Genomic DNA, 144,179 nt, shown 5'->3' on the forward strand with positions numbered 1-144,179 from the left:
TCTACACCTGTCAAAATGATAGTCAGCCATAACTATTTTAAAGAATTAATATCTATGGCTCCTAGGGGGAATATTTTGCCTACAACACTAAATCATAGTATTTATTATTAGAGGTATTATTTTCATATTATTTTTGGTTTTAATGTCTTTTTTATATTTATAGATTTGTTCATTGGTTTTATTTGACTGACCATTACTCTTTTAAAGTTAGCCACACTTACACATGAATCTTTATGATACCAACCAGTTACAGAAACCTTTATCATCAAGTTGGCCATTATGTTGAATCTTTTCGAGAAAAGCATAAAATATACTCAGTATGCAGTCTTCAATTCCAGAATACGAAAGCCAAGAATATTTGTTCAGCCATGAAGACAAGAAAATCCGTTGTTGGTTCCCATATGATCTGTAAGGGGAGTTGTAATGACTCGGAGTAACCCATTTGGCATAACCTTTGCTTTACTAAACAAACAGGAAAAGCGCTAGCGGCCAATCACAAACTCGAATGCAACAAATGAGTCTTGTAGCAACCACGAAAACACAACACATTATACAGACACATCAACACTGGCGGGTTGTTCTGCTGTTTGCATGGGTCAATGCTTACGCTCATTTACTCAAGTAGTTTCATAATTTCGCAAAACTCCTAAACCATACACAAAAAGTTGGTTTAAACATAAATGAAGAGAAAACCAAAATAATGGAGTGTGGGAGAACAACCCAAATAAACAATGAAAATAATATAGAAATAGAAGGGCACAAATTTGAAAAAGTAAACAACTTCACTTATTTGGGAGTAATGCTGACGAATAATAATGAAGAAGACATGGAAATACAACAAAGGATAAATGCAGCACACAGAAGTTTATCAGCATGCCACAAGCTATTAAGCTCTCGACTACTATCACACAAAACCAAACTCCGTATATATAAAACCATTATAAGACCAGTTCTGTTATATGGCTCAGAAAACTGGGTGTTAAGTAAAAAAACAGAAAAACGTTTGATAGTATTTGAGAACAAATTATTGAGAAAAATCTATGGGCCAACCCTTGAAGATGGAGAGTGGAGGATAAAACATAATGTAGAGTTGAGGCAAGTATATGGACCCAGACATAGTGGCTGAGGTGAGAAGTAGGAGAATGAGATGGGCTGGCCATTTACTAAGGAAGGAGGACAACTCCTTAGTCAAGAACGTCCTTGTAAACAATCCGGAGGGCAGAAGACCACCAGGAAGGCCCAAGTTGAGATGGCGAGACCAGATCAGAAGAGACATAAGAAAACTGGGAAGAAGGGAAGAAGAGGCAATGGATAGAGAGATCTGGAGGGAGTGTGTTGGCGAGACAAAGTACCACCTTGGGTACCAAGAGCCACGGCAGTAAGTAAGTAAGTTTCATAACTTCAGTGTTATAAATAGGTCTAACAAGTAACAATTATTTTATTTTAAATAAATGGGAAATGTACCTACACTATTCAACCTAGAACCCATAATGTGCAGTCAATTTGTTTGAAAAATATTAGTAATTTTGATAGGGCTGACTGCAGGTCCTTTGCGGGGGGAGGGTGAAGGGGTCTTAAGCCCAAAAGTCCTTCTGGGTGCGCCACCGCTCCATCTAACTTCACCATTTGATTTTTAAGATCTATATAATAAGAAATGTTATATCAATTTTGCTTAATTTACCGTCTATTTATGTATTTGTTAGGAAAGAAATCATCTTTAAATTGAGTATAGATATCAATTTAAAATGGTTACTTTAACGTCAATATTCTCATACCAATTTTATTTTGCTACGAAAAACAATAAACTTTATATTGAGTGACAATCAATGCGCTAAATAAGATAGTAAACACTTTAATGAGCGCCATGCCTTACCGTACTTAAAATACACCAATAGAGTTATTATGTTGTTTACATGCTGATTAATGTAATCAGCTGTGTTGCATTCAACAGAAGAGATTACTAGCTCGTTGTTATTTTAAACACTTGGTACAAAATTTGTTTGGATGTATTACAAGTTGTCTGCCAAGTTGATTTTTAAATTTTGTTTATGTACTATAACCAAATACGAGTTATTAAATTTAAAATTTGTTAGCTTAAACAATTATTTTGTTATTGTATTTTTCTTGCTGTAAATAAGATTGTCTACTATGCAATGAACAACAACTATCTAGTAATATCAGCTTTTAAGCGCAATACATGGGTCACTCTGAAAGTTTTGAGATACCAGTAGACAGTGCATACTGCAATGATCTTATTATTCCTATCTGATTGTCTAAGTACCAGCCAGTACCTAACAGCAACTTGGGCTCATCAGTGTATTTGTGTCATCTGTTCGGAAAGATAAATTTCATGAAGTTACAGAGTTATTGAGAAAGAGCTTTTTCGGATTACGATTTTCCCCGACCTTAAAGTAAGTTCATCTGAAGAGGAGTGCATCAAACATCTCAAAATTGCTCTTCGTTCTGAAGCACCATGCTGTCCTACTATTTTAAGGTACTATCCGGAATTTTTGTGGAGACATAATTCGATTCAAGATGAGGAATATTCAGGAGGGTTGCATTCCGCCATCACTAAACAAAAATTGATTGAGTGCATGATCCTAGATGATAGACACTGTACTTATTTAATGATGAAAGCTTCATTAGGGGTCGTATCCACAGCGGAGCCAATAATCTTGAAATACATTTTAAGCCAGGAAAATAGTTTTTTAATGAGTAACTCACAATTTGACAGCCGAGCAACAAGCTGTGAGTGTGACAATCACCCAGTAGACCTTTCATCTCCTTACTAGTTGTTATCGGGTTATATCCAAAATTTTTATGGGTGACGGATGTACATAACATTTTATGACATTCCAAGTCAAGGAAGGTGTTGTGTGGATCTTTGAAAACGAGCCATCTCAACAACAGTTAAAAAACGAAGATCGGTGAAGAAATTCATGTACACAGTTTTCTTCAGGAGTATAGGACTGGTAAAGGCTATTAACTGGAAGGAAAAAAAAACTGTCACAACAAATTGGTGTACTGAACAATAGTTGCCAGAAGTTCTTCAGGACTTGAACATTGATAGTTTAATTTTACACCACGACAATGTGTCTTCTCACACTCCTGCAAAACCTTTAGAATTTATAGATAAATATGGCATAAAAATGATGGAACATCCTTATTCACCCAATCCTTCTATCTGAAAAACATTTGCATGGTTGTTGCTTTCCTTTAAAAGCCAGAATTGATGATGAGATTTGAAATATTTTGTCTCCATTTCAAAAATTGAGTGACTGGGTGCTTTCAATAAGTGGAAAATCCAAGTTCGAAAGTGAATTGACACTGAAGAGGATTACTTTGAACATGCCTAACGTTTGTTAAGTACAGCCCAAAAACTCTTTGTTTATCTAAAACTTTCAGACACGTAATCAGCTGAAAATTAAGTAATAAAAAATTTAACTTTATTGATTTCCTTGGGTAAATTTAGTACATTGTCTCAATTAAAGTAGTAAAAATATGTAATAAAAATTGTGTAAATCAACTAATTGTATATTTTATAAGTGGTAATTAGTTACAATACATAAACAAAACAAATAGAAGTATCAAATAATTTTAAAACAATATGTAATCCAAAGAATTTAGTAGCAAGTTTTCAAAATGACAACAATGAGCAAGCGATTTCTTGATGAATACAACACCGCTGATTATTAATCAACATTTAAATAACGTTAACAACAATATTAGTGTATTTTAAGTGAGGGGTGGCATTCAATAAAACTTTTAATATTCAGTTATTGTTTGTTGTAGAGAAATAACATTGGTAATAAATTGATCTACTAAAATATCCAGTACATCACATATAAATGTTTTTATAACATCTCCCGATTTTGAGTTATTATTTTCAAAATTTAGCACAACCGCCATTTTTAAAACTAATTTGATATTTTTCTAAACCTTTTTAAACAGGTCTTAATTACACTAAACATTCTACAAAGTTTTTAACTTGATATCTTTATTTAATTTAAAGATATAATTTTTACCTAAAAGATACAAACAAATAGACGGTAAAGTAAGCAATAGACAATAGACAATAGACAAACTCTTTATTAACAAAACATCAAGAATTGCAATGGCGTCAAGTTTTACAAAGTTGGTTCTTTATCTGCCATCCTGTTCTTCTCCTTTCCAGTTCATGAACTCATCCATGGAGTAGAATGGTCGGCCGGCCAGCCATCTGGTTAGTTTGGTCTTCAATGTATTTCCTTGTAGCATTTTTATGTCCTCCGGAAGGTGGTTGAATAGTCTCCTGCCAATGTAGGATGGTTTCCTCGTAAACAGAGCAGTGCGGTGTTGTGGCAGGTGGAAGTTTAAAGCTTGGCGTGTGTTATAGTTGTGAAGGTTGTGGCCTCGTTGTAACTCCTCTTTGACAGCATGCATTATGACCTCTCTAATGTAAAGGCTAATGATCGTTAAGACACCTTCATGAATGAAGGCGTCTCTGCAGCTTTCCCTTGGACCGAGACCTGACATAATTCTGACTGCTCTTTTCTGTAACAGTAGGATTCTTTTTACGTTTCCTGCTGTTGTGCCTCCCCAGACCACGAGACCGTATCTCAGGTGTGACTCGATCAGAGCATAGTAGGCGATCCTTGTAGTTGCGTCATCACTGGCACTTTTTACTCTTTTTAAGATGTATAAACATGTGTTCAGTTTTTTTGAGAGTGTGTCAAGGTGATTGTTCCATGATAGGTTGTTATCAATGGTCATCCCGAGGAATTTGGTTTGGCTTTCCATTGATACATCAGGCAGTGCGGGAACGTCCTCTCGTCTCCTTCCAAAAGCCAGTTGTTTGGTCTTTTCAGTGTTGACAACCAGATCGTTTTCGTGGCAGTATTGGTATGCTAAGTTTAGCGCAGTATAGGAGTTGACTGCCATATTGTTAGGTGTTGACTCAGACATTAAAAGTGTTGTGTCGTCGGCGTACATCAGTGGCGCACAGTATGTGCCTAAGTACTGCGGCATGTCATTAGTCATGAGGATGAATAGGACTGGTCCGAGCACTGAGCCCTGAGGCACGCCTCTCTTGACAGGCAGGGGGTTTGATCTCAGTGTTTGTGAGAGATTTTTGTGTCTGCATTGAATCTCAACTGTCTGGCTTCTCCCCTCCAGGTAGCTCTTGAACCACTCTTTAGCATGTCCTTTAATTCCAAGTTGTTCGAGTTTGTAGAGGATCAGCTCGTGCCCCAGGCAGTCAAATGCCTTGCTGAAGTCCAGCATGATACTTGTGACTATGTTTTTCTCTTCTAGGTTGTCGATGATAAATTCCGCAAGTTTAATAATGGCCGATGTTGTGGACCTTCCTTTAATAAAGCCGTGTTGATTGTCTGTTAAGAGGTGGTGTAGCTCACAGTGGTCCATTAGTCTTTTCAGAACTACTTTCTCGATCACCTTAGAGCATGTTGGGATCAGAGAAATGGGCCTGTAGTTAGTGGCTTCTGTGTGGCTTCCACCTTTGAGCTTTGGGTATACTTTACTTTGTTTAAGGGCTGATGGAAAATGGCCATGAGCAAGGGATAGGTTTATTATTTTAACTAGAGGTTGTATCAGTGGTTTACTGCAGTGTTTTAGCATTCTTGCTGAAATTTCATCAATCCCTGCTGAGGTTTTAGGTTTAAGACTCTTTATTATGGCCTCGACTTCATGTTCATTAGTGAGGGGCAGCTGGGTTAAATTGTGGTTTGTGGTTTGGGGTTGGCTTGCAGTCTGTTTTCCTATTCTTGGCTGGTGACTTAGGGTGTGATCTGCTATATTTGCAAAGTATTCATTAAGGTGGTTAGCTATTTGAAGAGGGTTGGTGATGACGTCTCCTCCAATGTTAAGTCGTGGTTGGGATAGTTTAGAACATTTGATTCCTCTCTCACTATTTATAACCTGCCATAAGGCTTTTGATTTGTTTTCGGAGTTAGCTATGTGATTTGCTGCTGCTTGCCGTTTATTTAATTTTAGCCTGATATCATATTCTTTTTTGGCCTTGCTCATTTCATTTTTATCTGTTTGTGCACCTGTGAGCTCGTACGTTCGGAGCCATGTCAGATATGTTGCTTTAAGACGATTGGTTTCCTCATCCATATATATTGGTGCCTTCCTTTTCTTTTGTCTCACGGTCTTCCTAGGGCATATCATGTTCATGGTTCCGATAATGGTTGATAGAAAGTTGTTGTAGGCTATTTCCGCTGAGTCCGAGTTAAGTACATTTTCCCAGTCTTCTTGCTCCAGCTGAACCTTCAGAAGATTTAGGTTTTCTTGATTTAGTATTCTGCAGATTGTCTTCTTTTGGGTTGGTACTGATGTTGCGTGGTTTATTTCGCAGAGTTGAGCAGTGTGGTCTGAGACTCCGGCATGAATTACAGTTGAGGTTGTTTGTTCCTTGTGTAGGTTCGTGCAGATAAAGTCTATTGATGTGCTAGACGTGGGGGTGACCCGGGTTGGGGGGAGTGGCAGTCTTGAGATGTTGTGGCTGCTTAAAGTGTTATTTAGCATTTGGTTGTCCCTGTTTGTTGTCAAACCATCAACATTAATGTCCCCCATTACTAGAAGTGGTTGATTTTCTGCTTTTGTCTCCTCAATTGCTGCCGAAAGTAGACTCAGTGCTTCTTCCAGCCGTCCTGCTGGAGTTCTATACACGCCAAGAATGTACTGTTGCCTTTTCCCCATGGTTAGTTTGATCATTGCCATTTCAAGTGTCAGTTCTTGGCTATGGCTATTGATATTTATAGCCTGTACTGATGTTTCCAGTTCATCTTTAACAAAAATGGCAATGCCTCCTTTTTTGTGAGTCTTGCGACTGAAGTGTGTTGTTAAGCAATAGTTTGGCACTCTGGTGTTTTCTATTTGGTCCTTTTTTAGCCCGTGTTCACTAAGAATGATAATGTCTGGGTTTATTTCATCAAGTAGGTGGTTTAGCCTATTCGTTTTGTTGCTCATTTCTTGCATGTTTTGGTGCAGGATGGAGAGTTTATTTAAAGGATTTGTTAAACTTGAGGTGGCTGTTGGTTTTTCTGTGTTTACTGCAACATTTTGATGGAGAACTGGAGGTGTTTTGTCTATTAGTGGCTCTGGGTTTGCGGCTCCTTTTGAAGCCCTTGTCCTGTTTTTTCCCTGAACTTTATTAAATAGCATGCCTCTAAAAAATGTTTGGCAGGGTCAAATTGGTTGGTTATTGGTTGTATTGAGGAATTATCATTCCTTAGTTTTTTATAGAGCTCAATGTGGTTGTTATAGAACTCTTCTATTGTTTCATCTGCAGCACGTGGTATGGCTGTCATGGGTGGGCCTGGCTGGATTTTACGAGTAGTTGGGGCCAGTAATTTTCCTTTTGATCTCTTTAGTGACGGTTTTACGGGTGGAGTTTGCATGTCCCTTCCAGTTTTGGTTGTAGACCTCAGTTTTTCTGTCGGAGTTTGTCTGCTTCTCCCAGTTGAATTGTAGTCCGGCTTATTCATCTGGATTTGTCTTCTTCCCTCCATTATGTTTGTGAGGGTTCTGTTGGTTTCCTCTGTATAGTCAGTGTTGTTTGTTTGTCTTTGCGCTCTGTATTTTGCATTTTGCAGGGATACACTAAAAATATTTTTCTTTTCCCCATTTATTTGAGTCCTAAAATTCTTTATCGGTCGTGTTGTTGGGGTTAGCGGGTAGTGGTTATTTGACACAATTGAAATTGGAGGTTTTGGGATGCTATCACTCTTTATGTTCATCTGTTCTTGTATAGTCTTGATGAGTAGTTCTATCTTTTCTTGTTTTATTTGAATCTGAGCAATTTCAGCCACAAGAAAGGGGTTGTTTCCAGTCTCAAGTCGATGCGTCTGCGTTTCTGCATCCTCTTTTCCCTCGGAGAAGTGTTCTCCTTTGTTGTCAAATCTAGCGTACAGGTTTTGTTTCAGGTCTTTTATTTCTTGTTTGAGTTGCCGGTTTACCTGTTCATATTGTTTTAAAGTTTCTTCTTTTTCTCTGTCTATTTCTTCAAATGAATTCTCCAGCTTAATACGAAGTAGTTTCTCGTTTTCGAGCTGTTTTTCAAGACTGTCTATGGTTTCCACTAATGAGTTGTTTCTAGTTAACAGGAGTTCGTTTTTGTTTATCAGGTCATTGATTCTTTCCTCGTAGGCTGCTTCATTTTTGTTGTTGGCTTCAGTCATTTGAGAAGCTAACTTAGTGTTTTCTAGGCTCAAGTTGTGAAGGTCATACTTCAGTTTACTGTTTTCAGCTAGGAGTGCGTTTCCAACTTCGGCTGCTAGAGTTAGGGAATCTTGTAAATTGATTTCCTCTCTATTAAAATTTTGTACCCTTTCTTGGATGTCATTTACAGTCAGGCTTATGTTTGGTTCTGGCTCTTCACCCTGCTCGTTAGTGTTCTGTGGAGCTTCGTCCTCATCTTGAAAATGAGTTGGTCTTTTTGTGAAGGCAGCTTCAGCTTGAATTAGGGCTTCATTAAAAGGTCTATTTCTGTGGTTATCTGTTATAGGTTCACCATGCAATTTTTTGTTTTCAGAGTACGGGCAAATATCACTTTCTTTCACCTTTGCTGTTTTGTAGTCTCCAAAAAACATGACATTGTAAAGGGACTGTTTTCCCTCTTTGTTCAAGATAGACTCTTTTACTTCTGCTGGCCAAAAGCGATGACCTTTTAGTTTTGCAAAGACCAAGTCGCCCTTGTTGTACATGTTGTGCAGTTGAGACAATTATGCAGATGGTTTATATGGTAAATGTTATACAGTCAGTGTAAAAAATAAAATTGCACTAATATATATTAGTCAGTCATAGATCAGTCAATGTGTAGAAATTTGGTATTTGTGAAGATGTTTTGCTAAATAATAGACTGGTCAGTCCTTTAAATAAAATGTCTCTATGTTAGTATCGCAATTGGCAGTTAGTGGTAAGCTATTTATAAAACACTTTTTATAAATAGTGTTTCAGTTATGGTGCAGAGTAATGATATGTGACATAGAATAATGCATTTCAGTCAGCCTTCAAATTTTAGAACGCAATCTCACAATTATTACAGTGCAGCTGTCAGCTAATATTGGCTTGGTAGAGTAAGCAGTGCAGAAGATAATTTCAGCAGTCAGTGACAGTCAAAGCATCAATGAAAACAAGCAGTTGATAAGGCAGCCCACCCAATCAGTTTATCAACCAGTTTAACCTTGACATGTTATGACAGGTGGTTCTACATATCCATTGAATATTGGTTGTCTGGCAGCTGGGGATCAGCTGTGGGATTAAGCTGTAGTGGTGGGTGGTTTGTCCTGGTTTGTCCGCAAGATACAACTAAGTTCATAATAACGTTTCTTAATTTTTGACCTGTCAAATCAAGTGGTAAAGTTTTATAAAGTAATTTATGGACACCCTATATAATCTTTTTATACTGTTATTTATTGTAATTTTTAATTTATATTATTTGTTACTATATTAATAGGTATTACTGAATCAATGAAAATTTGTTGGGTGTATTTTGTACTTAGTTTTATTTTCTGAAGAAAGATTGTAGATATACTTTATTACTTTCCTAGAAGTTTTGTACTTGTTACTACTATATCCATTAAAAATTTGTATTCAATTGTATTGTGGTTCTTTAATTTCATTACAATTTTCAATAAGAGTACCAGTTTTGATTAATTTGACTAAAAATATTAACCTGGATTTCATTCCAACTAGTACTGTTCAGTTTATGTAAATTATTACAGTTTTTAGAATTTATTCTGAATATTTTTGTTTGGTATAACATAATTATATAAATATTATTTTGTCAATATTTATAAACACTTGAAAAATTATGTTTGGCATATTATGCTGATCTTTCTTTTAAAGAGCCAATTAATCTCCTAGCTAAAACAATACAAAAAGAAGAACTTTTTTAAAAACATTGTCAATTTGTTGTGGAATTCATTTAATGGAAAACTGATCAAAAGACCACTGTGGCCAGAGAAAGGAAAGTTGAAAATGATACAAATTATTTTATTGCCCCTCTGAAAATAAAATGAATTAAAACAGGGTTGAGGGTTATTATATGGAGTATCTGGGATTTGGTCAAAAAGAGGAGTGTTTGGTTGTTCCTGTATAATGTTATGTTTATTTATCCCAATTCTTAAAGAATCGATAAATTATTTGAGCTAAACAGATTTTTCCATACTTGTTCAAGTTTAGTTTGTTGTTTGTGTGGTATATAAGATACAATGAGGTAGTGTCAATAAAGTTACAATTCTAAATAATTTAACAGCCATTAAGAGAAGGCCAAACTAATGTCAGATCAATCAATCAATCAAATATCTTTATTCATTTGAATACATCAAGTGTACAAGAATAGTGTCAAAATGCCATCATACATATGGCCAATCTTATTACTAAAAATATTTGCTAGTTTGGTCTTTTTAATGACATGAATTCCTCCAACGAGTATAAACTAAGGCTTATAATATACTTTTTTAATTTGGCTTTAAAAATATTAATATCATTTTCCTTTAGAATATTTTCATGCAAACGCCTTAAAAATACTTTTCCAATGTAATTTGGTTTCTTTTTATATAACTCAAGTCGATGATGCTCTGTTATTATAGTATTTTTCCATCTGGTGTTGTGAGGGTGTATGTCATTAATTACACTTGAATTAGTTTTTACAATTAAGATTGTTTCATATATGTACATTCCATATACAGTCAAAAGTTCTAATTTTGTAAAATATTCCTTCACAGAATCATTATTTTTCAGACTTAACATAATACGAATCCCTTTTTTCTGTAGCTTAAGTAGTTTATCCAAGTTTTTTTTTTTATGTTGAACCATATAGACTTATTCCAAAGTATATGTGAGACTGAACATGTGCATGATAGACTGATTTTAACATTTGGTGATTACATAGATATCTCATTTGTCTAAGATTTCAGAGGGACACTAATGATTGACAAGTTAGTGTTGAGGGCTACATTAGACAAGGTACTAATATAAAAACAATCAGCTACCATATTACTACTAGAGTCTGTTGTGTCATTGGTCCCAACAAGGAAGATAGCATAGTCATCATATGTCAAGTACTTTGTTAGATCCTGAAGGTTACTGGCCACATAGTTGAAGAGTACTCCAGAGTTGTTGATCAGTCACCTTGTAATTGTTGCCCAGCGTGTTCTCAAGGATTGATGACAAGTTTTGACCTCAACAGTCAGCTGCCAATGACTTTTTCTTTAGTTGCTGTGATTGTTCTATACTGTTGTGTTGTAGTTTAATTCAATTTTATTGTTTTTTGTGACAGGCACAATCGGACAATGAGTTGTTTTTTTATGTACTTAAAGTTGGACTAAACTCTCTCTAAGGAGTATTACACCAAATCTGATTCTCCAGTACTTGAAAGGAGTTTCTCAGCAGTATTGAAAATTATTTATTTTCAGCTGTATCAGAATTTGGAAGGGGTTGTGTATGAGGAAGTATGTATATGGCAATGTGGCTGCAACAACACTGCTTTGCAACATCTAGTAAAGCAATGTAAAGGTGACATAATTTCAACTTCTTTTCTGACAAGATAAAACATAGGATGTATATTTTATTTGCGGTATCAGATTAATTCTGTTACAAATAGTACGTTCATAATCATGAGTTCAGCTTAGTAGTGCCAACGTGTTCTCTCTATTCTCATCCAAGCTTTATTTCGGTAGTACAAAATAATAGTTATATGAAAAAACTGAACATACATGCACATATAAAAGAAACAAGGGGATGTGGTAGTCAACATTACTACCTTCTCACTAATAAATTTATGTTGAAAGCACCATAACCGAGTTAGTTAATACTGGTTTTTATTCTGTTTCCTTATTCATTCATTAAAGTTGTAAAAAATTATCATTGATTCATTGAAGAATCATTGATAAATAAAATGTTAATGTGACACCCCTCCATGCTCTTGTAAGTCTTGTATTGTATGACCACAATAAGACTACATTTGGTAATGGAAAAGAAAAATGGTTCCTTCAAGTATAATCTGTACTCACTGAATGAGTGCAACACATCGGGACTGTAATATTTGCAGCACAGCCATTGTCACGGTAACTCTGTTGCAAACCGAATACGTTTATAAAATTATATTTAATAGTGTGCATGTAGTTGACAAACATCATGGTTGGTACAGGTACAGATAATTTTATTCATAAGCTTCAAGCACAGATAGAATGGTGTCAAACAGTTAATAACTACACTTTATTTTTAATGGAACTTAATATTAAATGCTATTGCTGACATGAGGTCTTACACAAGTGATTAATTTGTCTAGACTGTATATTGGAGTGACTGCAAGCCATTGACAAAGGCTCTTCTTCAATGCAGAGGGTGGGTCTTCCTTTATTGCTTGTGGAAGCACATTGAATAGCTTTGATCCAGCATATGAGGGCTTTTTTGAGAAAATAAAAGTTCTGTGGATAGGAAGATTAAAAATTACATTGTGCTATGAATTTTGCCATTTCTTGGAAGCAAAGACATTAGAGTGAAATCAGTTGTCTCCAAGATATATAATGAGATTCCAGTTGGGATTCCAAAGCTTGTGTCTCTGCAGCTTTCTCCTGGCTGAAGACCTGCCGTGGACCGAAGAGCGTGTTTCTGGAGGGCCATTGCTTGTTCCAAGTTCTCCTACTTTGCTCTTCCCCAGAATATTATACCATATCTGAGGTGAGGCGTGGTAGCTTTTTCTTGTCACTTCGGTTGTGCTGATGGATCAAATACATTTCAAAGCGAAAATTGCAAAGCTCAGATTGATGCAAAGTGATTCAACATGACAGCTCAAAAACTTTGTTGTTTGTTATCAAGGATCACACTAAAGTGTTTTCAAACTAAGATTTTGAATGTTAGGAGCACCAGTGACTTCATCTTTAGGCTTTCCCTTAATTAACTGTGTAGTCTTTATTGAGGACCAGATCATTGCTGATTCATTAGTCTTGCGACACGCTCACTGCCATGAAGTTGTTCACCTCCAGTGGTTCTGCTGTTTTATTGCTAGACAGGAGCATGGTATCATCGGCAAACATAATGGCTCTGCTACATAGGCTAACATAGTTGGGAAGATCAGCTGTGGACAAAACCAATAGCACTGGTCCCAATACTGAGCCCTGAGGTACTCCTCTCTTGACATTTAGTGGCTTCGATCTAGTCAGAGTTATAATACAATCGATGGTACCCTTTAACTCCATAAGATGCAGTCAACTGCTTAGATAGCTTTTAGAGAGAGCTATTTTGACAACTGCAAGATGTTCGAGTTTGTCTAGAATCATATTATGTTCGAGGCAGTTGAATGTGTTGCTCAGGTTAAGGAATGTACTCATGATTGTTTTTCCAGGATGCAGATCATCAGTTATGCACTCAATGATCTCTATAAGATCTGTTATTGTCGAGCAGCTCAGAATAAACCCATGCTGACCTTCAAGATAAATGTCATTTTCCTGAACATGTGCTCTAAGTCTACTTAAAACAACCCTCTCCAAGACTTTTGAGAATGTGGGAAGTAATAAGATTGGTCTGTAATTCTGGATTTCATCTTTATTGCCTTTTTTATGGAGGAAGTATACTATTTAGGTCTTCATTTTAGATGGAAACACCCCTTGTGCAAGAGACTTATTGATCACATCTGTCAAAGGTACCAGTAGTTCTTCCTCGCAAAGTTTCATGATCCTTGAAGAGATGTCGTCCACACCAGCCCAAGAAGATGATTTGGTTGCTCTGATTATCGCCCAAACTTCTTTTATTGTGGATGGAGCAAATACCCTGAGATAATCTTCAAGGGTAAAATTATTATCAGTGGGTGTGTATGTTTTTGGGGGACTTTTTTCTTCAAGGTGTATTTGGCCACATTGATGAAGTAGATATTGAAGTGTTCAGATATGTTTTATAATTCCTACTAGATTGTTTCATAGACTATTTTTAATGAGTATATGGAGTCAGTTGAGTTTTTCAATGTCTTCCTTTTAGCATTTATTATTGACCAAATGCCTTTGTTCTTGTTTTCGGATTCAGATATATATTTCTCATTGACAGATTGCCTTAGTGATCTGAGCTTGAGATCATAAAACTTTTTTGTGAGCTGAATCTACTTGTTTTGTAATCTTATAGTCAGAATACATTTTTCACATGCTTCAGTAAAGACTTTCTTCCTTTTCTTCATCTCTCTGTAACATGAAGTTATTTTTTGTTTTACTGGCTTGTTGCGAGATGTCCTGTATGGGCAAGAGAATTCCAAATTATCGACCATCAGAGTGATGAATCTGGAGTAAGCCATGTCTACATCGCCCTCCATGAGCACTCTATCCTAGGATAGATGAGTGATCGCTTCCTTGAAGGTTAGCATTGTATTGCAATTAATTTGATGCCAAATAGAGACAGTTTACATACATTTATGGTGAATATTTGGCCAGTTTTATTGGACAGGTGTTTACAAATTATTTCTGCATTTACCAGGTCTTGGTCAAGACCAGTGCACACTAGCTCAATTGAAGTCTTTGATGAGCTTCGTTATTCTAGTGGCAGCCTATGGATGCCAAAAGAAGCTAAAAGCTTATTTAAGGGTCATTTATCTCTTGAATCTTCCAGGTAATCAACATTCAGATTCTATTGATGCAAAAAGCAGAGTTTCAAATGCATCTGATAGTAGTGCCAGTGTATCTTCAAGGGGAAAATCTGGTGGTCGATAGGCACTCAGGATGAGAAAATTTCCTCCATTGATTAGGGAGAGATTTAAGCCTGACAGCTTCAAAAAGCGCTCTCTGCTAAGATGTTCAATGTTAAGGCTTTTAAGAGGGTTAGCAATTACATTGTGGCTGTAAATGATGACTCCGCTCTTTTTGTGATTAGCCCTGCTGAAAAATATTACTAGCTTACAGTTTTTAAGATGTATATTTAAGATGGAATCATAGTCCAATCCTCCGTGTCCAATTATCCATGTTCCATGATAACAAGAGTTGATTATTATTCTTCTGTTTATTCTTTGTTTCTACCTGTATTTGTGAGAGATGCTTAATGCTAAAAAACGTTTGTTACCTTGCTTCCTCAGAGAAGAAAGGTCTGATGTAATGGGACCTTTGAAAATGGCATTTTTTTCCTCAGTGGTTGAGTCTGTGGATGGGTTTGCTTTTGTCCAGACCACCTTTCTCATGTTATTTAGATTTTTTTGTGTATCTGGAGAAGAAGACCCTATGCTCTCTTTTTGGTTTCTTATTACAACGAACGTTGGAGGCTTTCTAAGGGATTCTAGGTCCAGGGATAGATAAACTCATTTCTGTCTCAAGAGTCAGATTCTCTCGAGTATGTCAGAAGATGCTGGTACAAGAGAACCTCCAATTCCCGAATGGTATCTTACATACATAGTTTATGTGGTCAGTATTGTTATTATCAGTATCAGGTTCTTTGACATCGGTTTCTTCTATTTTGGGGTGGGCATGGGTCAGGTTTAATTTTATACTTTTAAGTGGGTCTCCCTGAAGCTCTTTCTGCTTTGCTGTTCTGAAAGCGGTTTGTTGTTCTTTTTTCCTCCTTCTCTTGCAGATGCAGAATTTTGTGTGGAGGATGGCAGTGGTCAGTGGTCATCGCTTTGGTGCCCCTGTTAAAGGCTTAAAAGGTTCCGATTTTCCTTGGTTGTATAGGCAGTCTTGGATTATCCATAGCTGGTGCCAGTGGCGCATCCAGAAATCCAGAATCTGGGGGGGTGTCCTGAACACAGGATAGTCGAAGGTATGAAAAATCCCCCCTTACTAGCTGGGGAGTCAGGGAGCCCTCCCTGGGGAGATGTTTTAAATACTAAGTCCTAAAATCGTTAAATATAGAACTTCTGAATTACTAAAAAGAGAGCAAAGATCAGGTCAGAGTGTATAAAGTTTACAGTAAAACGACTCTTTTACTAATTACGAGGGGAAGCTTATACAGAGATAATTACAATCTTCTGTAACTAGTACAGTTTATATGAAGTGTATTTAACTAAAACAAAATTTATTCATAACATAAACAAAATAGTTAAGTTTAAATCACAAATCAAGACCAAAGTTAAATCTTGATAACTACTCTCGAATAAAAAAGTATAGATATCTGGCTGAAAGTTGATCACAAATTAACCAATAAAGTTACAATAACGGGTGTTATATTGAAATTTAGCTAGCTTACTTCTATAAAACTGTTTACTAACAATAACTACTAGTTTTTATATTGTTAACAACAAAAATATACTAGTTTTTAGCAATTTTCAACCAAACTCTAACTTGGAAAATTCATACTCGCAAATTTGTGACCGATTAAGACCAAATGTTTATACAAGATTTGGTCTTTATAAGATTTTGTAGTATGTGTGTAATCTTACATGGTGGATTTTAATTTTAATTCTGTTATATAAAAATTAAAGGTAAATATAAATATAAATATATTTATATATAAATGTAAATATAAATATGTAAAAATATGAAAATAAGTTGTTATTAAATTATAATCTTAAATTTTATTTTTGGCTGTGAGGTCCACATATTCGGCATTAGTTACATTAAGGTGACTAAATTGAGTGCCGACAATTCCCTCTTTGGAGGGTTAGTGTCACAGTTAGAGCTGATTTATTGTCAAGGCAGTTGTTCGATTTGTCTTAGTAAGCTAATTCGGCTCCTTCAAGGCAGTGTTCATTTTTTTTATTTTTGTACCTATCCGCCTTACACTTGCCATAGAGCTCTAAATTTGCCCAATATAGAAAATATAATTTTTCTTCACATTGGCAGTTTTTTATTGCCAAAAATATAACAGTATAATATACTGGTTTTTGGAACCTTGGCAAAAACAATTTCACTAACAGTGAAAAATATGTTTCTTTAAATGATACATGATGACTTCTTGTCAGTTTGTAGAAGATCTTATGCCAAGCAATCAGATTGTTTGGATTAGAGTTCACTATTTTGATAACACAGCTGTCAGTTAGTTAGTCAGTTAGACAGATTGTTTATTGCAGACAACAAAAACAAAACAGTTGAAAACAGGAGGTGTGCAGACAGTAAAACAGCGGCTAATGCATGGTGGGGGGAAAGCAGTTCTTAACAGGAAACTGCTCTAGTCAAGCAGGTGTTCAGTGTTTTTCATTATTCAATTTAAGCCCCATTTGTAAAGTTGAAGTATAAGACGTGTAGTTCTGCACAGTATGATAACCTTCAATGAAATCAAATATTGCTTCTGTGCCTCTTTCATTTAGATTAAGGCTTAAAATAAAGTGCTCCAAAACATGGGGTTTCAGCAAGTCAATGAGTGTTCAATAAGTTGTTTGTGTATTATTAATCCATCTCCAGAGTTAAGGCTTTATCTATCCCTCACTAGGCTACTCCAGTAAAAGGCCATCCACATTCTATTTTATATACACCCACAGAGCCCTTTCAGATATTTATTTATACATCTCAACATACATACTTACTATAATTAGACTTCATACCTTGGAGATACGTCAACATATCAAATGTACGTTGACGTATACGTACGTTAACTTTGAACGTCACTTTTGCAAACAATCAAAATCTTACATGGAGGAGCAGAAATCTATGATTATTGGTGAAAAGTTCCCACAGTTAAGTAGTGTCTATCTATTGTCTAACTATATTTGAGAAGCAACCATCATCCACTGGTGCCAAGTACTGGTTCATGGTCCTGAAGTAATAAAAAATCATTGCTCCCACCAGCAAGAAGAGGCCCATTAACTCATTAATGGCTGAAACGGCCATACTACAGTCTAGTGGAGTTTGTACATGGTACTATGAATTTTGAATTTTGACAATTTAAAGTAATTAATTGTATCAAGCTGACATATCTTTAACACTGTATTATCACTTGATTAGGAAAAATATTTAAGATAAGCTGACTCATCTCGGATTTCAATGAATACATGAATAAAGATTGATGACTATGACAAATAAATATTGTAACGTAGGTGTGAATAGGTGAGAAAGGAAATATTAGTGTTGGGTAAGCATGGTGCTTTTTTAATGCTTTTATTCAGGATGTGTTCCTTCTAGTAAAAGTAGTGACTTTTACTGTTCTTACAATATTTTTATAATGAGAGCACATTTGTGACTCACTACTTCCTTTCATTGTATTAACATGTACAATAAATGTTGCTATGTAAAGCATTAGATACAAATATATCAAATACCTGGTTCTAAATATACTTAATTTTCATTAATTCTTAAGACTTGGTTCTAAGATTCGTCTTAAGAAACTATTATTATAAGCCCTATGTTGCATATTTTGTTCTGCTGTTGTAGATAGCCTAAGCCATGGCTGTGTATGAAAAAGTTTTCATTATATAAATAACACTAAATGAGTGAAGCCCTTACGACAACGCTAACAGTGAACCTCTTCTTTTTGGTGTCTTTGTTGATGAATTCATGATGGGATATCTGGAAATACTGGATTTGAAGTGAGGATTTTTAAGTATATAGTTTATTAAAGAAAGTATTTTTGTTAGAGAAAGTGAACTAATTTCATTTTTTTGAGCATAGACTACATTTGTCGTAGTAAAAATTAACTTTTTTCTGTAATTTTACTTCTTAATGTTGGTACCCGGAATTACGTGTCTACAAGATCTGTATTTAGGAATTCGACTAACAGGCCGGATGTATAATTTTCATATGAAAAATGTATATGTATATGTTAAATTTTCAAAGAAACTCACATGACGACTTAAAACAATTATATGATTTCAGAAAATCTCTAAAAAATGAGTTGTGTTGTTTTTCATAATCCAAATCTTTTTAACAACACTTGCATAAACTGTGGCTCATTTCACAGAGTATATCACAAATGAAAATTTTAATCCATTTTGTTACAATGGACAGATTATTTATGCCATAATTATCAATTTTGTACGATTTGAATTCCTTAATAAATATAAGACAATAAAATAGTGCAATAACTTTCACATAATTTTTTACTACACAGAAAGAAATTCCAGAAATCATTTATACTTAAAGTACAAATTCATTGATATATTTCTGATTTATTATCCTTAAACAGCTAGTTACTCTCATATGTCCAGTTATATTTTATCAACATCTCAGTTGCAAATAATATACAGCTGTACCCTCGCCAAAAAGGGAGTGGAGTTCTTTATGGTGGGGTCAGAGGTGGGTTGCAGGATAGCTTTCTGCTACAACAAAACTCTTGTAAAAGTTTGGGAAAGAGGAAAAGATACTTTAATGGTAGTAGGGCCTAAGGATTAGGAAAATCAAAAATGTTTATCTCTCCTTATGCTAAAGGGTGGGCATCTCTCCTAGAACAGAGTAAGGAGGATATAAGAATGATAATAGGGATGATGACAGGACATGGCCCCCTTAGCAAAAACCTCATGAAGGTGGGCCTTAGCCAGACTGAAGAATGCAGACTCTGCAGAAAAGTGGAGGAATCAGCAGAGCATATATGGCTAAACTATCCTGCCATATCTAAATTTTGGAAATGATTCCTAGGGGCATATCTCAGCCCCAAGGACATCAGATGGACTCTGGCAAGATGGACTCTGGCAAGATGGACTCTACTTTTATCAGTTAAGTTGCCCACGCCGCAACCAATCGTTTCCATTTTATCCAACTTTTGTATACGGTATCAATGGCTGGATAAACTACCAAATCTGTCTAACATTTATATCTTGGTTTGTAATGGAATATATATGGGGTGTCAAAAGTCTTGCACGGGCTTGGTAATTCCCAAACGATTATGGGTAAAACAATAAAACTTGGTACATAATTATTACTGCACCTATAAATTTTAGTTTTTGAAGTAACTACTATTTTTTTGACTACTATCTTAAATGACAGCATAGGTTGAGTAGTACATCAAATTTAAGGTCTATATTAGTAGAGAACAATGCCGCAAATATGATCTCAAATGGTTCACTCTATTAAAAAATTACTTTGGTTTAAAGTTCAAAACATTTACAATATAAGTCCTGTTCTAGATGGTTTAATTTATTCTTGTCTTGGCTGAAGTTGTGAAAGTTAAACTTCGTAAATGAATAATGGACTAAAGAAATAGTTTTTAAGGTAGTTAGTGATTATTCACATCCAAAGGAGGATTGTCTACAAGGAATATATTTCATCATAACATTCTCTTTAAAATTACAAATACCTAAAACATTTTGCTTGATAGCTTAAACAATTTCAACACTAAAAATACCTGAATTCAATGTTGAAATATTCTTCAATTATTTAAAATATGACCAAGAACTAATTGGAATTATCTTGTGACCTTCTATTATTACAGTCAAAGAATTAATAATAGTGCATGCTTCCTGCTGATTGTGAATGCTAGAGCATTGCTAATGCCTGATTACTTGGCTCCTTTTCAAGGGCAAATTCTCAAGTAACATGTACACAGTAAAATATTTCATTTGAATCATGTTTAATTAAATCAAAATTAAGCCTAGTAGGGATAGCAGTACATAAATTACTTAACACAAATTGTGGTCATAACGTATCTATGGTAGGAAGGATTGATCTTCCTTTTAATGCAGTGTCTGGAATGTGACACTGTCACAGACTTGACTCCTGGAATCTGGAGTCATGTTCGTCTGAAGAGATCCTAAATAGAAAGGTACGAAGAAACTAAAATCGAACTCTTTACATTGTTTCTATATCAGAGAATATAGACAAAAAAATAGAGTAATCTAGGTGGAGAAGTATTGTTATTGTCACATCAGCTTTACAATTGAATGTAATTCTCAGATTCCAGATGCTGCACTAAGAGAAAGGTGAACTGGAGCTGACCACAATATTTACACAAATTGTGGTACCGGTACTCTAGTTTAAAACCTGGGTTGTTAAGGGTTCAAATTCAATGAATTTAGTTGAGGTGGATTTGCACCTCAACTGAGTTTGATAAAACTCAGATTATTTACAGATGTGCTCTGAAAATTACCGTTATAATATGTAGACAAGGTGACAGTATTACACACATATTCCATTGTTATATTTTACAACAAAGTGTTTCTTTGTTATCTTTCATCATCAATAACAAACTTTAAACAAAGATTATATGGATAATTGGTTGTTTGATTATATTTCTATCTAATGCTTCTCTGTTGTCCGTATGCTACATATTGTATTTATGCTCTAGGTGATGTTCACACAATCTGCTTATTATACATACATCCAAGCATAGTAACAGCATTTGCTTTGAGTATTATTCATATAGATAAAAATAGGTTGTAAAACATAACAGTTTATTACAACGGTTGTGTTTGTCCGGCAACAAACAAGCAAGCGTTGTTTAGAAACAGTTTTCACTCAGAGATCATTAGCATAAATACTTTTAGTCACAGAGTAAACACAAAGTCCTTTTTTTAAAGGAGAGTGTTGTAGTAATAAATATTTTGTAAGTGAATGGGACACTTTCACTAAGAAGTTTTACAATTTGAAACACGTATAGAGTGATTTATTTTAGAAATCATAAGCCACAGAATTTAAAATTTTACTTAAAATCTAAATTTATTGGCAAAATGGCAAGCAGCAAAGTTGGTATTAAAGCAGCCTTCAGGTGGTATTGATGGTTTCTATGGATAAAGCATAGGCAGTATAAAATTGACAATATTCTTTATTTACAAATTTAACAATGTTACAAATAATACCGGATTTGTTATAACTGAGCCAATTATAAATAAATAACATTTTTATTTCAAATGATCAGTTTATGCTGTTCATTACTGTAAATAAAATACAATAACAATAATAAAAATGCATAAGTGAAAACTTGACCTTTAAGTATTTGTTTCAAGCTCATAGGAATTGTATAATAAGCTTGGTGTTACCCATAAAAATAAGAGAATCCTGATTGACAGTGTACATTCGGAAGTTCAAGTAAGATGTCCAGATGGGTGTAGTGCTCCTTAACCATAATAGATGGTTCTTACCTTCTCCTTCAGGTTGACATATGCATGATAGGCATAGTTTAAAAGAAAGACTACATCTCAATAGAGCAAACCTTAGCCTGCTCTTCATATCTCATTAGGAGTGTTTTACTATCTTGTATTAAAATCTTTCTAAGAGCAGGGGACGAGGTAACACATTATTGTGCATATCTAGATTTTATAACTTTTGGCCTTGCACTTTTAGACTGAAAGGACTTCAATCTATTCATAACTGCTACATACATGGGATCAAAAATTCAGCTTAGAATCTATTTTGATCTTCAACACCTTGAACCATGTAGAAATCATTAAAGTCCAATGGGGCTATCAGAACAATCTTTAAGAAATAGGTAACGGGATTATTAACTCATAAAATTCCATAGTTTGAAGAAAAGCAATGTTTCTTAAAAATCATCATAATTACATTACTGCTTTATGTATTGAAAGATAGTTGGGCCAAGAAAAAGGCTTTCTTCAAAGTATCCTCTATGATTTCTTGTAATACTTTTAGAAAAGGATTCAAAATAGATATACCAAAACTTTGTCATCTATCCACTTACAACTTTGCCATAAGAGCCATGGCTTCATTATACGTTGCATGTACACCATGTTATGTAACAGTCTTTACAGAAGCGTCTAAACTGAGCGATGCAAAACTTAAACTTTGTAGCTTATTTTGTTCTTGAGATACCCTGTTTTGGATATGTGGGTTAACTCTCAGCCAAATCTTAGGAAACTCGGCCAAACCAAATCTTAGCCACTATCGTGTTGCCTATTTAAAAATGAAGTTTTATTCAAACTGTTAAGTCTACAGTTCAATTCATTCTCAATAATATGTAGACAGGCAGATAGACAAACAAAGAGAAGTTTCTTCAGCCCTCTGAGTGGAAGCATTCATTTTACTGGTACAAGCAAAAGTGACACACTTCACTAATGCTTGGCCAATCAAATTATATGAAATATATCTCAGTTGCGCTTTTTGCTTTCATTATACTGTTTTTCATGACTAGAAATAACAAAATCTTTCTGTTACGAAATAATATTTAATAAAGTATCTTGAGTGTTAAGTGGCTCATCCAAGTGAAAGCGTCTTTTCTGAATTTCCTGTTCTATCCTGGCCTCTAAGCATCTATTCTTTAACTATGGACAGGCCCGTGCGCATGGGGGGGGGGGTTTGGGGGTTCAAACCCCCCCCTTGAAGATTGGGATATATCATATTGTTTCCATATATCAGTTTAATTGTGCTATTGAAAAAGTTTTTACTTTGTTTAAAGAATGAGTTACAAATGTATTAAAAGTATGTACGTAGTTTTACAATTTTATAATAAACTCATTTTCCATACGTATTAATTTTTAATCTATTACTTATTTAAGTTTCTTCTTTTTTATTTCATAAAATAAGTATAGAACCCCCCCCTAAATAAAATTCTGCGCACGGCCCTGACTATGGATGGTTGTTGGAAAACTCAAACTGTGTTGTTGAAACCATAGGATCATCTAAAGCCATAACTAAACACAAGCACTCAATTTAAGATCATTACAATTATTTATATCTGAGTCTAAGTTCACAATGTAATTACAAGAGTTTCAGATGAGTTGTTAAGATGTTTGTATCCTGAAGCATTTTTATCAGTTAATAACTAGATTATAACTATAAGCTATGAAAATAAACTAATATAATTGGCAATAAATGCAGCTAATGCCTTTAATGTACGGACATAAAAATATTTAAGAAGAGCACAGGGCTACTTACTATAATGATTCTTGTAATAATGTTGGCACCAATTTAAAAACATATAAAGGATTTCTCAAGAAACAGGCAAAATTAATAAGCATTAAACAAATTATGAGGACGATTACAATGTTAGTTCATTGCAATATAAATTTGCTGTTCATTGGTAGAACAATGCAAAAAAGTCTAGTTAGGTAGGAAATGAAATTATTAAAAAAATAGTAATGAAGCAGGTGAATTATCTCACCATATACACAAGCTGTTTCAGAAATGAGAACACAATGAAGGCAGTTTACTAGATATTATCTGAGGTATGTAACAAGAATAAATCAACATATTGTACAGAGCTGTGGAAAATAAGAACTAGACACCAGATAGGACTGCAGAAATTTGTTTCATAAAGCAAAAAGCTGCGACATTTTGACTCTTTTTTACCTCTGCTCGGTTGCATTCTGAATCATTTGTACAAATAACATAGGTTATACAACAATTGAAGATATGAGGAGTGGGGTTCCTCAGGGGTCAACTCTGGAGCTACTACTTTTATTTGTTATGTCACAGGCACCAAATATACCTTAGACTGGAAGTTGAATACACTAGGCTATAGTACGCTACTCAGGCCCGTTTTACCGAATAGGCACGGTAGGCACGTGCCTAGGGCGCTAGGCAATTGACATTTTTGGAGGGGCGCAAAAAATGAAAAAAACACATTGGCGTTGTTGTATCTGCACGCATAATCATCAAACGGACTTTTTCTTGGCTGTCTTGATCTGATAAGTGAATTTGATCTATTTCTCGCGAAAGACATAGCAACACATGGTAACAAAGACAAAGGTAGTGTATTATACCTTTCGTATGACATTTGCAGTGAATTTATTGAGATTATAAGCAAAGAAGTACTGAAACAAATCTTAAATGAAATCAAGCAAGCTCGCTATCTCTCTTTAATAATAGACTCCACACCTGACGAGTCGCACACAGACCAATTGGCTGTAATACTGCGGTTTGTTTCATTGCCCAATGCTTGCGCCAACGAACGCCTGATACAACTCTTACCAAGTGTATGCCACAAATCTGGAAGTTTCGAATAAGCAACCCTCAGTTTACAAGAGAAACTTGAGCTGGATGTCGATAACTGTCGTGGACAAACTTAAGACAATGCATCAAACATGTCGGGCATATACTCAGGTCTTCAGGCAAGGAATAACAGCAAAAATGATCTTGCTGACTATGTACCATGTACAGCTCATTCACTAAACCTTGCTGGGTGTTTTGCTGCCGATAAGGCGTGTCCAGATAACACACAATATTTTTTATATTCGTAGAAGGGCTGTATGATTTTTTTCTCGGCATCCACTTACAGGTGGACCATCTTAAAAAGTCACATTAAAAAGAGTTACGAAGGAAAATCAAAGAAAGATTAGAGAAAGCTAATGGTAAAACCTCTGAATGACACAAGATGGTCTGCTACGGTAGACACTCTTCGAGCTTTAACAATAAGTCGACATGAATTAATAGATGCTCTTGAAGAGCTAAATAAAGCCGTTACACAGACACTATAAACACCATGCAGCCGCTGAGTTTCTAAAAACACTTGGAAATTTCTAAACCAGATTATTAAATGTGATCTGGAACGAAATTCTCGAGACATTTGATAAAATAAGTAACAAGTTTGACTCTTCAAAATCAAGATTTAGACATATTTGGTTCTACAAAGGAACTTGAAACACTATCCTCGTTTATGAGGGAAAAGAGAGATTTATTTGATGATGTCGAGTCCAAAGCATTGAAACTTGCAGAAAAAGAAGAAGCTGTATATGACAAAGTAAGAAAAAGAAAGCTATTTCCGGATGAAAAGAAGGACAGAAGCATGGAAGAAACATCTTCTCGTGAAAGATTTCGCACTGGGGTGTTTATTGCCATTTTTGACTAGCTTCGCAGCTCAACAAAAGAAGGGAGTTCAATAAAATCTCGAAACAAGATTTAAGATCTAACAAAATCTAAAAGAGAAAAATTCCAAAGAGGTGGCTTGTGAAGCTAAACTGTTAGGATAAGTATACAAGAACGATATTGATGGACAAGACTTTGCCCAGGAATGTAACCATTTCAAACAATGCATGGTCTTAAAGAACCTTTCTAAGATCAAAGATATGTACGCTTGCATAAAATCAAACGGATTGGAGAACACGTTCCCCAATTTGGAGGTCGCTCTCAGGATATTTTTAACCTTACCTGTGACGAACTGCACAGCTGAACGTAGCTTTTCAGCTTTGAAAAGAGTGAAGTCAGAAATTAGATCATCAATGGTTGATGAAAAGATTAATGGCTTATTGCTACTGTGCACCCAAAACGACATTACTTTAAAATTAGACTAACAAACATTATTGATGACTTTGCAATACGGAAAACCAGAAAAAAGCTATTGCATGAATCTCTAGTCAGTCTAGTGGTAAGCTAACAAACCAAAAATAATCCAAAGAAAATGTGATTAAACGAATACTATAAATAATGTAAATACTTCAAATGTAAAGAAGGGAGAATGGGTGTAACAGGTATGTTACACACATTCCCACCAGAGGCCAGTAGAAACCTCACGGCTACCGGTTGCCAGTCCGGAACAGCGGGTCCATAAGTGGTGGATAATGGGAAGGCTCTCGAAAAGAATCAGGATAATTTGTAAAGCAAAGTTAAGGGACATTAAGTCTAAAGTCCCTCCCGAACCAAAACTGGCATTTCAGACTAAATCTAAATTTACGGGGTATAGGCGTTATGGAAGGACTGGTGGGGGGGCGTAGTCAGCTGGCAGGGGTATAAAAAGGGGCGCAACTCTTCTTGTGCCTAGGGCGCTGGCAGGATGTAAAACGGGCCTGACGCTACTCACACCTATGTATTTAAATCATTTTTGGATCATGGTAACAAGACAAACTTTATTATGGTGTATAAAATATAATTATATCAAACCAGAAGTGCTTTTACACCTGTAAAGTCCGAAGTAAGAGCCAATTTTGTTTAACTCTGAAACCTCTAATCCATGAACACTGAAGTTATATTATTTACTTTAAAGATGCTTTCTTTTAATTGGAACTTATCCTAGGAAATTAGTTGATGGAAAATCATGGGTTTGATTTTAGTATTCCCCCATACTCGCCTAAAATACTTCAAGTGTTGCTGAAATTGCTGGAGCTACTCAATGAAATATGGAATGTTGCAAAGAAATTCAAGTTATTTAATTGTTACTTATAAAAACTGTTTTACTCTGTGACTTCAGGGCCCCAAAACATTATACTTTCAGCTAAAAGCCCAATTATTCTTAAATAGATCTGTAGATTGGAATATTTTCTAGTGATCATCACTTACTTCAGGTGTGTTTACTATGCAAATTAAAAAGAGTAGCCTAAACATATAATGCCTTTGTTATTCAATAGGAAATTGTATAACTGTCTAATACTGAATAAATTGAAAGTATTTTTTATTCTGTTGCCAATATGGCATCTGAAATGGCAATAACTAAAACCCTGGGTGATGTAGGAAGAATCAAGGGATAGGAGTGTTAATCTCAGAAGCTGGAATTGGAGGGATTGGAGTTAAATCACTATAACAATGCCTTTGCCTGTAATAAAATTGAGAAAGTATCGTCATACAAATACTCAGGTGTGGTGTTTGATTCTCGAATGAAATGGACAGATCACATAATGTTTATATGTGTGTGTGTGTGGGTATTATACCCACACCTTCACATATTAAAAGTTTAGCTATAGGTCAGAAATTTATTCTAAAAGCTGGTTTTGTGAAGTGTAAAAGACATCCCTCTGATTTATTGTTTCACAAAACTGGAATTTAAATTTAAAATGTTGCTATTAAAGTCTTCTTTATCCATTTTACAAACATTTTGGATGAATTTTTTCTGTAATCCTACATTTTTATAACACAAGATATGCAAATACAGTCGGAATTAACACTCCACCACCAACACAAATCATTTGCGACAACAAGCAGTTTTTATCTGGCACATGTTTTATATTGAAATTATTTGAATTGTTTTAGAAATCTCAAGCTCTTTGATTCTCCCTTTCTTGAGGTTTTTAAGAGAAAAGTCAAGGAGTTGTTGATTCTTATCAGTAGTGAGGAGGCTGAGTCAATTATCTCTGTTGACTAGACAAGGACATAGACTAACTGACAACTGACTGACTGGATTGTCTCCTCTCCTCTCCTTTCCAAACTAAAGATAAAACATTGTTTTCACTAAGTAATTATTCTATTTGTATTAATTTTGTCCACTCATTTTTATTTGTTTTGCTTATTTTCTCTACAATATTGCTAATTATCAGAATTCTTAAGTCATGAGTAAGATATATATAAGTTATTCTACTTCAGATAACTTCTTTCAATTAAAATGTTATAAAATTAATCTACACACTGCTCAAGATAAAAATCCTTATCCTAGGCCCTTATAATCCTTATAAAAGTCGGGTCTATGCACAGGCCTTTAAGGCCCTAAAAGTAGGTAACATATTAATTCAATCATAAATGCTGCTTTCACTAGGTATTATTTTTAAATTTAACTTTTTCTCTTTATTTCAATATATGGATTTATTTCTTTTGATATAAGGTTTGTAATATTATGTAGTATTCAAATGTAATGTTAACTATTTAGAATTGTATTACTTGTATATTATTGTATATTACATTAACATTTGATATACACATGAAAAGACAGTTTCTCGAAGCACAAGAAAGGTACAATATATCAGGAAGTGAAAATGACAAATTGATAATGTCACGGTTCAAAAAAGACTATGACTTGAGGCTGAAACTCCTTAGGAAACAAGACCATGCAGAAACAGTGTCAAGGTCAGGTAACAAATCAAAAACTCTTTGGCAAATTATAAATTCTGAAAGGAAATCAAAAGATGAGAAGTCCCTACCTTTAGCACTGGATATCCACGGAGAACATGTACAGGAACCAAAACTGATCGCCGATCACCACGTTCTTTACCAATATAGCCCACGAAACCATTCAACTGAATGGACACACTAATTTACAGAAAATAACACCAGCAGAAAATTTCAATGTCCCAACTTTGATACTTCAACCAACAAACAGAGAGGAAATGACTAAACTCATTCAATCATTGAAGGTAAAAACCTCTACCGGTTACGACAATGTCTCTACAAGACTCCTGAAAATCTGCAAAGAGGAGCTTGTCGATCCCTTAACAGAAATGATCAATAGTTCATTTAGCCGAGGAATATTCCCATCTGCATTAAAAATAGCTAAAGTCTACCCCAAATACAAACAAGGACCCACCACGCAACCTGCAAACTACCGCCCTATATCATTGATACCAACCTTCTCTAAAGTAATTGAAACGCTTGTTCTTAATAGGATTTTAGAACATTTATCAATGAATCAACTTTTGACTCCACATCAACACGGTTTCTTACCAGGTAGATCAACTACAACTGCTTTGATAAGTCTGGTAGAGTTTTTAGCTGATCAACTCAAAGATGGAAACACTTCCACAGCCATATTCCTTGACTACAGCAAAGCCTTCGACTGCCTTAGCCACGACCACCTGCTATCAAAACTAGCCACGCTTGGAATACGAGGACAATCCCTGGAATGGTTCCGAAGCTATCTCACAGGACGAAGCCAGATGACAGAAGTGAAATACACCGCCAAAGGAGTTACACGCCAAATATGCTCAGGACTACAAGCCATCACTCGAGGAGTGCCGCAAGGCTCTGTTCTTAGACCAGTCCTCTTTATCCTCTACACAAACGATTTTCCTCAGTACATGGAGGATTTCAGCAGTACACTGATGTATGCTGATGATACTGTGCTTCTGCTCGGGAAAACGAATCAAGACGAGCTAGAGATAGCTGCTTACACGGCTGTTAATATGGCAGTGCAATATTGCCATGGCAATGACCTTGTTGTAAACGAGACAAAAACAAAACAGCTATTCTTTGGAAGACACAAAGATACTGTAGGAGGACTGCCTGAACTGGAGGAAATCAGCACTTCAAAGTATCTCGGAGTGACAATAGATGACTCTCTGACGTGGACACACCACATTGACAACCTCTGTAAAAGGCTTAGCGCAGGACGGTACGTGATCCGCAGGATGAAACATATCAGCGACCTAGGAACAGCTAAAACTGCATACTATGCTCTCTACGAATCACATCTTCGATACGGTATAGCAGTCTGGGGAGGTACCACACTAGGCAATCTGCAACGGGTCCTAATACACCAAAAGAGAGCAATTCGGATCCTTGCAAGCCTACGCACAAGAGAATCATGCAGGCAAGCCTTTCAAGAACTGAAGATTCTCACTGTGGTTAATCTATACATCCTAGAAGCTGTGATCTACGTACACCTGAAATCACCCGATGAAGTGATGACTGGAGCACAGCAACATGACTACAATACTCGGCATGCTGCAAACTACCATCTTCCAGCTCACCGCCTAGCGTTCACGGAGAAGAAGCCATCGTATGTCGGAGCAAAGCTGTGGAACGCCCTCCCACTAGAACTGAAGAGGAGAGACCGACTGCAGTTTGGACACAAACTAAAACTCTGGCTTCAAGACCATCCATTCTACACAGTAAATGAATTTTTAAACAGAACTTTCTAACCTGCTGTAACAAAATAAAATCTGACGATTGTACTGTTCTCTAAGAATACGATGTATGTTCAATAAAGAATAATAATAATAATAATATTCAAATGCTAAATTTGTTTTCTTTTTTTTCAATATAAAATATTTACTTCTGTTTGTTTTCAGTAATTTGTGGATATAAATGTGATTTTGATTTGATTTAAATGTAAAACGGGTGGCAAAATGCTCCCATGGGCAGAGAGTTCTCAGATGCCAAGTGGTCCCAGATGTTGAGAGTTTCCAGAGGAAGAGTGCTCCAAGAGATCAGATGGTCCTAGAAATAGCATATTCTTAAAATCTGGAGGTCATAATGATCAAGAGACCAGACGATACTACATACCCATTGGAGCCCTCAAGGGATATGATTGAGAGAGGCTAGGTCTTCTAGAAGCTAGTTAATTCCAAATGTTTAGTGCTTTTAGTGAGCAGAGAAACATCAAGAGGATACACCAAGTCATATGATGGTAAGGTCATTTGCTGAATGAATGCTGAATCTTGCGAGTGGCCAAAAGCTTTTTTAACACCAAGAGGTGTCTGCTCTAAGAACAGATACTTTTGGAGGTTAGGAAGTTTCCAGGAGGTGGCCTTGTCTAAATGCTAGATTACCTCATACATATATAAACGGTATCCTGTAACTCTCTGGACAAAGGTATACACCACATTATTGCTCAGGTCAAGACAAACATATTTCACCATATGAACATGGGTCCCCGATGCTTAGTTTTCCATCTGTCTGTAGGTATGTGTTTGTTATAAAAAATCAATTTCTTAAAGAGTAATAAATTAAATTATACAAAATTTGACTCATATGTTTATGGTAACAAGGCCAGTTCCTGAAAAGAATATCACGAAATTATCTTTACTATTTTCAAAATGGCGGCCATTAAAACTTTTAAACTTTGAATATTTTAAAAACTAGCATTTTTCTCAAGAATTACAAGAATAACAGTTTTTAAAAGACATTATCACAAATTTAATGACACCAAAGTTATTTAAATCGAATAATAAATAACTGATTTAGAGCAGATTTACTGTGACAAGACATGGCCCACATTGAAATCTGCCCTTTATTCAATTTTTGTATTGTTGGTTGTTCGCTAGAACCCACATTGGTGGGCCATGTCTTGTCACAGTAAACCTGCTCTAAATCAGTTATTTATAATTCGATTTAAATAGTTTTGGTGTTATTAGATTTGTGATAAAATCCTCTAAAAACTATTACTCCTCTAGAGAGTAGGCTGTTATACACTGAGATTCCATGGACCAGAAGATTTGGTGCCAGAAGTTTAGTGATCTCTCATTAACTAAGGGGTAAATCTAGCTTAATTTTGTGGGTGGTAAGTAAAAGAACTTGTTTTATTTGTACAAAAATGTATACTTCCAAATTACTACAATAACAACAAATAAATTGGTACCTAAATATTTTATTATCTAAAAAATACACTATCAGCATTGTATAATTACACTTCTATGTAACAGTAGTCAAATAACTTATAATATGTTAATATCCAAGTATTTAAGAACATAATAATTATGCACTTTGTACATCATCAGATTAATTAATAATTTAATGTGTAAAGCTACAACATTTTTTCTCATGTAATCTAAAATAATAATTCTGTCAAAAACAACTTAAACAAAGGCATTGCACAGAGTATGTGGATTTATACATTTATTTGTTCTTCAAAATTAATTAATTACGCGGTATAATTGTTTGTAACTTATGCTAATAATTTTAAAAACATGTCTGATATTAATTATTAGTAATATAACATACGTTATTGATATGTATTGCAATACAATAAACTTAAATAATATTGAAGAAAATAAAATGTTCTCATATATAATATGGAGATTCTGACTTCCTAAAATATTAGTAATGGTGGTAAAAATGTTGTTTTCTGAATACAAGTAAATTGCGGAAATCCATTTTTGAGACAGGATAGGTACTATTTACTATGCTTCCAAGAATAAAATCTTTTGGTAAATCTAGCTTTATAATTATGAGTAGTGTTAAAAAACATAACTCATTCCTCTTTCTCTCAAATGCTAGCGCACTACTGCAACATTGAATTTTCGAAGCATAAGCTTCCTACTTCAAAAATTATTCTTAACACATTATTACGACATATACTAGTAATATATCATCCTTAATGATCATCATCAAAGTGAAGCGTGTCATTTTTTATTCAGCACAAAAATACGTATTTATACACATAGTCTTGAAGAAATTGGGAGTAATTACAACATTACAATTATTTAACAAAGTAGGTTTTAACGTGATACATTACAAACACTTGAATAGTGATATGACAAAGCACACACATTATGCCAAGCTCTCACTTATCGAGAGTCTGCACTTCGCACTCTGTACAAGAGACGGTATCTGCAGAAGCGACAGCAGCGGCCTCAGAGCTGATGGAACTTGACGATGATCATTATGATCATGATTAAGGTGATGAGTTGACCCACCCCGAAGGCGATAGCGCGAGCCGGTTGCCTCACGACGTACACAGCGTACACGAACGTGTGTACGAGGCGGGCCAAGGTGTACAGGCGGAAGAACATGAGCGCGACGACCACATCCGGGTCGGACAGAATGAACAGGAACCCGGTCACCAGGAATATCGGGATATTCTCGAGGTCGTTCAAGTGAGCTCTGGAACACATGACAAAAGCACATTAGAAATTGGTGACAAATTCCTGAATAATCAATTGCAACTTTAAATAGTTTGGTTCAGTACTGGGTCCTCACTATGGTCAATGCAACTTCTTTTCGGAAGCAAGTTTAAAATTAAGTATTGTAGAGAAGAAATGTTAATAATTAAGGATCATACCCAAATTTCCACAGAAAACTCAAGTGCAAGAATATCACCCATAGTAAAAACCCATAAATTCTGTAGCACAATTGTCACAATAATGTAAACATATTGTTAGTGTCATGGACACCTTTTCGCCAATATTCCATTTCGCTTTACGAAAAAGGCCGCGGGCTACGGTAGTGTAAATATTTAAAAATCTATATTAGATACGTCTGAGAGGATCATGGTATACGTAGATAATTCGTCCCGATAAATCTGTTTCGACTATCAGTGGTCTTTGACAAATCATTATAGTAACACCAATACTTAATTTTTAAATTTGGTTATACGCCAACATATATTCAAGAACGAAGCCAGGAAAAATTGGGGGGGGGGGGTCCAAACAACTGATATTTTCCCGCAGGATGGCTACGTCTTTGCATATATTTCCATCATACTGGCCAAAGACGCTTCAAACAATGTTTCTGTAACGCTGAGACTGGTTTTCACCGCTGCTAATTAATTATTGATGTTGCTGGTACCCATAATTCAGGATATAACGGGTATAACAGAACCACGTGACAGAAGAAGGAAGAGAGTGGTCTAGCAAGGCTTTTCATTTTCTAGGCAATCTCTCTGCTTATTCGTGATAGAAGAAGGTGAAATACAGTTCTTCATTGTCAGAATGAACTAAAACACAGTGAACTTATACCATAAGAACTAAAACTAGAGTGAAGAATATATGCAGCCAATGCCTTGGTGTACCCCTCCGACACATTTCGCCGACACAGAAACACTCAAGCCTTTCCATGCCTCTTTCATTATCCAATCACCAATCTTGCCTCAATAGGTAACCCACATTTTAGTGGTGAAATATCCAAAGCCTATGAACAGCTGGCACTAAGGCTATGAAGAAATAAAATATTGTGACTTTCCCAATTAATAGAAAAATGCTGTGGTATAATAATTTTCATAAAAGTTACCATATCAAAGTACTAGATCTAAAATTATGTTGTGAGCTCTATTTCGAAGACTTGCACATGAAAAAGACACCCTTTATGTCACAGTCACATTCTCAGAAATCAGTCATTTTCAGTTTCAGTTGATAATTTGTGTACACGATTAGTTTCATCACCTCTGATTGTATTGTTGGCTATGTCTTGTCAAGGCATATTCACTTTAAGCCTAACTCATGGGCCCCTCTTGTGCCAGGATCTTATCAAACAGAATAAGGTGGAGAGTCGATAAAGTACAAGGTAGATGGTACTGTTAAAAAGTGTTAAGGCCACAGACTGGATATGGACCTTCGCTATCTTTAACACAAATACAAATTCCTACGTCTTGGACCGCTCTCGTTGGAACTCCCAATTATTGGGAAATTCACAGCTGTCGTTTGCAGGAAAGAACAGGTCTGCAATAACTTATTTACCAATGTTAGTTTAGGGAGCACACTCGCTGGGGTGCGTGCAAAGGTATGGTTCCATGCTTGCCTCACAAATAATGCAAGAGAAAACTCCGAGCTGACAACTCTGATCAATTCCTTTCCATAAATGATGACACGCTTTGCGGTAACCTCTGATTATAACGTTTGGCCTATAGGTCATCGTCCTACAAGTTGGAATGTGTTAGTTTTACCAAGAGCGTGCTATGTTTATTGTTCCTGTAAATGGCGAAGCAATGTAAAATTAATTTCCCAGGTACTTCATTTCCTAACCTTTACCTTTGATTGAAGTGACTAACATCATGACCAATGTCCTTATTTCGATTTTTCACTGATCCCTTGTGCAGTCTCTCTTGATACTAAGATACTAAGAAGAAAGTGACAGAGTCCATATAGTTAGAACGAACATGCATACTGAATTTGACATTTTATCCCAAATGGTTCCATGTATATGCACATTAACCTCAATAAATCTTTTGATCAGTCGAAACCACTGTTAGGACCTCTGCCCGACTATCTCACACCAGAGAAGTCCATTCTGTGAGATGTCTAAATTCCTTCTTAACCAATCTATTCTTTTATAATTACGTTTAACTGCATTTCCGCACTGAGTTAGATTCCAATGTTCCTATTTTGTTTGTTTGTTTACGCAAAATAAAAATAAAAAACTTGCTGAAGACACCAAAGTTCAGCACAAATTCAGCCACTATCGAATAGTAAACAATTTGCTGTGGCTAAAAATTGCATTTTTCGCAGAGGGCCTTTGCAATCCTTTTAAATTATGAAGGGAAGATATTTTAAGATTTTTTCCAGGATTGAACATTTACTGCTAAGGTTTTGTATCTTTATTAGCAAAGTAATATTAACAACAAGATTAACAACAAGAGTAAATTAAATCTCCCTTGTCTTGGTCACTTATTCGTCGATTCTGGTAAAAAATGCATCTAATTCATAAAATATGCAACAACTTACTCTAAGCGTATTTTGATGTACTTTATACCAGTATTGTATAATTTACTTTAATTAAAGTGTTTCTCTTTCGACATTCACACGATTTTCAAAGTAATAATTTTTTATTTGTATTAAGTCATAGACTAAATATATTATCAAACAGATCACAGGTCGGCAAATATTGATGCTATTTCTATTCAAATAAATATTCACATTGTCTGGATCATCTTTCTTAAAACTATGAAAAGTGCAACATTAATTAATTGTGTGATAAATCATCTGATTAATAACTTTGTATTCACACGTTTCTAATTCGTAAAATTTAAAGAAAAAAATCTATTGTTTTTCCTCAATATATCACACAAAATTACTATGATGTTATGAACTATAAATAAAAGTTTTACAAACCATTATAAAAGTTGTATTTGAATAGTTATATACGATTTAATTTTAAAATGAGGGTCAAATATAATTAAATTCGTAGTTAAGATCATATAGAATTTCAAAATTTGCCTATTGCATTTCACCTCATGGTAGTACTTACCGAAAATGTGTGCATAACATCATCGAACATTCACCCTAGAGTCAAACCCCCCTCCCGTTCGGAGTGTTATATATATCTATGCTAATAACGCGGCTTGTGTAAACCACAAATGTTCCAAAATGACGACACGAGTTTAAACTTTTAAAACTTTGAAAACTTCTTTTTTGTAAATGGAACGGTTTTCGAGATATCGATTACAAATAATAAATCTCATGTTTTACCACTAAGACCGGGTGATAGGAATGCTGAAACAAGTTCAAACTCGATACAAAATTTTACCTTTTAGATATCTTAACTTAGTTATTTGGCTAGGTTGGTACGCCATTTATTTTCATTGTGGCGGTCGTTTAAACTTACGTTAAAAAAAACCTAAAACCGTTCTGGAATGCTTATATTTCGTAAACTTTTCGTTATGAACATTGTATCTCGAATGGTTTTAGAGAATTGAGTACATGCAAATCTCATGAGAATAAATTAATATTGTTTAAGTTGTCACAAAATCTACTTACCTACTTCTTCCAACTAAGCCGGAAGAACTATTTTTTGATTTTTCAAACGTAACAAACCGTAATATTTATTTTTGTAAATTATCTGACCTGTAATGTAATCAAGAACAGTGCACATAGCTTACTAAATTATTAACAGGCGTTTCGGAAGAAAATGTTACGAAAGGAAAAACGAGACAGAGTTTTTTCAGAACTATATGTTAATACAAAAATGTGTAAAAGAAGCACGTTGTTTTAAAAATATTTTGCAAAAATCTTTATACATTTTTTAATGTATTTTGAACACTAAATTGGGAAAGATTTCGTTAGGTATCAGTGCTAAAAAAACTACTATGTAAACATTGCTAGGAATTTCACAAATTTCACATATCACTTTACAATCTTGATTCCGCTGGCCTTGTGACGCAAACAGGCGAGGTCTTACTCACTATTAAGTCTTAGTCGGCCTTGAAATATGATTATGCTGAGTAATGCCAATTACAGAGGTCTTAGCATTAAAGATTTCACCGTGGCCTTAATTTCTATTAATGAGTGACAAACGAAAAATATTCACTTCCAATTCATCCATGCAAATTCTTCAGATCCTTTGGATATAATGCGTAACAGAAATACAAGATACTACTTGTACATTTTGTAAATTTTACAGTGGGAAAAACATTTTACGTTTGTTACTTTACCATCTAGGAGTATAAAATTTGTTGTTGGATGGTTGGAAAATAACAATACACAACAAATCGACTGTCTGACGTAGCGCTAGCTGTTACGCAATAGAAAAGAGAGTTAGATGATTTGTATTACCACTACAACTACTTAAGATATTTTTAGAAAGGTCATTGGACATGCGTTAGCATATAGAATATTTTAACCCGCATAGTTTTCTTGGACAACGTACTTTGCGGTATACAAATGACACGCTCGCCCTAAAAAGGTTAAAGGAAGTTCATTTGTGTGCTACTGACAAATTAACTATTGCAAGGTACGAGAAATTTTCTCTTTGAACTTGCGTATAACGCCGTTGTTTTGTCCAGTGATTGTCAGACACTCGTCACCACCAGTGCAAACTCATTCTGAGATTGTTGTCACAAGTGTATTAAATTATAGAATTTGCGGTATCAACAGCTTAGCCGGATTTAGGACTCGTGTAAAAAATATCGTGATTAAGGTTAATGTATGAGTGGAATATGGTTTTGCTGAAGAGTTTACCATCTCCAGTCTCATTGATATGCCATAAAAATAAAGAACTCTCACATTACACATAGTTATGGACCGCTTTCGCCTTACTTTGGTTCTATAATACAAATGTCTCATTATTTACATGTGCATTGAAGTCAAATGTAAAAGAGCTGAGGCTAAAGTTGCCGCAGTTCGATTTGAGACACCACGTCTGTCACATGCTCAAGAAAATGCTGGCATTTCCAGTCTAGTTTGATAGGAAGAAAACTATTTCCATGCACTTTAGGTGTAAAAGTGTTCTTACGAAAATATACACTAATTACGAAAATTGAAAAACTACACTGATTGCCCTTGCGCAGACTCAGAATGTTCACAATGAAAGGGTTGTTTCACTACCCCAAGATAATTAAAAAACATTTGATCTTAAACAATTTAATCTTATTTTGAAGCAAAAATTCAACACTTTAACAAAAATTAAAAATCCATAGTAATCTTCCTGGGCTTAATACACTGATGTTGACGAATACCCAATTCAGAGATTCGTATTTTCATTTTTCACCCCTTGCATGTGAGAAACCACATTCATGCGACTCCAATTATCCAGCTGCGTTAGTATTGTTTTATTTTCTACCCTTGTGATAATATTTATAATTCAACTACTTTAATAACATTTAAAAGTGTTATAATATTATACCAATTCATTCATCAGTCGTTCTTTGAATGTAATACTATGGTAAGTAATTCAGTTGAACAAAGGTTTGTTAACTGTATGCAAATGCTAATACGATTGTCATTCAGCAAATAAATTTAGTAAAAACGTCCAGTTAGTTTTCATTCGCTATGGCAATTAAATATATCTTAAAAATAGATATGAGAAAAATTGATGTTATCAAAAAAACTTTTATAGTGAAGATATAAATAAAATGTGAAACTGATAAGTTCGTATGTAGATGTACAAACTTTGACTGAGTACTAATCTCATTTTTCGATCGAATCTCATATCTCATCCTTATCTGTCCACTGTCTTCTTATATCCCTGGATATCTGGACTTATATTTGGATATAGCATTTTTATTGCTTAGGATTCAATAAATAAATAATTGTTGGTTAACGATCAATCTTATCTTTTTATTGATCACATAATTAATATCCCTGCATATCTGGATTTATATTCGGATGAAATATCCCTTATATTGGATACGGTTCAATAACAATAATGCCATTTCGTTGACTGACAACATTCCATGCATTAGGTTAGGCTCCTGAACGTGACTAAATGCTGCTATTAATTATAAACCTGTTACGACTCTGACGAATGTCTCCACACTCACCTCCTGACTCTTTCCACATCCGGGTCCTCAAGTTTCACCTCCCCTTTGAAAGCTGCTGCGTCCTCTGGACTGATGAAGGCCTGCAACCAAAAACAAACTAGTTTATTTTCATTTCCAGAAAATGTTCAAGAATGATAGTAAAATTATTGGTTAATGCGTTACGAGAGCGAAGAGAGAGAAAGGCGGAGGTTAAAAGTAGCGGAGTTATGGACTGTTACTAACGACTTTGACTTTACATAATCATGGCTACTGACTTTTGCTCTCCAATTCTTATGTCGAGGTAGGCCAAATTCCTCGATAAGCGCCTAATTTATGGTTCGCCATTATCAGTTAATGCTTGGGCACGACTACGTTCCATGTCAGGTGGTCTCATACTAAATTAGTAAGAATGTTTTCTCCCGTACATTCTTTGATGCCAATATCCTAGCGTAGACCTTCCCAATATTCAGTTCAGAACTGGAATCATGCTTTCATACACTTCAAAGTGCGATACATGTATTTGATAAAATATGAATTGTTACATTACTGTGTTCAAAAAGTTGAATGAACTAAATACAGTACTCTATATTTACGAATGTAGTCTTTTCCCGATCCAATATTCACTTTTGAACGAGCACAAATAAAAACCTTGAACTAGGTGACCGGCTAGAGGACCTAAACTAATGTTTACCCTAAACTGGCGGGTTCACCCTATGCATTAGTAATATGGCTTATATTAAAATGTAGAGAGTTATATATCTTATATATAGAGATATATCTTTTTCAATTTGAGGAGTGGGAAAAATTTCATCACGCTAATATTAATAATTTTATGCTTTATAAACGCTAATCGGGCCAAACGAGCGCTATGCTCCAAAAATGCACTTGCAAAACTAACAGGCTTGGTCTGCGATCAAGGTGTTCCAGTGTGATCCAGATTGAGCTTCCGCTCAACAACCCCCCTCATCAGTTGCTTGCTGCTCATACCGTGCTCGGTTGACGAGCATTATTACTATTAACAAAATTTTAAATTGTTTAAGAAACTGAAATAGTTGATAACTGAGAAACTGTTAGATGAATAAATGTAGATTATGTTTTAAAGTATTTTGATTCCTTAAAAAAAAAAACAAATCACTTTGATTACTCTACGTAGAGGTGTAGATAAAAAATGTATTTTTATAATTTCAATTCTTATTTATTTTTTAAAACTACTTATTACAATGCCGTTCATCGTTCCATATTAAAATGTTAGAACACAATATAGTTTTATAAATCAGATAACGAAGAGATAAATTTTACTTCGTGCACTGCAAAGATAGATAAAAGAATTCGAGTCCTCCGAGGGTTCACTTCTGGATGGTTATACCTTCCAGTTGAACATACAACGGGTGCACAAAAAACGATGTGTCAATTTTTATCTGTGCCATGGTATGTTGTTCATGAGCAACACATAAGTAACAGCAAATGTCGAGACATTGGTGTGAAGGGTTGATCGGTTATAGTCTACTGCTTCTGAGGATGTCTGTTGGAGTATTAGTGAAGCCCCATTAATGTTAAAGGCTGTTGTTAGTCTGAACATGAGGTAGTGCTGGAGGGGATGGGAAAAAAGCTATTTTCCTTCTTCCAAAGAGACACTTGTGAGATTTAGCTCGATATTCCCACTCATGGGATCTCGATAGGAGCTCCTACCCCAATTTTGCCCACCCTAAATATTTTGTCACTCCGAAAATGAGCACACAGGTCCTTTTATGACTAAGTGCAATGTGTTTTTTTTTCAGATTCTTGTCCTAAATGAAGAAAAATTGATTTTAGAAGAACAATTAACTATGTACCTTAACGTTCTTTAATGAATATCTGTATATTACACAAGATTCTTTGCTAGTGTAGGTAGCAATAACATAAGTGATACTGCAGTAAATATTAGCAAGGTTTTTATCGTTTTTTGAGAGAAAATGACTCGATTATCAGGATATCCATAAATCTGAAAGAGGACCAAGACTACTAACTGAGGAGTCCGTTTGTCTGTCGGTTTTTATTTCTTATCATCTATCAGTTCGTCGTATATACTTCTTTTGATTACCTACATCCACTGATAAGTATGTTTGCATTGCGTCTCTTTTATAACCTCATATTGTTTTTACTTCTATACCACTATGTGCGTTATCTGTACTTATAATCATTAAATAGATTATTTTTCTATATAAAAAAAAGTAAACAACATTTTTTAAACATCTTATTTCCCTAAGGAATTTATTTTTGAATTAATGGGACACATTCTCTCTGGCACAAGTGCTATGCAGTTATGTGAGGAAATATTTCCACAAACATTAGAGTAGTCTATACATAAGTATTTAATATTTTTTACAATTTTATGTTTTGGTTTTAATTACTAAGGTAATTTTATATTATAAATTAATGTAAAATTGTGCTCTTACAATTTCTAAATTTTTGTATCATAATAGAAATAAAGACGTTTTTGATTTGATTTTTACTTATATTTCAGCTTAATGACGGTCTAATATAAACCAGCCTTGCCAAAATCTTAATCCGAAATATTTTTGCATATATGTTACTGTAATACTAGTAATACTTGTGAATAACGACATCATTGAATGTATTTGTGCAATCTTGTTCATGTTTTTTTATATAACTCATTGACAAGCCAAGTGAAGACATTGATGAATAACTTTTAATGACTACAATTCGAATGCAAACAAAATCCACAATTAAAAAAATTGTACCAGTATTTGGTACCTGTAAATTAGAAAAAATGATTAAATTAAATTATAAATTATAACATATTATTTGAATGGTCAAAACGTTATTTTTTACCCATTTCAAACATAAATACATGCTAAAACAGTCAGTTTTAAATTGACAGGGATACATTGAAAATGACCTTCCTTCCATTACCTCAACAAGTAACAACCGAAAATGAAATAAACATTTTGGTGTGAATATATACAAAAGGAAAAGAGGTAAATATTTCCGAACCACGAAAAAAAACTAAGTGAATAATCATAGCATTCTCAAGAACACTTTCGTTTCCAGATGTTTCCAATATTTGGTAAATCAGAAAAAATAGTTAAATAATTAATAAAATATTAATAGATTATAAATTATTATTTGAATAGTCAAAACCATCTTATTCTAAACAACCAAAAATGATATAAAAAATTTGTGTGTGAATATACCCGAAAGGAAAAGCAGTAAATGTTTTCGAATTACGTAAAACATTTTGATACAAACTTGAATTCGAGTGAAATCGGATGATAAGCTTTTATGTGTTTATCTAAAATGCTCAATATGTTATCAAATGCTTAGTGGCCAGTACAAATCCTGTATATTTGTAGCACATTGCTGAACATGAGAGGAAAACCGTGTTCATGCGGTTCACAGAGTTCCAAACCGGCCAATATCAGAGACGAGGACGGCACTCAACATCTGTCCGCAATTTACGTCTAAGAAAAACTGTGCTCATGCGGTTCGCAGAGTTCCAAACCGGCCAATATCAGAGACGAGGACGGCACTCAACACCTGTCCGCAATTTACATCTATGCCCACCTCTCTCTACGTTATGGAATGTTATTACGTAAACAAGGACCGGTTTCTTGTAGCGCAGTTCAAGGCCACACCGGCCACTGCGCCACCGACACTTCCTGTTGTACCACTTCTGCTACAGGATCCTGTCTGTCGTAGTCCTGTTCCTGAGGAGTGCTACGCTGTGCATGCATGTGCGTACACGTATCAGAGGCTGCCAATTCGGTCGAGTAACATCCGGAGGAGGGGTGCGCGTCGCGATTACAAATTTTATTCCAATTTCTAATATAGAAAAATCTACTACTCAACGTTACGTTAACGAGTTTTCTTGTTTTTTTTAACCAGTAGGCTGATTTATACTATTTGGTAATTTTCAAAAAGAGACACTTTTAATAACAGAAACACAACATTTCGAAAACAGCATCTGCTCTCTTCTTCAGGTGTCATATCTTAAAACACCCAAAGAAAGAGTATTGATATAGGATTCGGCACCTGAATAAGACACATGATTACAGTTCTTGAAACGTCGTATTTAATTATTGTTAACGCATAATATTGGCAAATCACCGTAAATATGTTAATCATCTATCATCAATAATAAACTTGAAAAAGTTATATTAGTAAATTACGAGCCTTAGGCCTACTCACTTGTGTTTATTTAACAAATATTTTATTAGGTTTGATATTTTATTTCAACTACTATATGGATTTAGATTCTTAATTATTTCTCTATATAAATGGAATATATAAATAGAGAATGGAGATAAAAGGAATTTTATTTAGATCTTTTATTCAGTACCCGATTCAAGGATGTGGGAGCGTATGTGGGCTTATTACACATTATACAGATTTCGGAATCCATGTTGACATATAACAGGAAAGAATCTATTTCAAGTTATATATAGCGCTCTTTTCATTAATTCAATTTGATTTACCTGTGTAATTGAGGCCAACTATTAGGTGTAGCGAGGAGGTCATTGAGTTGTTAATTGGGAGATAAATCCTGAACTGCATGACTATTACATGGCATTTCTAGGCATTCTACATTCCTCTGACTCCACCTTTACTACGCTCGGTCTGTATTCAGCAATACCTCAATTTATAATAATATTTATGCATTTTTATTTCTCGCGGTATTACAGTAGAATTTTAAATTTAATATGCAATAAGATTTAGAAATTCGCCAATGCGGTTTTCTGGTATTCTATTAGAAAAAAAAAAACACTCAGCTAACTGGAGTGTTATTTCATAAGAGGTTTTTGTTATCCACACCTAAGAAAGAATAAACATCGGCTATTGGAAAAACTAATATTGGTTGCGATAAACCCGTTAACTTCCGGAAAACATAAGTGTTACATTATTATTTAGTATATATACAAATATATAAAATTAAAATACACTATAAAGAATGAACAAGAGTTTCTGAGACATATTATACAATCAAGTTTTATAATTAAATGGAAAGTTTCAGGTTTCATGTCCTTTAACCTCTCCCTAGTTCCTCAAGGTCAAAATTATAAATAATTAATAGGATTTAAAGACATTTAAATCGAGTTTTACGTCTTGAAATAAAAGAGTTTGTATATGGATATCTTGATACAAATGCTTTCCTAATACATTTCAGAAATGACGACATTACTACAGAAAAGTTAATAGAACTCCAGAATTTACATTATTCGACGTTTATTTTGATAGCTAAAGTTATTCATAGAATTCCAATACTGCAGTACATTACATGATTAAGAAATGAATTGAGGCTTCACAGACATTGATGTTGCTATGATTCCTTTACATTTTACATTTGATCAAGTATTTGGTCTACACGTTACACTCACAGCGACTAATAAAGGTTTACAAAGACATTAATATGTATAACAATACATATAAGATTTGAAAACTGGAGATTTGATCGTAGACTTAATTTTACGATGACATTCAACTTGTCAAAACTAGTTAATTAGATAGATACGCGTTCGCATCTGATAATAATAATAATAGTAATAACAACAACAGCTATAACAATAATAAAAATAATATTGATGATGATAATTATAATATATTATATTTTTTCTTAATGTTTGTGGTTATTCAGTATTATTGTCCAAACTAAATTATACACATTTATATAAATCAAAACGACGTAAGACGTAATATAGACAACACAGTATCAAAAGAAACTACGACAAAAGCTGTAAATCAATAACAACTTCTTGTATGTAAAATTGTACAAGTTCTTGTATGCAATTCAAAGTTCCCTATTTCAGTTGAATATCGGTTTCTTCATCTCCACAGCCTTTAAAGGTGATAAAATGGCTCAGAAAATCTCCTCGACGTAATCAAAGACTGTATTGAAAACTCTGTTTGCTCTCAGACAGTAAAAGGCAAAAGGGTTTACAAATTCCATGCACACGATCTTCCACCCCGTATGTAACAGAGTACTTACTAACAACATACAAGGACGTTAACTTTGCAATTTTGTATATGTGACCTCAGTTTTTGTAACCTGCCTCTTAGACTATGTAGTGTCTAACAGCAAAACTTTGAGGTATGTTATACATTAACGTGATCGCAGTCACGTCGAGACAGAATTCCATTGACTTCGACAACAGTAACAATTAATTAATCTAGGTTGAACTATTTGTTGTTATTGGATTTAATATAGAGAAGTGTAAAACGTGCTATTTTAAATGAATCAAAGTGGTGGCAATTTCCACACGACATACATTTTAAGCGTAATATAATGGTTTTATTGACTCATTAATGATATATTCCCATAAAGGAATTGCATAGTTGGGATTGTTGTGGAGATATCATGATGTAGCTGTTGTAGGCTCAGTGTATTCTCTGTGAAATTCAAACTTTCACCCAGTTTAGTGAAATGGTGAAATGGCGTGGTCACTGGTTTATACAAAATACCAAATTTGGCAAATCGTTCTGGAGACTTTTCCTTTATAAAATTTTAGAATACATTACTCTGCCAAAATATGTAGTTTTTTAAGCAAACTTAAAGAGTACAAACGTTAAATTAACAAGTTTTAATGTCATTTAAATTTTATATGTCACCCAAATGTTTGGTGTTGTATACTTGATTTTCGAATTCCCAACTAAGAGAGTAACAACCTGATTTCAACCATGTATGAGAAAGAAACATGTTTAATGATATTCTTATAACGATATAGAGTTTATAGTGGTATTCACTTTATATATGGAAAAATAAACAGTTGCAAGAATGTTTTTAGTTAACTAGGTGTACAGTTACAAATGAATATGTATATGAATATGAATAAGCTCCAGTTATTCGCTTGTAGAATCGATTTTTCACGAGATAAAGATAATCTTCTTGTCAAAGCCCTATCCCCGTAGATGATGACATGGAAACTGCCAATTAAAAACAATCCACACAATACCCGGCAGTAACTTACATCACAGTGTCTTAGTGACTTTCAAATTAACTGATTGGAAGCCATAACTACCATCGTACGTAAGCAATATACTGCTAGTTAATAGCCTATTCTTCACCGATGACCGATCAACATCCGCCTCTGAGCTATGAATGGGTCCATCACGACCAGGAAGGAAGGGAGGGAGTGAAGGAATGTCATGTCAGCGACACACCCAAGTAGGGCGCGACCGGTAGGTAGTAGCAAGGAAGCTAGAATACAAGGTAGGGTTCACGCGCTGTGTGCGCAGTAGACAGCCACGCCGGTGACGTCACAGGTGCCCAGCTGGCCAGCCGCCCGCCACTCTCCCTCGGTTCATTACCTGACGTCTGCTTCGCCATTACTGAGTTGTGGTTATGTTGTAGTAGTTGAAATAGTCAAGATCATGGACTTTCTTTTTTCCGTTTCCCAAAGGATAAAGTTCTGCGACAACAGTGGCTCCAAGCATGTAAGAGAGCGGATAACTTTAAAATTGATAGTGCTAGGGTATGTTCTGCTCATTTTTGTGAAGAAAATTTTGAACGAGACTTACGAGCAGAGTTACTTGGTTTGAAGTCTAAAAAAACTTTAAAAAGTAATGCCGTGCCAGAATTCAAATTGCTTTCTGAAACTGATAGAAATATACGAGCTAGCAAGCGTGAAATTAAAATATCTGTGAACGAAATTTTTAACACAACTAAATTCAGAATCTTATGAACTGTCTTTAGAGACTCCTTTAGAAGTAAATAACACTGAGCCGTTACAAAACATTCCGGAAGTAGATGAAGGTAAAACAGAAATTAAACAATTAACAGAAGAAATCACCACTCTGAAGTCTAAACTATCGTCTGCTGTGGAAGAAATTAACTCACTAAAATTTAAAATAAACCAACATGAAACTTTCTTCTTTGACTCACAGAAGCAAGTAATTTTGAAGGGAAAATGCACTAACTGGAAATCTGAAGATACATCCAAAGCATTCACTCTCAGATATATATCTAAGAAAGCTTTCGAATACGTTAAGGATGTAGTTAAAATTCCTTTGCCAAGTGCAAGTACTATTAAAAGACGACTTAGCCAAATAACTGTTAAACCAGGCCTGATAGATTTAAGCTTAGACATTTTAAAACCAAAAATTAAAGTATGTACGGACTTTGAAAAGGACGTAGTGCTTTCATTTGATGAGATGAAGGTTAAGTCAGAAACATGTTACAATTCGGTACAAGATAAAATGTTAGCTCCTCATTCAGGAGTACAAATCTATGATCACCCACTTCCAACATCAGTTAGTAATAGAATAAAATCATTACTATTAAGCCGTTGTCCTATTCCATTAACAAAGCACGGGAACTGTTTGGAAGAAGACTCAGCGACGTTAAGTGCTGATTTGATTGACAACCTACAGGGTGAAAACACAGATGTCTCATTTGCAGACAACATATCACAAGATTAAATTGAAGGTGATAAAGTACAAGAGGATGAGTTTATAGAAACACTAAATTCCAATCTTACTTTAGTGACAGATGTATTGAGCAGCGATGCTTGTCAAGAAAATTCTGATTTACTGAAAATGCTTGCAGGGTACATAGCGTTTAGGGTGAAAAAGAATAAATTGATCACATCGTATATTTATTGTAATCCTACAAGTCAAAACATTACAGACAAATAAGATTGGCTCTCTACAATATCCAGGGGATCACTAATGGAACCATCAGATAATTGGCTTCAAATAGTTTGTAACATGGAAAAGACTTTAATACTTACCATGGTGATAGCCTAAATAAGGGTAACAATGTGATGGCAAACTTACAAAAAATACTTTCGTTAAAGTACCCGGATATCGACGAATTCGCTATTTCGTGTTACGTCCGTACAAGAATACTCATAAGAATGAAATTTGAGAATAAGAAAAAAACTTTGAAAAGGTACATATTATGTACTTATTCAGATGACGGGCGAAAGAAGAGTAAAAAACTAACTGGCTAAACTTCAGTAAATATCAGGTAATTGTTACACGTTATTTATTTTTGAATAGTAAGTTGTAAAAAATAAATACGTAAATACTAGTAGGATATTAATATTGATTTTTTAAATGTTACACTATTATGTTTTTAATAATTTGAAGTATTTCAATTAGTGTTTCAATCAGAGTACGTAATATTTACTATTTCAGTTGATAAATGTATAATAATTTAACAAATATGTTACTTTATAAAGTTTTTGTTTTCAGCCAGTACAACGCATTCATAGTGCTACAAAGCATACATTAAATTTAACAAGAATAAGACTTATAGAATGTAGAAGAAAATAAACAATACAAAGGATGTATTAAAATTTAAAAAAATGGTTACTACAAACGTGTTAACTAGTAAGTGTTCCCTCAATGTTTTAAGTCTGGGTTTTAATTTAATTATACTGTATATAAATAAAGTGTCTTATCCATAATATATATGTTTGTAACTTCATTATGGTAAAATAATAATAAATGCTTTATCATTTTTAAGTAAGGCATTCGGCATTAAAACTCAGGAATGTGTGTTGTGTTGTGGTGCCCAGTGGCGGGCCGGGGCGTGGGCACCAGACGACGCGGCACAGTCGCCGCGGGGAGGGGGGAGATGCGCGTGAACCCTACCTTGTATTCTAGCTTCCTTGGGTAGTAGGTCGTCTGCTAGAACCAGTAGTGTAGTACGTGAGTAGCAGGTTAACCAACAGTCGCAGTTCTAATAGTGTGAAGTAGCGAGATTCCACAAGTCTCAACTCTCGAAAAGCGGAGTCACGCACACAACACTTCATTGTTCTAACTTTTAGCGAGATTTGTAACAGTTCTGTGGCCGCAATGTCATACTCTTACCCACATGCTAGTTGGTATACAATTTAAATGGCCTTGCCGAACTAGTTTTAACTTTTCAAAACTACTTGTTAACCCTTTGAGTGCCAGGAATCTCGCTACGAGACGATGTAAAAACACGCTTGAGTGCCGAGAGTCTCGCTCCGAGACGAGACGTTCCTACGCGAAGAGTGCGAGAGAATAAAAGTATTAAAATGTAAATATTTTTGTCTTATATTAGTTGTTTTACCTTAAACTGGATTTTTATTTTGTTTCTGTAGAAAAGTCTCCGTCTAAAGTGATTTTTTTTTAAAATTATATAAACATCTTATTGTTATATATTTTCTGATGGACAATTCATTTATTTACCATTCAAACGAATTTACAAAACAGTTAACTATTTATAAAAATTTGGTTTATGGTACAATATTAGGTCATTACACATGATTTTGGGCTGGTATTAAATTTTCTTTGTCATGAAAGTATTGAAAGTTCAAAATACAAATTGTTATAATAGTTATTTTCCCCTCAAATTTGATTTTTATTTTGTTTTCATGGAAATGTTGCTATTTAAAGTTATTTTTTAATTTAAAGAATCATACAAATTTAGATGTGAAATATTTTGTGATTTGTAATTAATTTACCTTTAAAAAGAAGTAAAAAGGAGCTTTTTGTGATTAAAAATAAATTTTATGTAAATTTGTTCTAAAACCCTGCGTTTTTATCCAAAAACCACTAGCACTTTTCGCATAGTCACACAAAAAAATAACTCGGTACTTATCAACATGGATTTGATTTTATCTCTGGCCCTAAAAGGGTTGGGTTTATGGGTAGAATTGTTTATTGTGTGGTAATTTCGATTTTGAATATTTTATTGTTGGCAGCACTGAACAGCTGATTAGCAAGACAGCCCAGCTTCGGTGACCACAATAAAATATAAAACTATAGTCCAAGAGAGTCGAGAGCTGATTTGCATAGTATAAGAATAAGACATGAGATTTCTTGAAATCGGTAGAGAAATTTCACTTAAGAAAGAAATCAATCTTCTGGTGCGTTTGTTTTGGTGAATGTCGAAACAGGACTGAAATAAAAGTGAATTATAAAAAGTAAATAAATGGTAATTGTATGTAATGTAAATAGTTTATTTTATCATTTTGATAATAACAATTGAATGTAACAAACAGTTTGATCTCATCTCCCAGACAACTAATTCAGAAGCTTTTCATAAAATCCTTAAAAAGTTAAGAAATGAAAATGAATTTTAATTTTTGATTGTTTTGTTATTATGCTTTATATTTAAGTAGTCCAATAAAAACTGGTTTTCCATGTAAAAACAATGTGTTGATTTGAATAAAGTTATTGAAACAGATAAACAAAAAAGTAATACCAAATTAACAGTTGCTTTTGATTTTTTACTATTTTTGTAAAAAATATTTAAAAAAAATTAAATAAAAAATGATTTGGAGAAAGCAACAAACACTATTGGAGAGCAACCAAATAGACTAAAATATCATGAAAAATTGACTAATTTATCAGTATCCAAATTCATTATATTAATATTATAGTACACACATTCATGTTTGCCTAAATCAGTTCAAACATTAAGTCCTAGAGAGGTTAGGTTAATTGCTTCCTCAATGGGTTAAAAACAACAGTCATACATGTAAATAATTGTTAAATCAGATCAGCTTACCATTAAATCAGATCTTCAGAGCCATTATCTAATTTTCCGACGGTGACGTAACTGCTATTCATTTATCAAGGGAAAAATATAATTTGAAAAAAATTACCATTTCATATTTTTAACCCTTTTGATACTCGACCTTCACTAACACTATCGTGACTGACAACGAGTTCTTTTCAGGAAAAATTCCATTATCGATTTCAAGAAACCAGGTTGTGTACAATTGACATTGGCTCTCGGCTCCTATACGACTGAATTTACATTGGCTAGAAAAGTTGCGAGAGAACGTACGCAACTTTACTGTCTCGTAATGTGCACAAGGGTAAACAATTGTAATCGCGAGAACTGTCGCAAGGGTGTCGCAAGTACTTGCGACATTGTTATTGTTGTGGAAGTCAATGGAATTCTGTCTCGACATGACTGCGATCATGTTAATGTATAACAGACCTCAAAGTTTTGCTGTTAGACACTACATAGTCTAGGAGGCAGGTTACAAAAACTGAGGTCACCTAGACAAAATTGCAAAGTTAACGTCCTTGTATGTTGTTAGTAAGTACTCTGTTACATACGGGGTGTAAAAAAGTCCCACACCGGCTTGATAATTCCCAAATGAATACAAGTAAAACTGGCTACATGAAATCAAATAAAGATAAAATATAATTGAAGCAGTTCAAACATGTGAACAATTTTTAATCGTTAAAAATTACAGAATATATGCGGTATATTAGTACAGAACGGATTATAATATTACCCTGATTCTACTTTTAATAATTTAATGCCTACATACAGCTCCTCGTGGAGGGATCAAACCGATTTTGTATTTTCCTGCTTTAAAAAAATATAGCATAAACGGCTATGACCAAAAGTTTCTTTAAAATAAAACAAATACTTAAATCGAAAACTCATCGGACCATTTTATGGCACTGAGCATTGTAATATCAAAAGTAAATTTGAAAAATTGCACGTCCAGTGTTTGAACGGTTTTCTTTCTGTATTAAGAGTTTCCTAAAGAACAAGTTTACTTTAAAATCGTCAACAGAATCCCTTAAAAAGAATACAAATCGGAGTGGTAGTTGGTAAAATTATTGTTTACCAATTCGTTTAGTTAAAAAAGCAAAATAAAAAATGTGAAAAAGTTATATGACAAATTAAATATACAAAGTAATTAAAGGTCAGGTTTCAAAAATTGTGTAATGGATTAATGTATTTTTTATTTTCGGCGGAAATGTGTTTCAATTATGTTTTTTATTCCTAAATACAGAATAAATAATTGTCCAAATGTGGGAATAAAGAACCTTTCATTGTTTAAATTACAATTTTAATATAGTCATAAGTATTCAAATATGTGGCTATACACACTGTGTACAGCGAATCTGGCAACGAATGAAAGACGCTCCTCCAGTTAGTACAATATAATTATTAACATAGTAACATTTCAGAGGGTCTGATCTCGGGATAGAACGTAATTAAAATATCCAGTGTTCACTGTAATTGTTCGGTCTTCAAAATATTTACAAAACATATAATTAACTATAGGTAATAGAATAATTTAGTACAAAAAAATTAGCATTTCATTACTCAACGTGCCGCGTGACACACTTCGCATGAGGATGCATACAAAATTTCAAGAATAAGAATAATTTAATTTTAAAAATGTTTTGCGGGCAGATAGACGGGACATACATAATACCAAAAAAATGTTCCATAAAAAAAAAACATCTCCCAGATCAACAAAGAGAAATTGTGTCAGCTTACTGAATAATAGGCTTCAATTTAGCTCAGCCAAATTCAATGATTGTTCAAGTACCATCATAGAACTCATTATTCTCTATGTAGAAATTAAGTTCTTGCAATATTGTATGTCTAAAGATGAAATATTTCTCGAAAACTCCTACCACATAATAAGTTTATCTTTATGTTCAGCAAGTTGGGTTTAATGAGGGTGTTTAAATAGAGAGGGTACTAAAACACAAGAGTGCTTTAAAATCAAATTTTGTCATCGAATTTTAATATTGACTTTCCACTTTATATATTTTTTATTCTATATTAAAAGCCACATTTGTTAATATGTCAAAATTCATTTCCTATATGATTGTAATCACCCTCAATAGTGCATACGAGTGACTAACAACAGCGCGTCGTAGGCTAACAGGGTTGTGGCGATTGTATTGACAAGGGAGGAAGCACTTTCACTAGTGCACACAAGTGACTAACAAGAATACGTCATAGGCTGACAGGGTTGTGGCGAGTGTATTGACAAGGGAGGCAGCACTCACTAGTCACACGAGTGGCTAACAACAATACATCATAGGCTGACAGGTTTGTGGCGATTGTATTGACAAGGGAGGAAGCACTCTCACTAGTGCACACAAGTGACTAATAACAATACGTCATAGGCTGACAGGTTTGTGGCGATTGTATTGACAAGGGAGGCAGCACTCTCACTAGTGCACACAAGTGACTAACAACAATACGTCATAGGCTGACAGGGTTGTGGCGAGTGTATTGACAAGGGAAGAAGCACTCTCACTAGTGCACTCGAGCGACTAACAACAGCACGTCATAGGCTGACAGGTTTGTGGCGATTGTATTGACAAGGGAGGAAGCACTCTCACTAGTGCACACAAGTGACTAATAACAATACGTCATAGGCTGACAGGTTTGTGGCGATTGTATTGACAAGGGAGGAAGCACTCTCACTAGTGCACACAAGTGACTAACAACAATACGTCATAGGCTGACAGGGTTGTGGCGAGTGTATTGACAAGGGAGGCAGCACTCACTAGTCACACGAGTGGCTAACAACAATACATCATAGGCTGACAGGTTTGTGGCGATTGTATTGACAAGGGAGGAAGCACTCTCACTAGTGCACACAAGTGACTAATAACAATACGTCATAGGCTGACAGGTTTGTGGCGATTGTATTGACAAGGGAGGCAGCACTCTCACTAGTGCACACAAGTGACTAACAACAATACGTCATAGGCTGACAGGGTTGTGGCGAGTGTATTGACAAGGGAGGCAGCACTCACTAGTCACACGAGTGGCTAACAACAATACATCATAGGCTGACAGGTTTGTGGCGATTGTATTGACAAGGGAGGAAGCACTCTCACTAGTGCACACAAGTGACTAATAACAATACGTCATAGGCTGACAGGTTTGTGGCGATTGTATTGACAAGGGAGGAAGCACTCTCGCTAGTGCACACAAGTGACTAACAACAATACGCCATAGGCTGACAGGGTTGTAGCGATTGTATTGACAAGGGAGGAAGCACTCTCACTAGTGCATATGAGTGAGTAACAACAGCACGTCATAGGCTGACATGTTTGTGGCGATTGTATTGACAAGGGAGGAAGCACTCTCACTAGTGCACACGAGTGACTAACAACGATACGCCATAGGCTGACAGGGTTGTGGCGATTGTATTGACAAGGGAAGAAGCACTCTCACTAGTGCACACGAGTGACTAACAACAATACGTCATAGGCTGACAGGGTTGTGGCGAGTGTATTGACAAGGGAAGAAGCACTCTCACTAGTGCACTCGAGCGACTAACAACAGCACGTCATAGGCTGAGAGGGTTGTGGCGATCTAATTGACAAGGGTAGAAGCAGCCTCAATAGGGCACATGAGTGACTAACAACAATACGTCATAGGGTGATAGGGTTATGGCGATCAAATTGACAAGGAAGAAAACACCCGCAATAGGGCACACGAGTGATTAAAAACAACACGTCATAGGTTGACAGGGTGTTTAGCGAATCCAGTTGCGTGTGATATTATCAATTTAGGGGATACTATATATTCATCATATCATATCTATTACACTTCTGATTAAAAGACAGAAAACAACCCAAAAAACGGATACAGCTTTCCTTTACGGTTTGTTACCAAACGGGCAATAAAGCTAATTTACTGCTAACGATTCGAGCCAATTAAAATTCCGGCGGATTTCACCTGAATTTCTCGTTTGCTTTCTATTTATCCTTGACTTCGACCTGTGCCACTCTGATGCCACCTACTTGACCTACTACAGACAGACTAATGACTCCAAATGTATGCGTCTACATGAATAAGACATTGTAATGTAGGAACGTCACGTACCCTTGACTTGAGGTTTACTGATCTTGTTACGGCCCACCCCTGTTACATTCAACTGTTTTTGTCTTAGTAATTATACTTAGTCATAGTAGCATGTAAATAGTTGTGTTATTAACACATTATCTTAACCCTCCAACTGTCTATCATATTTTCCACAGTGTCGCCTATATTTGGTGGTTTTGCAGGGGCATTTATAACAATTTATAAAAAATTCAATAATTATGGTAAATATGTTGTTAAATATATATTTTTGTTTGGAAAGATCTGTAGAACAATTTTAAATACATTTTAAAATAAAAAAATGTTTTTTTATTTAAAAAAAGGTTAAAACCTTTTTTGTTTTTTTTTCATTTAATTTTTTTTACTTTCAGTGTATATAACATAATTTAATTGATATCTTTCTAAAAAATGAGATTGCTATAAAATCTGTAATTTCATTGTGAATACAAAAATATATAACTTTATAATGATATACTAAAAAAAGGAATTACTATGCTCTTATTATGCAAGCGGTTACCTAGCAACGACAAAATAAGAATTTGCATGCTCACACGATTATTTATTTTACTTACATTTTGTTAGTACATAGTAGCCTGTGTTGGTTGAAATTACACTTTTTACTGTTCAAAAACTTACTGTACACTAAAAAAACATAAAATTTATATAATTTTTCACTATTTACACTATGTACATATATACACTACAAGACATTTATTCGGATTCTCCAGAATCTTCTTGTGGTTTTGGTCTTTTCACACCCCTCAAAGGCCTCCAAAAATGCTTGAGCTGAGAAAAGAACTTAGGGTGTGATCCACAGTTGCATCCTGGACAGAACCATGAACTCCTTTTCCCACATACTGGACACACTCTGGTAGCTCTCCCAGGTAAGTGCGCTAGCTCGTGCTTGCCGGTCTCACCTGCCTGTAGGTTTACATCCTGAGGTTCAGCAACAGTTTCCTTGACAATGCCATAACAACCTCCTTCATATATCTTTTCGTGCTCACTGGGTTATCCGTATTTTTTGAGTACAATATGTACGAATCAAATAATGTCATGTCTAGAAGATTGAAAAAGATTTTTTTCCAGAAACGCCTGGTAGGTTTTGTACAGGTCACATGATATATGGACTTATCCTTCATATCCACACCTCCCATAAAGAGATTTTACTTGTGGATAAGTAAAGGCTTTTGCACCTCCAGGCCTTTCCGGCTACGGATCAATTTGTCTTCTGCGTGGCATCCAGTTATGATAAGGTAAACTGGTTTTCTTGTTTTTTTTTGTTTATACCCTACAAGAAGGGTGGGTCCTTTTCTAAAGTACACACTTTCAGCAACTCCCAGATTTTCCTGTAGAACATGAGTAGATACATCCTTTGTATTTTTATTGACAGTACCGGTAAGAAAAGTGCTGCGGTCAAAGAGGGCTTCGGCTAGTGGCAGCTTGGATAAAAATTATCAGTGAATAAATGATAATATTTGTCTAAAAGATTATTCTTGGTCATCAGTTCCATTACTACCCTTTGTGTGAACGGGCCATCTTGACCTTCAAGAAAATCTTTTCCACTATAAAGTGCAGTATGCATAACGTATCCAGTCTCGCTATCACAAACCTCATACTTTTTTATCCCAAACCTGGCGTGGCGTTTGTTGGGCATGTATTGTATGAATATTACCCTGTTTTTCATACCTATCATGCTATCATCGATAGATATGTTTTGTGAAGGTGTGAAATATGTTTTAAATGCATGATTGATAGAGTCCAGAAATGTTCTGACTTTATGCCACGGGTCATATCCAGGTTGTCCATTTGGAACAGAATTCGAGGCATTCAAGTGAAACACTGCAGATATGAGGAGAAATCTGTTGCAAGACATCGTTTTGCCATACCATGCGACATAATCACAATCTAAAGTTGACCAGTATTCAGCTATGTTCTTTCTAACTGTCATTCCAATGTTAATTGTAATTGCTATGAAACGCTTTATTTCAGGTATGGTCACATCAACCCATCGCCTTATGCGGGACTTTTCCTTTAGATTACCTGAATCTCTCTTAGTGCTAAGTATCTTGGCTGCGTATGCATTTGTTTCCTTCACAAGCAATGATCAAATAGCCTGAGTAAAAAACAAACTAAAATACTCTAGTGGTGAACTATTTTTTGGAGGACAATCTTTTTTGCCAGGATTTCTTACTCGAAATTTAGAAGCAGTATATAGTTCGGGTTCAGGTGGATAAACGTTGACCCATATTGGTCTAGATGGATTAACATCACGAGGAATACGTGGTCCAGGCACAGAATCATTGTCAGAATCACTTACAGTGTCACTAGGCCTAGGCCTGTCACTAAGTCCGGGTAAAACTTTATCCCTTTCACTTGGTTCAAGTTCGGACAAATCTGGAATTTAATCATCATCTGAACCTGATGAAAAATCAGTTAATTTGTTCAAATCAACCAAATTTAAATCAATGTCATCATTATTTGAAGCCAAAGACTCAAAAGAACCATGAAAAGTCTCACGAAGTAATCCAGCGTCGTTATCTTCGTTTTCCGTTTCGGTCAGCGATTTTGGTCCGCAAGAATTTCCCTAATGTCACTTGACCGACAAGGCTCACCCATTGTTACTCTAACACAGTAAAAAAACAATACTAGCGCAATAAAACATACCAAATATCGCCACGAGAAACAACAACACCGCTCGTTCACAATCTCGCGAACACTCGACGTATTTCAACTGCGAGAAATCATCACGTCAATTGGTTGTATCGATACTGTCTGGAAACAGACAATAAGGAATTCAAAGGTATACAAAACGATTGCCTATTTCATTAGCTTTGCAATGATATATAATTTATGTGTCTTTGAACCGCATTTGGATTTAAAAAACCTATAAAGCCAGTACATGTCGGTCGGCGAAAATTTTACCGGTGACACTACAGAAACGACCGAGTCGGCGCAAAAATCGCCGACCGACAGTTGGAGGTTCAAGACAACGTGTACCTCATCGGGTACACGCGATCTTCCACAACTTCTGTCGTGTACCCGATCAGGTGCACATAAGGCTTTCGTAAAGTGCGTCGTGCGCCCGATGTGGTACACGTTGCTATGCATTTCCTTATTGCATTTTAATAATTACCTGTCTCGGTGGTTTGTTAAATTTGATCCCGAGCTTAAGTAAATACCTCAGACTATTGTGTACCCAGTCGGGCTCACAATTGCTTTAATTTTTAGGGACCACTTGGAATACACGGAGAAAATTTGAAATAAGTCGTTTTGTGCAAAATTGCGAAGCCTACACACATTTCTGGCTATACTTAGACGTTTAAAGTAAAAAAAAAAACTCGATTACGTTTTTTACCATTTTTATTGAAAAATTCAATTGGTAAATCATTTCCTGGAATAAGTCGTCGTCGTGAACGTATTAATATAGGCCCATGTTAGAGATTATTTCATTGTTACAAAGGAGAGATGGTGCAACGATGAATATTATGGGCGACATCCCTAATAATTATGACAGGGTGCCTGGATGTGTTAAGTGTTTGTTCTTAGATTGTGGGAAGCGACAGAGGTTTCACCACCAAATACGAATAGAAAGTAGGCCAGAGACATGAACCAAGGAACATCACCCCCATGTTCGTAGTAGGGTTGCCTTGGAATGTGAAGGGCACCCTACACATAAAACACTCATACCTCATGGTTCGTGGGAAAAAGAAAATACTTTCACCTCAGGACAAGGGGACAGAGCCAGTATCCTCGATGCAGTCTAGTTCGGAACTCGGTAGGGCAGAGACGTTACATCCAGTTTTAGGACAAATAGCATCAGTTATTTGTATTACATTACAATAAAGTCCACCTAATATCAATATAGTTTGTGTTACTATTACATAAAATAGTTTCAAGTTACAAAGTGTTTTATTTATAGACAAATCTAATTCTATTACTTAAGGCGTACGACGCACCGCTACAGATCCACCTTAAACCTCAGTGGTACATCTATTGTGCATCGCATTATGTAGATGACCCAGTTTGTTTTGCATATAGTCCACTAAACAGACACACTAGTAGTCTCAACTTGAGGTTTACTGTTCCACCTTACACCTCTATGACTCAACTCTATTGTGCATTGCTTAAAGTAGAACACCCAGTTTGTAAAGCATATAAACCGAATTTCGTAAGTGTACTGTGGTTGTTGAAATGTGGATAACGAAACGTGAAATTTCAAAATCTCCTGTCAGTAGACATTTACATATGTAAAGACAAACAAGCTTGATTTAAAGCTGACAGGCGGATTTTGCAGAACCAATGCACGCTTCAAATTTTCAACATTTCTGAGGATAACTTTGTTATTTAATAAACACGATACATTACATTACACAGGCTGAGTTTACTCGGTTTCGTGCTCTTTGACCTAATTTTTATTTTTTTAAATTAGATGGAATTAAAAAAAAATACGTTCAGCGAAATATCCAAATGGTTATTTTAAACCTATTTTGATAAATCCTTACTGGTTGAATTATACCCTAATAAATATATATTGAATCAAATATACGTCATGGTAATGACCAAGGCATGAATAATCGTTGGAGGGATAAACTATAAACATACCTGTGAATGCTTGATTTTCGGAAAAAAAGATGTTCAGAAGTCGAATATTTTTCAAATTCGGACATAATTCAAAAGGTTTGTTGCATGTTAAGGAACACTGTTTGAAGGCTGGAACACTGAAGTATCACTGGGCAAGGTTCAAAGCACCTTTCGACGGCTAGAGCTAGGATATACCACTAGTGGGACATTACCAGCCAATTCTGTCAATTTGTCCAATTTATCAATTTGTCCTAAACCCCCGTAAGACTTATGGATTTTGATTGTCTGAGCAAGAGGTTACAGAGGCCATCAGCAATGAAACAGTTTCAAAAAATCAATAAGACGATTGCAGAAAGGTGGTAAAAATTTACCTTTAGTGTTGACTGTTTTATTATACTTTGAAGCCCATTTCGTTTAACTTAGTTTTTTCCTTATTTCTGACCTGATCGTTGTTTATTGTTAATGAGAGTCAAGATTACAGTCTTGTGACGGTTGATAATAGTAATGTTATTGTAGTTGTTGCTCTAATATTTACAGATATTGCTATCTGTTTCGTTATCTATTTGTTATCTGTTGATGCTTGGTTATTTATGTTTGCTACCGTTGCTATTATTTTTGTACTATTTCGCAACAAACATCTATTTAGATTGCATATTTACTTTTGCCTTCTGCTTTACTTAATGCCTGTCAAATCGAGGTGTATGTCCGTTAAAATAAATAACTAAGCTCAGTCTTAAGATAATCCATATTCATATTTTTGAAAGAGATTAGTAACAAGAACAAGCCAAGAGAGTTCGCTGGTTGTGCGATACGTTCCTCCAATTGTACTACCTAGGTCTGGCCGTTGGATGAAAGTGTTTCACTGAGACATGTATTTAATCTTTTCTGTGATATTGTTATTCTTATTGTAAATGTTGTTGACGTGAGCATTGAGGTAGACAACGCCACTACAAATCTACGTAACCAAAGAATACAACTCACTAAACCAACTGTTGTGTGAACTATAAGGTATTTTATCCATCACCGATGCGGATTGTTAATATTTTTAATAAAAGTTATATTAAGCTTAACTTAAAAATTACCGCAGTTTGGAACTTTATTATTTGTGAACATTGAGATTGACTATCGGGTTTTAATTGTGTTAAGCTTCCTATTGTTTAGTAATATCTCATATTTCAATAATGGTGTATTTATAAAATAATAGGTGTTACAGGAATACACTTAAATTTTATATTTCAAAGAACCTATACCCGTTTTTCCTTGCAAGTAACGGAAAGCGTCTTACTCATTATCAGTTGAATAGGCAATCTAAGAAACTGTTAACAATGGTTTTAAACGGGTGCTGTAGATAAAATCTGTTCCCTGAAAGAGTAAACGCAAGTTCCCGACTATTGACTAAACCATAAATATGATTATGAAAATTTAACGGCACTCTCTCACTGTTATCGACCGAACGGCAGCAGACGCCACCTCGACTAATGTTTGCCGTACATTATTTAGCTATCTACCGACCACGTTTGGCCTAAGTGGATTACCAGATAGTCATAGCGATTTTGCTAACTGGAGCGTAATTTATGAGGTGTTCACTGGCGTTTGTTTACTCACTTTGTGAACGTTAAAATAATTATTTCTTTCTTTGTTTTAATTGTTAAGAGGAATTATTTCTACGTTAATGGCATTTTACATTATTAGCCGTAATAAACAGTACTGAAACTGAATCAGCTGTAGTTGATTTCTCGATCAGCTGATTCAATTTTCGATTGTTGCCACGGCTTCGTGTTTATTACTTCTGAGGTTAGTTTTTGCTAACATGGTGCTAACAACGGCAAAGAAAGTTTTGTATCGTAGAGCATCAATTTCTCTCATACGGAATTGGACGTGCGGGTGGGCCAAGCTTGTCATACACTGCATTACGTTTTCAGGAACATTTCAACAGAAACCCCCCTAGCAATGCTGTGATTCTTAGTATTGATGAAACATTTCTAAGAACAGGTAGTGTTTTGACACAGCGAAAGGGCTTTTCAGGTCGCCCAACTACTGTTTTTACAAATGAAAACGACAGAAGAGTGTTGCAGCAAATGTTACAGCCACCGTAAAGAAGCCTAATGTGAGCTTCTCTTAAACTGAATATTAGAAATACGTCAAAGCGAAGAATGTTCAAAAACATTGGTAAAATCTATATGTAATGTTACTGTGTTTACCATTATAAAATATTACAATTTCAGTACTGTTTATTTTTGCTAATACTGTATATTATCACACGAAATTTTTTTATGGAAAAAAACGGATCAAACTCACTCAAAATTTTGTACCGACCTCTCCGGAAATCGAACTCGGGACCTCACGGTTAGGGAGCCGCAACCATACTATTACGCCACGGCCACAGTCAGATAGTCAAGTTGTGCTGATGGAATGAGGAAATCTAACCTGAATAGTTTGGTTACGTATATTTTTGGGTCTCATTACACTACCTGGCAGTCATTGTAATTGTTGTAATTCATGTTAAATGTTAGTTATGGAAAAGGGGTATTCCGATGGAACGATTGAATCTGCCCTCTTTAGTATTTTTGCGGTTGTTTATGGAACCTCCTACACTGCGTAATAGAAAATATAAGCAATTTAAGCCAGTAAATATATGAAACGTAGAGTGGTGATATGCAAGAGTTCCATACGAGATAAATACACACATTAAGTGCTCCATTATTGCGGATAACTTTTACTATTTTCTTTTGGAACTCCAGTATACGAGTAGCTCACCAACATGACATTTGGCGTGACTGTTATCGTGATTGCTTATCTGACGTAATGGGATTCTAGGTAGTACCTGACGTAATATAATTCTAAGATAATGTATCAAATAATGTATTACGATCAATATAAGTTAGAAAACTCGGCGTTATCAAAATTGGCCCAATTGTCCAGCTGCTGGAAATTCATGCCAAAATACCAAATGCACAATACCAATCAGCGTAAACGCTGACAGCCTGGACATTAGAAAGTATTTACATTGTCAGGCTAGACACTAATAGTAAAGGAGACTTGACATAATTTATGTTGGCAATCTAGATAAAGCGTATATACATCAGACTGCGTGTAAATTTTCAGCTTGAATGTTGATAGTTTTGTAGCCAAACACCGTGTTAACTGTCTCTCATAACACTGACAGTTTCGGTACCTGACAGAATGTAAGCTGGCAGCCTGGTATAAGTGAATCTAAGTTGACGATGGTAGTATACGAGTATACACCAGACTGCGTGTACATTTGGTACAACAGCTTAAATGTTGGTAGTTTGGTAGCTAAATAGGCTTTTCACTGTCTATCATATCACTGACAGAGTGTACGTTTGCACACTGTCCTGGAGTCTAACCAAACTATTTCGTTTTATTTTGTCTTATAATTCTTATGATACATTTCTTGTTATACTATTATACTTTTCATCATGAACATTTCGTACATTAAAATTTAGAACATGTTAAATAATACTCACCCTTATGTAAAATATATTTGAATTACCATACTGGGGTAAAGAAACTTTTGTTGTTCTACTAGAAACAGAAATGTACACAAATTCGCGTTATGCGAATTTATTTTGTGCCCACTGCTGAGTATTGAGCACAAGGAAATGCCCACAACTTGTGGTTAAATACGAGGGCTATCTAGAAAGCAACAGACGTTTTCAAATAAAAAATTAACCAACTGAAATAGGAACATTTTATTATATACATTTATAAGCTACACTCTTAGGCTATTTTTCAACGTGATCCCCGTTAAAATTGAGATATTTATCATAACGTGTTATGGCACCAAGATGGCGGCTGTAGCCCCGTCCATTGCCGCACCATTCAAAAACGTCTTTTAATTTCTGGATAGCCCTCGTATTTCAGAAATTTATCAAACCGGATATTGCGTAGTTCTTTAAGTTGCAAAATTTGATTATAAAACTATGCTACGGTGTAGCAGGCAAGATAAATTTTTACATTGTTGTATAACAGTAAAAATTTGTACATGAACTTGAAATTTTACTTATTTTTCATTACTATAACGAAATCTTAGGACCGCTGACCAACTATCAATCCCGAAGAGATCTATATCAGTAAAAACAATAATGGGGTTTACTTATTGCTACTTTTAACATGTTATAATGGGTTGAATAAGTAAATTAACCTCACTCAATGTACATCTCACAAAGCTCTTTTGAATTACAGTCATAACAATAACAGTCGTATAGCGAGGACGTAGTTAAAAGCAGTACAAGTAACCGTTTGACATGATCAAGGAGTTCATAGGGAATGAGAAACATTCTTTATCATCATACTTGAGCGTGGTTTATGTTTGTTTTGGTTAGAGTGTGTAGACGAGAAGGCTGGTCAGGATTAAAGTCCGGGCGGGTACTCGAATCTCTAGACTGTAATTAATAGCTGTAGAGAACGGGTTATTTACAGTGGCCACTCAGTTCTGTTATGGTCACTGCATTCTAGCCCAGCGTTCGTGTCAACTCTTGGATGTACCAGAAGAGATTCTTGGTTTGATTTTTCGGATTGGGCTGTTCCCAACAAGGATGTCAAAATTTCAAGGTCTGCTTAAAGTCCTTTTTATTTTCAACCGAAATAATGTAAGTTTGATAATCGTATAACAGGGCACAAGATGGCTAACATAAAACAGATACAAATGATCTATTTTGTTGTCACGGTTATAGTGCCACATTGATTATTACTGAACATCCATAATGCAAAGATGTAAATAAATGACTAACCAACGGATAAATCAACCAATAAATTATAAAACATGGAATCAGCCTTAAAAGTTGTAATCAACATTGAATATTTAACTTTTACAAACAATACACTACTTAAATAATAATTTTAAAATGTTTAATAGGACGTGTATAAAACTCAAGTTTAAATATATATTAGAAAGCTCGTATTGGGTTTGAATGTACTAAAAGAACGGTTTTTGGCTATATTATAGTCGTTAATAAAATACCCCGTAGGTGATATTGTGTAAGCGATGAGACGCTTCAACACAATAACTAAGCACAATGGTTATTGGGTTAAAGCATATTGTGTTTTTAAATAATGGGGATGTTTTGATGAAGAGGCATTACAAACAAAACAAAACTTGGCTATAACGTATTTATGTGCCATTTACAATTTGATTACGCATACATAACTCGACAAAAAGTAAAAAAGCGGTAATTTTTAACGTACTAGATCGGCATATATTGTATATCTTGTATTGTTTGACACGAGGTACATATTTTTATGAGACAAAGAATTCCATGTTCGTTATTGGTACGCTTGTTAAATGATAAACTATTATGTGTAGAAACTAAAAAATTATTTGTTCCATTCGCGATACATTTTAGTTTATCTTAAAAACAAACGTTATGTCCCAAAACTCAAAACTGTGTCGCTTTCGATAGGTTTTCCAAACTGAACCGAAACGAAATAATGCATAAAAGAACGGAAAACGATAAAATAAGATCTAGGATAACAGTAGTATCTAGTACCAATATTCAGATTGCCTGATTCTCACGCGTGATGTAGATAAATGAACTCCATGATCTTCACCTGATACCATGGTGGGGGTGGGGTGGTGTCTATCCTAGTCTACTAATTAATTTTAATTGAACATCTTGGGAGTTGTTCTAGTCGAACCTGGTTCGAATCACGGTTTGAGTACCAACTTCGCATACTTAAAAAGAATCATCTGCGGCTGGGTTGATGTACTCCAATACATTTTGTATACTACCTACTCTTTTTGCGTGGGAACTTTACAGATATGCAGAGATCTGTACAGTTCCCACGCAAAAAGAGTTTTGCACGGGAAAAAATCATTATAATCGATCTCAGTATAGTACTTCTGAATCTGAGCTGTCCTCAAAGATGATATTGGATCGTATACGTAACTCCTATCTTAACTACATATTTAATACTTGTCCCTACGACTTAAACCACTGTACCACTAGATGGCTATCTATATAAATAAAAATGAATTTCCGTTCGTTAGTCTCGCTAAAACTCAAGAACAGCTGAACCGATTTGGCTAATTTTGGTCTTGAGATGTTCGTGGAAGTCCAGGGAAGGTTTAAACGATGAGAAAATATAACAAAATTGCAAGGAAAATACTAAAAAACGACAATTTTATTTTCCCATATATAAACTGTTCTTACCTGTCAAACGTTTGATTGATGTTCATGTATCCATAATTAGTCTGTGTTGGGTGCGTTCAGAAATTTACATTGAAATTCGCAGACCCAGTGTTGCCAAATTAACTACTTTATAGCTAGATCATCTATAAAATATTCCTATTGATCATTAAATATAAAAATAAATAATTTAAATAATAATAACTAAATGTATCAATTTTATTCTTTTAACTTTGTTTGTTTGTGTTTTCTTTTGTTTTGTTCTTTTCACACGTATCTGGACGGCGCATTACGCAATATTTTTCAATCTGTGGTTTGTCTTGACTGGACGTGAAAAAAAGCTGTCGCCATTATAGGTTAACATTATTAGTGCAAGAAAACATTAATATCAAATACTGCTTACAATGCCGAGAGGAAAACGATCTAACATAGGTCGTCGAAGTAGATCGAATGTGCGGCGAGCTACCTCACGCGCTAATCGCACTGATGACCAGCAAGAGACTAAAATGATAACAGTCGTATTGCTATGGCACATTTGAAATCAGAATGAAGTGGATAGACAAAGAATGCAACGAGTTCGGGCACATCGATCACAACAGCAGCGAGCCCGGGAAAAAGAAATTGACCGATTCCGCAAACGCAATGCTCCTGTGAACCGGGAACGAGCAGCATTCTCATACGATCCAGAAATCGATTATAGTACCGACAAATCTTTAATGAATTTCAATTCTTTTTTTATTATGCGTCTCAAATTGTGACCGCACTTGATACAAAAGTTGAAAGAATCAGCGGTTATTATCAAACATTCGTCGCATCTTAACAATTGTTTTAGCGCAACTGGGATTTGTAGTTGTTTTATTCTGCCGTTCTATCTACTTTTTGCAAAAGGGACAATGCATTTTAAAAGTTCTTCTTCTATAAAAACAAATCAATCAATCAATTTAAAGGAAAGTAACTATCACGTTACAAACCAATTCAGCCAATTATAAAAACAAAGCGATCTGTCACTTGATCTGACAGAAATTTAAAACACCTTTTTAAAGACACATTTATGTTTTTTTTTTTTTATTAATTATTGTGGCATTGGCTCTAAGGCCATCTGCCAAATAGGAACGAATTTGCAGACCACAGAGATTGCATTCGATGCAATGAGAATATCATCTCAACTAGATTTTTGTTCAACAGCTGCGGTGTAGAAGGCGCTGTATTCATTGCATTTTGAACAGTTCTAAGACGCCATAGATTGGCCTATACTATGATGATGATGCCTTTATAAAGTTACCGGTTCTGCAATACATAATTAGGGTTTAAATTAATATGGTTTATGTTAAGAGGTAAGTGAAACGAAGTTCACCGGGTCAGCTAGTAATATATAAAGTTCGTTTTTGATGGTAGTAAGTTTGTGAAGGAAGAATCTTTTAGTCATCGATACAAAAATTTATTAACACTACGTTTCGAGATTTTAATCTGTTTCTAATATGGATAAATAACCCATTACATTAATAGGATAAAATAATACCGAAGCGTTGTTATACGGATGAGTATACCAAGATTGATAGAACGTGCCCGATAAGATCTTGTTATATCCTCCCAACATGCTCTATATCTACTTACACAAAAAAGTAGGAATCCAAAAAACCAAATGAGAGGCTAAGTTGGTAATTAGGTACTTAACCATGTATAGAGTTCCAATGTAGGGCTGTAACAAGAACTAGGAGCTTGGGAGGAGTTGGAGATTTTAGACTTTTTTACTAAATCTTTTTATTCGTTTTCCAAATAGGTAAAGAGAATGTACACTAAACTCATACGAGCAGCGATGATAAAATGTCCAGAACTATTTCGGAAGATTTCATACCTGGTCGCGAGTCTTACTCACCTGATGGAAAGAATTACTTAATTTCGCATGCCAAAGGTTTAATTAGGCATTCCGCTTCACGCTTCGCACGGACTGACGTCGGCATGTAAAGAGGACAGTATTATACCTCTCGCTCTGCAGCATCTATTACTATGGTATCCGGCGTGACTGTAACCACAGCGTTAACTGTCCTTTCTTCAAAGATGTGTCTTCACACGAAGAGAGAGTCATGAATATCATCATTACCCTCTGTGCAATATGTTCATTGAGATGATAAAACTTTCTCTTTAGCTATTTGCATTTGTTACTTATTGTACCATTCTCTATAATTGCTTTTACTTAAAGCTTGGTGGCCGTTGTTCCCAACGACGCTCCTACATCTCTTCCCGTTTGATACTGACAGGCCTGAAAAATGCCAGAGGCTGTTTTCAAACACTTGGTTCATTGAGATGATACACCTTTCTCTTTACCTATTTGCATTTGTTACTTATTGTACCATTCTCTATAATTGCTTTTACTTAAAGCTTGGTACGCGTTATTCCCAACGACGCTCCTACATCTCTTCCCGTTTGATACAGACAAGCCTGAAAAATGATAGGGGATGTTTACAAACACTTAGTTGTCGGCTCTCCAAAATTTTAGATTAGTAATTTTAAGGATCTAGAACTATTATGGGTAATACATTTGATATCCATAAAAATCTCTGACACTCTAGAGAGGCTTTTAATTGATTTGAAATACATCCAACTATAGGACTCTGCCCCTCGGACTTCCAAAGTTCCAATGTTAATCTTATGAGAATACTTTGTTTTGTTTGAAACAGCTGATTAATACAACATTCGTTTTGATCAGGGTGTCACTCTCAATCCACTAACTAACGTAATATCAGTCCTCCTCCGTAGACTAGTGGATAAAGTCACGGCTCTCTAAATGAGAGATCACGGGTTCAAATCCCGGGGAGGTCCAAACATGATAGGAATAACAACCACAGCGACCAAAAACAAGCCAGTATAGCCAAGAGCTGAGGCTTAAAAGAGAAAAAAAGAAAAACCTAATATCAGCTGATTGGTTAGAACATACGTATACATAGTTAAAAAGAAAAAAACAAAACAAGTAACGGGCACCTTCAAAAGGAGTTACTCTCTCTTTATTTAAATATTATACTATTATTAAAAAAATTAATAAACCGTATTCAAATGAGTAAAAAATGTGGACATCGAAGAGCGAATGTCATTGGCAATAAGTGAAAGGGTAGATAAAAGAGCAGCTTTTGATAGCATTACGATTAGTGAGATGAGAGATTGGTGTTGCGGGTGAAAGGATATTGTTTTACAGTGTGCGAACCACAATGTCCAATGTTACATTGTCACGCATATCGTGCAAATTACTGTTGGTGCTGTAAAGAGACAGACAGGGGCGATCTGAGATAAAAATATAAACATAACACATCAACTTTTGCCGTAAAAATTATGTTTAGTTATTGATATTGGTCGGTATGTTTACTCAAGTGAGGTATAAACAAACCGAGAAGCATAGGCCAACTAATGGGTCTATGCCTCTGAAATAAATATTTAAATGTAGGTTAGATTTGTAAAGCTCGAGTTCCAAAAGTAACACGCGGGAAATAGTGGTTCACACAGTTGGCTTTCTCTTCTCCCTTGTGTAAATTGCAAACTGCAAATTTAAATTGTACGATTTTCATACAAAAAGAAATAGAAAATATTTGGGAACTCTGCCTAATGTTTACTGTTACCAAAAAGAGTTCAAACACAGTTTGATGTTTATAGATGCACTGTACAAGCGAGTGCTTATTTAAGTACATATACAGGTTTGAGACCCGTTGGACTGATTATATCCCGAAACCAGTTGTAGCAAAATGCTCACAGGAAAAATGAACTATTGCGGCTGAAATCAAAATACACGGAAGGTTTTGCACCTAAATTAAGAACCTAAAAATTTTGAGCATTTTCCGAAAATTGTGCTTAAAGGTAATAATTCGCTTTATTTTTATTATTGGGGTTAAATTATTTCAGAAAACTTCAGCACAGGATTTGACAGTTTGAAATAACGTAATATCCGGCTTAGTTTTTCCGTATATCTGTGTTTTACCTTGAAATGTCTCTTGAATTCTTGAACGATTATAGGTTAAAGTGTTGCTATTTAGAATTATATTATTATTATTATAATTAATATGAGGTAAAAGTACGTCACACGAGGTTTCTTCTCTGAAGTGGCATGATACACTTCAAGTCTATGGCTCAGTTTGTTCACGAGATATTTTTGAAAGAGTAAACAAAATAATAAATGCATTTAATTTCAAAAAGTAGCTCTTGTGCGATCGCAACCGAAAACTTACAGTCTTTGCTTCAACCAAAATTAATGATCCTGTGCTATAACAAGAATTCATGTAGGTTTTCTGCTACTCTAAACTTCTGCTAAGTTAACTAAACTAAGGTTTGTAGAAGTGTACAGTATTTAAATGTGCATGGTAAGTTTATCACGAGTACCTTGGTGCGGAATCTCTGCACGGCAGTTATTATGGACATCGCCATCATTTTCACTATCAGAACAGAAGCGTAGAAGCCGAACCCTTGGAGTACGGGGTTGTTCATCCTAACAGTCGACATATCCATGGCTACAGTAAGAACAACTGGACAGGGCCCACGCTTGTACCGCGACTGTAAACAGCAATGTGCAGGTACGAAAGTAGGGGCGAAGCGCACGCGATCAACTGTAGGGTGGTAAACAAAGAAACTGTGGCGCGCCGAGCGGGAAAACTAGGAAACGGTCATCACTGGAGTCAACGCCCTCTGTATTTGGTCGTCAATTAAGTTGTTACTGTAAGAGGTACAAATTGGTTTTGTCGTCATAATGGATTGGTAGAGTAGGTGAATGCTACCATGAACATGTGTTTAGGCTGTCGCGAGAATTTAAGATATTGTCACACAATACAATCAGCATTTTATTAAACTGAAATAGAATATTGCTTTAATTCGAGAATGCAAATAATTGTACGGGATTTCAGGATAATTAATAGAGCGCATTAAAATTGTCATTTTCGTTTCAATTTGCAAAATATAAAATTTTTTTTTCCGAATACGATAAAAATTGACGACAATTTAGCAGACATTAGAATATACTTTTACTAATAATTTGGTTTGCAAACACTTCTTAAAAATATGGGATATTCCTCATTGCTATAAGTAGATAAATAGTATCCTGCAGCTGCCTCCCAAATATTGAACGAAATACAGATGGAAAGTACCATTTAAAACCATCCTGCAATTATTATTTGAGTATTTATTTCAAATCAAGATAGAAAATATAAAAATAATATAATGCAACTATGAGACGCTTTTACTCAAGTCTCGTGACATACTATAGCGAACTCATTGGAAAAGTTATAATTTTCGGTTTGGAGTGAAAAATGAACCAATCCTAGGCCACAGCACAAATTTAGAATGAATTTATATATATATATATATATATATATATATATATATATATATATATATATATATATATATAAAATTCATTCTAAATTTCTAAATATATATAAATTGGTTCAGTCGTTTTGGAGTTTATTGGCAACATACATCGTGACTCAAGATTTTTATATATATAAGATATATATATATATATACACAATGTCATTAAAGATTGATTGACAAAACGTATTGGTCTGCCGAGGCTCATTCACTAACTGGGAAAGGTAATCATTGTGCTAGAACAGTGTAGTCCTAGCATCCATGTGAGTTTCAGAAGGTAAAGTTATAGTGCTGAGAATCCAGAACTATGCGGCGAGGTGTAAGTATGTGCGACTGTGCTAAATATTTCACTTCGTGTTGTAAATAATGTTCAAATCTTACAACATATGTCCTTATTTTAATGAATTACTTCTAGTATAACATGTGTTTTATTATTACCAAGCTTTATTGTTTGAATGAGATATGCTGAGTACTAGTGTGCAATGATAGATGACACATGCCAAAAAAGATTGAGCAAGGAGATTTTACCATTTGATCACATATATTGTCATAGTGTGTTACATAAAGTCATTGCGCAACAGAACTTTTGATTATATAACAGTCTATGACAGGATATTTAAAACAGTGCTAAAAATCCGTTTCCACTTGAAACGTTGTGGTTCCGCGCTCTCTCTATCAAAGAAAATTGTTACAAAGTCTATAGTGAGTAAACTCTTAGTAAGCAATATTTTGTATTGAAATGTAATTAATAAAAAAGAGGTAATTACTAGAAAGTTCAAACGTATTGCAACACAAAACGAAATATTTAGTATGGCAGCGCTACCTACGCGTCGCCGAACACAACTTACCTTTAGCGCACAAAATGTTTGCAACAAAATCTCATTATGGATTTCAAGGTCTTTTTAAAGTAAAAAAAAAAAAAAAAAACAGTAGCAGTCGTGGGACTACCGATAGAAGTGAAAACGGAACTATGAAGTTGAGAGTAATTAACAATACGTTATAGTAGCAGTACATCTGTAATTGTAAATGTGACGCGTTTTTAATTTTCCAATTTTAAAATCCACGAAAAAATATTATCAAATGACTAGAAATTATTTTACCACGCTAGTAAGATAAATCTTATACCGTAATAATACTCATTTCATGATGAAGAGGTTAAATATTAAAAACATAATTAAAATGAATAATGCTAAATTTTAAATACAAATATTCGTACAAATATTAAAAATGTTTAAAAATATATTCGTTGTTTTCATTATTCATTTATCTGTATAAAAATATTAATATGTTTCATACTCACTTTTGAACCTCCCACGTGGTCAATTTAACTTTACTTACGGATAAAGTATATAATTGCAATAACAATTAAACCCACAATATTTTTAAAACTAATAAATTAGTTAAATTAACTTGGTTCTTTCGTAAAGGTATTTTTATTGCACAATAAACTAATTTATTGAGTTAATACGGTATCAGTGAGCCAATGCGCCAACTACAGTTCCGGCAGAAACGTTCACTCATCACTTCATACGCTACTACAGGCTAAACTAAACTTCCAATAAAAAAATGATAAATTACAAAAAAAATATTCATCTATTTTCACACAACTTTCTCGCTGACAAATTTTGTCTGACCAAAAAATAAAAAAAAATCCTCGCTTACTACTTTTTTCTTGTCATTGTAAACGCTATGTAAAATGTAAACAATAATCAAAATTATTTCGAAATTTTTTTAATATTTAAAAATGTAACCAATAGATTGCCAATATTAAGAGCTATAATTTGACGCATCTTACAGAATTGTACGACATTAGCTTCACTTTTAAATCGCGAGAGGAAGCCGTAAAGGTCACTGATTTTCGCAGTCTGTTTTCATACTCCGCCGGGACAGTTTTAACACAGCGAGACTGACTTTTTCATGCAGGTTAGTAGTCCGCGGCCAAGTCTACGGTTAAAAAACACAGCGAGACTGACTTTTTCATGCAGGTTAGTATCATTAGCATGTCGGTGACGCGAACCGAGGATTTTACCCTCTACCAAAACGCTCAACGCGCCTAAAGAAGTTTTCACTTCAATATGAGAACTATGTGGCCCTGACATTATATTGTGTTTATCGTGTCCTGGCCTTGGTGATTACTCTAAAACCAAATGGCTAGCCTTAAAATATATCCGCATTCCAGAATTGGCAGTTTGCATCCACTTGCTGACGGTGAAGTGACTGTAACCTGATTTTTATTACAGTTCAATGGATAGGGAGATTTAATATAGTGTAAATGACTTAAATTCCTTCTTTTTATTTTGTTCTGTGCTTCAAGCGTTAGACATCATTTGACTGTTGCGGTACCTATTTGTACGTTCCTGAAATTTCCTTCTATTCATTCTATTACATATTTAAATTACATATGTGTAAATTCTTCACTGATATCTTCATTTCGTAGTCTATCGTTTCTTGTGCAGCCCTTCACTCTTTTAAGAAAATTTAAAAAACCTTCAAAATAGTAAATAATTGAGCAATGTTTTACTGGAAATTTACTAATAATGGTAACTAAGACCATTTGTGGGTTTGATTTATGTAAGGTTGAGAGCTGGATGGATTTCTCCTCAAAATAAAAAAAAAAACAATGAGGTCTTGAACATAAAGAAGTTAAATAGAGTATGGTTTGGAGCAACGAGAGATATGGAACAGAACATGACCGCTGTTCATATGCAGTGATAATCTTCAAAACCCATTCCACCCATACAAATATATATATATATATATATATATATATATATATATTTATAAATAAATAAATAAATATATATATACTTTGAATATAGGTTGGGACACACATAACCGCACCGTGCCCGACACGTGAGTCGGCCGAGTGTCGGTGCGGGCTCGGCTCGGTTACCGTGAGGCCACACATGTCAGTATTCAGTCCGAGCGCAACAATCTCTCTGTTTGTACTAGAGCGTGTTTCTTTTGAATTCGAAGTGACAGATACTTAAAAAATATTCGGAAGATTAAGTATTGCTTGAGATAATTGTTAATTTCATTGTTGTTATTTTTATTAATCGCTGTGGTGAATGAAACATTGCAATGCTGCAGTAAAGCTTTGTATAATCAGCTAGTATGGAAAATTTGTAAATATCATTATCTTGGTTATATTTTTTATCCCTATAATTCTTGTTCATTGTGTTTCATTGCAGTGAATTTCGGTCAAATACACTATAAACAGTACATTTGGTGTTTTTTGTATTAAACCCAAGAGCTATAGAGTGATGCCAGAGAGTTTGCCATGTTGCAAGCCCCTTTATAATAATTTGTAAAACATAGTAAATATTTGTAAAATATATACTGGAGAACATACAAAAAACATATTTTACAAAATGTTTTTCTTTTATAGCTCCGAGGACAAACAATTTATTGCCAGAATTAGTAAAAAAATAGTAGAAACAAATATTTTCTAAAATATTAGAGTATGGTTGATCGGTCAAAATGATATTGAGTATATGTTTAAGATAATAAATTAATGTATGGTTAGTCTTGTCTGCTAAGTTATAATAATATTTAAATAGACACGTTAGAGCATTATAAAATAATTATTTATAATATAATATTAAATGTTACATGTGTAAAGCCTAATATTTGAATTGTAAATCATGCATAAATCCTTTTTATTTAATACAGCACAATAGTTATACTAAAATTTAAACTTTGAAACGTAATAGTATATTATTTACTACATAAGCTACAATAACTCATTTTTATCATTTCATTCTTGCTCGATTCCGCTATTTTATTTTTTATACTTTTTGTATATAGTATCCCCAACACAGGCACAGCCTCTTATGGGGTACCTAGATTTCCCTTATTTTGTAAATATATGGGCCTAATTATTAGTTTAAAAAAAAAAGAAAGTAAAATCTAAAAGGATGTAACCTACTTTTTATATTTTATTACTCTAAGTACATAAATTAGAAATAAAGTAAGTAGAAAACATTTTTTTGTATTTGTTATTTACTGCTATTGTCATAGTATTATTTATTATTAAGCACTGGCAATAATATTTATTTTTAATATTCAGTTTGTTATTATGGGGAAATAAATTATTAATTATTATTATTTATTTTTAACATGGGATTTTTCATAATTCGAATTTAGTTGGTTAAAATCACTTAATGTACAACATGGTTTTTAAATTTGTTGTAATAAGAAAATATGCACAATAAGAAAATATGACTAGTTTACTCTAAGGGAAGAAAATGTAATACTTTTATCAATAAATATGATTTTGTACGCGAACACAGGATGTAGCGTTAGTAAGCAATACTAAATAATTCACTAAAATAGAACGTGTAGACTACTTAAATAGTTTTAAAAAGAAGAACACAACAGTAAACAACATATGATGCCGCTCGTAGACCGCACCGTGCCCGTCAAAATTCAAACTAAACATATCGGTGACGGTGCGGGCACGGTGCGGCCACGACGGTCTGGTGTCGGTGCGGACATGTGTGGACTTGCTGGTTGAAAACTGCGCTGCAATTCTTTCACCGTATGACGGCCAGCACACGGCCGACTGACGTGTCGGGCACGGTGCGGTTATGTGTGTTCCAACCTTATATAGTATATATATATATATATATAATATATATATATATATATATATATATATATATATATATATATAACATAAAAATAACATTGAAAATCAAAGGTAGAATTCATTCAAATCAAACTTGACAAATTAATAGCAACCACCCGTTTGTAATAAATCATTACTTAAAGTAAACAAACCGAGTATTTTATGTTATATATGTAGGGTGTTTCGTGAGAGGTTGGCACAACTTCAGGATATGTACACACAAGTACACACACAAACACGAAAAAATGTTCATATGAACATATGTCCTATCTCACTTCGTGTAGTGTCGTCCATATAGGTTTCTTATTTAAAAAATCGTATATCAAAGCCGTTGGAGTAAATAACATAAAAATTGGCAGCTACGTCAAGCAAATAAAAGAATTGAAAAACTAAATACCTATTTCAACATTTCTCCAAACGTTAATATCCCAAAAAATTTTAATCCCATGTAAAAATTGCAAAAAATATTATTTATTGCAAAGTTAGTGAAAAATACTACTAATACCAAATTCGTTAAAATCTATTGAGAAATAAAATAACTACATCCGTTTTAGTTGGCGAGTGTTTATGCTTTCTATGATTTAGTATTGTTAGATTTGTCATTAAATTTGTAATAAATAGTTATTATTGCATATTTTTCATGTGTTTTTGGGATATCAAGTTTGAAAAATTGTTAATTCCGCAAAGTGGAAAGTGCTAATAAGTATTTTTTAAATTTTCCCTTTAATTAGCTTAACATAACTGCCAAGTTTCGTCTTATTTGCTCCAACGGGTTCTGAGATATGATTTTTAAGTAAAAAACACATATGGACAGACATACAGTAGACGAAGCGAGAGAGGACATCTGTTCATATACACCTTTTTGCTTTTTTTGTGTCTACTATCGGATAATTTTACGTTTATTCGATGTCTTTACAAAAAGCAATGTTTCGATTTGATCCATCACGTAAATGCTGTTTGCCACAAAGCTCTAATTAAACATTCAGAGAAAACTTAACTCCGAGTGAAAAATAGTCTGCATTGCAAACACTTGGTAAGCAATGTTTATAACAAAAAGAGACGGCAAATCTCTGTTACAAATTGAAAATAAATTATCCTGATAATGTATTACTACGAATGACAAGTAAAAATAGATCTGCATCAGCGGTCTCTATCAGGGATCATTTTACATTTTGTTCTGAATATTTCACACATTAAAGGAAAAATTATAAGAAAGAGTAAATTTTCACGTTTTGAGTGTCAGTTTGATCATGTTTTAAAAGATAGTGGATGTTGCTGAAACATTTGGTATTTTACCTTCTTTCTAAATCGGTGTATGGCAGTCAACAAGGACATCCCCATCATCTTCAGGATGAGGATGGAGGCGTAGAAGGCGAACCCCTGCAAGACGGGGTTGTCCCCGTTGAGAGCAGACATCAGCATGGTAACACTCACAGACACTAACTCACGACTGACTGAGAGAGACTGAGTGACTTCGTAATGAACCAACGATGATTAGACTGAGCCGTTACTGAACTGTTGGTAAACAGAGACAGGAGCGCTCCTAGCGGACAAGTCTCGAGTCTACTAGTAGGCCACGAGGGCATCGAAATATTTTGGCTTGAATCCATCTGAGGAGCTGATACTGCCTGACGGAAATAAACGATTCAATTTGCTATAGTATCTAATACAACTTAAACTTCTTTCGTTCAAATTTGAGGCAATACAAATAAAATAGTCAAAAGTTTATAAAGTCATTTATTAAAAGTGAATGGATAAGATCATTCGTATAAGAGTACACGTCCCTAACTGAATTATTCCCAGTCTACTTTGAACCTGTAAAGTAACTAGCCTAAGGAAGGCCTGTATGGAGTAGTGCGGGGCATAAAATATATTGGAGGTTAACCGAAGTTGAAGGTAGTTTAAAAAGTGATTTTTGCAGGACAGCTGTTTAAAAACGTGATAATAAATCAAAACAAAACCATACAACATATTATATTCCAGTTATTAAATTTCTCTTCTTAATGCAATTATTTACTTACAGTTTGGGACACATTTTAAAAATTAATAAATCGAGAGTAAAATATGAATTGAAAAAACCTAATCTGTTTCAAAATACACAACCATAAAGAAAAAAATGAATTGCATTGGAATAATGTAAAACCCCCTTCTTAAATTTTTAAATAATGGAAATAAATGAAGATGTTCGTTAATATACTTTAGAATTTTGCTCATTAAAGTTCTATCTGAATGAACCGACTACTTCTGATTCATAAAAACCAATCAGACTGGAGCTTTATAAATGGCATAACGTTCTTGCAGGCATGAATGAGTTAAGATGACATAGAACATTATTGAATATGGCGAAATTAATTTTTTGTTCCAATGATTTGCTAACGGACAATAGCCTACCGATCATAAGTTACCTAACAGTTGGTTGGTAGACTGCTGACGAAATGCTGATCATGATGATAGTAGGAAGATGAGTCATTGAACAATAAGTGGAATAACATAATCATCGTGACTTGAGCTTTACCTCTCTGGCTAACTGGCCAACAAGTCGCGCAATGTGAACGATGCATGAAGTGAGTTTTGAAAAGGAACTAATCAGTTGAAAACAGATTCGAGTGTTGCAATGTGCTGCTAACTTTATATGTAGTAAAACCTAATTAAGGGTTAATTTAGTTTGGATGTTACTTTTAAGAGATCCTGGAAATATATAAATGATCTGAATTAAAATTTGAAGTTAAAACTAGATGTGATAATTATATACTAACTTTAACAAATAAAACACAAATATATTCATGTCAGCAGCACCCAAGATCTATTCTGAAATTTGATATTGGTATACATTTGTTTTATATATATTTTTATATAATATATTTATATATTATATATAAAGATATATATATATATATATATATATATATATATATATATATATTTGTTATATGACATATTTGTTATTAAATTATTTTTAGACAAACTATTTCCCATAAGATTTTTCTAATTAACGATATAGAAAATTTTACTTGTTTAATTTTACTGTTAATTGTTGGAAATAATAAAAAACTTAAATTTCTGATATAAAAACTTACCCTCTTTTTATATCGTTGCACACCGGTCAAAAACGACATCATCATCATTTTCAGTATGAGAATAGAAGCGTAAAAAGCAAATCCCTGTAAGACTGGGTTATCGGCATTAAGCGTTGACATAAACATGGTAACACTCATCGTAACGTTCTTAAAACTGAATAGTAATGACTATCACAGTGGTCCAACAACGAAAATACTAGACACAAACAGCGCTCCTAGTGATGGATTCTGCAAATTCGGTCAACTTCAAATGACCTTGACGTTGACGTACAGATAACAGTAGTAGTAGCTCTGCGGTAGGATTGGAATCCATACAATTCAAACAAGCTAGAAAACTCGTCACCCCAATCAATTTTCGGTTCACTATTTGAAAGAACTGTACGTGAAAAATGCATACATTTCGGAACACGTGTGATTTTACAGGCAATATTAAGCCAAAAAATATTAATCATTCAATAATCGTGGATGTTGAGTATTTAAGATTTAGTATATGATCTTCTGTAGGCATTACAAATTTAACATTAGTCAATTTTGTGTTTTACTCAAACTGAAAACACATTTTACTATAGCAGAAAGCAATTCTTTAATAACATTCCGGAATAAGCGGAGTAAAAAAACAGTTTAAATTTCTGCTATAACCATTGTTTAATTATTGGATTGACACGTCATGGATTTGTGCAGTGCAGTATTATGCAATGTTAAAATAAAACCCAACCTAACAGGAAATTAGATTTTTTTATATTGATAAAAGAGAATCACGGTACCTGCAGTTTCAAAATGGAGCATGGCACGCCTTTGAGCGCCGAAATAAAAGAAAACAATATTGAAGGCGCGCTGGTGTTTGTAAAAATCTGTTTTATGTTGAGATCTCTACACCATGCTTCTAAACTAAGAAGGTTACATTTTGTAATTATACTAGTTGTATTCAATAATATTTCGATTATAGCGTTTCAAAATTGTATCGTTCTAAAATATTTAAATTGATAACAAAATAAATACACCAATGAACACGTTTATGAGGATTAATGATTGCGTAATTACACTTCTTAAATGATCTTATCCCATCAGTTATATCGTTAATTAACACCCTATTTTGGAAATGAATCAACGGATCTATTAAAATACTCAGAATAAGATCATAGACAAATAAGTTATGCAATATTTATCATCCAGTGTCGGCAAATCTTAAATTTTGGTCTATACGGCTACTTGCCTCCAAAAAAATTTCATTCATGATTCAGCATTGTTTAACGAAGAATCGGGTTAAGGTCACTAAAACCATCCAGGTCAAACATCTTATCGCTATTAAGATAACGAACTTGCTTAGATGATCAGCCAACTAGATTAGCATCACCAAATCTAACCTTTTCCCAAAGAAATACATCTTTGCAAACAGATTATATTTGAGTATCGCAGCCAGGCATTTGCAATATCTAGAATTTTATTTTGTTACTGATAGGTACTCTTTCGAGGGAGGATTTTGCTGCCGTCTGCAGTGTCAAACTGTTCATAAATGATAAAACTCAAATTTTGTTAAAATAATGATACACAATATTGTTATAGGTTCGAACGACTATTCCATTAGTTCAAATATCATAGATCTAAGATTAATATAAGGGGATAGTTAACGGAATTTGACCTCTGATAAAGTTAAATTGAAATAAACAACTTGTCTAACAGACTTTTAAACGGAGAAGTATATTGAAAACTTCAAATGGAGTTTGGAACCCCGTGAAAATGGAGTTAGGTAAAATATTGGACATAACATACTCATACAATTTCTATAGATAATTCCATTGACTACTGCAACTCGCCTCGGCTTTATTGCACAAATTCCCCCTTTTGTTTCTCCGTAACCTGTTATATGAAATGAATGGAAAATGCCATTACTAAAGGTGGTGGAGTTAGGGCTGTCAATCCCTCTTTACCATTCAACCTCATATATATACAGAAAATTAACAGCAGTGGTATAAAGGCGCTGTAAAATTGTAACATAATTATGTCTTATAACAAATTGCTTAATTTACATACAATAACATAGAAGAAAAACACATTCAAGCGCTGTAATACACTATCTGACCTCACACACGCCGCAAGCACCACAGCCTGTTACATCCACGACCATAAATACGTCTAATATCGTCATAGAGAGCGTTCCTGTCGGAAGGCGGAAAGGCGGCAAGTCTGAAAAAGTAAACGATATACTAAAATTGTTAATCTATGAATTGGAATTGATGGTAAATTGGCTCCCCTTCTTGTAGGTCGTTCACTAACATTGGAGTTAAAATTGATGAGTTTTAGTTTTGAGAATTGAATTTAGAATGGAATGAGTATGAAATTACTGTAGTTCTTGAAGTTTCACGGCTGAAAAATTGTGGAACGCGCAGTATGTCCGATTGCTCAAAAGTCAAATAACAACAAATAATCAGAATACAAAGCAATTAAGTTTGGCAATATATGTGTCTTAACTAGAATCACCTTTATATTGAATGGAAAATACAAAAATAACTTATTTACACTATGGAGGCCAGCAAACACTTTGTTACAAATAATTGTAAAATGGTCAGCCCATTTCAGGCATGATTCAGTTAGTCCGAGATTCTCCAGTATATTTTGATAATTTAATCCATCACTGTTAAGTTTTAGTTAAGGTGCGGTTTCAAGGTTAATACGGTTATAATCAGTATCGAGTTACCTACAATCATTGCTTTGGTCTTATTTTCACACAGCTTCAGTCCATATGGTTTAGCCCTAAAGTTAATAAAGCTAATATATCTAGGTTGAGTAGTGACATATCAGTCATCGGCGCGGCGTAAAGATGAATATTTGGAATGTCTTACGATTGAAGTAATCTCGTTTATGTAAAGTAAGAATAGAAGGGATCCAAAGACAGAGCTCTGTGGAATTCCCCTCGTATCACTTTTCCAGTCACACATTTTACCCCCCTTTTCACACATTGCCGACGTCCATATAGGTAAGACTTGACCCAGATAAAACAACCATAGGGAAAGCCATGCTTCTTCAATTATGAGGAGAAGGGTGTGACATATGCAGTTGAATGCCTTAGAAAAGTCAAACAATATTAAAATGGGTCAATAAAGCCGTAATGGTACTGTGATTGGACCTGAATTCTAATTGGAATTTGTACAAAATATTATAGTTATTGAGGTAAGAAGAATACTGTTAGTGAACTACTCTCGAGCCATTTTGAGGGACATGACAGAATACATATCGGGCGTAGTTCAGAAGGAGTTTGAGGGTTAGAAGCAGTGGAGTAGCAAAGGGGGGGGGCGGGAGCGGGTCGCACCGGGTGTCACCTTTTTTGGGGCGACACCCACCCGATCTCTCAACTTTAAGAACAACGTACAAAAAAAATCGCTAGCACAAAAATTTCTTTTTAAGGGAATTCCTCCACTAGCACTAGCTCAGCTCTATGTATAATTCGGGGATTTCAACAAAAGAGCCTGACGCTGTCGTGGGGGATTCCCCGTCCCATACTTCTTTGACGTTTCAGTTGCAACATTTCTAATTTGTTTCGTGAAGTGTGTTGTGTTTCATTAGCGTGAGTTGTTAAACATGTATTATTCTATAGTGATAGATAATAAAAAGAAAAAATTGTATCCACGAATTGTATTATATAAAATGTATTGCTTTTTACTTTCGATGGGGTGACACCACCGGTTTCCGGTTTCTGCACCGGGTGCCACCCAAGGTAGCTACGCCACTGGTTAGAAGTTTTCTTCAACGTGCGAACTAGAGAATATTTCCAAATATCAGAAAAAAAACAGAAGAATTCAATGAAGAAATGAAAACTACTATAATAGTGTTATTGGTAACGTATATTTTAGAATACGTAAAGGTATAGGCCAACTGCGTCGCTTGTCATTCTCGAAAAATCATCTAGTAAGTCGGCTTAACGCACAGGTATGAACGAGAACCCGCCGCCTGACGCTTCCCGAAGAACAGCCCTCAGCTCACCTGTATATTCGCAGATTTATTTACTGAAATATTTACGAAATAGTCATTAATTATATTAAGATTTAAGGAAAAAGGGGTGTTGATATTTGATTTCCCAACACCTATATTTTTAACTCTGTTCCACAGTTACCTCACTGACTATTGCTCGGACAGAGTACTATGATAAAACCGAACTTTGGTATTTCTGATATGCTGCTGCTTGTGATTCCTAAGGCACTTGTAAGTATCCCAATCGTGTGTAGAATTTTACCTTTTGACCTTTCGGAAAGTTGAATCCCTTTGTTTTTTCTGTAAGCCTCTTTGAAAACACCTATCCAAGGAGCGGGTATTTAGGAATTAGTTTTGTGACAATTGGGGCAAGTATAGTAAATAAATTTATTAGAAAATAGTTAAATGATAACCACATTGTTTACATTGGCGACAGTAACCTCATGCCAGGGCAGAGCAGTAGCATATGCGGAAAAGGCAGCATGGTCTATGCCCCTGAATTTTCGAAAAGTTTTAGTATAAGAGTTTAGAGTTTATAGGCGTAAAATATGAGATCATGCTTTGAAAGTCCAGGAGCAGGAAGTTGTCCGTGGTTCACAACATGACAGGGTCAGAGATAGCACTGACGTCCAGCCAAATGTTTGTTGTTGCGGTATGGTGATTAGGTTGAAGTGGCAGAAAAGTTAGGTTACAAGATTGAAACATTGTAGTAAAGTATGCTTGATCGTGAGTAGGAGGTCCAGTCTAGTTGGACTTTAGGTGGCTCATGACAATGACGTGACTGTAACGAACGGTCGATAAGTGTGTGTTTATATCAGCATGGAAACTGATATTGGGGCTTTAGAACATACACTGACAAGAATATGAGTTCCATTGATACTAACGTCGAGAAACATGTATTTTGGCCGCACATTCCTAGATGTGTCGGATGATTATGGACTATATGTTATTTAGATGATTATAGGTAGGACAGTGAGACTTGACATATATAGCAACTCTACCACCACACTTGTGCAGGTGGTCGTTCCTGAAAACGATATAACAAGTTATATCGACGCCTTTTCGTTAGTAACGGGTTTTAGCCAAGTCTTAGAATTGAGATGATGTCGATAAGAAGGGAATTAAATATTGAACGAAATTCATCAATAGGGTAGGGAGGGTGGAGAAACACTCTGACCAGGGGTGGAGCTTCAGACTTCCGCGCGGCGAGTAGAGGCGAGGCAGTGCATAAAACGTGACCAGGAAATAATTGGGGGGGGGGGGGGGTGGTCCAGACAACTGTTAATTTCCCGTAGTGGACAGATAGTAAAGCACCATTTTTTCCTTAAAAAGTTCTTGACCCGTTTCTTTGTCGTGAACGATCTTCAGCAGTACGTGTCATTAATACTGAATTATTTAAATAATAATAATAATCGTTTACTAAAAGTAATTGAAAAAATTAAAAATTTGTGGGGCGGGTTCCGGACCCTTTTAACTCTCTCGATGGCTACGTTCCTGACACAGGCATCAAGCAGCAGTGACCTTGTAATCAGACCATTCACATATACATAGGGATGTTGCGATATTATCGATATCAATATATATATCGATATTATCGTTTCGATATTACCTATATTGATATCGATATAAGTTATCCGATATTATCGTGATATCGGAAGAAATATACGAATATCGGGGTTTTGATATCATATTGAATGAAAAGTTGTAATTATTTATTATTTTGGCTTTATTAGTTTTACAAAAGCAAAACTCAAACAACTTGCTTTGTTCAGTTGTTAAATGCAACGCCAGCAAAGAAATTAACTTTGCAGATTAAGTAAAAAGTAACCAGACGGTGCTTGGTTCAGTTAAGCATGTATAATATAGTTGCTTTTTAAAATGTAATTGTTGTTCTTAAAACTCAATGTAGATTCTTATAGATTTATATTGAAATGTAAAATTGTAATTTTTATTCTTACTTTGACAATTGTTTTTTAATTATTGTGCTTCAAATGGTTCTTAGTTAAAAAATGTTAAATAGAATAATTTAAATAATTTAAGGAATTTCTTTTTTATCTTTAAATAATGGTTTATTGTTTAACGTATTAAGTTGTACTTGAATTAAAAACATTATTTTGGAAATGAACTTGTAAGTTGTATCTTTGATTATACTAGTTACACGCACTCATACAATCAAAGGTTGTATACACCAATTTAATCATTACCCTTTCCTTATTTATCGATATCGGTCGATATTAAGGATATCGATATTTGGATTCGATAATATCGGTATATCGATATCCAAGCTTGATATTGATATCGGTAACAAATATCGGAACTAGCCTCATATTGCAACAACCCTACATATACAGCACAATCGGGACACAATATTTCACATAACTAACTAATAAATAAACCCGTACAGGTTTACTAACCATTTTATGTGATACACAACATACACCTTTGGCTCGTGTCTAATAAATAATGAAAGTAACTTTTACAAACCTATTGTTAAATGAGAAAATAAGCCTATCAGGGTACAAATCGTATTATGCATAATGCCTTTCATGTTTAGATGTATAAAGAGATGTGTTATTATAGTCTACTTATACATTAATTTTTAAAAGTTTATATTGGCAATGGATGGCTTGAAAGAATTATAGGATTTCGAACATTTGCTATCGTTTTATGTTACAACAAGTGTAACACGTAGTTTCGAGGATTAAAATCTTCCCCCTTTTCAGATGTCAAAAACCATAATACATAAACACGCACCTAAATAAAAAAGTAAGGCAATGATATACTAAAAAATAAATAAAAATCTTTAGAATTTAATCTTTGAAAGTTAGTGTTATACTTTTTTTTTAGTGTTATAGTTTTTTACGTGAAATATGCATGAAAATGTTCTAGTTTTGAAATATTACATTTAAAAATGTACAATTAAGACCAGAAAGCAGGAGATATAGGGTTTAAGTAAATTTTTTATGCAACGACCCATTTTTTTACTAATTCAAAGGAAAGTATTTTTTAAAGATTTTCAATAATTGATAATTTTATTCATAAAACTAATTTGTATGGTTCTGTGAAGGGAATTGTTTTTCTAATATTTAAATATTTGGCCTGACTCACATTTCAGTGCACACAGTGATAGAATCAGCTGTTTAGTAAAAAATAAAAATTATCAGAAAACATCAGTCTAAAGATTACTGTTACTGAAATTTTTGTAAAAAATAGAATAGCTTAGTATTAAAGTGTATCATAATTTATATTTTTATCAAATATAAAACTCAGCATATTAAAATAATTAAAGAATTTAGTTAAATTTGAACACAAATTATTTTACTCTACTAATACAAGTTTGCTAGCCCATAGTTAGACTTGGTACCACTGGGTATTTTAATTTGGGAATAAAGCACCAAAAAAGATTATACGCAGAGTAACATGCAGTGTTGGAATTTTTGTAGGATGTGACTGATGCAAATGCGTTATGGAACACATTTATTAAATTAAAAGCTACTCAAAATCTGAGTCCACAAGGAATGTATAACATGTATGATATTTTTGGAAACAGTAAAAGATTACTTTCCTTTGATTAAGTAAATAATGAATCATTGCATTAAAAAATTGACTGGAATCCAAAATTTCCTTCTTGCTGGTCTTGACATTTTTTGCATTATAATAATTAAGAAACTGGTAGAAATTTCATTCAGATTTCACGTAAAAAGCGTCTCAATATATGTACTAATAAGAGAGCTGTGACAATTTGAAACTTGGTCAAAATCAGTTTTGTTTATGCGCAGCGAGTGAATGACGCAACCAATAAACTTGACAACATTAATTTGTTGGTCTTGTTATTACGCACAACTTTGTCTATTTAATCTTTTCTGTACCTCTTATAATTTCCAAGATCCCTTCAGTGCTCATACAATTTTGAACACACTACCTATTATTCTATCGTATACGATCTAAATGTTAGTATATCTCTATTAGATATGTGATCTATTATAAGTTTTCTAATAGCTAGATTTATCTTGAATAGCCCAGATAATTAATAATATTTGAAGTAATTACAACATTCTTTATGAGTCAATATTCCATTGGGTGTTACAGAAGAATAGCATCACACTGTAACACTACTTGTAGCGAAGTTACCTTGTAATACCAACACTGACCTACTTTAAAGTGAACTTATTTGAAGTCGTGCTTGTGTTTATTTTTGGATCTTATTATTTACATGTCTGGTAGCAGTGATATCGTCATGTAAGTATTTTCTTTGGCGATATGGAGCTCTAGCTTCGAAATTTATGACGTCATTTAAGATGTTTAGGTAAATATTACTACGTTCCGAAGCCGAGATTGAAACTTGGGCCCCTAGGGTCATAAGCTGAGATGCTAACCAGCTCCTAGGGATGGTGAGGCGACTTATACGGTACAATAGATACCCCAATATAGCGGATTGCACGCATATAATACTCGGAATTAGGAGGACAGGAAGGACGATCGTGAGAAATAAGAGAAAAGGTATATTGTAAACGATTAATTTAAAGATTTCTTAGATTTTCCTTAATCTGTAACATTTTGCTAAAACAACGATATGGTTTTTACAGTGTTGTGCATATAAAAGCTAAACATATTATGCAATATCTTCAAATCTATAATCTAATTTCGAACAATGCTCTACAAAAGACCTCTATTGCTACATTTCTTGATCTTCATAATCAATGAAATTTCAATTGGGATTCTCACAAAATAGTATAATAAACTAAGTTGAGTTTTTCCCAGACAACTCAATCAAACCTCAATGTCATGTATCTTTCAGTCAATGTTGCACATTTCTGAATTTTTACCCTTGATTTTACCTTTTACGCAATGATTCTTTTGAATTTCACCATCCAGTCGAACACGGCAAGGGTGTTTGTACTCTAGAAGGGGGCTTTTAGAACTGTCTGGGGACTGGAACCTACATATGCTGTTGAGATCACTTTAAAAAACATACAGTCTTGCCATTTCCATATTTAATACTTTATCACAAGTAAGTTTTGAATTTCAAAATTTTAAAATCTTTAAAACTTATAATTACACCAGAAATAACAGTTGTATAAATCATGCAAACTGTTACTTTTCCTGTTTCTAGAAACTCTCTTTTTAATCTTAGTCCTGTTTTATTTAAATATTAACCAGAAGTTATTAAAACTTCCCAAAGCACATAGATTTTCGAAAGGAGATTATTACTTTATCTCCTAGAGAGGGCCATTTTACAACCTTTAAGAGGGTCTATGATACTAAGTTTTCATTCCAGTGATTAACAAAAGAAAACTGAATTTGATAACTTGAATTATAATACTTTTGTAGAATTACGTGTATTGTGTTGTATTAGTGATACGAATAAAATTGTACACTTTCTATGGTGTCAATAAGTCTGGTTTGATTTGATTTAATTTGTGTTTCGATTCAGTTTGAATCGCCCAAAAACGATTACATAAGTGTTTATATTTCCTGGCAGATTGACCAAACAAGTTTTTTTAAGCCCTTAGGGTCTTAAAGCTCTTGACTGTGGAATTACTAACAGTTAAGGGACCTTGCAGTCCATATACTGTTCATGTTAAAAACGGTATGTTCAAGTATACAGAGAGAAAAAAAAACAGTAGGTTTACATATATAAAACTTCGTACTCTGTTCAATTTTAGTGGTATGTTTTATTTCTAATTAAATACAATAATTACGATTTAAAACATATATTTATATGAAACACTAAAAAATTTAACTTTGTTTTAAATTTAAATATTTAAAAACATTTATTTCTAACATTTGTAAAAAAATAATAGTTAAAATCGTCAGCTACACATTTATACACAACAGGAAAAGATTTTCATACCGATAGTGTAGAAGGTTTATTAAAAAAAGTTTACTCTGTGTCAGGAAAAGTGGGTTTTCAATAAGCACAAAAAACTGTAAAAGTGTCTTGTTTCCACATTAACATAGTTCAGCACTACACCCAGCAGCTGTTTCTTATTCATTATCTTCTCCTTTTCTAATAATCTTTTTTTTAAATTTTCTTATATTCTTCGAATATTCTACAGCTGCCCTGTTGGTAAAAAATCCTAATTTGGTCAATTCGTCTTAGGTGAACTGCAGAATTACCTCCAGTAGGTGTACACCAATTTTGTGAAATGTCTTTTGAATTTGAACTAAGTTAATATCAGTATCCACGAGTATTATTTAATCGTTTTCTTTAAACTTGTTTTTGCTATTTTTTTAATCCTAGGGATTATGTCACAGGTTTAATAGTCACAAGAAAAAAACACAACTCATAAATTTGAGATAAACATAAACATAACAAAACTTCCCAAAACCATAATGTCATATGTTTTGTTGTCATTTGTGACAGAGCATTATAAATGGTCGTACCAAGTGAAAAATGAAAATATGCATTAAACATTGATGTCTTATATATCAAAATTTTTGGAAAAAACAAAGAATTTAGTACATTTTTGTTTTTTTGACTACAAGGTCCCCTTTACCAACCAAAAACTAACAGCACTACCTTAAATAGGTGGGGAATCGTCAGTGATGTAGGAATTTTGAATGGCCAGAATTGAATGGTTGTAAGTAGTTATATCGTTCCAAGACTTCCCAGTATTCATATACACTCAAGACTACTTTCTTTAAACTAAGCACCACAACGTTCTAGGCTGAAATAGACAAAATCTATTCTTAAAGATTAGTAATTTCGAATAATTTACAGATAAGTATTCATTACATTCATAATGATTTGTAACGTGACTACGACGTGTCTTTCTAGTATAACTGTTTTATTGTAAAAATCCTGTAAAATTGAATTTACAAAAATGTATATAACATGACCGCATGGCCATTAACATCTATGAGGACCATTGTAAAAGTTTAAAATTCCAACTTAAATAAAAAACTCTAATTTAGTTAATAAAAACGTGTTTTCTAATTGCTTGTTACAAAAGCATTACAATCATAATATGTAAGTCTTAGGAAAGGAAATTGTACCTCTGAAGTATAAAAAACATTAAATCTAACTTCCAGATAGTAATGCAATAACTACTAGAGCTTATTTCCGCTGGATAATACGAAAATTACTATTTAAAAACTCTAGGATAAGTTCCCCTTGAATGGATGGTTATAAATATAAAAAAATGTAATTAGGCCACTATTATATATATATTTCGGAATTGTGCTTTGTTACAGTTAAATCCAGTGTTAGTTTTTTCTTTTGGTGACTAATGTTTTTCGAAATGCGTGAGATTCACCAAACAACATCCAGAAAAATAGCAAACAAGACTGTTCAAGACTCCAATTGTTGCATATGCAGTGAGGCAGGAAACAGAACAATATTTATTACAAAGTAAACGAAATCGCTGATAAGGACAGTGAGAGAAATTCTAGGGCAAATATATACAGTACGGCGGCCTGATAAGGCGAACTGTTATAAAAGAGAGCAAACAATAAATTATAAAACTATTTGTAAGGTTGCCATACAATTAATCGGTATCACATCCAATATGCAGTCCACTGTAGTATACCTCGGTAAGTGATAACATAATTTACAGAATATTGTTTAATTCATAAATAAATAAATGAATACTTAGTGGGTAATCATGAATACGATAGCGTTGATCATTGAAAATAGTTAAAGATATTGACAATATTCATGTTAGTAATGAGAAAAGCTAAAGATGTACTTATGTAATATATATGTTACAGTTTACATATTGTGTAGTTATGGAATTATAATTTTCTTAATATGTGTATAGTGGAGAAGAAAAGATGTAAACAATATTATTAAATGCATACTGTATATTACATTCCAAAATAAATAAAGTGTAAATATAGATACATTCTATAAGCTCTGTTCTTATTGGAATTAGTTATTAATTTAAAACAAACACTCCAATAATATACTTTTTTATTTCTGTGAGGCCTTTCATACTCAATGAGCACATCATCAGACCCACATTTCATTGGAGTGTTTGTTTTAAATTAATAAAATGTAAAGTTAGATATTGAATTCAATTTTACATTGTATATTCCGTTTTAACTTTTAAAGACTCTTTTAATTTTGCACTAACGTCTTTTAGCAAATTGAATAATAACAACATCTTTAGAAATTTATCATAAATGCTGTTATAAATATTATATTTATAGAACGAACAGAAAGCAACCATTTTTAAGAGCCATGACGTGGACATGAACACGAAGGTTTCGTGAAAAACCGAATGATGTAGTTTCAAGTGAATTAAAACTCTTTTATTTAATTGTTAAGTAATGTAAGGATGAAATAAAAATCATAATAATTCAAATTATAGTCAGAATTTTATAGTTCAGGATTCTCGAATCTTGCACTTTATTACTAATGTATCGATTTCTATAAATGCAATAATAAAAGATTCCAACTTCAAATCTTTACAAAGTTGTTAATAATGACACATTAAATACACTACAACTGTCGAGCCATAAATATTGTGGTGTTTTTATTTAGAAAAAAGGTTGTTGAGAGTCAATAATTTTGATGCATAACCAAAAGAATTTACATCCAAAAGAATATATCGTGGAATTTTCCTTGATACAAAATAACTTAGAATACTAAAAAACAAATACGATAATGTATTGTAAAGTATGAGTTTTACAATAGAAAACTAAGGGACAGCGACGCTTACTGTCAAGAGTGACAGTACATGGATTATATAAGGTCGTTGAATTCAGTACCAAACGAATTCACTGAAGTGATGACACTCCAACGTAGGATTCGTAGAAGAGTTTTCATGTATAGCAACCAAGATGGAAGAGGTGGTTGTTTCGGGGCGGTGGATTCAGTACCAAACGAATTCACTGAAGTGATGACACTCCAACGTGGGATTCGTAGAAGAGTTTTCATGTATAGCAACCAAGATGGAATAGGTGGTTGTTTCGGGGCGGTAGATTCAGTACCAAACGAATTCACTGAAGTGATGACACTCCAACGTGGGATTCGTAGAAGAGTTTCCATGCATAGCAACCAAGATGGAAGAGGTGGTTGTTTCGGGGCGGTGGATTCAGTACCAAACGAATTCACTGAAGTGATGACACTCCAACGTGGGATTCGTAGAAGAGTTTTCATGTATAGCAACCAAGATGGAAGAGGTGGTTGTTTCGGGGCGGTGGATTCAGTACCAAACGAATTCACTGAAGTGATGACACTCCAACGTGGGATTCGTAGAAGAGTTTTCATGCATAGCAACCAAGATGGAAGAGGTGGTTGTTTCGGGGCGGTGGATTCAGGACTTGCACGAAGTTGAAAATTGTGGCAAAGTCTGAAGTGCATCTCGTCATAATAAAATGACACAGAGGTTGTTCGTGGTTTCTTTCAAAGAAGAAGTTGTGAATTAAAACTTAAAATATTTACGAGGATATGGAACTAGAAAGCAACATTATAACAATTTAAGATGTTATTTGCAAAAGCAAATCCCTAATAACGAAATGATGGTAGATGACAGAGGTACAAGTACCTAAGAACTGAGTTCCTACAGTCTAATATATTATTGATAGGTAGAGGCAATCAGTTAGAGTAGGCATAGAATGATTAACTGCAAACATAAAATGAGTTTAAATTAAAAATTTTATTTAAAAATAAAGACAACGGTAGAAAGAAACCGTGTAATCGTCTTGTGCAAACTATGTCTGATCCTGGAAATCCCAAAAATAATTTGAGAGCTCAGAGAGTTGTTCTGTATGGTTTTAAACGGGGGTTTTTAAAGGGAGGAGCCAATCCGCTTTAAACCTTATTTGCTTTATAGGCCACTGGCCTTTGAGAGGATCTTATCAAAAAGAATAAAGGGGAGAGTCGATGCTGTATAAGTTATATGATAGATAAGAAAAAGTGCTACGGTCACAGACAGGATTTGAACCTGCGCTATCTCTAACTCAGATCCAATGTCCGATGTTTTAGACCGCTAAGCGTTGAGTTGTTATAGTTCTTAAGATAATTATCCATCTTATCTTATTTACAAACAGTGCTCCGCTGGATGGCAATTTTCCCCAAAAAACTAATGAATGATTTCTTTATTTTGATAGACGAAGTTAGGGCAATTAGGTTCTATATTATTATGTCAATAAATATCAGTCTAAAGCGTTAAGGAACAGAGTTAAGAGGAGTATTATCTGTCTTAATATACAATTTTGATTTTGAATCAAATTATCAGAATATTACGAATCTATGTTTTCCACATGAACAACACATACTATTTTTAATTTTTATTTATAACTCCAAAAGCTGAATTAACGTCTCCAAGCAATATATCGTCCAGTACATATTTTCAAGCAAACATTAAAATTAAACATCCTGTGTTCTCTTATGCAGGAGTTGAGGAACTTTGTATATAACTGACGTTTACTCAACTCTCGTAGTTTTCATCAAATTGTTATTATTACTATCTTTGTTTTCTGTGTAATGGCGGATCAATTAATTGAGTAGTTATATTTTAAAAGAAATAAGAAAACTTAAATAAAGAAACGGTGCGTGGATTTTCACTGTATAAAATTTCCACACATAATATAAATATTTGTAAACACAGTATAAGAATTTGGGATATTTTGAAAACAATTTTTAAATAAACGTTCATTCTAATTTGTAATTAAAGATTTCTTGTAGAAGTTTCGGTTTCTGAAATATGAACTCTCATAATAGGGTCATAGCTTAAAGAGTGAAAATACGGAAATTTCGGTTGCCACGATAAAAAAAATATACACATACATAGATCTAAAACGTCTTCTTAAAGAAAACCTCTACTTTCGGCCATTGCATCTCATTTTTTTGTTTTATTTCCGGTGCAGTGCAGTGTTTGCCGTGTTGCCTCAATCAAACATTTTATACGTATGTTGGTCTAAAAAGCGTACTTCGGCTAAAATGTGTACTTCCCGTTAGTAATTTACTTGTGGTTTAAGATATTTTCGATGCCATGGTAGGATGAATTTTTACCCTGATAAAAGAAACCATATATACACACATTGGTCTTCTTTGGTAAATAGCGTCTACTTTCGGCCATTGCAATCTACTTTCTATCCAAGGTATTTATTGTGCCGGCACTCTCTAAGATCATAATAAAAATTTATATAAAAATTCACCTTTTCAGGAGAGCGTGAAGTTGAAAACCAATTATAGTTTACTTTTAAGGGTTGCAACCATATTTCACCCCCTATGTTTGGTTGTCCTTCTTAACAATGCTTTTGTTTTTTATATGCCTCATGAGCCACGTATGTGTCAAATTTTATCTTTCTAGAACTTTGGGTAGTTGAAAAACAAAATGTAGATATTCAAGGGTTTTTAATTCCATTATGAATGTTTGAGATTTATTAAAATGCTTTAATGTTTTGTTCTAAGTCATGAGGCATACGTGTTCCAAATTTAAACTTTTTGGGGTATCGGGGAATTGAAGAATAAGTAATTAGTGAGTGATTATGGCTTTGCATTCTATATAGAGATGAAGTTCGAAAATTTAGTTAGTCTATAAATAACTATTGGAGCCATTGTAAAAACTGTACGAACACTTCTATTTCGTTCACATTAAAAATAAATAAAATTAAAAATAGAATATTTTTTGTGGGAGCGCAGAGGGGGAGAATGACATGTGATATATATGGGACTTTGGTGGTACTTTACAGAAAAAATGTTTTAACGACCACATGCTATATCAAGGATCTCAACAATATGAAGTTAAATAGTTACAAAATCCACTTGTACTTTAGAAATTAGTTATAAGTTTGGTTAATAAATGTAGCAAAAATCAAACTTTACTTTAAACGTTAAAATTATGCTGCCAAGTGACGTAGAAATTTTACATAGGCGTGTATTCATTTAGTGTGTCCCAGCCGTCAAAATAAGAATAGGTGTTTGGAATTCTAAAATACTGTAAAACCGAGGCAGAAAAAGCAGGGATACTCTTTTTAATAGAAATTAAAATCCTTCCTTACAGTCCAAAAGCAGGGTAAGTGCACCTAACCCTAAACTTTCAATCCTAACGCTTAGGATGTGACGCACTACTGAAAATGGCATACAAAATAAAACTTTGGTCTAAATAAAACAAAGTTTTATTATTTTAAGGTAAAATAATAATTACTTTACTCATTTGCATAGGAATGGCTGTTTTTATTATACGTTTAGTATTTTTATCGAATGGTTATTAAAACATCAGTATGAGGCATGTCATCTTTTAGTTGTTCAATACCTGAATCGTTTCTTCTGTTCTCTGTTACCGCTGAAAACCAAGTTGTGACACAATTCCTACTCCGATTCTCACACCGATGCTATGGTTGGTCTGGAGCCGATTATTTGAATCTTCATAATTTACAGTTATCAATACTGAAACATTTACAATTGTTATTATTATATTGTACACTGTATTCTGTGGCCGAACATATTGTGTTAGCTAAAAAACAAATCTCCCTGGAATCCAACAGAAATAACAAAAAACTTTCTCCACTTTGTAAAACATATTCGAAAAACCCGAGGATAAATGACAATCTGGATAAATGAAGCGTATTATATTTCGAAGTTTAATTTAAATTAAATTTGCTTGTTTATCGGCTCATTAGCTTTTCCGTTACAAAATAATAATGCAATGTTATATCTCAATTCTCCAACTTATAATTTTGGTGTCAAGAAAAAAAGCGCACTAGGAAAATAGTGCACTGTGAAGAAAGCGACCAGTTAACCCTTTTGGAAAAAAGGAATTAAGCACATATGTTCTTAGAAATAAGGAATATTACTTACACAGAGCGCTTACGTAATCTGAGCTTCAATTTCGGTACCTCAAGGGATGTTTTATTATTATATTTAAGGCGCCATAAAAGCCCTCAATGATGACCAGGAGCAATCAAAACGATACTTCCCACCTGTTTTAAACGTGATCTGACGTCAGAAAAGTTGGAAGATCTGAAACATGATCTGAGGTCGAAAGTACCAATCGGAAATGCCCCTGGCTATTGTATTATGCGATGACTAACCTCTAAGGAGTTCTCCGTTTCGTGGTAATGTACCTCCTATCCTAAACTGTTATATTGGCCCTTGCGCCATTTCTTCACATATATCTATATTTCCGTTTTTTTGGATAATCTATAATATTAGTATTAGAATTCATCAGGGTAGGGAAAAAACTGTGGCTCTCTAACTGAAAAGTCGCGGTTTCCATTCACGAGGGAGCCAATACAAATTTGCAAGTAGGTTTGGTATGTTCCCTCTTAAACAGGTTTAGGATTTTCAATAAATGAATAATGCCATTGATATAGGATGAAACCGCATAAGAACGAAGAGTTTTAAAACGTCTAAAATTTTATCCACTTTTATGGATTAGAGGAAGTACTAGACTCACGAAACGATTTTTTGTGTGTGCCTATTTTGCGGTTGGTTTTAATGTCTATATTACAGTCTCAGCAGCCAATTTTCTTCCCTCTATTGAGGAAGGTACTTTTTTTCTTAATTTATATAAAAATATTCGTTAAATTACAAGAATAAATTGACCTTTGAATGTATATAAAGTAATAATAAATATTGTTAAATCGTAACTAAACTATAAATCTGAAGTTAACACATATATTTGCAAAGTCATTATTAATAATATAGAGAACTATGTGAGATTACTACATGGTTTCTTAATTTGTGGTTCGTTTACTGCATATATTTGTGCAATTTGTGTAAATTTCTAGTGCCTTATCAATACTATTAATGGTTTACTGACAATAATATTTACACTCTCGCCCCGGATCACCACTACGTCTGGGGGTGATAATCCCGTAACGCCCTACTTCAAATAATTATATATCTTAAAATTGCAAGATCTTCGAGACTCTCACTCACTCACTCTGTTGCACGCTCTTTCAAATACAAATTGTCCCGGTTATCTATAGAACAACTTCCAATTTATGTCTGAAATAAGTGAACGAAGTACAAGGAAGTATCTATTCCAATTAATCGACAACTACCTTTAGTAAGTCGTTTACAGTGTTTCTGTCTGTCGATTGTGGAATGCTCTACCTGTAAACATCAGAGCCATCGATAAGCGCGCTTGCTGAGGGCGGAGGTCAGGGCCTTGATGCTGGGGGCTCAGGGGGTATAGCGGTTGGCAGCTAATGAATGGGGTACTTGGGGCAATGGAATGGGCAAGTTGAATGAATTCGAGTGAGTCTTGTAATAGTAGTGTAAATATGTATACAAAGTTATATTAATGATTGATGCTTGTTTCTTAAGCTAAGTTTCATGTAATATACAATTTAAATAAATTGATTTATGTTTAGTTATAAATGGATATATGTTAGTTTAAGTTTTTATGAGGTAAAGTGGTAGAGAGGACTATCTTTGTCTCTAATAAAGACATTTTCCCTTTCATTTCACTACTGTTTTGATTTATTTCCAGGGTTATTGTCAGCTATCTTGCTGTCAGTGCAGGCCGTTCCATACCCCGGACCCAACCCTTACGCCAGACCTGTGGCTAACCCTCTAGCACTACCATACGCCTACCCAGAGCCCAACTGCTGTGGAGCAGGGTCCAGAGTAAGTATTTGTGGTTAATAACTCTCAAGTGACGGACGGTTTACGTCACTTACACACTAAAATCTACTAAAGATCTAACCAGGGTTGAGGAACAGATTAACAGGAACTTTTTAAAATGTTTTGTGATTCCATAATATTATGACGTGTGAAAGAAGTACACCCAATGATTCAATGCAGATGACGTCATGTCTACATTAAAAATATAAGTTTTATTTGATGTCACCGCGAATCACTCTATAACTATGACATTAATCAAAGAAAATTGTTATTGATCATGATCTGAGGTTATCATACTCAGGATCCGCTTCACTCGCTAAAGAATGTGCTGTAGATGTCCAGAAATTCGCTGTAACCTATAACAGGACGAAAAAGAATAAAAAAGGTGTGATGCCCTAGAAATGTATTGACGATGAATTCTTAGAATATTTACTATGAAACACTACTAAAAGGATTTTTATAATAGACCCATTAAATAAAATTAGTTGAGTTTGAATCCAGTATTTGATATCAGAAATGGAGTAAAAATCCCGTTCTGGTTTATACTTACTCCAAACAGAGCAAGCAATAAGTCTTTGATTTATTCTCCAAAAGTGGTTTTAGCCACTAAACCAACAGGCACCAACGATCTCAAACTAAAGGTCACGGTTCAATTTTTGGGGAGTTCAGTAAAAATGTACTGTGGAATGTTTTTCCTAAATAAGTCTAAAGTAATAAAAATGCTATTGTCGTAAATAGGAGCCCCAGTTTCTCAGAGTAGGGTAAACAAACATTCGTAATGGTATCGACTGAGAAAGTTAGGCATTTAACCATTGTTCTATTTACATCGATATAAACTATTGCTCCAGCCAAAATTCTGTCTATGAGGTGGACATATGTATATATATATATATATACATACTATAGTCCAACCAACAGTAATATTTTGGAATATTAGCTTACTAGCAGTATTTTTATTTAGTAAAATGAACTTTAGAATACCAATTGGGTATATTTTGTCAGCCAACACCATACCTTGCAAATTATTATATACAAAACTGTTACACTGTAAGTATTGTAAATGAGGTTTTATATTCTATGCAAACGTAATTTACCTTCTTTTACAAGAATGGGGTCGGGTAACTTTCCTTTCTGATTTTATCTAATGCATTGGCAACTAGTGGTGAAATCCTCCGCCAGATGGTGAAAAAGTAAAACACCTATTGAGATAATTACACGACAAAATTAATTATAGGGTATCAGATCACAGATGCCTGAGAGAGCAATGAAACATTACAATGTATGAAAACCTAGAGAAATATTTGGGTGCTTTGGTGTGAGCTAGCAAAAATGACTCCATTAATTCATTCCGGTGGAGTAAATGTTTCATGAAGTACAAGCCGAGAGATTCCGTGTGCTCTTCTAGAGGGGAATCGTAGCTGGCAAGGTGGGGGGAGCGGCGACGGAGGGGAGGCAGCTCACAGATTGAGGTCGCGACTTCCCCCTCCACTCCACATGACCAGTAGGCTACTGCGCATCGTCGCTCCTAGGATCACATTGAATCTCTCGGTCCGTAGTGGGCTGGGAAGGCAGGACTATAGAATCTTCATGGAAGAGTTAGCACTTTTGTTGAGTTTGTCCGTCACCTGGAAGGTTTTTTACTGTATATGGACTATCCATAACCTGCAAAGGCTTAACACACAAAGTACTTAGGGGGATGCTGTACTGTTATTTAATGCATACAGCCAATGGATTACCCACAATGTAGTTGGAATAATTTGTGGAAAACCTCAAGAGGTCCAATGAGAATTCATGAACAACCTTTATTCTTTTCAACTATACGTTACATTCAAGAACACAATCTCGAATACTTACATTCTCAATAATATAATACTCCACCTTGATAAATACATATATTATTATTAATATGATACTAGTCTACTCATCATCGATTTTACTAACCGAATGTAATCTTTCAGTGCGGTCTCGGGCTGTGTGACTGCTGTGGAGGAACCACGTGTGAAAATGGAGCCTGCAACCCCATCAGTAAGTACATGGAAATTCACGTCCTTAGTTGGAAAACATACTCCTAATATAAATCTTTTAGGTCTTTATGGCAAGTTACTTTGAGAGCAGACTAATACATTGGTCATACACCGTGATATCTGTTAACCATAGTATTTAATACTGTGGTGAATAGATATTTTCACAAATCTGATTTTAGGTCCTGCTATGTGACCTTTAAATTACTAACTAGTACACTCGATTCAATAATTCACCTTTTTGGAACATTTGTAATTGGTCCTGATTGGTCCTTGGAGACATCGATATCACCTTTCTTGAACTAAACTGAAGAAGTCCTAAGTATTGATAAGTCCATGAAATAGGATCTCTCCGAGGTCACCTATTGGATTAAAAAAGAATATATTTATTGACTCAATGATACTTGCAAATGTTATTCAACATAAGACCTTTATAGACTACTGTATACCGTGAATTTATTTAGGAAGAATAGAATTATCTTGAATATACAACTTAAGACAACCCTAACAATATTTAGAATCCATAAATTTTTGTAAAAATAACTCAAACTATACATGATTTTTTCTCACTCCAGATATGCTACTCATAATTAATTCTCCATACTGAGACCAGCTTATGAGGTGTAATTGCTATTAACAAACATTTAAACACAAATAACAATTAATTGTTCTCTTATATATCGTACGTTATTGGAACGAACTCCAAGTCCGTTTTGTAAATGGCAGCTCAACCAGTCCTGAGATAAGCTTAATACTGGAGATAATACATATTCCTGTCTTGGGGACCACTTTGTAATCATTGCATGTTCAAGATAAGGCCAAAGGGGTAGCTACGTGTAGTCAGTTTTGTAAATGGCCGCTCAACCAGTCCTGAGATAAGCTTAATACTGGAGATAATACATATTCCTGTCTTTGGGACCACTTTGTAATCATTGCATGTTCAAGATAAGGCCAAAGGGGTAGCTACGTGTAGTCAGTTTTGTAAATGGCCGCTCAACCAGTCCTGAGATAAGCTTAATACTGGAGATAATACATATTCCTGTCTTTGGGACCACTTTGTAATCATTGCATGTTCAAGATAAGGCCAAAGGGGTAGCTACGTGTAGTCAGTTTTGTAAATGGCCGCTCAACCAGTCCTGAGATAAGCTTAATACTGGAGATAATACATATTCCTGTCTTTGGGACCACTTTGTAATCATTGCATGTTCAAGATAAGGCCAAAGGGGTAGCTACGTGTAGTCAGTTTTGTTGTGTTTAGAACCTATGAATGTCTATGCAATATTCAAGACATTTCTTTGAATTCAGACTTTTTTACATGATTTCAGGCATTGCTATGAAAACTTTAAGGAAAGTGGAGTAAAGGCCTGAAGTCGGACTATCCATAGCCATTTCTTTGTGTGCGTTTCCGGTATAATATGAATGCCTGTATAACATTTATAGGATTTTAGTTTTTATCTTTCACACAAGAAGAACGTAATCCTGAAATCGGAGGACATCACTTTTTCCCGCAATATCTGTCAGAGAACATGTAATGGAATTTATATAAACATTCAAATATAGTTCTTGGAACTAAGATCGATCCACGTTATTCTCTCGCGCTTGGGAATTGGCCCCAATAACCAATTTCTCTTATTGGATCAGCTAAAAATAAAGCAAAACTAGTGACGTTGCATTAGGAAATAGACAGTGGCAGAGACATTAAACACTTTGCAAGGCAACAGGCTAAAATTAAAATAAACAGTCAATAACTGACTATGTGTTATGTTTTCAGTCAACTACTACAACGCGTTCTACGGTGCCCCGAGAGTTCAGGGAGGCTACGGAAACACCTTCGCATATTGATTGAAGCATATCTGGCTTCTTCCATATCCCATCATACTCCTCGCCATCCCATCACGTCCTTCTAAGAAAAACATAAATCAGTAGTTTATACCATTTATAATAAATAAAAAGAAATATTGTCTGTGTTTGTAAAAAGTACGTAGGCATTAAAATCCTGAACTTTGGACAAAAGAAAAATAATAAATGAATGATACATTTTTTGACTGACCTTAATCACATTCCACTACTTTGAGTAAAATAAATCATCAATAGATATTTAAATTACAAAAAAATAGTATGAGGGACAAATCCATAATTTACGTTAGCAAAGTGAAAATGGGCTAATATGGTGTAATTAATCTTCAAGACAACTAGTAAACTAATATCATACTCACAAAAAAACGTGTGTTATAATAAAACAATAAATATTTATTATTAGCTACCAAATCACTGCTAATAATTAGTATTAGCCAAACTTAGTATTAGTCTGTTAATTTCATTTATGAAGGAAACATGTTTTTACGGACATTAGCCAAAATTAAAATGATTTTTTTTTGCCAGTGAACTATTACAAATCCAAATTAAGAATACGTTGACACGAAAACTAAATTATTTTTTTCGCACAGCTATGATTTTTTAAAGGAGAAGGTGAGCCCCTTTTATACCTTATTCTGTCCGTTCTCATAACCCACTGACCTGTGCGAGGATCTTATCAAACAGAACAAGGGGGAAAGTCCATACAGTACAATGTTGGAACTAATAAAACGTTCAAATCTTGTCACAGACAAGATTTGAACCTGCGCTATCTCTAACTCACCCCAAACTGCAACGTCCTAGACCGTTCGGCCATCGGCACTCCTAATCTTATATACGTCACTTAATAATAACCCATAAAAATAAAAACACAGCATTACCTACCAGGGACACAAATACAGATAATATGTGTAAAACATTGGGTTTAAACGGGTGACCTATAACTAAACAGAACTTTGTAAAGTGTTAATCATAGAATAATCTGCCATAAATAAATTTCTTGTATATTATTTCATTAATTATGACACCAATTAATTACATGAAAGTTAATATTTAGCTTTTTAAAATAAGTCTAATGTTCTTCTTAAGTTGTTGCATGCCTGCAAATTTTATCCTATGCCTTAGAGACGTTGGTTAATATAAATTATCCCATAAATAGGATTCACGGCAATTTCGTGCATGAAATGATAACATTAGTTTGGAATAAACCCTTAATAAGGCATTAATGACAGTCATGCACAATAAAAAATAAAGGATTGATCCCATCTTATGATTTCAGTAAATTACGCCAACAACTTCTTTGGAGCCCCAAGGATTCAGGGAGGATACGGAAACACCTTCGGATTTTGATCTGGCTTCGTCCTCCCTTCCTATCATTACCCTCACCATCCTGTCGTCTCATCCTTGGCAAAATATATAGTAGATAGTTTATACTATTTATAATAAATAAAAACAGGAAAACTGTTAAAATATAAAAAAACAGTTAAATTATTCCCTCTTAGTTACAAAGCGTTTGTAGGTGTTAAAAAGTGGACTCTAAAAAAAAAAGTAAAACAAGTTCCATGAAAAGAGGTTATTAATTATCAAAAAGTTTCAGTTTGTTAATACAACCAAAATAAATAAAAATGGGTAGTCTACAGATTTATATAAAAGCCATTTTTGAGGAATAAACTCTCAAAAACTAAGGTAAGCTAATACTGTGTTACACATTTGATAATAGCATAATCTATGCTAAAATATTTAAGCACTACAGTTGGTTAGCGGCCAATAAGTAGCAAACTAGATTATATCTCAATAATTTAATAAGATCTACTCTAAACTATATATTTATTAAACATTTATTACTAAACGAATATATATATATATATATATATATATATATATACAATTTTTGATTTGTATATATATATATATATATATATATATATATATATATATATATATATTGTAGCCATTTGTGAACTAAGGGAGTTCTTTCCATTTTACTGTTTTAAAGTAGACTATTTTTGGGAAATAAGAATAATTTAGTTACGTCATATATAAAATGTTAAATTTACAAATAAAATTAAAGTGATACTATCCTGCGGCTCTTGTAACTATAAGAATCGACAGTTTCTTTATTTCCGTATGCTTGACGATTCAGAACATTATGTTAAAATTCGAGATAACTTTATTGAGGCTAAATAGAATCCATCCCTACTTCATTCCTTAGCCTGAAATAGTAAAATAAACGGCTCCGTGTTAAAGTTGCAAGTCGTCAACAACAAAAATTAAGAAGTCCCTTGTATTTTAGTGTAGTTTTACATACTCTATGAATTGCTGCTGAATACTCTGATTAAATTGCATATATTTTTGTCTCGCGGTCTTGTTGAATTTTTTCTTTTATCATCTCTATGTCGAAGTTGCTCAGTGCTCACTTTCCGTTGTGTCGTCCGTCGTCGTTTATTTGTATTCAGGTTAAGTAGTGGTTAATTGATTATGTCGGGTTAGTTTCAGACAAAACATTTACTAGTGGGTTTGGTAAATGTTTATAGCCTTTATAAAAATATTAACAGGAAGACCAAATATATTATATATATTTGACCAATCAAACTCTTATGGATATATGATTTGATTCGCCTCTACTAGTATGTTACCTATTATTTGCAATTAGCAGTACACACTATTTAAAGAGGAAAATGCCTCGTAAAATAAACATTTACTAAATTCACACGCGTGATTGATAAATAATTTAAAAAATAATCACATTGGAAAGTAAAATAATTGTAGTATTTGCAGAATGTCTTGCTTTACGGTACAAAAAGGTTCGTTTTACGTCAGTCAGTAGTTCGATATTTTCAAGGGCGTTTTCGTCGGAAATAAATATTCTAAATTTACCCTGGAAATTCCTACCTTGTTAATACGTATCAGGTTAGTATTAATACACAAAGACTGAATTTATGCACTGCATTTAGAGCATTTACCCTTAATTTTTAATTGTATAATATTAGTTAACGCCGGTTTGAGTAACTCTTGTAGAAAGTTACACAAGTAACACATGCTTTTAATAAAAAAATGATAGTGTCAATTATTTTTTGGGCAGTAATGAACTCAAGTTGAAAATAAAACGATGAAAGTGCTAATTTTATTATTTCTCGTAACAATAAAATTTACAATATCATACAGATTTTGTATTTGATAACCTTATTATTGAGTGATCTTTAAAAATACCTTAAACTTGAATATTTGATTACGAGACTCGCAATTTCGCGTGTACTGAAAGTATGCGGAATTAACTGTAAACTAAGAGAAAATAAAAGATGGAACTAGATAACCTGTTGGAATATAAAATAACCATTTATTTATGGTAAACTAATTGATATTTAAAATACTAAACCCTTAAAATACTACCCCCTGTTCATCCCAGTGTGTCCTTACGGGGGTTTACCTAGCTGGATCAGAGACCAAAAATTCAAGCAGATGTCAAGGAGCAAAATAAAACATGGAACACAAATGGAGTTAACAACATTCATCACCATCATTTATTTGTTTTAAAATATTCCAGAATGACTTGAAGAATTTCATGAAGTTCCTGAAATGCCATTTTATCCTTGTTGACAGGAGATATCCAGTAGTCCGGTGAGATTTAGATTGACGCCAGCTACTGACTTTTGTCTTTGTAGGATGATTTGGAAAGGCAACGTCCCTGTTTATCCTTAAATTAGAATCTGATTAATCGGTTCTTTCATAAACCTATCTAGGAATATTGGCTACGCAGTAGCGTAAATTGAACTCCTTGTAAGAGGTAGTGAAACCGGAGAGTGGCTTCGAAGATTATCGTTCCAGTTTAAAATTTGACCTTTTTGCTATCGCCTTAGATAATCCTTCAAAGACCCTAATTGACTGCTAAGTCGGTGGTATGGTTACAAGTCCATGACCTTCTGACATACTTTAACCCCAATTGTAAGAGGTAGTGAAACTGGAGAGTGGCTTCGAAGATTATCGTTCCAGTTTAAAATTTGACCTTTTTGATATCGCCTTAGATAATCCTTCGAAGACCCTAATTGACTGCTAAGTCGGTGGTATGGTTACTAGTCCATGACCTTCTGACATACTTTAACCCCAATTCCTTGTTTGAAGTTTGTTTTTGACGATGGAATGATTGTAAAGGACACAGGAATTTTCCGGACATTTGCCATCGTCAGTGATACAAATGTTTTCAGTGTTTGTATCACTGAACGACGGAAAATTTCCAGGAATATCCTGTTTACTTCAACCCCAACTTACTCAGCTGCCTTGGTGTTCAAAAGCTGGAGCTAAGTTTCTTATCCGATGTCTCTTTAATATTCCCGAAGTATAAACGTGAACTTTGCCGGGTCTCCCTAACCTACATAAAACCTTGTACAATCTATGTTTTGTTTTCTGTTTTTTTCATGATATATCCAAACCAGGAAATCGTGTGAGGAGGCAATATCCAATAAATACAATAGTTGGAGTCAGCATGAGTTCACAGTAAAAGATTAACTGACTTTTCTTGTGTTTTCGGTTAACTACTACAATGGACTCTACGGTGCACCCGGAGTCAAGGGAGGATATTTATTTATTATTTATAAATAACAATAATAATATATAATAATATTTAAATAATAATAATATAATTATATAATAATATTATATATAAGTAATATATATGATTTTATTAGGATATGGAAATACCTTCGCGTATTGACCTGGCATATCCCCACAATCCTGCCCTCATCCTGTGCAAAAGACACAACTCGATATAGAGTATAATCGGTATGGTTTATAATAAATTAAAATAGCATAAAAATGAATTACATATTGTAACACAAAAGTGCGCAGGTATTAAAAATACATTCTGGACAAAGGAACTGAAATAATATACATTAAGGATTTCGTAGACATTTATTATTATGATAAAGTAATAAAATACAAATGAATAGAAATGGTTAAGCTAGAAAGCAATACAAATTAGTTTACTGTTGCGTAACTTAAATAAACGCTGTAAAATAACCTGATGAATGATATACAATAAACCTGGTCGTAACTTTCGGCGTGTACGTTGTACAGGGAAGAATTTTTGAGGCAAGGCATCCTCGTTAAAGCACGTTAAATGTCAGATGCTTAAATAGTGCGAGACTTTAAGCACAGGCACACGGAAGATAGTTCGGTAGAAGACCATGTAATACTTCATACAATGTTTTATATTTTCTTATTGTATTGATTTATGTTAGAGATGTATGTTTAAAATCAATTATACAAAAGAATACCCAACATGAGGAAATACAATGAATGGACAATGATAATATTAATTTTAAATGAAAATAAAAAATAAATCTTAAAAATTATTTGTCTTGGCGGATTCTGTATTTTTGTCAGTATAACGGATAAAATACTGCCTACTTGTATTATTATTTAAACAGCTATCATCGAGCAACTGTAAACGTAGGATGGCCTAACACCATACCATCTTCCCTAGACAGACAAATTAGGCATATAGATCGTCAGTCATTGGTAAGCTGACCGAAAGATCGCCAGATCATGCCTGACACTGGGTACTTAAAGGACGACTAAATCTCTTAAATATGTTAAGCCTAACTTATACGATAACCTAAGGAATGATTAAAGTCGATAATACTATTCATTAAAACGAAAATAATTTGGCACATATGCCTTTGAACTAAGATCCTGTAACTATTTTAAACGTGCGAATCCGGACTTTAAGACGCCAGTGACGGGTAACATAATTGTTTTTCACTTAAAAACGTTTGAAGTAAAAAAACAACAATATTTTATCGGCTGCGATGGAATTATTACATAAATAAATCGAAGTATAAAATAAGCATTTCAGGGTGTTTCCTGGCAGGGAGGGGAAAAAACACTAAATTCCTTAAAGAACAACTATATAATAAAATCTATCCCAAAATATTTACAAAATTGTAGAGTATCTTCTTTTACATATATAATATTCCTTTATCATGTGCAATAAACCCTTTTGAAACTGAAACATGCACTGACCAACAAAACTTGTGTATACCATTGTTGCAGTAAGTCAATACCAGGATCATCAATGTTTTTTTTTTATACAGACCAAAATAGAGTCGGAGTTGCAATGGACCAAAAATGTAATAAGTTATGAGTCGGAAGCTTTGCAAAATTGAAAAAAATGTATCTTGTTATAAAAGTAGGATTACTCTATAAGAGTATACAATAAAATAATTAAAATTATAATAAAATAAAATAGAAATAGGAAAGGTAAATAAAGGGAAAATATACATTGCAGCCTTCAAACAACACCAACCGAAGTAAAGGTGAGGAAAAATCCATAAAGAAAAAAAATGAAGTGGTTAAATATAATAGATCATGTATGAAAATAACAAAAAATTTTTTATAAAATATTAACTAAGCCGTAACAGCAACTTAAGCATACACGTTGTAAAACATAACTGCAACATGAGTATAAACTTTGGATAATACTTTACAAGGTCCCTAAAGCTTATAGTTCTACTTAACTCCTCTGATGACATTCATTGCGGAAAGGTTTCTGATGCTGCCTTTAATATACTTATCGCTAGGAAAAAAATAAAGTGAAATTTTAATTATGGACCCAGATATATGCACTAAACAAATGGTACTATAGTAAATAAATAAAAGAAAACTTCAGATTGGCTGAAAGAGCGAAGAAAATTATAAAAAGTTCAACTGTTAGCATTTTAAAAACTATTTCAGCCAAGATTAAGATTACAGAATCCCGGGAAAAGGATCCAAATACCACCTTCTCCGTTTGCAAAATTGGTGAGATCCTCATCAAAATTTTCGTTGCCACTATTCCCATGATCCTCCCTATCTTACTTTGAATACTATATTTAAACAATTCCATTCCAGCACATGTTGGAAAGAGACGAGAAAACATAAATATCGGCCTTACTACATTAAAAAATTATCAAAACCTCCTAGATTATCTACCCAATTTTTTTTCCTTTTCTTTGTCTTTCATGTGTGTTCTGCACTGGACCAAATTAGAGCCCAAACTGTCATTTTGGATCCATCAGATGGGAATGTATACCTACTCTTCCCACCTTATTTCACAGCCAGTTGGTCGGTGAGTAGTCCTTGCCAAATTCTAGTTGCTCCATGGTTCTTCAGGAGATGTGCCCAGTCATCACAAATCAAATGGCAGATAGAAGGGAGAGTCACGTCGTACCTCGTTCACGAGGCAAAGACTTCTTCAGCTCCTAGTGTGCTTCCAGTGGAGTATATAAACAATTATTTCGGAGGGTCTGATAAAATGAGTGGTTTAGGAAGCATATAGTATGTTTCAAAACCAGGGGCATTCAAGAATCTTTTTCCAGAAATTGTTGACCTCATAAATATGTTCTGTCAAAATACTATGGAGTGCAATATCAATGTTTATCTTTCAAATTTTCGGGGCGGGTTTGAACTCCCGGATCCCACCGTATGATCTGGATGCTAAACCAAGAATATGAAGAAATACCATGGTTTACAAATTAAAATTACGTATGTGGGTCATATACAAACGGAACTTTATATACCATGTACCACAAAAAAACACGATAAATTACACTGAAAAAAGCAAATAATCGATAACTGTCTCTGCCGAGGAAGAATGTAGGCCGCTTATCTTAAGTCATGTTCTCTCGAAAGAAAGGAAGCCAGGTTTGAAAGACCCTCTTCAGTCAAAGTAACTTATATGTTTAGGTTCAACCCAACTTCTACATTATCTGGCTTCAGTATCTGTGCCAGCCGATCACTTAGTCACCCCAGCTTCTCTGTGTTTGACGGGTCTGATACCTTTCGATTCCGGCCCAATTTTTCAATTAATTATACCAACATTCATTGTCGTGCCTGGAACCAATTAATCGCTTAGTCAACCCAGCTCTTATGTTGTCGTCTATGGTAACTGTGAAATCTAGGTTCCAGATTCAGTTGATTACTTAGTGAATGTTTACTATCCCCTAAACAAGCTAATTTACAATACTTAAGAGTTGTAAGGTCACTGAAAATAATGTTTGTTCCTAGGTGTTTATTAACATATTGAATTGTTTCAAGATAGTGGGCATAGACTATTTTAACAAGTATACAAAATTAAGGAAAAAATTGTGAACATGATAACAACCGTAGTTCCTAATAGAATTCTTTAGTACCTGTCCTACCCAATCACGTAACTCATCCCAGGATCTATCTTATCTGGCTTCAGTATCTGTGCCAGCTGATAACTTAGTGAACTCAACATTTTTTTTGTGTACTCTCAGTACCTGTGCTAACCAATCACATATCATACTCAACAACTATGATATTTGACTTCAGTAACTGTGCCAGTCGCTCACTTAGTCAACCCAACATTTGTTTTGTGTACCCTCAGTTCCTATGCTACCCAATCATATATCCTACCTAGCAACTATGTTAATTGACTTCAGTAACTGTGCCAGTCAATCACTTAGTCAACCCAACATTTGTTTTGTGTACCCTCAGTTCCTATGCTACCCAATCACATATCCTACTCAGCAACTATGTTATTTGACTTCAGTATCTGTGCCAGTCAATCACTTAGTCAACCCAACATTTGTTTTGTGTACCCTCAGTTCCTATGCTACCCAATCACATATCCTACTCAGCAACTATGTTAATTGACTTCAGTAACTGTGCCAGTCAATCACTTAGTCAACCCAACATTTGTTTTGTGTACCCTCAGTTCCTATGCTACCCAATCACATATCCTACTCAGCAACTATGTTAATTGACTTCAGTAACTGTGCCAGTCGATCACTTAGTCAACCCAACATTTGTTTTGTGTACCCTCAGTTCCTATGCTACCCAATCACATATCCTACTCAGCAACTATGTTAATTGACTTCAGTAACTGTGCCAGTCAATCACTTAGTCAACCCAACATTTGTTTTGTGTACCCTCAGTTCCTATGCTACCCAATCACATATCCTACTCAGCAACTATGTTAATTGACTTCAGTAACTGTGCCAGTCGATCACCTAGTCAACCCAACATTTGTTTTGTGTACCCTCAGTTCCTATGCTACCCAATCACATATCCTACTCAGCAACTATGTTAATTGACTTCAGTAACTGTGCCAGTCAATCACTTAGTCAACCCAACATTTGTTTTGTGTACCCTCAGTTCCTATGCTACCCAATCACATATCCTACTCAGCAACTATGTTAATTGACTTCAGTAACTGTGCCAGTCAATCACTTAGTCAACCCAACATTTGTTTTGTGTACCCTCAGTTCCTATGCTACCCAATCACATATCCTACTCAGCAACTATGTTAATTGACTTCAGTAACTGTGCCAGTCAATCACTTAGTCAACCCAACATTTGTTTTGTGTACCCTCAGTTCCTATGCTACCCAATCACATATCCTACTCAGCAACTATGTTAATTGCCTTCAGTAACTGTGCCAGTCAATCACTTAGTCAACCCAACATTTGTTTTGTGTACCCTCAGTTCCTATGCTACCCAATCACATATCCTACTCAGCAACTATGTTATTTGACTTCAGTAACTGTGCCAGTCGATCACTTAGTCAACCCAACATTTGTTTTGGGTACCATCAGTTCCTATGCTACCCAATCACATATCCTACTCAGCAACTATGTTATTTGACTTCAGTATCTGTGCCAGTCGATCACCTAGTCAACCCAACATTTGTTTTGTGTACCCTCAGTTCCTATGCTACCCAATCACATATCCTACTCAGCAACTATGTTAATTGACTTCAGTAACTGTGCCAGTCAATCACTTAGTCAACCCAACATTTGTTTTGTGTACCCTCAGTTCCTATGCTACCCAATCACATATCCTACTCAGCAACTATGTTATTTGACTTCAGTATCTGTGCCAGTCGATCACCTAGTCAACCCAACATTTGTTTTATGTACCCTCAGTTCATATGCTACCCAATCACATATCCTACTCAGCAACTATGTTATTTCACTTCAGTATCTGTGCCAGTCGATCACATAGTCAACCCAACATTTGTTTTGTGTACCCTCAGTTCCTATGCTACCCAATCACATATCCTACTCAGCAACTATGTTATTTCACTTCAGTATCTGTGCCAGTCGATCACCTAGTCAACCCAACATTTGTTTTGTGTACCCTCAGTTCCTATGCTACCCAATCACATATCCTACTCAGCAACTATGTTATTTGACTTCAGTATCTGTGCCAGTCGATCACCTAGTCAACCCAACATTTGTTTTGTGTACCCTCAGTTCCTATGCTACCCAATCACATATCCTACTCAGCAACTATGTTATTTCACTTCAGTATCTGTGCCAGTCGATCACCTAGTCAACCCAACATTTGTTTTGTGTACCCTCAGTTCCTTTGCTACCCAATCACACATCCTACCCAGAAATTATGTTATTTGAGTTCAGTAACTGTGCCAGTCGATCACTTAGTCAACCCAACATTTGTTTTGTGTACGCTCAGTTCCTATGCTACTAATCACATATCCTACTCAACAACTATGATATTTGACTTCAGTAACTGTGACAGTCGCTCACTTAGTCAACCCATTTGTTTTGTGTATCCTCAGTTCCTATGCTACCAATCACATATCCTACTCAACAACTATGATATTTGACTTCAGTAACTGTGACAGTCGCTCACTTAGTCAACCCATTTGTTTTGTGTATCCTCAGTTCCTATGCTACCAATCACATATCCTACTCAACAACTATGATATTTGACTTCAGTAACTGTGACAGTCAATCACTTAGTCAACCCAACATTTGTTTTGTGTACCCCCAGTTCCTATGCTACCCAATCACATATCCTACTCAGCAACTATGTTAATTGACTTCAGTAACTGTGCCAGTCAATCACTTAGTCAACCCAACATTTGTTTTGTGTACCCTCAGTTCCTATGCTACCCAATCACATATCCTACCTAGCAACTATGTTAATTGACTTCAGTAACTGTGCCAGTCAATCACTTAGTCAACCCAACATTTGTTTTGTGTACCCTCAGTTCCTATGCTACCCAATCACATATCCTACTCAGCAACTATGTTAATTGACTTCAGTAACTGTGCCAGTCAATCACTTAGTCAACCCAACATTTGTTTTGTGTACCCTCAGTTCCTATGCTACCCAATCACATATCCTACTCAGCAACTATGTTAATTGACTTCAGTAACTGTGCCAGTCAATCACTTAGTCAACCCAACATTTGTTTTGTGTACCCTCAGTTCCTATGCTACCCAATCACATATCCTACTCAGCAACTATGTTAATTGACTTCAGTAACTGTGCCAGTCAATCACTTAGTCAACCCAACATTTGTTTTGTGTACCCTCAGTTCCTATGCTACCCAATCACATATCCTACTCAGCAACTATGTTAATTGACTTCAGTAACTGTGCCAGTCAATCACTTAGTCAACCCAACATTTGTTTTGTGTACCCTCAGTTCCTATGCTACCCAATCACATATCCTACTCAGCAACTATGTTAATTGACTTCAGTAACTGTGCCAGTCAATCACTTAGTCAACCCAACATTTGTTTTGTGTACCCTCAGTTCCTATGCTACCCAATCACATATCCTACTCAGCAACTATGTTAATTGACTTCAGTAACTGTGCCAGTCAATCACTTAGTCAACCCAACATTTGTTTTGTGTACCCTCAGTTCCTATGCTACCCAATCACATATCCTACTCAGCAACTATGTTATTTGACTTCAGTAACTGTGCCAGTCGATCACTTAGTCAACCCAACATTTGTTTTGTGTACCCTCAGTTCCTATGCTACCCAATCACATATCCTACTCAGCAACTATGTTAATTGACTTCAGTAACTGTGCCAGTCAATCACTTAGTCAACCCAACATTTGTTTTGTGTACCCTCAGTTCCTATGCTACCCAATCACATATCCTACTCAGCAACTATGTTATTTGACTTCAGTATCTGTGCCAGTCGATCACCTAGTCAACCCAACATTTGTTTTATGTACCCTCAGTTCATATGCTACCCAATCACATATCCTACTCAGCAACTATGTTATTTCACTTCAGTATCTGTGCCAGTCGATCACATAGTCAACCCAACATTTGTTTTGTGTACCCTCAGTTCCTATGCTACCCAATCACATATCCTACTCAGCAACTATGTTATTTCACTTCAGTATCTGTGCCAGTCGATCACCTAGTCAACCCAACATTTGTTTTGTGTACCCTCAGTTCCTATGCTACCCAATCACATATCCTACTCAGCAACTATGTTATTTCACTTCAGTATCTGTGCCAGTCGATCACCTAGTCAACCCAACATTTGTTTTGTGTACCCTCAGTTCCTATGCTACCCAATCACATATCCTACTCAGCAACTATGTTATTTCACTTCAGTATCTGTGCCAGTCGATCACCTAGTCAACCCAACATTTGTTTTGTGTACCCTTAGTTCCTATGCTACCCAATCACATATCCTACTCAGCAACTATGTTATTTGACTTCAGTATCTGTGCCAGTCGATCACCTAGTCAACCCAACATTTGTTTTGTGTACCCTCAGTTCCTATGCTACCCAATCACATATCCTACTCAGAAACAATGTTATTTGACTTCAGTATCTGTGCCAGTCGATCACTTAGTCAACCCAACATTTGTTTTGTGTACCCTTAGTTCCTATGCCACCAATCACATATCCTACTCAGCAACTATGTTAATTGACTTCAGTATCTGTGCCAGTCAATCACCTAGTCCACCCTACATTTGTTTTGTGTACCCTCAGTTCCTTTGCTACCCAATCACACATCCTACCCAGAAATTATGTTATTTGAGTTCAGTAACTGTGCCAGTCGATCACTTAGTCAACCCAACATTTGTTTTGTGTACGCTCAGTTCCTATGCTACTAATCACATATCCTACTCAACAACTATGATATTTGACTTCAGTAACTGTGACAGTCGCTCACTTAGTCAACCCATTTGTTTTGTGTATCCTCAGTTCCTATGCTACCAATCACATATCCTACTCAACAACTATGATATTTGACTTCAGTAACTGTGACAGTCGCTCACTTAGTCAACCCATTTGTTTTGTGTATCCTCAGTTCCTATGCTACCAATCACATATCCTACTCAACAACTATGATATTTGACTTCAGTAACTGTGACAGTCGCTCACTTAGTCAACCCATTTGTTTTGTGTATCCTCAGTACATATCCTACCTAGCAACTATGTTAATTGACTTCAGTAACTGTACCAGTCAATCACTTAGTCAACCCAACATTTGTTTTGTGTACCCTCAGTTCCTATGCTACCCAATCACATATCCTACCTAGCAACTATGTTAATTGACTTCAGTAACTGTGCCAGTCAATCACTTAGTCAACCCAACATTTGTTTTGTGTACCCTCAGTTCCTATGCTACCCAATCACATATCCTACTCAGCAACTATGTTATTTGACTTCAGTATCTGTGCCAGTCAATCACTTAGTCAACCCAACATTTGTTTTGTGTACCCTCAGTTCCTATGCTACCCAATCACATATCCTACTCAGCAACTATGTTAATTGACTTCAGTAACTGTGCCAGTCAATCACTTAGTCAACCCAACATTTGTTTTGTGTACCCCCAGTTCCTATGCTACCCAATCACATATCCTACTCAGCAACTATGTTAATTGACTTCAGTAACTGTGCCAGTCAATCACTTAGTCAACCCAACATTTGTTTTGTGTACCCTCAGTTCCTATGCTACCCAATCACATATCCTACTCAGCAACTATGTTAATTGACTTCAGTAACTGTGCCAGTCAATCACTTAGTCAACCCAACATTTGTTTTGTGTTCCCTCAGTTCCTATGCTACCCAATCACATATCCTACTCAGCAACTATGTTAATTGACTTCAGTAACTGTGCCAGTCAATCACTTAGTCAACCCAACATTTGTTTTGTGTACCCTCAGTTCCTATGCTACCCAATCACATATCCTACTCAGCAACTATGTTAATTGACTTCAGTAACTGTGCCAGTCAATCACTTAGTCAACCCAACATTTGTTTTGTGTACCCTCAGTTCCTATGCTACCCAATCACATATCCTACTCAGCAACTATGTTAATTGCCTTCAGTAACTGTGCCAGTCAATCACTTAGTCAAGCCAACATTTGTTTTGTGTACCCTCAGTTCCTATGCTACCTAATCACACATCCTACCCAGAAACTATGTTATTTGACTTCAGTAACTGTGCCAGTCGATCACTTAGTCAACCCAACATTTGTTTTGGGTACCATCAGTTCCTATGCTACCCAATCACATATCCTACTCTGCAACTATGTTATTTGACTTCAGTAACTGTGCCAGTCAATCACTTAGTCAACCCAACATTTGTTTTGGGTACCATCAGTTCCTATGCTACCCAATCACATATCCTACTCAGCAACTATGTTATTTGACTTCAGTATCTGTGCCAGTCGATCACCTAGTCAACCCTAACATTGGTTTTGTGTACCCTCAGTTCCTATGCTACCCAATCACATATCCTACTCAGCAACTATGTTATTTGACTTCAGTAACTGTGCCAGTCGATCACTTAGTCAACCCAACATTTGTTTTGTGTACCCTCAGTTCCTATGCTACCCAATCACATATCCTACTCAGCAACTATGTTATTTGACTTCAGTATCTGTGCCAGTCGATCACCTAGTCAACCCAACATTTGTTTTGTGTACCCTCAGTTCCTATGCTACCCAATCACATATCCTACTCAGCAACTATGTTATTTGACTTCAGTATCTGTGCCAGTCGATCACCTAGTCAACCCAACATTTGTTTTGTGTACCCTCAGTTCCTATGCTACCCAATCACATATCCTACTCAGCAACTATGTTATTTGACTTCAGTATCTGTGCCAGTCGATCACCTAGTCAACCCAACATTTGTTTTGTGTACCCTCAGTTCCTATGCTACCCAATCACATATCCTACTCAGCAACTATGTTAATTGACTTCAGTATCTGTGCCAGTCAATCACTTAGTCAACCCAACATTTGTTTTGTGTACCCTCAGTTCCTATGCTACCCAATCACATATCCTACTCAGCAACTATGTTAATTGACTTCAGTATCTGTGCCAGTCAATCACCTAGTCAACCCAACATTTGTTTTGTGTACCCTCAGTTCCTATGCTACCCAATCACATATCCTACTCAGCAACTATGTTATTTGACTTCAGTATCTGTGCCAGTCGATCACCTAGTCAACCCAACATTTGTTTTGTGTACCCTCAGTTCCTATGCTACCCAATCACATATCCTACTCAGCAACTATGTTATTTGACTTCAGTAACTGTGCCAGTCAATCACTTAGTCAACCCAACATTTGTTTTGTGTACCCTCAGTTCCTATGCTACCCAATCACATATCCTACTCAGCAACTATGTTATTTCACTTCAGTATCTGTGCCAGTCGATCACCTAGTCAACCCAACATTTGTTTTGTGTACCCTCAGTTCCTATGCTACCCAATCACATATCCTACTCAGCAACTATGTTATTTGACTTCAGTATCTGTGCCAGTCGATCACCTAGTCAACCCAACATTTGTTTTGTGTACCCTTAGTTCCTATGCCACCAATCACATATCCTACTCAGCAACTATGTTAATTGACTTCAGTATCTGTGCCAGTCAATCACCTAGTCAACCCAACATTTGTTTTGTGTACCCTCAGTTCCTATGCTACCCAATCACATATCCTACTCAGCAACTATGTTAATTGACTTCAGTATCTGTGCCAGTCAATCACCTAGTCCACCCTACATTTGTTTTGTGTACCCTCAGTTCCTATGCCACCAATTACATATCCTACTCAGCAACTATGTTATTTGACTTCAGTATCTGTGCCAGTCGATCACCTAGTCAACCCAACATTTGTTTTGTGTACCCTCAGTTCCTATGCTACCAATCACATATCCTACTCAGCAACTATGTTAATTGACTTCAGTATCTGTGCCAGTCAATCACCTAGTCCACCCTACATTTGTTTTGTGTACCCTCAGTTCCTTTGCTACCCAATCACACATCCTATCTAGAAATTATGTTATTTGAGTTCAGTAACTGTGCCAGTCGATCACTTAGTCAACCCAACATTTGTTTTGTGTACGCTCAGTTCCTATGCTACCAATCACGTATCCTACTTAGCAACTATGTTATTTGACTTCAGTAACTTTGCCAGTCAATCACTTAGTCGACCCAACATTTGTTTTGTGTACCCTCAGTTCCTATGCTACCCAATCACATATCCTACTCAGCAACTATGTTATTTGACTTCAGTATCTGTGCCAGTCAATCACCTAGTCAACCCAACATTTGTTTTGTGTACCCTCAGTTCCTATGCTACCCAATCACATATCCTACTCAGCAACTATGTTATTTGACTTCAGTATCTGTGCCAGTCAATCACCTAGTCAACCCAACATTTGTTTTGTGTACCCTCAGTTCCTATGCTACCCAATCACATATCCTACTCAGCAACTATGTTAATTGACTTCAGTAACTGTGCCAGTCAATCACTTAGTCAACCCAACATTTGTTTTGTGTACCCTCAGTTCCTATGCTACCAATCACATATCCTACTCAGCAACTATGTTAATTGACTTCAGTATCTGTGCCAGTCAATCACCTAGTCCACCCTACATTTGTTTTGTGTACCCTCAGTTCCTATGCCACCAATTACATATCCTACTCAGCAACTATGTTAATTTGACTTCAGTATCTGTGCCAGTCGATCACCTAGTCAACCCAACATTTGTTTTGTGTACCCTCAGTTCCTATGCTACCAATCACATATCCTACTCAGCAACTATGTTAATTTGACTTCAGTATCTGTGCCAGTCAATCACCTAGTCAACCCAACATTTGTTTTGTGTACCCTCAGTTCCTATGCTACCCAATCACACATCCTATCTAGCAAATTATGTTATTTGACTTCAGTAACTGTGCCATTCAATCACCTTAGTCAACCCAACATTTGTTTTGTGTACCCTCAGTTCCTATGCTACCCAATCACATCACGTATCCTACTTAGCAACTATGTTATTTGACTTCAGTAACTTTGCCAGTCAATCACTTAGTCAACCCAACATTTGTTTTGTGTACCCTCAGTTCCTATGCTACCCAATCACATATCCTACTCAGCAACTATGTTAATTATTAGACTTCAGTATCTGTGCCAGTCAATCACCTAGTCCACCCAACATTTGTTTTGTGTACCCTCAGTTCCTTTGCTACCCAATCACATATCCTACTCAGCAACTATGTTAATTGACTTCAGTAACTGTGCCAGTCAATCACTTAGTCAACCCAACATTTGTTTTGTGTACCCTCAGTTCCTTTGCTACCAATCACATATCCTACTCAGCAACTATGTTAATTGACTTCAGTAACTGTGCCAGTCAATCACTTAGTCAACCCAACATTTGTTTTGTGTACCCTCAGTTCCTTTGCTACCCAATCACACATCCTACCCAGAAACAATGTTATTTGACTTCAGTAACTGTGCCAGTCGATCAATTAGTCACCCCAGCTTCTCTGTGTTTGCCGGCTCTAATACCTTTCGATTCCGGACTAATTTTAAAATTAATTAGGCCTATCCCTACATTCTTGATCCGGCCAGGTACTAATTGATCGGTTATTCAACCCAGCCGTTATATTGCCCGTCTTCGGTGACATCTAGATTTCAGAATTAGTTGATTACTAAGTGAATAGTGGAAGTTTACTAAATCCTAAACAAGCTCATTTTCTACACTAATAATAAGTAAGTAATAAGACAATAATTGTAAGTAATTGCCAAATTATGGAAAGTTGTTTCTGAAAATAATACTGCTCCTTTTCATGCCAGTTTAAAAACACGTTTTCTATTCATTCTGTGTTTAATTCTATTCTTTTAACGACTTGTACGATTTTTTCACACTATTAAACAAATATACGAACACATATTTTCACATTTTATTATTAGGAATATACTTTTCGATAACAACAAGTGTAAATCTGATAGGATAATGATATTTACTAGATATAGTAGCTGAGCCTATGTGATATTAAGTAGGCCTACTAGGAATAAAGTGGTCCATAGAAAAAGTAGTCAATTATAAAAAGGGTAAATCAATAATCTGAACTAAATATGATTGGTACAGGTATAACTTTTTTAATGGTATTAGCTCAGCATGTGATTGTTACAAACGTTTTTAGTGACATCAAATCTATTAAACTCAAGAAATGGCTTTTTATGTCAAGAGTTTCCGCCAATGTAATTAGGGAAGACTAAGGAAATATGTAAAGGAATGTATGTAATAGAACAGTTAACAGTGCTGTGAGTTAACAACCAAACATAGTTCTTACAAATCTTTTAAAGTTGAAATTTCTTTAGCTTTAATGTCCAAAGCCTTTAAAGCTGCTACTTGGCCTGAGGGAGTGTTTGTTAGAATCTTTAGATTCCCTAGGAAGAACAATATTGTTGTTACTGATAAACATTCTTTTTTTAGAGAAGGCAAAAGAACTATGGCTAAACAAATGAATGGAACAAAACCAACTGGAGTAATTCTTAGCTGCATTCAAATATCTGATGAAATTGTAGGCCATTACCAATTAAAGGTGCCTTTCGGTAATGGTCAATCGATTTTGAACACGTTGAATGAAGTCAAGTTTTTAGTTTCAATCAGGAGTTTTGAGGGAATCTGTGTATGCGAACACTGATGTGGAGCAGACATCTTTCATCTAGCTAATATACCGGGCTTTAAGTGTGCTGCTGTTCATTGTTGAACTTTGCAGTCTAGAGGTGGGGTAGCAATTTTTATTAACGATAGGCTAGGCCGAAAGTGTACAGTTACAAATGTTATTGGTTTTGCCTGGAGAGTGTATTGTAGTGGAATGTTTTGGCTCTGAAATTGTTCTCGTCTAATGCTATCGAATACCAAACAGTAATAACACTTTTTTCTTTTAAAAAACTGGATAGGCTTGGGCAAAATTAGATTGCCAAAACATAGTTTTCCTATTATAATTTGTGATTACATAATCATTAACGTAAAAGTGCATGGGTTTATTTCTAACCAGTAAATGAACTTGTTAAGAACTCATGATTGTTATTGTGCAAGCTTTTTACCTACGAGATGTTGTGTTTGTTTTGACAATATTATGACAAAGTTTCCAAACACAATGTATCGGTAAAAGTAATATAAACTCCCATATTAGACCATCTAGCTCTCATAATAAATTTTACTCTTTCTTATCCATATATAAAAAAACCTGCAAGTGAAGAGAAAATATTTCGTTGTTTTAATAGCTCAAATAATTCTAAGTTATATGTTTATTTATTCACTAGTAACTAGAAATGTGTGCTGAGCGTTGATAAATCCTTACTTATTGAGCTATTCCTGAAACATTTTTTAAATGGTATCCATCTTTTTCTTCTTGATAAGTATCTTAGGGTGAAGCCAATCCCCAACTATGCTGTAATTATGACCAAGAACATCTGGCCATCTGAAGAGTTATTAGATTTTAAAGATTGTGTTTCACAAGCGTACAATATCCATCAATATCCTTAAGATACAATTTGTTTATACTAGGAACCAGAAACAATTACTTATGTGGATGTAAAATTTACAAACAGGCTAGTAAAAAAGCAAAATTAAAATTAACTTGGAATATATCTCTAAAGCTCCAAACACCAGCAAAGCTGCCTGGAACTTAATAAACTTATCCAGGTCCAGCCAGAGGTATCACCATGACCTGACTCCTGATGATTTCAACACCTTCATCTCTACCGTTCGTGACATCTGTGGTAGAGCACCATCATCTAGGATTTGTTGGCATTGCTTCTGGAAAACTACACCCTACCTCCAGTAAACTTCACTTTCAAGTGTCATGTGAAGATGTGTTCTAAGCCTAAAGAGCGGTATTAGTAGATATATATATATATATATATATATATTATCAATAGTGAATTGTAAAATTTGGTGTTACCAGTTATATTGAGTCTTTGACAGCGAGTATTAATCAGTGCTTATAGCTGGAGAAATTCCAAAAATATGCTAAAATTCTCGAAAGTTGTTCCAATTTTTAAGAAGGGTGACCCATCAACACCTGAGAGTTATAGACCCCTCCGTAGTACCCCTATTTTATAAAGTGATTGAAAGGTAGTAAAACATCAGATAAGGAATACTTTGAAGGTAAATAACTTTTTTATAATTTCCAGTTTCACTTCCGGAGTGCTTTGTCAACTGTGGACGAGGTTGAGGTTCGGGTTTATGAAGTTATCAAGGCCTTTGAAAGTTGTGAAAGCATGGTGACCAGCATGTGTGACCTAACCGGAGCTTTCGACTGTGTTCCACTAGACATCCTCCTAAACATATGCCATTAATATGGTCTAAGTGGTGTGGAGCTACAATTTTTCTATAATTACCTGAAACATCGGACTCAGAGAGTGTATGTGTGTTCCAGAAGCTCTTTTTACTTACAAAGGTCGACCATAGTGTTCCGCAGGGATCAGTCTGGGCCCTTTCCTGTTTTTAGTTTTAGTGAATGACTTACCATAATGAGTTAAATAGTAATTGTAACTATATAATATACGCTGAAGATTCCTGTATTTTCCTAGAAAAACTAAACAACACTATTGATATCCTATTTGCTGTAATGAATTTCACTTTGGTTAAGGTTAAATATTAGTGTGAAACAGAATATTTTGTCCACTCTTAGTAATAAACCAAATGAAATCCTCAGTAAAAATAGTAGTTTAGAAGACACCACTACTAAACTACCAAGTATCCTAGGAGTGGATAGAAGTATCATGGTCAGCGCATATTCTGTATGTTTAGGTTTTGCTGTTCTGTTTGTATATTATTACGTAAACTCAATAATCGCATTATGAAACATATCTTAAGCAGGTTTACTGTGCATTGATCCTGCAAAAGAAAGCTCTAAGGATAATACCGGGTCACCATACAATGCTTAATGTAGACCACTGTTTATTAAAGGAAGTATACTAACTGATATAATTTTATAAATTATTCTTCCTTGGTTAAAGAATGTAGATCGACATTCTATAGAAGCAGTATTAATTACCATTTTACAAGAAATGATGCACTTCTATGTCAACCATACTGTAGACATAAAAAGACTCTGGAAGCATCTCAACTATTATGTATAAAGTTGTTTAACAAATTACGTATTTCTAGTCATAATATAAGTATAGATTTAAATTTTAAAATTAAAATTAAATTATGTTGTAAATATCTGGTTAATTAATATACCTTTTATAGTGTACAAGAGTACCTGAACAGCAAATAAAAGAAATTAATATATTTTTTATTTAACATTAGCAATCCAAAGAGCCTACGTCTTTTTTAAAATTATATCCATCTTTTAATCAACGTTAAATATTGTTGTTTTAAACGTTAACCTATTATTTATTGCTTTACCTAAAATGCTCTACCTGCTTTAAACTAAATGAAGAATGTATGGCCTTGCGCAACCTAGTCAATATAGGCTGCTCTCTATTTAAATGGGATCCCTTCTGTATAGTAGTTTTTTACTTAACTGGTATCTATCATTGTTTATTTATCTTTTTAAAATTTACAATTGCCAGAATGAAGGCAATTTTTGTACGGCTTTGTGTAACCATGTATATCTAGGCAACACAACATTTTAGAATGTTCAAGCCATAACAATGTATATAACATGTTACCTTGACCTTATCACGCAATGTAACAATAATGTATTCTGACAATAAAATAATTGATTGGTTTATTGACACACATTTTATTTGAGTAACTCCCAGGGAATCTTCTATGGAAATTTGAAAAATGAAAAAGAGTCAAGAATATATATTTGCCTGAGTGAGGTATTTAACAATCTTGATTAACGTTGCAAATTGACAACATAAAATAAATAGGAGGCACGTTTTAGTTGCGTTAAACATACTTATTGCTCTTAACTTTGACATTTGATCTAAAATATGTTACATGCATTGCAAAACCTATGCTGAGTGTGCCTTGCATTATAGCCTTGGTTTCTTTTACTGGCTTGTTCGTTTAATGTTTGAAACTCTCGATAAAATTTGCTATACACTTGATTCTTGCAAGCAACAAAAATGTAAATGGCTACTTTAATATGTAGCTATAATACGAGTGAATAATGCACACTGCGAAATGGTTTGACGTTCTGAAAGATTTTGATTTTTAGGGAAAAAGCACTAACGATAGCTATATTATAAGATAAATAAATTAATCGTACTAAGTCACGTAAATACACGTTACTTAATGATTTCAGTTAAGTACGAACAGGGTTGGTACGAGCCTCAAAGAACCCAAGGAGGATGCGAAGTCAGTTGAATACTAAAACTGTTCTAATCTCGAGTCCTGCTCCTCTTCTCTCTCCACTACACTCATCTTCACCTCTTCAAAGTAGTCTGTAGTTTTCTCATTAATTAAATTACAAAAAATAAGACATATCTGATATCCTCTGTCTCATTTAACTTGTTTTATATTTTGCTTACATAGCGTAAAAGAATGTATGAATAGTTATTTTCCGGACAGTTAGTTTGATTTGAGCTTAACATAACTTCATACAGTTTCAAACTCTAACTATAAAGTTAAAATATTACGTCTGTAAAATCTGTCGTCAGTTCAGGATCAACATTGTTACTTCTACGTTTTAACGGGCAAGGCGAAATCTGCTTTCTATCTTTTATATATATATATTTTAAGAATATTAAATAAATCTGGGATTTTCTCAAGAATGCATTAGAAATGCAATGGAAGCAATGGAAAATTGCAGTGATTTATTTTAGTTCTAACGCTCAGACAAGAAAAACATTGTTTCTATCTGCTTACATCGTGCTTTCGTAGGGTTTTCGTAATGCACATCCCAGCTTAAGGCTGGTGGCCATCTTGTTTTAGCCTCTTAAGAGCAATTTAAAGTTCAGACCGGCCTGCAGTCTTCCAACTAGCCCTGTGTGTGTGCGACAAGTGATGTGAAGTGTTCTTAGTTCTGTGTAGTGCCAGTTCTTAGTTCTTAGTTCTTATGTTCGTTATCACCAGTCTGGACTTCATGGTGTTCGTGAACAAAGTCAGGTACTACTAGAGTAAGAGGCAGATCATTGCCACATCTTTTAGTTTTAAAGTAAATGTTCCTGTATTACGGTTTTTGATAACTGAAGAGGATGGAGTTCAATCCTCGATACGTTTTGGTCCCCTTTTTTATTTATTTATATTTAAGCTGAAATTGAACTTGCTTACTGATTCTGAAAACTATTTATATATATATATATATATATATATATATATATATATATGTGAAACCAAATTTTCATCCTGTTTTTTAGACGAACAACGATGATTATATTGTTGATATATTATAATAATCATCGTTGTTCGTCTAAAAAACAGGATGAAAAATTGGTTTTACAACACGCATTAGGCCACTAACAAAATTTTGAACAATGTTATTCATTGAAAGGTATTTGCAAAGTACCAGAAGATGGAAACAAAATTTACTTAGAAAATTTAGAACAGGCACATCAGTTAATATTAAAATCAAAAGTACCCTTTGGTCTGAATAAAAGATGAAATGATCAATTGCTTTTGCTTTTGTTATTATTATTTTTTCTAAATTCTTTCTCTGTTCATAATATTTCTCTTTAGTGTTAATCACATGTTCAAAAATTCCTATTTATTTATTTATTCATGCAAACGTTTATTTATTTACTTGTGTAAATTTTTTTGCTGTGTTATTTTTGTTTTATATGTTTTATTATACCTTTTTGAAAACGGCAAAGCCGAAATATTAGAGGAAATTTAAACTAAGAAGTCTAATTTGTTATTATATATATATATAAGAAATGGTATGATGTGCATATTTTTATACCGTAAAAAAAGCATGTGACTGATGGGAACAGTACTCATAAACTAATACAGGTGGACGGTAGAAAAGAGGAACATGGTATATTCAATAACTTAAAATTGAATTCAATATCGATGGAAGAAATGGTTTATTTCTCATTATATTCTGAAATTATTCTTATACACCTTCAGAAGTAAGTGTAAAACCGTTATTTATTTATATGCTACAATACAGATTTGTTTAAAACTACATTACAACGTTAAAAACAATTAAATATCTCTAGATTATATGCGGAACCTTTCACAATTTGGCATAAGTGATAAGTGTATTATGTACATAGTCATGTACTTGTGACATCAGAATAAATAAACACTCAGCTAAATCAGCAGACATTGCACACTTAAACACCTATAAACAAGAAGACACAATTTAAATTTACTGTAGGTCAAAGGTCAAAACACTATGGTTACGGTCAAGATTGCTGACAACACTGCATTACAGGCTTCATGGTTATGCTATGAATGGATTTGCCGGTACATCTATTTCTTCGGTTTAATGGATATTGGTAATACGATGAGTTTTTTAGGTTTAAGAATTTAAGTGTCAAATAAACAAGCAGAAAAATTACGCGAAGATGCTCCATAAACACAAAAGTTGTGGATTCTTCGTTTGCATTACGTTTCCAAAAAAAAAAAAAAAAACAACATATATACAGTATATATATATATATATATATATATATATATATATATATATATATATATATATATATATATATATATAAATAAAAATGCATCTTTTTAGCGTTTTTCAATACATTATAATGGGTTTTCAGAACAACTCATGTCAAATGTTACAGAAAAATCAAGCAAATAAAATTGTTAGGTGCAACCTACAATGCCTAAAATTAACAATGATGGTAATAACTAACTTATAAAGATCTTATGACTGCCTAATAAGTAGATGTAATAGACATTTCAGTTTGTTCTTAACATTATGAGTGTAGAATGAGAAATTCTCCCTAGCACTTCTAGCCTCACTCTACGGAAACTAAGCTGTTTATCATGGAGGGTGCTGCGGTGAGAGTCCTCATTCCAGTTCAGCAGCCTCTCGCTTAGATACTGTGGCTCCGCAAGCCTCGTCATCGCCTTATGAATCATACAATCCGCCATTATGTTACACATACTCCTCCTTTACAAGGTGACACAAAGTGCTTCAGGCAAGAAATTAAGCGAGCGCAATGCACAGTTATGAATCCTTTGTATACTCCCTTGAGATGATGTTTCTATGAGCTGGGTAACAGTAAAAACACACTGACAAGACCAGAGTTTGCTCAAGATCCAATTTAACAGATTATGGTAGCAAATGTCTTAATCCAGACAGACCCCGCTCTATTATTATTATGCGACGGTACTTCAGGTTTTGTGCCACACGAGGGTTAGTGCACATGTCTAAATCAAATCTTATTCAATTGAATTTTCACAATTTTATAGTGGATCATAACGTCATTCACATATGCACCCACACTTATTCATTCAAGCATACTCTGTGAATTTACTGGTCTCAGATTCTATGCCTCTCATAAATTCCAGCGGCTCATCATGAACTGATCAACAGAGTAGAACGCACTTGACACTAATAGGAGTTTTATACGAGTTTTGAATTGATTTTGTTTGTTGGAGTTCTCTATACTTTCCAGTAGCTTATTGATCACTCTGACGCCAGCCTGATGTGGCAGATTCTGCGACAGCGACAGATATGTTGAGCTCGATAATTGTCCCTACCTATTGTGTCATATAGGTGAATGCCCCCGCCACGGATCAAAATGCACTTTAATCTGCTGTACTTTATCACGCAAATTATGTAAGAGGCAAGGAAAAGTAAGAGTTTTAAGCTCTCTAAAAGATCCCCTGCAGTAATCTTTGTAATTTAATATATTTTTGGAATCTTATACTCACTCAAATGTGTTTTTGGCACAGGCTCCTCAGAGTCTCACTCTATACGCAAATTGTTGATGGATTATGTCATAGTAGGCGATCTTAAAACTTAAGGGAAAGTAACTTTGCTAGTTTAATTATTGTCCATTTTCGATGACCACTTTTGTGCTATTATCCAAATCAGCATTGGAGGTACAGGTTCATATACAAGTGCATCTATGAACGATCTGCAGACAGTTCTGAACACAACTGAAAAATAAAATGTGTACAAATGAACAGCACAAGCCCCAGGTAAGTACACTCTGTCTGATGAGATCAGTTGACACTTCACAACTTCACAGTCTGAACTCGAGATATGTTTTAATCAATTCAATTGATCGTTCATCAAAGCCACAAATTTAATTTTTACCAGCAGCAATTTTGCGGTTTATAGCCTAATTAGTACAGCATTATTAATGTGCTATATCTACCCAAGGTTTTGCCATAAAATATAAATCAAATATATTTAGGTGATTTATAAACATTTTTAAGTTTACTATGTAAAAAATGAAAGTGTTATATAACAGAAAAGAAACCCTTAGTAAAAAGATTGTTAAATAAATTAAAGTATAGTTACTGTGTCCATCATTTCTGATTGTGCCTTCCATATTGTATTTTTTTTCTTTAATAAATTATTTACTTTAGCATAAAACGATTTTCTCCATAATTTTAAAAACTTTTCCGGAGCTGCTTGGAATAGGGCGCGTAATGTTCACTTTCCAATTTAGGTAACTTTCCAACTGATAATGATTCACGACCAAATTAAAAAAATGTAACAAACTAAATATGAAACAAATATTTATACATTTTCAACGACAATTTTTATAAATGAGTGGCTTGTGTCGTGTATTTAATATCCTGTAAATTGTGCTGAGTTTGATTTAAACTGTAACAGCTGTTAGGTAATAAAATTTAAAGATAAAAATGGTGTTTGGAGAACGTTATCAAAACTTCAAAACTGGTTACAATTCACACTGATGTTGCAAATTGAATAACAATTGAATAATGAATGATAGTGAGACCATGGATTAATTAATATAATCAAAAGAAACAACACTTTTAAACAAGCAAACTGATTTTTAACTTTGGGTATTCCAAAATGGATATTTCATAATCTGAACTCTGGGTATCCCAAAACTTCAATTCATTTTCCGGGCGATCACTGTATCTTATCCTATATTATATATATATATATATATATATATATATATATATATATATATATATATATATTGTTTTACAACTTTCCGATGTCCTATATTACAAAGATGAAATTGCCTTATACTGTTAACAGATAAATAAAATAATTTTATTTCAGATCAGCTACTAATAGACGCTGAGGAGGGTTGCAGCCTCTAGAAGAATTGTAATCTGTTTTTCCTTATTTTTGGACTTCCGGCCGTCCTAGAAAGGTGAAATTTTACACACCTGTGTCTATCGCTCTCACTAGACTTCTGGAATACATTTATATAAACATAAAGTAGATTTATTATTACATTATAAACAATATATATACTTATATAGTATTTTCTTATATATACATGTATGTTTGTATCGGCTTATGCAGCATAACTTTGCTTATTGACAAAACTGCAGTAACATCCAGGTTTAACGTTAAAAAGTTGGGTCGCACATTGCTTATATTAGTCTTCACTTATATAAGTCAGTCTTAAACAATGAATATTTATAAGATGGTTGTAATTCACTTTCGAGCAAAAATTTAAACTTAATTATTTCCCAACATTGATATATTTTTCACTTGTAACATGTAATTATTAATAAGTGTTGTTATTTCACTGTTATTGATGTCTCTCAAGGTTTCAAGATGGCGGCCATTCAACATTTTGGCAAAGAAATTCTGGTATATATAAGTTAATACGGGTTTTATTATACATTACATAGCAAAACAAAATGGTTTTATAATTTCCAGGTCATTGATGATAATTTTTGTTCTAACGTGTTTTTTTTTATTACGTATGGTTTCCAGATAGCGGGTTTACATTGCTTTAACTTCTATACAACATTGCGGAAATGGTTATGAATACGATAACTACCGTAGTTCCTACTTCGTACAGAGGCAGCATTTGTATATAGTTTAAGTTCGTTTTCCAGTTTTAACCAATAACACGTTTCAAGTTGTTGGTCATTCGAATTTTGGAAAAATGGTTTGTCAAAATATTCCTGTTAATTTCCTGTATTTCACAAAATAAATAAAACTTCACTTTTTATGAAATGTTAAAGTAATTCCAAACAGCATATTATTCAATAACTTTTAGGTTTTCAAGGTGGTGACCATTTAAAGTTATAGAATAATTAGACGATTAATCCGTTACAAGTGAATATGTTTGCAAGCATAATTATGGATTAATTGCAACTAAATAAAGTCCACGTTTTTACAACAAAAAAAAAAATTATATGGTTGTAACAATTTTGTTTGGTAAAGTTTCAAGATTATGGGCCTTCTCAAAGTGTTACGAAAGCATAACTCGCTAACATTGGTGGCTATTGCTCCTAAGCCAATCTAAACCATCTAAACCAATAATGAATCTTCAGTTGACATTTCGAGATGATGGCCTCATATGGAAACTACTTTTCGTAAGGGAGATTTTTTTTATTGTTGCAACAATAAATATGCTACTACGGAACCGGAAATACTTTAGACAAGAAATAGATTAAAATGGGTGATTGTGCAAATTGTTGAAGATGGAGCTTGTATTGGCTGCTTGTTAACTTATTTACATTAAAACACATAAACCAATATTTAAAATTTATATTTTTTGAGGCATTTCGATAGCAAGGCTATCTTCGTCAGACACATCAGAAAAGTCTGAGGCAAAATTGGTGAATGTGCAAATTGTTTGGTCGAATTTAACGTCTTAGACCCACGTATGTGTTATTCTCTTGATCAGAACAAAGCAAACGCTACTAGGGTACCGGAAATAACTCAGACCGGAAGAAGATACAAAGCCTGAAAGTAGACACTTTTTGACTTAAGTAAGTATGGGCTGTTTAAATCTGGTTAGTCCTCAGATAGAGAATGTAAAAATTCTATGCTTATTGGATACAATTCCAAGTTTTCAAGTGTTTTTTTCAACATATCGTTGGTTAAAAGTAACATCATTTCATATTTTTGAAAGGTCATACTCACGTCTGAGAGTATCTTGGATCGTCTTCATAACTTGAATAAGTTTATTTGATGAATATGAAAACAGGTATATTTTATAATTAACCCAATCGCTGTAATCTTTCTCAATTATAATTTCCCTTCCCTATAATAGCCTATATAAATCCTTTTCATATCCATAACAATGGGATTTTGGTGAGTACACTTTTTAATAACAGTGTTCCGTTCATCGCCAATACTCGTATATTGGGATTTACTTCTATTGTATTAAGCCAAAGTCAATGTCACAATTTTTCCCCTGTACATACTCTGAAAATATCCGTAGTATCTTGTTATTATGGATCAATCAGAATTTCAAAATAGGTTTTTCAAGCAAGAGCTTTTTTCACATGATCCTCTGGAGGTAATATTTTCTGATCACATGCACACTACTGCAGAGTTATAATTACACTATATATACCTCGATTAAATATCTACGTTTAACGAAAGTAAAAAGTTAATATTGAGATATTTTTGGTATTCGGAAATTCCTTTGGAGATCCTCAACTTGGAATTTCTGGCTTCAGAGCGTTTTAGATTCCTGATGAATTTTTAGGTTAAATATTGCAGAGATCTGGTAGTTCTGATAGCTAGAAATTCAATTACTGTTGCAATTTAACGCCAATATTCCAGGGGCGAGAGCTTCCAGACTCTGAGGCATGCCAGAGGCCAGTAGCTGCCAGAGGACCGTTAGTCCTCGGATGAATGATGAAGCTGTGTATTGTAGGTAGGTAGACGTCAATTGCTTGCGGGTACCAGAGGCAGGAGCTGCTATGTACGAGTCCGGCTGCCAAAAACAGGGGCAGCCAAAGCTTGGGATCTGGAATTTTTCGGGACTATGGCCTGGAGATTCCAAGATCAGAAGACTACGGTTAGGACTAACTAGAGGCTGAAAACTACCAGGTAAGGAAAAAGAGGAATGAATTTAAAGAAATAAGGATCCTAAAGAAGCTGTGTAATGTCCAGAAGATTGGAAGAATGAAAGTGCATAATTGCTTTGTCAATGTATTCCAAACTTATCCGACAAAACTGTCTTTACTTGTCAAATAGGCGTATAAGATTTCTTTTTATTTAATATAACACGACAAAAACATTCTAGATCTAAGTATCTCAGTAAACTTACTTCCTTGGTTACGTTATTGTACAATCTGACGTAGAATGTTTTGCTTTTAAATAGAACGCGTCTTTAAACAGAGGAAAATTATTCCGAAGCATGTAATAGATAACGATGTTAAACAGTGATACTGGTATTCAGCGTTGTAGGCATGTCTCTGTCGATAGTACAGGTACATAACATTGCACCATTATGCACACATCTCTAAACAATGGCTGAAATAATAGAGAGAGAGAATATTTGGACTCTTCCAAATATGTTGTGCGTGATGAGAATTGTGATGTCTCCTTATGTAGGGTACGCAATCATCCGCGAGGAATACAATCTGGCTCTAGTTATCCTTACTGTTGCAGGAGTTACTGACTTCTTGGATGGCTGGATAGCCAGGACCTTCCCAAATCAAGCTTCGAGGGTGGGAAGTTTCTTGGATCCGTTGGCTGATAAAGTCCTGATAACGACCCTGTTCCTGACTTTGACATATTCTGGACTCATGCCGATTCCGCTGACACTTCTTGTGGTAACTAGGGATGCGATTCTTCTCTCGGCAGGATTGTACATTAGATTTCATTCCCTGCCACCTCCCAGGACGTTCAGAAGACTCGTAGATCTCTCTCATGCCACAGCTCAGCTCTCACCTACGCTTATCAGCAAGGTCAATACTGCCGTGCAGCTGATAACGGTAGGTGCCACTCTAGCCGCTACTTTGCTACCGTTTCCTCACGATGATCTCCTGATCCTCCTCTGGTGCTTTGCTGCCTCCACGACGATCGCATCTGCGATGAGTTATGTGTTTGCGAAGGACACATATGTGGTTTTAAGAAGTAGATGATAATAGACGAATCTTGTATAATTTGACAGTAGGAAAAACATCCTTTGATAATTTTGTAATAAAAAGAATAGCTTAAAATAAGTGTTGTTATTCTGAGGTTACCTCTTCCCAAAAATCACTGTCACACATTAATTAAGAAAATGCATTTTCCATCAGGTTTAGTTTTCATGAGTTTAATTTTAACGAGCATTTAAATTACGTAGTCAGTGTTTAAAACAGCACGAACACTGTTGAGTCAAGAAGAAGTAAGGTGAAGCAGGAAATACGTATTAGGAAACACTTATTAATGTCTGTATTAACAGACTTATATCCTAAGATTTTATAAGAGGTTAAAAAATAATGTATGGAATGAAGAGTTGGATTTTGGAATAAAAAGAAGTTCATCAGTTCCAGAGCTACATTTGTACATTTCATGGGAAGAAATATATACATTATTAAATAATGGTAAGGATTTATGTGGGTTAGTGATGTGAAGATATCTTTGATGAAATAAAAATGAATAACACACAAGTTGTAGTTTTATAGCATAAAGTGGAAAACTTATTTTGGATAGTTTTTATTTTCAATTTATTATATATTTAAAGTTTTTTTGATTTACTAACTGTCAAAACATTAAGAGCTAACATCTAGTAGGGTCTAAAATTTGCGAAGTTAGATGTTTTTAAAGAAAAATATTGCTTTATTAAAGCAATTGATGCACTCCGCTTTCTTCGTAATCCTAAATGGGGTTATCCTAGATCGAATCGGCTGCCCCAACGAAAAATATTTACTATTAAAAAATATTTAATATTTAGAAAGGATACACGTTCTCAAAATACTCAGTGTTTTGCTGATTACCATGCTACGATTCTCCGTAAAAATACTTTATGGTGGATCTTGCTTTAACTATTGGTGGTTGAACTAGCATTGGGTGAAAGCTTTTACCATCTGCAAAAAAGTAAAGAACTCTACGTCATTTATACACAGGTAATCCTTAAATTTCACGCGTTGAGTCATTTAGCCAAATATTAGAAAACATGTATTGTCTTCGAGCACAATCACTGGATCTTAAAACCTATCTCCAAGACTTGACTGCTTAAAAGAGTTTATTTTCTGGGTTTCAATGGCAAAACTATCATATTAGGAGTTAGGACAATATTACCAGCATAGCTGTAGGCTCTGCTTGGGTAATCCATTCACCAGCGTCACATCTACATGTAGGTGTTCTCAACACCTACGTGATGTGAGAATCATATCGGATGTTGTGTTTATGTACCAGCACCTTTCTTCCCTATGCCAGTGTTTCCTATTATAAAAAACATCAATTAAGGCTGTAATCGTTCATTCGAAATCGAGTAAAGATCCAATGAACCAAATGGTGATATCTGAAATACAGTATACATCATAGAAATCGTATGGATAAATACATTTGAAAACAATAACACGATGAGAACACACTATGACACACTACTCAGGGTGTTCCATCAATAAGTTCGTGAGCTCATTATTTAATTTGAATTATGAAACTGAGATTTCAATTAGAGTCCTTAAGATTTTGTACTGAAATCAGCTGCTTCTCGAAATCTTTAGACACAATCTCTCTCTCAAGTATCTAGAAGCATGCGATCTAAACTCGTCATTAAGCATCTCCATGCGTTGATATGGTCACTGTAAACTTCTAACCCTAAGGTTTCTTGCGTATGTGAACAAGATGTTCTAACATAATTATGAAAAAAATATCACTACATATTATTCGATTCATGTTATATTTCATCATTTTAATTAGGCTGAAACATATGTGTCACGTAAAAGCTTCAGATATTTTGATGACGGCCTAATATTTATCCCCATTTATCACCGTTTCATTAAATTGTCAATATGTTCCCTATGATCTATGAGTTTGTATTACTCATATCAGGTAAAAGTCGAAGAATCAGTTCTTTTAAACTAAGCGAAAAGTGATGGAACAGGTTCGAAGTGTGTGGAATTAAATATGTGTTTGGAACAACGTACTTTCAGAAATGCGTTTAAAAATGACGGTGCTGTTAAAAGCTTTACTTTTGAGATATTGAGTTTGATAAAATAAAAGAAAAATGTAGCACGATGGTGGTAGCATTGATATTGTTGTGACATTTACTGACATCATTGCAATTTAACAACTTGTTAAATCAGTTAAGCTGTTTTAACTAAAACATAGTTGAAAGCAGTTAAAATGGTTTTTTCAGGTCAATAGAAACGGGGCATATTTGTTGTATAACGTGATGATCATGTTCAATAGGTACTTAATCTACAACCGAATGTAAAGCATTTAAAAAAGTATCTGTATGTTTTTTTATTTTTCAGGCCTACGCGGGCGGTGTCATAATGACCATAAAAGTCCGGTTCAAATACCGTTCAAAACTTGCTATCGAAATTCAAATCTTGTCATATTTCCGCTTAGACTATAACTGGCAGGATCGGTAATACCCTAATTCCCCAAGTGCTCCCGAAATCGTTAAGGTTTCGTACCTCATAATGATCAATTTCTCAGCGTACGAAATGATATGTTTCCGTACCTCACCCTTCCTCACTATAGAGGTTCCGAACTGATAACCTTCAGCAGGGTCCTAGGAAGGCTGTTACGCCTTCGATATTCTCCAAATTTAACATTCTTTCTAAAACCATTAATGTTAAATGGGAAACGTCCCATCTCTTTCAATGTGACTGTATTTATTTATTAACGAAAAACTCCATTTGAAATTGAGATTAAAATTGGTTTTTGTCATTTTACAATAGGCTAAAGTGATAGGCTTGATGACAGGAACAATGATTCAATAACGAGCCTAAAGTGATAGTTATACAATAGGACTGTAAACAAAAAAATAGCACAGTCCATCCATCAATTTAAACAAAATCCATTGTCAATGGCGCAGTGTATCGGATATAACGCTTATCGCAAGACAACCAGATCAATCAACGTCGAGCGTGGCTGCTGCTTTGATTGATGTCCGCTGAGCGATCCTGTCCTTGAAAGCAGCCCGCCTGCCCGGCCATTGGTGGTAGTTCGGAAGTCACCTTTAAGCCGTTGGTCCCCACGTTAAGTATTAGAAAGGGTATTTTAGCCCTCGTGAAATAAGACATCTTTACTTTAAACACACAAAAACCAACAACGATAATAATATAATAACAGCTAATAATAAATAAAACAACAACAAAGATAACCTTAATAAACAAAAACTGAAATAAATGTTAGCAATACTGCTACAAAGCAACCCTATAACAATATAAATATAACTCTATGACAACAAAATATAATATTACTTAGAATATTGGGGATGAACAATTGAACACAAGAGGGAGTAACAAGCAGAAACTAAAACGTAAACTGCGATCAATATTTTGATGATACTTAATAAGTCTACAGAGAGAGTCAGTTCCTGCTGAGATCCTGAAGGATGGTCTAGAACTTACGCTTGAAACTGGTGCTCCTGTGGTTCCGGAAGAAGTCGACTTAGGGGTCGTCAGCGTTGCTCAACTTCATAAGTATTGGGGTGGAGCATGTGCAGGTAGTACGTCAGTATCTGGATTGTGGTCAGTGATCATCACTGAATGAACGAATTACCTTGCTCAGTCCAATATCACTAGTTCAGGTGGCCTTCAAGTCCAAAATGAAAAGTTCTTATGATAGGTTAGATTGTCTCAGCCAATCTTTTAAGTAAGAAAACTGTAATAGCAGATGCAGCAGATTCAATCTACTCCTGGCATAACAATAGGAGTACTGATGGACATCTACGACTAAATGATAAGATAAAATAAATATTACTCTGCTTTACATCAGCATACTGGCCGTCATGGACTTTGATATATTCCTCAGTTAGCGATGTGAGAACACGCCTTTCAATTTAATGCTCCGTTATTAGCTTTTAATTATATGCTTCAGAATATTCCATAATCCAGGATTATATTTAGTATCTGGTTGGTTCCGCAAAATAAATGAAACGTCATAACCCACAATAAATTGCTACTGAGTAATGTATTTTACGCCTCCAGAAGAGTTAACTTCTAACTGGTTTATGCTAATAAAAATACATTGGGTGCAGTAAAATATTATGTACAGGTATTACTGACGTCCAGGCATTCCCATGGGTGTTCAGCGTTTGAAAATTACTTGCCGCGAAAGTGAAAATGTGGTAAAGGAAATAGAGGTTTTGCACACCTAAACGTGAGGAAATAGCACCTCCTACCCGAATTGGTTCGTAGAAGCTGACACGGAGAAATGTAGCTAACACTTTCTACCACGGTGTTGTGACTGAGACACTGACAGTTATCCTTACTATCCTTAGGTTTCCTTAGGGTCTTATCCTAACTAGAATACATTGCAGTGGAGCATATATATAAATTCCAGCATTATTTTATTTATGTATATAAATTTTTATTTTATGTTTTGTTGAGAAGGGGAACTAGGAGTTATTGACCGATGCGTGTTTCGCTTCTCAAACATAGTTTATTTATCGTAGTCCCTAAAAACTTTCGGCAAGTTATGTTAAGTTTTTTTATAGAGGGGAATGATGGAGGTAACCTTATGTTTTTGATTTTTATTCCTCTACTTAAAAAACAAAAAGAGGATTTGCGTGAAAAAGTAAAAACCGTTTATCATTAAATTCTGGAAATGTAAAATTATCATTTTTGCTTATAATATTCGTACCTGGTGTCACAGAATATCTAAGTAGGTTATTTTAAATGTTCGGCAACAAAGTTTGTGGCTTATTCGTTTTGAAGATATCATGGAGGTAGTTGAATAGACAAAATTACAAAATATATATTTAGTCACACCCCTGATGGCTAACACCCTTTGCTGACGCTCAGCCACCTAGTTGGTATTGGAAACTAATTTTTGAATAGAAACGGAGTTTTAATTTAGGAACGTAATTTATCAAGTAGAAATATTTCTATCACAGGGGTTCACCCAAGGAAGGTCCCTATCAATCTAGTCTTTAAAAATATAAAACGCCTTCAGATTTGAAATTAAAAAATGTGAGCTTGAAACAATTCTACTGGTTATACTGGCCCTCTATAATTTAGCACTGAATAAATAGGTTTATCATTAAGGGAAATTAATCGAATCTAAGTCCTATCTATTAGAAATTACCCTATATACCCTATCACTACAATTACAATATCTTAATTATATTTATTTTCAACTGATTATAGACACGTGGAATTCTGCCCTTATTAAAAGAATCGGACCTTGAAGAAGTTGCTGCGACAAACTCGAAAGTAAAACAGCGCTATCTGTTCTCACCTCCTCGTGTAGAACAAATATGTTATCCGCAAACAGGAGAGCGATAAAATTGTGAGTGCTAATATAAAATGTGAATTGTGGAGCAGTAAATCTGTAGTCTCTTTCCTCCATTGATCGGTGCAGCGCAGTTCCATAGACACGATGATTGCTCTCATATTTGGTAAGTTTGCAAAATCATTAAGTTTTAAAATAAATGCAAAGTTTGTTAAAATCACAACGCGTTTGCATCAAAACTAAAAATTGTAGCGTGCAAAAAAAAGAAAAAAACAACGTAAAAGGTTGGTATGTGCTAATGACGATGATTTTTTATTAAATTACTTTAAAAATTGATAAAAAAATAGCATTTTTTTCAAGAAAGTTCTTAGCATACGTACGTTTAGTCAAAACTAAAAATTGTAGCGTGCAAAAAAAAAAAAAGAAAAAACAACGTAAAAGGTAATAGCATGTGCTAATGACGATGATTTTTTATTAAATTACTTTAAAAATTGATTAAAAATTAACATTTTTCCAAGAAGTTCTTAGCATACGTACGTTTAGTCAAAATGCTACGTCTGGGGCCGTGAGTTATTTATGTATATATGTAATATAATTCCATGTATTTATTAAAAATCTATATATAATTTAAAGCTATTGAAAATTTTTCTAAAATACATAATATTTTATTCTGAGATACAATTTGTATAGTTATCACCAAGGAAGTGCGTCTCATAAGATAAACGAAATTTGTTTTAGTCGGTAGGTGTGACATTTGAATGTACGCTTTAATTGATAATATTTTGCTAGTTGGTTGAAAAATTCACTTTATAATATTTTGCACACTTGATGACGACAAAAAAAATTGGTTCGTTCTATTAAAATTTGGATGAACATCCCTCTACACATTACAGGAGGCCAATTGGTTTTGATAAATTTAACTAAAAGAGTCGATTCAAGTTTAAATCCCAAAGTGTTTAATGCTTAAAATGTAAAAATAAGATACATATTTCTCTATTTACAGTTTTTAAAATAATTTTACAATTTATAATTGTTCGCTATTTGGTGTTGTGTACAGATTCACTGATGATAAAAAAATGCTAGATTTAAGGGAAAACGATTTTTGATGATGTTGTGACGAATAATACTGAAAACATATGTATCTCTTCAAAAATTTTGAAAGGTTTTCCTCACACTTTAAGCAGATTTAATGTGAGTAAATTTAACACAACTTTTAATTTCTAAGGATGTTAAGCTTGGGAAGGAAGAAAACTAGTTTTAAAAATGTATTTTCAAAGACGTGTTAGTTCAATCAATAAATATTCTTTAGCAAATTTTAATTATAATACTTTACAATTTTTCTCATTAAATAGTTTCACACCCATAAGGTGATTAAATTAGCTCTAGTCATGAAACGTATTTAAAGTTTTTTTTAATAGTTACCCATACTTAAAAGATACGGTACGTCTATACAAAAGTTAAACGAAAAAGTATTTATAATTTTAAGTATAACGACAATTAAAAACTTAAATATTTATGTTATGTACTTCCCGTCAATTTTCTAACTTAGTTTTCACGTGTATATTTAGGAAAGTATTAAAAAGTTTTTTATCAAATTTTAGCTTATCTTTCAATTTCTTAAAGTAAATAACGTTAGAATGGCAAATTTAAAGAATTAAGGGCAATGAAAATGTCGTAAAAATAATGAAGTTTCTTTAGTTTTTATCCAATTTTAGCTTATCTTTCAATTTCTTAAAGTAAATAACGTTAGAATGGCAAATTTAAAGAATTAAGGGCAATGAAAATGTCGTACAAATATTGACGTTTCTTTAGTTTTTGTTAAATAATTAATAAATTCCAAGAACTTTCATAACAATTTTTCAATATACTGTTAGTTCATCACTTAATTAATACAACCTATAACATACGCCTATTGATAACTACACAGAATAAAAACTGATCTTTATTTAAATGGCTTTACCATATCGTCCAGTATTTTGTACGGCTCTTTTCTTCCCTTCGTTGCAGAAGAACCTCCTAAGTACACTGCTCACATCCAAAGGCCCGCTGACTCAACATTCGCTTTGACTAGTAAATGTTAATTTACTTTATATAGCCGTCATTATATTATACATTAGAAGATACCTATACCCTATTTATTTTTTGAGGGTAAAAAAAGCAGTTCTTCTTCAATGAATCTATCAAACTCTAATGAAATATAAGAACTGTTTGTCCGAAAGGGGATATTTGAAATTATATGAAATACCGCTGCCAAAATGGATTCTGACACAAAATTTAAACTTCAAAAACCAACTGATCACATCACATGTTACTGAGTCTAAGGCCTGATCTAGACGGTTATCTAGCGGTGCTGACTCTGCATTGTCAGCAACCTTGCTTGCTGCTGTTCTACTCACTTACTTTCTACGCTGATTTACATTCTAATTACTATATATATATATATATATATATATATTATATATATATATATAATATATATATATATAAAATATTAAGACTTTTACATGTTTTTTATGAAACAAATAAAGCATAATTTAAGTACATAAGTTTAATTTAATGATCTATATTATTTTATGTATAAAATATATTGGGTACTGGTCGTTACAGCACATTATAGATCCAACCCAAATAATCAAGGCTTACGCTGCAGGGCATAGTAGTTTAGTTTTAGGCGCTATATCCATTGTTTCTTCATATCTCCAACGGGCCGACATTCTTCTTACTTCTTCTTCTTGACCTCTCAAGAAACTGACAGTTGTTGTTAGCAATTATAGTTGATCGTTTTGGTCAACCGATGATTATTTGTTCTTAAGATTGACTGTTCCCTGCTATTGGGGAAAAATGATGTACTGATTAGAAGTACTGATATATCGTGTTGTATGGTTCAGTATATTTATTATGTAAAGTTTAAAAGTAAAAAAAGTAGAAGGTGCCTTATTTTACCAGGCAAAGTTGGAAGTAAGAAGCCCTCTACAACACTAAACCAAAGGATTAAAGATGACTTCCGAACCAGCACTAATGGTTGGCGGGCAAACTACTTGAAAGGAGAGGATCGCTCAGCAGTCGCTCATCGAAGGAACAACCTTTTATTATTAGATTAATGCCGCGCCCGCCCACTATACTGCCATTAGCAATTAACTGCTTTCATTTGAAAATAGCAAAAAAATCATACTATAAAGCAATGGATTCAAAGTCCGTGGTATTCAAACAGTGTTTCGCCTTTTTTCACATTGTTAGGAAGCACGTTTATAAATAAGAACTGGGATTCAACGCACTGAAACTCGCATCGGATGTTTACGAGCTATTGATAGATACTATAGTCCGAGTACAATAACATTATTAATAAAATATAAGATGAATAAGTCTAATAAACATTTTAAAAGAAATTCTTCTAAAGAATGATAAGACTTGCGGTTTTGCTTATACTTTTCCTTGCTTATTATCTCAAACTATTTATGCTTTTTGAGATAAGAGATTTATTTTATTTACCTATTTAAATTTTAATACATTAGTCTTGCGATTTATAAAGAACTGTACATTTTATCCAAGAACTATTTTAGACATACCAATCTCTATGTGTAAATAGAACACTACTTTTCGAGAATTGGAATTTTTCATCTTCTGTGTGTGAAAATCCTGTAAGCACGATTCAATGCTGCATGTGGCAATGGACACCACATAATTTAATACCCTAACAATAAAGCCACTAAACTTATATTTTAGGTAATATAATCTATTGTATATAATCCTTTTTCGTAAATTTTAATTTTCCGCAATATTTTTATAATATGTATAATGAAAACGAGTGAAAATTAAAAGGCTTCCTCCTAACCATTATAATTAAGCACAACTATTCATTTGCTCTATAATAAGGCGATGTCAGTTATGTTGTAATTAACTATAAATTCTTTACAGGTAGCCTGCTGGTATGCCATGCTGCTCTGGCCTACCCTAACCCCTACCCAGGCCCAAGGCCTGCACCCATACCAGACCCCTCCTATGTCGGCGGTTTTCCCGGTTACGGCCGTGGCTTATATGACGGCATTGGGCTCGACTTTGTCGGCGGTTATGGCGGCTTCGGTTGTGTAGATGAAGTTATTACCCCACCTGTGGTACCCCCAGTACTAAACACTGTTGACGTCTACGACATCGCCACCCTGGGCGTCATCCCTGCGCCCCCCATAGAGTACGTCTACCCTGCCGTCGGCTACGAGGCTTTTGGACTCGGCGGCTACGAGCCTTTTGGACTCGGCGGCTACGAGGCTTTTGGACTCGGCGGCTACCCAGGAGGATTCAATAACTTTAATTTGTACGGAAATGTATTATACTAGTCTGACAAGCTAATTACTTTATATAGTAGTTATCATTTGTAATAAAACTTCATTTGTAAGAAACATTTCACCAGCCCATTATTCACCAGAATACTCCTTTTGTTCGTTGTACTCAACGTTCATTTTGCCACAATGTTTGTAAGTTTAACTCTGGCCAAGGCAAATATTAGATAGGGTTTAGTAATTTTCAGCTAGAATAGGTTTATTAAACGACAAATAAATATTGAAAGTTTTATTGAATACACGTCATTCGTGAAGTAAAGCAGTCAAACAGTGTTGGAACAATGTAAATATGTGAAGTGAATAAAAATATATTTGTGAAGAACGCAAATATGTAAAGGTTTCTTGCAGTGTTCGAGGAAAATATTTTTATTTTATACCTTGAATAACTTAGTTTTTAATACACACATTAAAAAACGTTTTAGAAAATTAGTTGTCGTAACAGTCCTGGGTATCTTATAAGGACTATTTCTAGAGCAGCCCCGTTTGCAGCGGTGTTGCCAGATCGCTGCGGTCCACTAGGTGTTCCCATTATGACGTGGTTTTGGTTAGTACTGTATGTTTGATTTACATGTAGTCTGCAAAAAAGATGAATGAAAAAACGTAAGTATAATTGTTAACGGTAGCAAAATTGATGATATTTCATTAAAGGAGGAGCTCTTCTTATTGGAATACACTATTTTCTATTAATTGATGAAAGAAAAGTCACAATTGTGCAATAATTTTATTTTTGTACATGAGGTTTTTCGACATCAAAGATGCATCTTTGATGTTGAAAGGCCTCTTGTGTAAAAATAAAATTATTCGATAATTGTGGCTTCCCTTCCATCAATAAATAGAAAATATTGATGATATTTGTTTACTGCAACAGGTGATGAGACTGATAAGTAATTTTCCTCTACGTAAAACCGGCAACAGTGTCTAGAGCAAGATGTAGAAGAGAGGAGTCATACGCATTATCCACCTTTCAACTATTTTGGTCCGTGCGCTCTTTTTAAAAAGTCTTATGATCTTTTTTCAAACTTTTACTGACAATGGATGATTTGAACAGATTATGGGGTTTGAATATTTGCCGTCGTTATATATTACAAGAATAGAACACTATATTTTGAGGATTAAATCAGTCCTCTTCTTCGAGTATCAAGAATTTTCAGACATATTGTTATGCATGCACAAACTAATTAATACACGGTCATTACATCGGCAAAGTAAAGCACTTGACAGACTGAGTCTCTTCTGGTGAGTACAGAACGTAATACCGTGCGCCTGTATTTTACAGTGGTATGATCGTTCCTCTTCTGGCTGCGTTAAAACTTGCACTCTTGATGTGCAACCTGTAATGTTGTCACGTATGACAATGTGATGAAGTCATTGTCATATAAGATTTGTGCTTAAAGGCTTTTTGACACATAAAGAAGACGAAAACTTATATTATTCAAAAAGTAGTGTTGTATTTACAAAAAGTGATGAGTAAGCCCGAAATTCTGTAAATCTTTTTTAATGCTGAAGGATATTCTGGGTTTCTGCTTTCAAAAGGAAGTGTATTAATCTCTTACAAGAAATGGACCAAATAAAGTCGTGACGTGAATATATGGGTTATATGAGCTTTGTTAACTTTCAATTAATTGCTAGTTAGCTTGATAAGTGCTAATCTCGGGAATGGCTGGGCCAATTCGACTAATTATATTTTTTAATAATTTTTAATTCCCCGAGAAGCTTTATATACATCAACGAGCTATTCTTTCCCAGACCAAAGTTAGAGATACTACAATACGTCTATCACACAAATCCAATACTTTTCAAATGTTGCTTGAAATTAATAGGTATTTTTACTCTTCCACTATATGGGAAGTACATGAAAAGTGACGGAAAATATATGCTGTTTGGCAGAAGTCTTCGTATGTATTTTGTATTATTTCTTGGTCAGGCCAACATGGCAATGTCAACTGTGGCACTGTAAAACACTAGACAGAAGTGAATTTAAATGTATATTATCTGTACATAAGTATTTTTCTTGATTGGGCCATTGTGAAGAAATTAGATTAGAAGTAAATTTAAATGTATATTTTTCTTGATCGGTCAACATGGAAAATTCATTTCTGTGACATTATGACATTAAACAAGAAGTGAATTAAAAAGGGCGTCATAGTCACATTTTGGCTGTAGCGGGCTCCTCAGTCCTACGTATGTATATAAATATATATAGTTTTCTTGATCGGGCCAACATGGAAAATTCATTTCTGTGGCATTATGACATTAAACAAGAAGTGAATTACAAAGGGCGGGATAGTCACATTTTGGCTGTAGCGGGCTCCTCAGTCCTACATATGTATATAAATATATATTTTTCTTGATCGGGCCAACATGGAAAATTAATTTCTGTGGCATTGTAATGACATTAAACAAGAAGTGAATTAAAAAGGCCGGCGTGGTCACATTTTGGCTGTAGCGGGCTCCTCAGTCCAATATATATATATATATATATATATATATATATATATATATATATATATATATTCACTTCGGTTGTATAATGCAGAATTGCTCTATTATAACAAATTAGACTTCTTAGTTTAAATTTCCTTTAATATTTTGGCTTTGTCGTTTTCAAAAAGGTATAATAAAAGGTATAAAACAAAAATAACACAGCAACAAAATTTACACAAGTAAATAAATAAATAAATAAGTAAATAAAATTTACACAAGTAAATAAATAAATAAATAAATAAATAAGTAAATAAGTAAATAAAATTCAAACAAGTAAATAAATAAATAAATAAACATGGGTACTTTTGATCCTACAAAGCATTTCAATGTCTAACACTTTGCTCGTATGATAGCTTCTCAGTTTTTTGCTTCTTGTAAC

General features: G+C 34.4%; 4 protein-coding genes across 8 annotated transcripts; 2 read left to right on the plus strand and 2 right to left on the minus strand.

Annotated features, from left to right (window-relative positions):
- Nucleotides 1-7,091: 7,091 nt before the first annotated feature.
- On the minus strand, nt 7,092-8,705 carry LOC124366837 (PC4 and SFRS1-interacting protein-like). The gene has a single exon (XM_046823437.1). The coding sequence runs from the start codon at nt 8,703-8,705 to the stop codon at nt 7,092-7,094; it is 1,614 nt and encodes a 537-aa protein (XP_046679393.1).
- A 22,959-nt stretch (nt 8,706-31,664) lies between these two features.
- LOC124366181 (microsomal glutathione S-transferase 1-like) lies at nt 31,665-78,582 on the minus strand. Of its 3 annotated transcripts, none has more exons than XM_046822539.1 (3): nt 78,400-78,582; nt 39,061-39,140; nt 31,665-32,972 (listed from the first exon to the last, which is right to left on the minus strand). In XM_046822539.1, the coding sequence occupies exons 1-3, from the start codon at nt 78,535-78,537 to the stop codon at nt 32,723-32,725; spliced, it is 468 nt and encodes a 155-aa protein (XP_046678495.1). In that variant the 5' UTR covers nt 78,538-78,582; the 3' UTR covers nt 31,665-32,722. The 3 variants fall into 3 exon arrangements, with proteins under 3 accessions (XP_046678495.1, XP_046678496.1, XP_046678497.1); XM_046822540.1 differs by lacking the exon at nt 78,400-78,582 and adding an exon at nt 76,619-76,847; XM_046822541.1 differs by lacking the exon at nt 78,400-78,582 and adding an exon at nt 69,712-69,852.
- Nucleotides 78,583-89,788: 11,206 nt separating this feature from the next.
- On the plus strand, nt 89,789-131,806 carry LOC124366182 (cardiolipin synthase (CMP-forming)). 3 transcript variants are annotated; one of them, XM_046822542.1, is made up of 4 exons: nt 89,789-89,901; nt 96,759-96,895; nt 98,851-98,917; nt 131,253-131,806. In XM_046822542.1, exons 1-4 carry the CDS (start codon nt 89,877-89,879, stop codon nt 131,726-131,728), a joined length of 705 nt encoding a protein of 234 aa, XP_046678498.1. In that variant the 5' UTR covers nt 89,789-89,876; the 3' UTR covers nt 131,729-131,806. The 3 variants fall into 3 exon arrangements, with proteins under 3 accessions (XP_046678498.1, XP_046678500.1, XP_046678501.1); XM_046822544.1 differs by lacking the exon at nt 131,253-131,806 and adding an exon at nt 102,047-102,247; XM_046822545.1 differs by lacking the exon at nt 131,253-131,806 and adding an exon at nt 100,685-100,952.
- Nucleotides 131,807-136,995: 5,189 nt separating this feature from the next.
- LOC124366183 lies at nt 136,996-141,378 on the plus strand. The gene is made up of 2 exons (XM_046822546.1): nt 136,996-137,148; nt 140,898-141,378. Exons 1-2 carry the CDS (start codon nt 137,130-137,132, stop codon nt 141,311-141,313), a joined length of 435 nt encoding a protein of 144 aa, XP_046678502.1. The 5' UTR covers nt 136,996-137,129; the 3' UTR covers nt 141,314-141,378.
- Nucleotides 141,379-144,179: the final 2,801 nt, after the last annotated feature.

The sequence above is a fragment of the Homalodisca vitripennis genome, chromosome 7 (genome assembly GCF_021130785.1).
Source record: "Homalodisca vitripennis isolate AUS2020 chromosome 7, UT_GWSS_2.1, whole genome shotgun sequence".
Lineage (NCBI taxonomy): Eukaryota > Metazoa > Arthropoda > Insecta > Hemiptera > Cicadellidae > Homalodisca > Homalodisca vitripennis.

Excerpts from the sequence above, each read along its gene's own strand:
- LOC124366837 (XM_046823437.1), bottom strand. The coding sequence starts at position 8,705 with ATGTACAACAAGGGCGACTTGGTCTTTGCAAAACTAAAAGGTCATCGC.
- LOC124366182 (XM_046822542.1), top strand. The coding sequence starts at position 89,877 with ATGCAGTCCACTGTAGTATACCTCG. Across the intron at positions 89,902-96,758 it reads GTCCACTGTAGTATACCTCG|GGTTATTGTCAGCTATCTTG; the intron begins GTAAGTGATAAC and ends ATTTATTTCCAG. Across the intron at positions 98,918-131,252 it reads TGGAGCCTGCAACCCCATCA|GAGTTACTGACTTCTTGGAT; the intron begins GTAAGTACATGG and ends TTACTGTTGCAG.
- LOC124366181 (XM_046822539.1), bottom strand. The coding sequence starts at position 78,537 with ATGAGTGTTACCATGTTTATGTCAACGCTTAATGCCGATAACCCAGTC. Across the intron at positions 39,141-78,399 it reads TGCAACGATATAAAAAGAGG|GCCTTCATCAGTCCAGAGGA; the intron begins GTAAGTTTTTAT and ends TTTTGGTTGCAG. Across the intron at positions 32,973-39,060 it reads GATGTGGAAAGAGTCAGGAG|AGCTCACTTGAACGACCTCG; the intron begins GTGAGTGTGGAG and ends CATGTGTTCCAG.